The sequence below is a fragment of the Talpa occidentalis genome, unplaced genomic scaffold, assembly GCF_014898055.3.
Source record: "Talpa occidentalis isolate TD23 unplaced genomic scaffold, MPIMG_talOcc4v2.1 talOcc4.11, whole genome shotgun sequence".
Lineage (NCBI taxonomy): Eukaryota > Metazoa > Chordata > Mammalia > Eulipotyphla > Talpidae > Talpa > Talpa occidentalis.
In genome coordinates this window covers 2,622,880-2,758,378 of record NW_023601104.1, presented here as the reverse complement: position 1 = coordinate 2,758,378, position 135,499 = coordinate 2,622,880, and the positions used below count along the sequence as shown (strand labels likewise).

Below are 135,499 nucleotides of genomic sequence, written 5' to 3'. Positions count from 1 at the left end.
GTGCCCTCTGCTCCCCTCAGCAGTGTTTCAGTCAGTCTGCCTGTTCTGTTCCCCACCGTCTCTGGTGAATCCTCTCACCCTCCCGTGCCTCTGGCTTGTACCCCAGTTCTTGTATAAATAAATTTTTTTTAAAGTTTAAAAAAAAAAAGTGAGGCTTGTGATCTGTGGGGAGAAAATTGGCCCTTCTTCCCCCACCTCCCAGGCTGACCCATTCCGGGCCCTCTCCCCCTTCTGCCCCCCCGCCCGCCTGCACCCGGGTCCCTGCGCTGCTCTGTCCCCAGAAGGCAGCCTGGGCCGCCCCCTCGCGGCCACCCGCGGAAGGACAGGCAGCCGTCGCGTTCACCTGCAGCCGGGTGGGTGCGGGCAGTCCAAGGGGAAGGGAGCTGTTCTGTAAATGCAACTTCAAGTGTCAAGTCCTCATACTCAGAAATTCTGGAGAAGTCACAGAATGGCCAGAGGGCTCACCCCACCCTCCACCCTCTCCCCATCCTCCTCTGGCCTGGTCTTCACCTGAAGAAATTCCTTGTCCAACTCGCTGCCAGGAGTTCAAGTCCTGCTCTCCTATTTCCGGGCGCGGGAACTCGCTACCCAAGACTGACTCATCATCTTTATTTATTTATTGATTGATTGATGCATACAAGAGCTGGGGTACAGAACAGAGGTGGGGGGAGTGAAAAGATTCACCAGAGACAGAGTGGGGAGCAGAACAGGCAGACTGACTGAAATACACTGCTGAGAGGAGCAGTGGGTGAGTCAGGAGAGGTCTGCTGCGCCATGTGGGTAGCTCCCTGGCAGGCCAGGGATCGAACTCGTGCTGCAGAGGCTGCAGACTGCTTCATAGTGCTGTGCTTAACCCCTTGAGCCACCAGGGAAGTCCCTTTTTTTTTTAATTGAGGTAATATTGGTTTACAAAAAATATGTTTTAGAGGTACAGGTTCACACTTCAAATAAAAGTCACTGCACCATCCCCACCACCAAAATACCAAAAAACCTCAACCGCAGTCCACTGGACCTTCCGCCACCCTTTGCTCCCACTGCCCTCCCACTCTAGTAACCCCAGTTCTGCAGTCAGAGTTGAAGGGTTTGTTTTGGTTTGGCTGTGTCTGTCCCTTTGTTCTATCTGTTTCTATTCTACATATGAGTAAAATCACCCGGTGTTTGTCCTCCGCTCTCTGACTTACCTCGCTTAGCATCATCCCCTCCAGATGCATCCATGGTGTCCCAAGTGGCAAGAGTTCATCTTTTTTAACAGCTGAGTAGTGCTCCATGGTGTATATGTCACATCTTTATCCATTCCTCCATCACTGGGCACTTAGGCTGTTTCTATATCTTGGCTACTGGAAATAGTTCTGCATGTACACACATGTGCATTATCTTTTCAAATTAGAGCTTTTATATTCTTCCATTGGGTCCCCAGGACAGCGATTCCTAGATCATAGGGTAGATCTATTTTAATAGTTTAGGAGGGGCCTCCCTGATGGCACAGGTGTTAAAGACAGTACTATCAAGCTACCGCCAGCCACTTCAGCATAAGTTCCATCCCCGGCCGGCCAGGGAGCTACCCACATGGTGCAGCAGACCTCTCCTGTCTCACCCGCTGCTCCCAGCAGAGTATTTCAGTAGATCTGTGTTCTGTTCCCCACTCTGTCTCTGGTGAATCCTCTCACCCACCCACCCCCACCTCTGGCTTACACCCCAGTTCTTGTATACATAAATAAATAAATCTTTAAAGATATATAGTTTAGGAAACCTCCAAACTGGGCTAGACCAGTCTACATTCCCACCAACAGTGTGTGCAGGTTCATTTTTCTCCTCATCTTTGCCAACACTTGTTGTTTCTGGTATTTTTGTATGACCATTCTCACAAGTGCAAAGTGGTATTTCATTGTTGACCCACCTTCTGTGCTGAGGGCATGGGAAGCTCTGCGGTGCTGCCCCTAACCACCTAGGACTCTCACACTGCTCACCTACCTGGAGCAACAGGCAAGCAAAAGCAGATTACAGGTGCATTGACAGGCACAGAGATGGGAGCAGCCAATTCTACAAGGACCTACACCCCAAAACCCCTCCTCCCAGGGATCTTGTGTTCAAAGGGATTAAATCCTAGAACCTTGTGAGGGTGTAGTCCAGCTGCCCCCTCGATTCCCCTTGAGAATCAGCCGCAGTCCCCTAACGCGTTCTCTCTGTACCCCTACCTGTGCTTTGCCCACTTTGTCCTCACAACACTGGGGTGCTGTGTGCTCACACCCATGGAGCAGATGGAACGGAGGGGCAGAGGGGAGGTCATTCACCCAGCATGACAACACTGTCATTGCAGAGTTGGCCTTGACCTCAGGCTCACCAGTGGCTCTTGCAGCCCTTGCGGAATTCCTTGCGCCAGCACATGACGTCTGCTTTCAAAGCTTCGGGGCAAACTATGAAGCAGGAAGTCTAACCCTAATCTGCCCCCTCATGGCCTCTTTCCCAGACCCGCCTCTCCGTTTCTCGTCTTGGGACCCAGGGTCATCTGCCCAGATTCTCCTGCCCTGTTTCCAGCAGGAGAGCTACAACCGCAGCACCCTGAGTCTCCATGGAGGGCTGGCAGGCAGGATGCAAACATCTCCTCCAGCCTCAGCCCCTACACTGCCAAGCAAACCTAGACCCTATGCCCCAGGGTCTCTGAAACTGCTGTCCAAGAATGCCCCCACTGGGGCAGGATAAAGACCACAGGCTTTGGGGGAGGCTCTGCAAATCACCCTCTATGCGCCTCCCTTGGCATAAAGGTAAGACTTAGGTGCTACTGCTTTCCTTTAAGAGTAATGATCGCATGAGACCAAATATGCAAACACCCAGCACATAGTAGGTGTTCAACAAAGTCCTGGTCTTGCTCTTATTATTCCTCAAAATCCCAGCAACACTGAGGTGCCAGGAGTGGTGGGGGGGGGGCGGGAAAGTGTGCTGATGGCCTTGGAATGGAAGGACAATCCAAGGCGGGGGGCCCTGGGGCATTCTGGCAGCCAGGTGCAGAGCTGGTTGTCCCCCTCACCCCATCTATAACAGCCCTTCCAGAGCTAGATCGGGGCCCCTGAGGGTGCTTGCTGGAAGAGCTGGTTTCTGCCTCTGTGACCAACCTGCCTGGCTTTTTGGCAGTGCCCTTGTCTCCTCCTCTTCCAGCTGCCCTCAGTCCCTGTTGGGGGGGTCCGGGTCCTGGGACAGGGTTCCCTCCAGGCTTCTAGGAGTCAGCCTTTTCCAAAGCAGGCATGTGTCGCTCTCCAGTCTCGGCCCTGGAGGTGGCAGTAGAGCCCTGCAGGGTGACTGGTGGCTTCCAGCTCCATCGCCCTCCTTCCCCTTGAGACTGCATTCCAGCCACCAGGAGGTGCTGGCCCCCCTCAGACCCGAAGAGCCCACAGGTCCGCACCATGAAAGACCAAGCTGACTGAAAGAGGGAGAAAGTGAGTTATCAGAGGAGAGCCAGGGAAGACAAAGGTCTTTGTCTAGTTGCTGCTATGAACCAGCCCCTTCCCACGCGGGACCCCAGCTCATCCCCCAGCTGCCATGATGGGGGTGGATCAGGAGGCACCAGACCAGCTCCGAGTCACAAAGAACAGCAACTGAGCTGCGGCTCGCTCAGGCAACGCCGTTTCTCTCGCTCCACAGGCAGTGTAGCTGACTACACAAGCTCAGGAGAGCACCCACCTGCTCCCAAACTTTGGTCCTGTCACCTCAAACTCAATCCTTTATTCCTTCAACCTATACCAGGTCCCTGTTGACTTCAAGCCCCTGGGACTCACGCGCCCGGATTCAGCAAGCTTGCCTTCCCACAAGGCTGTCTCACTATGAGTGGCACGCATGGAGCCATGCTAGGGACTGTCTCCACCACACAGCTGGGCATGGGGGAGGCAGGACAATTGGTTTGGGTGGGGGCTGGGAGAGTCTTTGGGGGTACAAGAGGGCCAGTTCTCCAACCAGCACTGGCCCTGAGGGAGAGAGGTGACTTGGACCTTCAGAGGCCTGCCTCTGTTTCAGGAGAGCACCCCTGGAGACACAGAGGTTGAGGTTAGGGGTCCAAGAAAGATGGGGGGTAGGCAATAGGGAGTCAGACTGAGACCTGACAGCCAGACCCCATGAAGGCAGAGACTCATGCATGCTGATACAGGGCAGCAAGGGGCACTAAAACTGGCCAAAGACCAAAAAGTTTATTAGTTACTGTCTGAGTTCTTCTCCCGAGTGCACAATTGCAAAATTACTCAGGTTCACAAAACAACAATAATGGGATTTATTTAACAAAGCAGGGAAAAACAAAGAGTTACTGAGGCCAAAAATGGCCATTTACCTCACCCAAAGCAGTGTCCAGTGTTTTCAGGTCCTAAACAAAAGCAGCTAAGATGGCATCTTCCTGCCAATGCTGACCTGGAGCACATGACAGCCAGACTCTAGGCCAGGTTCCAACTCACAAAGACAACAGAAAACACAACAGGAGATGCTCCTGGAGCTGCTGAAATGCCCCAGCGCAGCACCAGATAGGTGACACTCAAAACAGCAGCTGTGGGGCCTCCCGGGTGGCGCAGTGGTTGAGCACTGGCCTGCAAAGCTGCCCGCAGCCTCTGCAGTGCCAGCTCAGTACCCAGCCACAGGCGAGGGTCCCACATGGTGTGCAGACCTCTCCTGCCGCCCGCTGCTCCCCTCAGCAGTGTACTTCATCAGTCTGCCTGTTTTGCTCCCTGCTTGGGCTCTGGTGAATCCTCTCACCCCCCTGCGCTTCTGACTGTACCCTGTGCTTGTATAAATAAATAAATAAATCTTAAAAACAGCAGCTGCGGTGGCCAAACAACCCTACAGATGGCCACACTCACGCAGCTCAGAGAGGTGCCCGGCTCCAGGTCTTCGCCTTCCCTGCCAGGCTGTAACAGCAGCAAAACCAGGAACAGTTTCAGTCACTTGACTACTTGCAAAGCCTCCAAACTTTTCCTCTCTGAGGTTGGCTGCTGGAGGTCTCTCCACGTCCTTCTGAGGCCTGCATCAGCCTTCTGGAAGATCAGCATGGTGGGGCCAAAATCGCTGATCCTGGAATCCCTGAAGATCCAAAAAACCACTGAATCCAAATGCTGAATGCTCAAATGCTGAGTCCTGAACACTGAATAATCCGCAGCTGCTTCTGCAGTCCCCTATATTTCCTATCAGTTGCTGCACCCCAAAATGTGATTTTTAACATTTTCCCTGGGGCTATCTAGCCCCACCAGCAACTGCCTCCAGGGGGCACCACCTTAACAGCCGTTGATTTCAGCCACCGGTTACAACGCCCAAGAGACATGAGTTCACTGCTATAGGCTGTGCGTCCTGTGAGACAGGAAGAGGAACCGGTCTCTGTCCTCAGAGAGCTCTCTCCACCTCACACCCCCTCTTCCGAAGTGAACTCTGAAAGGCTACAACCACAGGGAAAGGATGCATCCTTTCATATCCCCTGGGACCTCATCCGGTCTTATTGATGGCTTCTGGAACCTCCCCAGCTCAGGGCACGCCTCTCCCTACCAAGGTCCCACCCCACTCCTAACCCAGGGAGGCATCTCTCAAAGCTTCTTGATCCCCGTCAGGGACAGGTGTCAATGTACAGGCTTGTTCACAGGTACAGCACCTGGGCAAGAGGATTTGCATGCAATTTGCAAACCCTTGGCCAGGAGGTCCCCACGCCCAGCTGCCTTCCCTTGGCAGCCTCCTACTCCGGCTCTGCACTGGCCCCAGCAAGGCCACTTTTCCAACTTTTACACCCCATAGAACCCCAGGACCATTATTCTCACTTTCCCCCATGTAGAAGCCAGAAGAGCACCGACTGGAGCAGCCAGACTTCTGGATGGAAGGTGGTCCAGCTCAGATATGACCCCTGGCAGGTGAAGGGAAGCTCAGAGGGGAAGGGGCAGGTGAGAGAGGCCCATGAGCCCAGCGCCCAGACGCTGAGAAGCCCTGGCCTTGCCCAATCCCAGCAGCTCTGGTGCCTGAGGCATCAAACACTCCTTCCGGAGATGGGCAGGGAGGGTTTTGATTCATCAGCCAGCATGTAGATGCAGGCTCAGGAATAGACAGAAGCCTCAGGGAGCCTGACAGACACTTAGAGGACCATGGGAAGGGCCTGGGTGACACAACTTGTTCTGGAGCGCGAGAAAAAATGTTCACCTCACTCACTCACAAGGATGTCTGGTGCCCAAGCACTGTGCTCAGCCATGAGCTGTGTCACCTCAGGTCAGCTTTATAAATCCACTGCGGGGTGGGCCTCTCATTCCCATTTTACAGACAGGGAAACTGAGGCTGAGAAAGGTTCAGTGACTCTTACTTAAGGTTATACAACTTAAGGTAAGGCCAGGACTCTACCCCAGAAGCTGTTAAAATAAATTGGGTAAGAAGGATGAGGGTGCATCTGGGGTGCTTCCTCTCCCACCCAGGAGCTAGAGACTTAGTCCCCTTGTTACAGGGCAGGGAGAGGGACAGCCCAGACCCCGCAAACCTGCCTACTCTAAATGGGTTCTGCCATCTGCCCGATCAACACAAAACATACGAGACTTTAATGGGAAGGAACTTTAATACAATTAGGAAACAATACAGGAAAAGCAAAGAATCTAGTTTCTAAATCAAGCACCCAAAGTTGTCAGTCCCCTTGTGGGGTAAAACTCCATCCAAATGGGATTGGCCCAGAGCAAGGCCCCAAAGCCTGCCACAAGTCTAAAGCATCTTCCAGTGGGGACCCACAGAAAAGGGTCAGAATCAACCAGACAAGTCTGGAGGGAAAAGAGCAAAATCAAAATCAAGACAAAAACTGCCATTGTCACCTCCCCACGGGTCTCCCCCACATCTGTGTCACCCAGTCCATGACCAAAAGACAAGCGCAGTTTCTTCACACGTCTCTGGGCTCCATGCGCCTCCTCCAGGTCTCCTTCTGGCTCCATCCTGCTGCCTTCCTTTCTCACTCTCTGCAGCTTCTTCTCTCTGTTCAGCTCTACCCTCCCTTGGTTGGGGCAGGAAATCTGGAACCTCCTCCTTTCCTGGGGACCACCCTGTTACACCCTCAGGGAATCCTTCAGTTTCTTGATGGACAGAATAAAGATAATAATGACAGTCACCTCTTGGATAGAAACTGGGAGGATTAGGGCCTCCCCTGGTGGCGCAGCAGTTGAGCGCTGGGTTGCAAGGCTGCCTGCAGCCTTTGCAGCACCAGTTCAATCCCCGGCTGCTCCCAGGCCACCGGCAAGGGTCCCACCAAAAAAAAAAAAAAAAAAAAGAAACTGGGAGGATTCGATGAAGTTTCAGACATCTAAGGTGCTAGTGTTATAGAGCAACCCCGATATAAAATGAGTTGCCTGGCTGTGGGTCCTCACCCGTGCCTTTAAAAGGGACTTATGAATACTCCACTACAGGCACACACAAAAGGTTCATAAAAGGTTTATTTACAAGGGAAAGGGAATTGAGGAAATGTACAACTCAGGGAGAAAATAGGGAAATAAAGTCTTTAATGCATCCTACCTGATCCGCCCACCTGGAAACCCAAAGGCACTCTCAGAGCTGGCAGGACGCTGCGAGCTGGCGGGGAGCCAAAATGGCCCTCCAAAGCCCACGTGTCTGGCTTTATACCAAACCTGGCCGTTTAACCCCACCCTCAGGTCCCAGCCACCTTCCCTTTGGTGGTGATGGGATTTGGAGTTCCCAGTGTCTTTTGGCTTTGGTCTGGGATGGGAGGTGGAGTCCACAAAGCCTGTATGGAATTAGCTTTAGGACATCCTTTTCCGCCTAACAGTTGGAAAGGGTCTGACATGCTGAACTCCATCACAGTGTTACAATGATGATGATGATGATGATGATGATGATGATGATGATGATGATGATGATGATGATGAACTGAAATTCACACCACTCATTCATTCAACCCAAATGCAAATACCAGGTTTCAGCCTCCAAAAGCAGATGAAAGAACAGCATCCCCAGGCAGTCATTGCTAAAATGCTGAGAAATGCATCCCCAACTTGAGGGACAGAGCAGAAGGGAGTAACCCAGCCTTGGGTTTTGGGAAGCCCCTGACTAGTAAGCAGACTGAGGGTCAGAGAGGGTCAACTTGTGGTTTGTCTGGGGAGGCACTCAACTCCTGCTCTTGGCACTTAATGCTCTTGGCAATCTGCAGCCACACCATCTTGTCTCCCTAACTCACTCTCCCATGGGCCCCTCCTCAGCCCCTCACTTATTTTGAATTTCCAGACTTAGCCAGTATGTTCATTTCCCCCACCGGAAATACTTACCCAATCCTGACCCTGCCTCAGGGCCAGGTCCTCAGAAGTGCAAGTGCCTGGTGCTTCCGGCCTCCTGAAGTCACTGTGTCCCCCAAATTACTGCCCAGGCTCTGTGTGTGTGCCCTTACACATGCATACCTGAGCACACACTGACTGCACCTATAGCCAGAGCAGAGCACTCCCTGCACCTCACTAACAGTGATATATAAAAACAGAGAGCCCTGTGCCCTGGGGCTTCCAGGAGGACAGCAGCCAGGCTGCTCTCCACCCAGAGCTGGAGCAATCTTTTAAAATGCAAATGCACAGCTGAGGCTATGGTAACAGCCTCAAATAGCCCCCCTGCCCCAGGAAGGAGGTTCAAAATTTCCCAGGGAGCACAGGAGGCCCTTCAGGCTCTGTCCTCCATACCCTTCTGGCCTCTCTCCAGCTTCTGTCAGCCCAGCTCAACCCCATCCAGCTCAGGGCCTCTGTCCCTGTCCTCCCCTCTCCCTGTCGCCCAGCTGCGTCTCCTCCTACGGCTCCCAGCAGCCCCATGAGGGGGGCGCCTCTGCTCTGCACCCACATCACACTTCACTTCACGTCCCTCCTGGTAACTCTCATCACCCTTTTGGACATGTGCGCTCCCCCCTCCCCAACATTCCAAGAAGGCAGGGACTAAGGGGGAGAGGACTATGCCAAGGAGAGAGGCACCCAGACCATTTGCAGGGACCCCAGGTACCTTGACCAATTCATATCTCAGACTTGGCTCTGTGAGGTGACTCCGAGGAGAAACCAAATTGAGGGGCACAGAACCCATGACCTTTGAGGTCAAGGGACCAGCCAGTTAACCCCAGTGACACGGTGGGGGGAGGCCCTGTGTGCAGACAGCTTCCAGTCACAAGGGTGGGCTCCTCCAGCCCCTTGGTTGGGTCACCACCACTGACAGCACTAAAACTGCCAAGTCACCAAACCACCTCCACACAGACTTTTGCTATCATGTCAGAAGCAAAGACTAACTGCCTAGGAAATCCCCTTAGAGCAAAGAGGGGGAAGAGAACAGACCTTAATATGAGATTAAAAAATGCTTATGTGTAGTAAATGCTCCATAAACATGAGCTGTCGTCACCGGTAATTGCAGTGAAGTAAACTGGCACATAGCAGGTGCTTAATAAATGGTAGTATTGTGGTCCCAGGGAGGCAATAGTTTGCAGCCACCTCTCCACCCTGGTCCGCAGGAGCCCTGCTCACGAATGGGAGTCAGAACTTCAGGTCACCAAATGCCGCAAACAGGTTGACACCCGAGAGAAGGCACCCGACTAAGGAGGGGATTTTCAATGTGTGACACCTAGATGTAGATGTAGAAAAATGTAGATGCCCTAGATGTAGGCGGGCAAAGCCGACTCCCAAGGGTGGGCGCTCAGACTCCTTGAGAAGATCTTGAGGACTTAGCTGGAAGGCTGAAGCTTTGCCTCGGCTTGAGGCAGGCACGGCTTCTTGGCTGATGGAGCCCACAGAAGCCGGCTCTCCTGGGGATCTGGAAGGGGAAGAGGTCACGGGGAGGCTGGTCCCGGCCCATGGCTCCTTGAATCCTTATGAGCTGGATGTGCCTCGCTGCAGCCGTCCAGTCAAGCAGCCCTTGGCATTGAGATGCCGTGCCCCAGGCTTTCTTCTGGTTTCTGCCCTGTCCTAGGAACTCAGTCCTTGGCATCGGTTAGGTCTCTCTGACCACCTTTCTACTGCTTCGACACCTTGGCCCACCCCCTCAGGTCAGTGAGACTCTGCAGAGGGCAGTGGCATTCATGTCAGGCCTGAGCGACCCCAAAGGCCACACCCTTTCCACTTGGTGTCACTGCCTCCCAGATGTCCTCGGGTGCTATTTCCTCCCAGTGCCTCCCTAGGACTCTTTCCAGGTGACCATTGCTTCTCTATTCCACAGCCTCTGGAGGAGGTCAGGCCCCTCATGGCCTGGCAGGAGCTCCCCAGTGGGGATGATGACAGCAAGGCCAAAGAACAGCACCCCATGCAGCCAGCACCCCATGCTGGCTGCTCTGGCTGCCTGGAGGAGGTGCTGTAAGCAAGGGGAGCCTGCCTGCCTGCCTGCATAGTGGCTGCTCACAGCTCAGCTGAGCACCTGCTCTGCAGGAAGTAGAAGGGGACTTTGCTGGAAATCTGCCTTTAATCTTGGCTTCCTGTTTTGTGCCCTGGGGGACCGCCCAGACAGTCTGAGTTTCAAGCTATTTCACACCAGCTTCTCTAAACTGTCATCTGAGAGCGGACAGGCTGGGGGAGGGGAGGAGGCCTGGAGGAAGAAGAGGTCCTTCCCTGCCCTGCCCCTACACCCCCCTACCCCAGTCCCCAGGGAGCAGAGCGCAGTCCACATAAAGTCTGAACTTCTGATCAACCACCAAGTCAGCTCTGCAACAAGTTGGCCGAGTTGGAGCAGATCCCCACAACGCAGGCAGGAAGGCTCACATCCACAGCCTCCAGCCTCTCTTTTCTCCATCCCCAGTGCAGGGACAAGTCGCCCCGCCTGGGAAAGCTGGCCCTTGAGCCCACCTAGCTAAGAGGGGGCGCCTCTTAAACTTCCTCCCAAATCCTAAAACCCAAGATTCCTTCTCTAAGATTTCCTTTCCTGGAGTCTCCTGAGTCCCCAGGCTATTTGGTGCTCCAGGCTGTGGAGGTCCCTACTCCCAAAATCCAGTCCTGGGGCCGGGGTGGAAGTGGTGGTTGGGGGGGAGGGGGTGGGAACCTGGGGAAGTTCTTTAGTTTCCAACCTCGGTGGCCTTGTCTGTAAAACAAACGGGCCTCCGACTTGACATCTCCATGTCTCTCGGGTGTCTTAAACTCAGTTTGAACAAAATCCAACTCTTGAGTGTTAGCAGTATCCTGCCTCTCTCCCCGGGGCCCTCCTGTCTCAGCCAAGAGCACCATTTTTCCACCTGCACCAGCCATGCCTGGGAGTAGGCCTGCTTTCTCCTGAAGCCTCACCCTACAAACAGCCCCTCACCAAGAGCTTCACGTAGTTCTCCTTTGTCTCCACTGGGCCTCCACCCATCATCACTGGCTGCAAAGGCCTCCTGTCTGGTCTTTCGACCTTCACTCTATCATGTCACTCCCCTGCTTAAAATCCCCCAAGGCCCCGCACTGTTCATGTAATAAACCCAAACCCATGCAACCAAATCCCTGGCCCACACACCCTAAAGGGTCTGACCCCTTCCTCTCATACCACTCTCTCGGCTTGCGGGCCTTGTCCCCTTGGCCTCTGGCTATTCCTCAAGTAGCTGATCCTCTGAGCCTGTCCGCCCCAGTGCTCTCTCCTCCATCAAGCACCAGTGACTTCATATTATGTGTTTAATCCTCTTGGTTACTTTCCTTGGTTAATCCTTGGTTATTTATCCTCTTGGGCAAGAACCATGGTGTTCTAGCTCATTCCTCCATCTCCAGCATCCAGAACAGTGCACAGCACTTGGACGGTGCTCAATAAGTACTTGCTGAGCGAGTGGAGGAATGAAAAGTGAGGCTGGAAGCTCACTGGCTCTTGGACGAGAGGGTAGCTCTGTGGGGCAGGGTGCGTCATTGATTTGTGGAGTTCAGGAAAGTTAACACGTTTATTTCACCCTGTTCTGAAAAGCAGAAGCCAGGACTCCAAAGTTCACGCTCTGGGGCAATGCAAACCCAAGGGGGGAAGTTGAATCTGTTTGGGGTAATGGAAGATGGGCTGATGACAAAACTAGGAGAGGAATTAGAGCATTTCCTCCAAAACCCTCAGAGTCCTTTCCCATCGTGCCAGCTGATTCGGCCAGGGGAAGCGAGATGTCAGCTTCTCCTTTCCAGAAGCCTCTCTGGAGCTACTGAAGCTCTTTCCTTTAGGGTGAGGTGGCCCCATCCGGCCCCACTTTATCATTCCATCTTGACCTCACAGGAAAGAAAGGGAAACCAACCGAGCGGAGTGCCCTCCCCGCTTCCCTTCCCTTCAAGCTGTTATCTTGCTGAATCTGCACCACCTCTCCTGAGAGCGACCGACGTATTCTGAGCCTGATCATACAGAAAAGGAAACTGAGGTCTGAAACCTTAAGTAACTAGCACAAGGTCACACAGCTAGTAAGTGGCCCGGCTGAGATTTCACTTTGAGATGTGAACCCCGAATCCATGCTTTTTTCCATTACACTACGGCTGTCTCTGAGACTTACTGGCTGTCTCTTCAAAGGGCAGGGTTTGTGACTGTTTCCCACCTTAGAGGGTCATCCCTTACTGACAAGCTGGCCAAGGATCAGAGAGGGTCAACTTGGGGTTTGCTGGGAGAGGCACTCCTGCTCCTGGTACCTGAGGCCCCTCACAATCTGCACCCACACCTTTTTATCTCCTTAGCTCACTCTCCCACGGGGTCCTTTCCAATTAGGGGGTTGGAGAATTTCAATTTCTCCCACCAGAGAATGTCTCCTTCTGACCCTTCCTTCCTATTGCCTCCTAAAGTCCCTGGGGTCCCCCGAAGTACTGCCCCCCAACTCTGTGTGTGTGTCCTCTACACAATGTCTGTGCCTGTACCTCAGAGCAGATCACATCCCCGCGCCTCATTAACAATGAGGTGATTGCTGAGGGCTGATATTGTGCCAGCCCACCAGGCACTTAAAACAAATTAGCTCATTTCCTCCCCACAAAGCCCTTAGAAGTCGGTGTAATTATTTTTCCTATTTTACCAAATGGGAAACTAAAGCACAGAAAGGTTAAGCAACTTGCCCAAGATCACACAGCTACTGACAACTTCGTCATTACCTCCAGGGTGAAAACAAAGTCCAAGTTTCACGAGGCCCTCTGGATCTCTCTTGTCCCAGCAGCTCACAGCTTCCCTGTCTCCTACCATTCTCCTCAACCCACTCTGCAAACTGCAGCCGTCCTGGGCTACTTACAGTCCCCAGAGCCAGCAGGCTCTCATCTCTCCTGGCATTTGTCCTTACTGCCCCCTCTGCCTCAGGTCCCGGCTCTGTGAAGTCTGCCGGGGAGCGCCCTCTGCTCTGCTCTGGTGGGCCCTGTATGCTCCAGGATTAGCTTGACTGTCTGTTAGCCTGTTGGTTCTTGTACTGAAAACTTCTTGACAATAATGAAAGGGGGGCCTCCCCGGTGGCGCAGCGGTTGAGCACTGGGTTGTGAAGCTGCCCGCGGCCTCTGCGGCGCCGGTTCGATCCCCGGCTGCTCCCCAGCCACCGGAGGAGGGTCCCCTCCTGCCGCCCGCTGCTCCCCTCAGCAGTGTACTTCGGTCCTTCTGCCTGCTCTGCTCCCCGCTCTGGCTCTGGTGAATTCTCCCACCCTCCCGTGCCTCTGACTGTACCCAGTGCATGTATAAACAAAACAAACAAACAAATAAATAAATAAAAGCATGCCTCTATTAAAAAAAATTTTTAAAAAATAAAAAAAAAATAATGAAAGGGTCCTGGAAATGGTTTTCAGGCTTTTCTGCCCTCCCACCATTAGGATGGCCAGCCTGATGGGACACCTGCAGTTGCTACATTGTGTTGCTGTCTACTGCTGGGGGGCCATGGGGGGTATGGAGATGGTCTACTGCTGGGGGCCATGGACGGTATGGAGATGGTCTACACTGCTGAGGGCCATGGGGGGTATGGAGATGGTCCCTGAGAGAAGCAGCGGCAGGAGAGAGCAGGGGGAGAGAAGGCAGAGAAGCCCAGGGTGAAGACTTGCTGGGGCTTGGAGGCCCCCGGGCACCCCGCCTGCCGTGGCCCTGGCTGCTGCACGACAAGTAAAGCTCCGTAAGAGCCTGGGAGAGCCGGAGGGCTGCAGGGCTGCCCGCGCCGGCCCCGGGCGGACGCGGGGAGCCTGCCCCGAGCGCCGTCCCGCCCGCGGGTGCCCGGGGAGCCCAGGGCCGGCCGTCACGTGGCGGCCCCGGCGCGGCCCGCGGATGAACGCAGGCCCGGACGGCCGCCAGCGGGGCGCCCCCCCAGGAGGAGCGGGGGCGGCGCCGGCCCCCCCAGCGCCCCCCGCCTCTGCTCCCGCGCGCGGCGCCCGGCCCGAGGCTGCCCGGGGCGGGTGGGCGCGGGCGGCCGGGCGGGCCCCCGCGGGGCAGGGCGCGGGCCGGACACACCCCCGCAGTGCCGCGGGCGCCCGGCAGGGGGCGCGCCCGGCCCCGCGCCCCGCCCCCCGGCCCGGCCGGGCCCGCGCATGCGCGCTGCGGCGGGCGGGGAGAGCGGCCGCGCTTCCTCCGCGGGCCTGGCGCTTCCTCCCGAGCCCGCGCCGCGCGGCCGCCGAGACCGCCGAGACCCGCCGCCGCCGCCGCCGCCGGGGCCCAGGGGCCGCTCGCGGCGGCCGCCGTCGGGGCGCCCGTCCCCGTCCCGCCCGCCCGCCCGCCCGCAGCCGCGGCGCCCGGGGGCGTGGAGCGCGGGCCCGGCCCGCCCGGCCCGCCCGGCCCGCCCGGCCCCGGCGCGACGCCCCCCGCCGGCCCGGCCGCCCGCTCGGAAGCGGAACCGCGGCCGCCGCTTTGTCCCGCCCGCCCGCCCGCCCGGCCCCGCCGCCCGGCCCGCGCCCCCGCCCCGCATGACCTCCCGCCCGCCGCGGATGCTGCCCGCAGCCCGGGGGCCAGGCCCGCAGCGCCCCGCGCCAGGTGAGTGCCGGGGGCCAGCGGGGCGCGCCCGGGCCCCGCAGCCCGCAGCCTCGCGCCCCAGCCCCCCGGACCCCTCCTCCCGGCCGGCCCCGGGGAGCCCCGCCGGCCGTCGGGGAGGGCGGCGAGGGAGTGGCCGGCCCCGCACGCCGGCCCCGCGCACCTGCCCCGCGCGCCCGAGCCTGCCCGCCCGCCCCGGCCTCCCTGCGGGCCCGGCCCGAGCCCCGGGGCGGAGGGCGGCGTGGACCGGGCCTGCAGAACTTCCCTTCCCCGCCCAGGGCCCGGCAGGCCCCCCAGCCTGCCTCGCGCCCCACCGGGCACCCCCGGACCCCGCTACCTTCTTTGAGTCTGCTGGAGGCTGAGCCCGTCACCTTAGGCCTCCCAGGACCGAGCCGAGGGACCTCTGACCCATGGGTGGGGACACTGGGTAGGGCCTCTGCCCTGGGTGGAGGTGGCACTGGGCATTCGCGCCGTGTCCCCACCTCCTGGCAGACTGTTCTCCCAGGCTCCGCGGGTCCCAGACCTGGTGTCAGGAAGGGGCGTGTCCAGCCACCAGATCCTTGGAGCTTAGGAGGGCTTCACCGCCTGCCCTCAGACCAGGGAACTGAGGCTCAGAGGGGGAAGTTGCTCCCCCAGCAGCTGGCGTGGTTGGTCTGTGTGTCCTTTCATGCCCAGCCCTGCGGAGCCGGGCTACTGTGGGTAGAGAGACCGGGCTGCACCTTCACCCCACCCCCCCCTCCCAGGGATGAGGGCCCCCAGCCTGGCCTGAGGAACCTGTAGACTGAGCATGTGCTCCCCTGGAGAGGAGGACGAACGCTTCCGGTCCCCTTCTGCCTGGGTCTGGCAGCATTGACAGTGCCCGTGGAATTTCTCCTGGTGGCTGAAGCCGGGTGCCCCTGCAGGGGAAGTGGTGGCATTGGGGCCCACTGTAGTGTGGCCCTGACTGTGAGGTGAAGCAGCCCTGGTGGGCAGTCCTGAACCAGCCCTCCGTACCTTTGGTCCGTCTAGAAGCCGCCAGGTTCAGAACATGAGTGGGATCGGGATGGGGAAGGGGATAGCCCTCCTTCCCCAGGGAGAACCCTACAGCAGTGACAGAGGAGCTCTTTCAGAACAGGGAAACCCAGAGGGCCTTTTCCAAACTCCCTGCACCCCGGAGTTCCCAGTGTCTCTTTTGGCGGGGCTTTGGCAGGAGTAGAGTCAAGGCTGCAGCGGGGAGGTTGGGAGTGTGGCAGAATGCTCCAGAAGGGTGAGAGGTTCCCTGGAGGATGCTGAGCTGGGTCTGGGCCCCCTTGGGGCAGCTGGCAGTTTTGTACTGCACAGGCCTCTGCCCTTAACTTAGTGCTTTCCGGTTTGTCCTGACATGCACCGTTGACATGACATGACATACCACAGATGTGGTAGGCCTGCGAGGCTCCCCTCTTCAGCCCCATTCACCGGCAAAGGGCCTTGCCAACCTGAGGGGCTGGGCTGAAGCCTGCCACGATTGGGTGCTTTATACCAACAGAGAGTTGTAACGGTGCGGCCTGGGGTCTGAGGCCTCTGTGGAAAGGGATCTGGCTTTGGGCTCATACGTGTGTGGGGACATGTTCATACCCGGTGAGCCGGATGCCTTCCTCTCATTAGTAGCTGCTCCTCGCTCTGCATTGGGTTTGGGTGAGGGGGGCTAGAAGGTGATCTCCAGCACCCCTGCAAGGGGGTTCCCAGGTCCTAAGAGGTGGAGCCCCTGCAGAGCAGCACAGCAGTGTTGGAGCCAACAACGCAGGCAGGGGCGGAAGCCCAGCATCCAGCCTGACGTGGCTGCCCCAGTAAGCTGGCCAGTGGCCTGATTGGGCAGGACAGCCTGGGTCCTCCATCTTCTGAGGGATTTTGTCCCCAAAGAACAGAGGAGTTTGATCTGGGAAGGAGAAGGTAAAGTAAAACCGTTGTGCGTCTGGAGGGCTGTGCCAGCTGGGAAGGGCCACCCCACGGTCCCAGCTGCATGTTCCTGACTACAGGGCCAGGGCCGAGGGGCAGACGGGTCACAGAGAAGCAAATCTGAGCTCGTTGTGAGAAAACTCCGCATGTGTTGTCTACTTCATTTAGAAACAGGCAAAACAAGGCAAGAGTGACCCACTGTTTCTTCACCCGCGCAGTGACGTTAAGATTTTTGGAACTCCTGGCCCGTCTCTTCCAGTGTGTTTCCCTACGTCGTCACTGTTCGTTTGCTATCGACACCTCTTTCCATCACAGCTGCGTCTGAGGGCATCTTGTGCTGCCACGCATGCAGCCTGTGTGACTTTGCCTCTGAAAAGCTACAAAATATTCCAAATATCCCTGCCCCGCGCGACCCCACCCAGACCGCTTAGCAAGCATGCGCATTGCTCTCCATCTGCTGCTGTCGTGATCACTGTCACTGCAGGCCCCCAGCCAGGGGTGTTGGAGAGGGCAGCCAGCTTCAGGTGTAGCCATGCCGTATAGACCAGCGAGGGGGTCCCTCTGAGCCAGAGTTTACGTGCGCGACAGGGACAGAGACACCTGCTTCTGAGGGGAGTGTGAATAATTAACCAAAGGACCAGAAAGTGCCTGGCACAGCCCCTGGCCTCTCGTTGGTACTTGAGGAGGAGGAGGAGATGGCATTGTTCATGGAGTGCCCACCGCTGGCTAACCAAACGTGTGGGGAGCATGCTTGGCCACCCCGCCAGCACAGGGCTGGTCTCTGGGGAGCCCTTCTGGAAGACCTGTGGCTGAGATTGGCCAGTACTGCCCCCCTCCCCATCACATGTGGTGGCCTGGTTCGCGACCTGGCTGTGGTTCTGGGAAGAGGGGCTGACTGATTGGTTTCTGGGGCCAGGCCCTATTCACCCCCGCTTCTGTGCTCCAGCGTCAGAGCTGAGTGGACAAGAGAGCCTGACGGCCTCCTGGCCCCCATCTTTGGCTCCTTCCTCAGCCAGCCCCCGATGGAGGCCTTCTTAGCCCTCCTGCGGAAACAGACTTGAGCAAAGAACCCAGGCATCCTGAGCCCCCATTCGTGGGCACATGCCAGCCTCATCTTCCCGCTCTTTCCCCGGTGACTGAGGGAGGAAAGGAAGCTGGGGGAGGGGGTATGGGGGAAGGTGATTCTGGAGACTCGGCACATGGGCCACCGGTAACGGGCTTGTGTGTCAGTGCTCCTGTGCGGTGATCCCTGGGCCTGACCTGCTGACCTGAGAGTGTACCCCTTGCTTCCTCTTGTCTGGCTGCTGTGGAGGCCAGCGTACCTGGGAGTACCCTCCGGGGGCCACTCCAGGTGCAGCTGGAGGCACCTATGGGCCTAAGAGACCATAGCCCTCCCTGCCCTAGGTGACTCAGAGCTAACCTAGGCAGGGGATCCTCCCTGGTGTGGCCCATTCGCTGCAGAGTCCCCCCAGATGCCCAGATGTGTGACCTGGGACTCTGGCTGCTGCATTTGGGCCTGGTCCCCCTCCCCGGTCCTGCTGTGGGGGACGTGGGTGTGCCAGCTGCCCTCCTGCGACGAGGTCACGGGATGACGTCCCCTCCCCGATGCCGGCCTGGCTGAGGCGAGCCCTTTGGGTGTTTCTTAGTCCCCCCTTCCTTGGTTGGGGACAGGATGGGTGGAGGAGCCGGGACACCCCCACACCAAGGGGGAGCACTGCCTCCCTTCTTCCTCTCCTCTGGGCCCCTTCATCCGCGAGCTGGAAATAGAATCCGCTAAGTAATGATTAAAGTCAAATTCAGACCTAAAAATAAAGAGCTGAAGGCAGAGCTGGTGTGCTCCCCGTGTGGCTGACGGGAGACGCCAGCAGCGTGAGGCCAGCTGGGCAGTGGCCCCTGCTTCGCACAAGACGCCGAAACCCACTGGGGAGTCAGGCGCACCCCACTCTTGGGGACGGGTCTCCTCTTGCCCGGATGCAGACGGCACCACCAGGGCAGACTGGCAGGACAGGAAGACAGCCCTGTTTCCCTGTGGGGACACTGAGGCTGGGAAGGGAGAAGAGGGTTGTCAGGTGACCATCCGGGAGCACCCCATGGCAGGGCCCCACGCAGCCTGGCTCGCCCTTTCTGCTGCGCAGTTTCTCTTCCTGGTTCTGAGGTGCCGTGGAGCAGGGTGGCTTCTCATCGCGCACGAGCTGTGCGCCTCAGTGGGGCTGAGCTCCAACCGCAGCTTCCCTCCGCCTCACCCCCACTTCTGTGGTCTGGGCCCAGAGTTAAAGGAACAAGCGAGAGGCTGCTGGTACTGCCCCCCCCCCCATCCTCTCTTCACACAATTGAAAGCCTGTGGGTGGGTGAAAACCTGGGTGTCATCTGATGCTTGCTGCTGCTCAGCCCTGCCCTGCCCAGCACCTGGTCCTCACCCAGGCCCAGGCATCTTTGACCTGTGCTGGCCTACCTGCTGGGAAACTGGAGGGGAGAAGAAAGGAGCACCCTAAGGGCTCCCCTGCGGGCCAGTGTCGGCCAATAGGGAGACAGATTCAGAGAGGAGTAAATTAGGGGAGGTCTGTGGTTCTGACTTCCTGGCAGGGCTGGTGGTTGTTCAGAGGCTGGGGCTCTGCGTAGGCCGTAGGCCGGAGCAACCAGGAAGGCTTCCTGGAGGGGAGGGCCATGAAAATCAAGAAGCATTTGAGGAAGAGGCAGGGTGGGGGCAGAGGTCTTATTTGAAGCATCTGCCCTTTTGAGGGCCACTGTTTACTTCAGCTGCTGTGTGGCCTTGGAGAAACTCCTTACCTTTCTGTGAGGGGCAGGATGTGACAGATGATGAGGGAGTGGGCATGGATGTGCCCTGTGATTCCAAAGCAGGAGAGCCAAGCTCTGGCTAACCACCCCCATGCCACCGCCCCCATCTGTCTGTCCATTTTTAGGGTGTCATCTCTCCTGCTCAGGGAAAGGTTAGAGGTATGAGTTCAGACAAATCTGAGCTCAGATTCCTGCCCTACCGCTTAGAAGCTGGGTGATCCTTCTCAGAGGTGGTTCTTCTTGTCAAACAGATCAGCCGGTAGAACCTCCAGAGCATTTTGAGGTCTGGGTTGCTGACACAGAGCTGGGTCTGCACCTTTCATGTTCAGTCTGTCCTCGTAGTCATGGTGGGGTATTGATATGCCCCTCCCCGTGTCCCCTGCAGGGCAGCTAGCAAGACCCCAGAGCTTCACCTTCTGAACCTGTGTGTTCTGGGCACCAAAGTTCTATATAGCCCAGGGCCTCTGGCCTTAGTCTGTCCACCAGCGAGGCGACTAGGAGACATTGGGGTCAGGGACGAGCACGTTGCACCATTTGTAAAAGTCTGTTGGCAGTGAGTGCTCTGAGGCGCTGTGTAAATGCAGGCAAATGCGGATGCAGAGATCACAGTCTGCTCAGGGGCTGGGGGAGCAGAGGCCTGGGTGAAGGCCCTGGAGGGGCCAGAGTCCCTGCCGCCCAGTACATGTAGGTAATTAGGCTCCTGAGCGGTAATTAGAAACCTTTCTGGGCCAGGAGTGGCAGCCTCTCGCCACAGCAGTGCCTGGGGGACGAGGCTCCCCGCGCCAGCCCCCACTTCTCCCAAACCGCTAGCTGGGACTTCTGGTCCCTCTGAGCCACTGGGGGCAGGAGAAAAGCCAAGTAATGCCGTAATTAGGTTTTTTAATTTTTCAGCCGTGAAAATCTCTCCTCTCCTTGAAGGAGGTGCGCCGAAGGCCAGGGGGCACCCAGCGATGAGGGTCCAGCAGGACTCGCTGGAGCAGAAGAAGGGCCGTCCTCCCAGTTCTTCCGGATCCCCGGGAGGTGTAGGCATCCCTGACAATCTTGTGCTTCATTCTGCTGCTGCTGGGCCCCGCGGCCTTGTGCAGTAAGGATGCTGAGGGCCTGGGGCCTGGTCAGTAGGAGCCCTCCTGCCCCACCGCGTGTGTGGCCAGGGCCCTCCGAGCACCCTGTGTGACGCAGAGATGGGGCACACTGCTGCCAAACCAGCCCGACTGCTGCCCTGCCCTCCCCAGGCACTGCCTTTGTGCCGAGGGGTGCGCCCAAATCAGAAACCCGATTCTGCTAGTCTCTGTCCTGTGACCTGGCAGCAACTTCCGCCTGGGTCTGAAGCCTCCGTGGAGCCCCAGCCCGTGCCTTCTTCTGCCTTCATTAACTCTCCCCTTGCCACCATGTGGAATCTTAGTCCAGTCTGATGTGGCACACCCCTCCCGGTCACTGAACCCTTCCATCTTCCTGCCGAGCACACGACCGTGAGGGGCAGGAACCGAGCAGCGCCGCGTTGGGTGTCTGGTCCGGGCGCAGAGCAGAGATGCGTGAGTGGGGCGCCTGGGGCTCCAAGGGCCCCTTTCTCCCTCAGGCCCATCCCGCGGGCGTGGGGCTAGGTCCATAGGAGGCTCCTGAAACACTGGCTCAAAATGGAAGCGGCAAGATGGACCTACCCCCGCCCCCTGGGGCTCCAGCTGGGTCCTGTGTCAGGCCCAGAGTCTCTGGGGGCCACGGCCCCAAGTTCCCCAGGTCTCTTGTGCACTTCCCTTTTCAGTGTGTATTTTTAGCTGGGTGTAAACAGTTACTGAACGCTCCCACGCCCCGTTAGGCAGGGGCGTTTTGGTGAGGGGCCAGGGCAAGAGCCCCTTGACTTCCTGTGGCCCACAGTACTGGCTTGGCTGTCGGGGGTCTGCTACTGCTTGGCTGCAGGGGGGCAGCCCTGGAGTTTCTGGCATCCAATTCTCTCCCTCCACCCCCACCCTGCCAGCCTGGTCTCCCAAGAAAGGCCTGCTAGGACTGTGGCCACTGACCTCAGTGCTTGGGCACAGTGCCCAGGCTGTTCTAGGGACCCCAACACAAGGACTGCTGGGAGCAGTGTTTGGGGCAGGAAGCCAGCATGAAATATTGACTTCTCAAGTCCTCTAACCCCTTGGGTTGGGGTGGTGGCTGCTGTCCCTTTGGGGTTAAATATAGTCCCGTCGGCTCTGGGACCCCGTGTGGTCTGGCCATCCTAGCTTCCTTGTATCTGTCCGCTCGTTCATTTATTCATCTCTCTCGCTGAGTAGTCAGTCTGGACCCAGCGGGGAATGGGAGTCAAACCCCAGCTTTTCCATCCCAGGCCGAGATGAGCCAGCTTCTGGGGCTGGGGAGCCCCAGCAGCCCGCCCAGCTCCGGCACCACACCAGGCTCCTGGCAAAGGTGGTTTTCAAGAAATGATTTTCAGTCTTAGGCTTAGGGAAAGGTAATGACTGTATTTTTTAAAAAAAAAATCCAAAGGGACAAAACAGCTAAGTTTCCCTTGAACCCGATACCCGCCCCCCCATCCTGGGAGACTCCCTGTTACTGGTGCCTCCGTCTTGCAGAGATGACCGGCACGTGTCTGCGTTCAGAGAGGTATTGGGTGTTCCCTTGACAACCAGTTTGTGAGATGGTCATTCCTTTCCTTGGTCCCTTGTTCATGGACTTGCGGATGCCCTGAACTTTGCTTTTTTTTCCCACTGCCTTTTATTTTGAGTGTTTCAAGCCTACGAGAAAGCTGAAATAACAGTGTAATGAATGCTTATGCATCCTTTCCAGATTTGCTGGTTTTTAACATTTTGCCACATTAGCTCAACTTCACATTTTTCTCCGCATAGACATGCACCCTGACTTTTTTGCCAACAGATGAGTGTTAGTTGCAGTGTCATGTCGCTCTCGCTCCCGAGTACTTGAGCGTGTCTCGTACATGAGCGCAGCACTGGGGTCACACTCATTCCATAATATTGTCTAACTCTTCCATTTTTCCAGTTCCCAAATGATTGTTATGGCCATTTCTTCCCCTCTGATCCAGAATCCAATTCAGGATCACTTGCTGAAGCTTGTCCTCAACTGTTTTTCCCCCCCAGCTTTACTGGGGTTTACTTGCCATGTGATAACATCGTGCCACGTGTGCATTGTAGAGCAGTTACCACCGTCAGGTTGGTGTAACATCCTTTGCCTCACATAGTTACCATTGTGTTGTTGGGGCATGCTTCTTTAGTGTCTTATTTAATCTAGAACATTCCCCAGCCTTTGCTTGTTTGTCTTTTATGAGTCTTCAAGAGCCCAGGCCAGTCGTTTGGGCTCTGCCCGCGTCTCCCTGAGGGGCATCATGTTGACTGGCCCTGTGGGCACCCCACCCGTGATGGCGTGTGCCCCTCTCGATGCATGGAGCAGGTGGCTCCATCTCATCTGTCAGTGGTGGTGCTTGTTGACGAGCTGACTTCAGAGCTCCTTGTTGTGAAGGTGCTTTTTCTTCTTTCTGATTAATCTGTGTGGTGGTCCTTGCAAGCCATGTCACTGTCCTGTTTCCCTGACAACCTTTCCTTCAATGACCTGAGCATTTATTTTTTTTTTAAAAGGTTTATTTACTTATGCACACAAGAACTGGGGTACAGGCCAGAGGTGTGGGGTGGGAGGTCGAGAGGATTCACCAGAGACAGAGTGGGGAACAGAACAAGCAGACTGACTAAAATCCACTGCTGAGGGGAGCAGCGGGCAGTCAGGAGAGGTCTGCTGCGCATTATGGGTATCTCCCTGGCTGACCGGGGATCTAACTCATGCTGCAGAGGCTGTAGAAAGCCCCACAGTGCTGTGCTAATCCCCCTGTGCCACCAGGGAGCCACAATGACCTGAGCATTTATGCCCTGACATAGGGGAGTGGTCTGTCTCAGAGCCCAGAGGTTCATCCTGCCCCATTGCAGCTGGAGCTGCGTTGTTCCCTTTTAGGGATGTCGGGTTGTCACCCCATCCCTTGCTACTACAGACAGCACTGCAGGGACTGTCCTGCTTTGGTGTTTTCAGGCACTCTGTGCAACAACACACACCCCTGGGCCACGCCTGTAGGTGGGGTGGAAGGTCCTTGAGTAGAGAAGGGGTGTTAATCTTCATCGTCTGTTTTTCTCTTCCTTTTTCACCTTACCCACTTTCTTCTCTTCGTCCTCATCATCTTCACCTTCATCAACCTGCCCAACCTGTCCAAAGTCCTCTTCCTACCCACTGACTCGTTTTCATCCTCGTCAGTATTGGTCGGACCGCACATACGGGTTTGGTAGCTGTTTAAAAAAGAAAAAGAAAGAAAGATTGGGCCTCCTCTGGTGGCGCAGGCGGTTGAACGCAGCGCTGTGAAGCTGCCCGCAGCCTCTGCAGCGCCGGTTCAATCCCATCCGGCCGGCGAGGGTCCCACATGGCGCGGCAGACCTCTCCTGCCGCCCGCTGCTCCCCTCAGCAGTGTGTTTCGTCAGTCTGCCTGTTCTGTTCCCCGCTCTGTCTCTGGCGAATCCACTCACCCTCCCGCACATCTAGCCTGTACCCCGGATCTTATGTGCATGAATAAATATCTTTAAAAAGAAAGAAAAAAGGTAGCTGTGATACAAACCACAGGACACATGCCCACCCAGGAGCCAAAGGGCAGTCCCTGTAACACCCCACCTTCCATTTAGTCCCTCTTGGAACTCCACCACCAAGCTCAGGGGCTTCACCCCTATGGAATTGTAAGTGTTGTTGGGTTTTCGTGTAAGACTCGCCGGAGCTGGAGAGCTATGACCGGGGCTGCTGGGCATGGTGAGACTGCAGTAGCATTTTACTTTCTGTACAACAAAAATCAAATCTTAACATGGGGGGGGGGGGAGAGAGAGGCGTGAAGAGGAAAGGCCAGGGCAGTGAGGTGGGTGGCGAGTGATGTCCTGGGAGTAGCAGGTGAAAAGCAGGTCTGGCTGAGGTGCTGGACAGACAGCAAGTCTCAGAAAGGACAAGGGACTGTCCCAGGGTCACTTGGCGAGTTGGTGGTCGAGCTAGAGCAGAACTCAGCACTCCCATTCCCAGACAGGGCCGCCGCACTGCCTTCCCCATGGCCTGGGTCCAGGCCCACATCACCCTAGAAGGACCTGCTGGGCCTGATCGGGGCCTGGCCAGGGACTGGGGTGTAGTAACCACTCCCAGCCACTCCGGCTCTTAGCTCTTAGCTTTTGACTTGGAGAGAGATGTCCCCGCTGGACCAGGGGTATCAGCGTGGGCACCACTGGGAGGAGCCATCTGAGAGGGGCTCCCTGCCAGCAGGGCTTCTCTGCCAACGCCAGATTTGGTCCTGGTGCTGAGCGGTAGCAGTTCCAGTTCTCAGAGCAGCCCCGGAAACAGAGGGGTTAACACCAGCCCATTGTACAGGGGCGGAAAGCGGGTCCCGAAATCTCAAGTGCAGCAAAAGGGAGACGTTAGTTCCTGTCTCTCCTTTCCAGATCTTCCCTGGTCAAAGCCCAGCACCTCCAGGAAGCGGCCCTGACCCGTCCTGGGCTAGCCCCTCCTCCTGGGCTCTGCATATTTCTCCCTCTTCCTCACATGCTCCTGTAGGCCCCTCCTGTAGGCCAGTGCAGTCCTCGCCCCCAGCTCTCGGCCACAGTGCGGGTGCTTAAGGCTGGACCAGGGAGCGCTTAGGGCTGGGTCGTGACCGCTGAGTTGGGCAGCATGTCCACTTGAAGCCTGACTTAGGCCAGGCTGTTTGGCCCCTTGGCCTCTTCGGGGTCCCCATCTGTAAAATGGGGCTAATAATAGCCTCACTCCGAGCTTTAGAGCATTGGATAAGCCATAATGTGCCGAGGACAGGGCCTGGCACAGAATAAGTGCTCAGAAAACAGGACTGTTATTATTTTTATTATTATCATCAAGTCAGTGGGGAGGCGGTGGCAGCAGCTGCAGGCCTGGAAGGGAGTGTTTGCAAACTGACAGCTGGGCGGGTGACTAACCACGCCACAGCCTCCGCACCCTCCTCCCTCCTCCGTGGCAGAGTTTTGGGAGGAAGGGGGAGGCCTGGGAATGTGGAGAGCTAGCAGAGCCCCTGTCTAGAAGGACCTGAAGCTTAGGGGCCTAGCCAAACCCGGTGTGATGTGACCCCGGTTCAAGGTCCGAACTGTCACCCCTAATTAGCTATGTGACTTCAGGCAGGCCATTCAGTGTCATGAGCCTCAATTTCTGCTTTCTGAGGTAAAAATGAAGGTAAGAAGAGCTCATGACTTCCCATAGTGAGGGCCACAGGAGGCTAGGAGCTGGTTCTTGTCATCATGGGGCTCAGTCTTGTGAATATGGGTGGGGAGTCCAGGCTCATCCTCCTTGGGCCCCGGTCTCTGTGTCTGGACACAGGTGGACAGGCTGGCCTCTGGGGACAGGACGTGCCGTGTGTTCTGGGAGGAAGGGAAGCCCTTTTGTCCTGGGGAGAGGATGGGGTGCATGCCAGAGCCTGCGCCAGACACTTCCCTTTCTGGGGTCTCTCTACTCCTTCCACGGCCCATTGCTGGGGCCGGTGCTGTCCCCACCTTTCGGGGTAAGGAGGTCAGGTCACTTGCCCGTATTGCCCACTGGACAGAGCCAAGTCTGCCTCACTGTGGCAGCGGGAGTGAAGCCTAGAATCGGTGGTGGTTCCCAGCTCCTCTAGTCCCCAGTGCAGACTCTCCTCACTGATGCCCCCCCAGGCCCCGCAGAAGCAAACCCTGGTTCCCCACATTGGTATGGGAGCCCCTGTCACCCTGCAAGTTTCATGCCAGGCAGGCCCACCAAAACCTGCAGCAGACCGACACCATGCTCTGGGGTAGACTCTGGAAACTTGGGGTCTTGGCACCCTAGGTGGGCAGAGTGTCTCCCAGCCTCCCCTCACCTTGGGCCTTCCAGCTGTCTGTGTTCTCACGACTATGCCTACCTCTGCCCCAGCAACTTGCTCAGGCTGTCCCGACAGCCCTCTACCTTCAGTCTTCAGGGCTCGGCCTCAGTGCTCCCTCCTCCAGGAAGCCCACCTAAGCTCTGCCGGCCTTGCTCGCCTCACTCTTTCAGGCCCTTGCTCTCAAATGTCTTCTCCCACTGCTTGGCCTGGGGTATGTGGTAATGTCTGCGGCTGTCAGGCCAGTCCCCAGACCTCCTCATCCTGTCAAGTGATCCTGGGGATGAAGTGCAGGGAATTTCTCTTCCAAATCTGTGACCATGGAGAAGTCACTGACGTTGTGTCAACCTCAGTTTCTTCATCTGTTAAACAAAAACATTAATCCAGCCCACTGATTCCTTAGTCCAGGGTGGTACTGGTGGTTGGCTGGCTGATCTCAAGGGGGGCTGTGGGCCGGGGTAGCTTTTGGCAGGGGTGCGGGGGTGGCCAGCTCTATGGAAGTAGACATGCACGGCAAAGTGCACTGATCATAAGGGTTCAGCTCGGCAGGTTGCCAGAGGGGCTTCCCCACCCCTCCCAGTAGCCCAAGGGTGATCATCTCTTCACCACGGCTTCACACCAGTGGACTCACGCGGCCTGCACTGCTCTGTGTGGCTCCTTTCTCAGTGTTGTCTGAGACGCGTCGGTGCCGTCTCCTACCCCAGTGGCGCGTCCACCCCGCGTGGCGGGCTGTTCTGCACACAGCAGCCGTCTGCCTCCCGCAGGCGCGGCCAGCTCCAGTCTGAGCATCATGATGGGTGCCCCGGGGGTGCTCTCCTGCTCATGCCGGTTTCTCTTGGGTGTGTGCAGAGAGAGGGGTGACCAGGCGGAGGGGTCGGTATGTGTTTGATCTTGGCTGCGTTGCCTGGGCCAGATTCTGTGGGAGAGGGAGTGAAGAGGCCCACAAAGCACGAGTGACCGCAGCACCTCCGAGTCGCAGAGCTGCTCTGGGATCCCTTTCCACGCTCACCCCCGAGCATCCTTCACCCCTGTTCTCCCTTCTGTTGGCCTGGAAGATCCCCTCTGAGCGTAGGGTTGGTGGCCCCTCTATTTGTGAGGGCCTCCTCCCCTCCGTGGCGCCCTCAGACAAGAGAATCTCCCTGGCTCCTACTCCAGCCCTGCAAGCCCTTGGCATCTGCTCACATCGCCGTGGGAAGGAGTGGGGTCTCGGTGGCTTGGGGAGCCATCTTGCCTCCTTCCTGATCTTCCCACAGCTCTCATGGTACCAAGTGACAGGTCGGCCTTCCTGTGACACGGGGACGCCAGATCTTCTGAGAAGATGTCAGCGATACAGGTACCACCAGGGCGGGCGTCTCGGGCAACACCCCCAGGGGTGCCGAGCTCAAGAGCGTGCTGGAGCTCAGATGGCTCCACTCCCCACTTTCCCTGCCGGCTGTCCCGGCCCGGGCTCTGAGCAGGGTAGAGCTCCAGCTGCACTGTCAGAGGCAGGCCCCTGCCTGGGAGCCCAGGTCTGAGTCAGTAAGGGGATCTCCGCTGCAGAGACCCCGAGTTCTCAGGAGGTGGGCACTTCACCCAGGCTCTCCGAGGCCACCAAGAGGCTGCGGCCTTGGGGTGTGTGGACAGATGGGTGGAGAGGGGCCCCGGGCTGCACCCACCCACCCGTCACCTGCCCCGCAGGCCGCCTGGCCGTCCGGTACAGAATGCATTGCCAAGTACAATTTCCACGGCACTGCAGAGCAGGATCTTCCCTTCTGCAAAGGAGATGTGCTCACCATTGTGGCTGTCACCAAGGTAACCAGGGACCTGATGCCCCCACCCTTCCCCGCTCTGGGTCCTGCTTCCCCTGCCAGGGAAGATGGAGCTAAGCGCACGTCTGCTCTGCCCTCTCCAGGACCCCAACTGGTACAAAGCCAAGAATAAGGTGGGCCGTGAGGGCATCATCCCCGCCAACTACGTCCAGAAACGTGAGGGTGTGAAGGCGGGCACCAAACTCAGCCTCATGCCGTGAGTACTCGAGGAGGGGCCAGGGCTGGGGAGGAAGGCAGATGAGGAGTCCTGGGCCCCCCAAGAGAGAAGCAGGAAAACGGGTTCCCAAGTAGGTGGCTGGAATGTCTAGAAGAGCTTGTCCACGTGAGGGGAAGGGCGTGAGTTGAGTGCTGGCCCCCGAGGAGGACGGGGTTAGGAGGGTGGATGGAAGGAGGCCAGGGAAACCCAAGACAGATGCCATTGCCCGCCTGCGCCAGTGAGCTGAGGAGGGGCCTTCAGAGCGTGGAGCCCGGCCGCTGTCTGGGGAGGCGGGGTCAGTACCTGGGGCCACCGTGACCCCTGGCCTGTCGTCCTCAGCTGGTTCCACGGCAAGATCACGCGAGAGCAGGCAGAGCGGCTTCTGTGCCCACCAGAGACAGGCCTGTTTCTGGTGCGAGAGAGCACCAACTACCCCGGGGACTACACGCTGTGTGTGAGCTGCGAAGGCAAGGTGGAGCACTACCGCATCATGTACCACTCCAGCAAGCTCAGCATCGACGAGGAGGTGTACTTCGAGAACCTCATGCAGCTGGTGGAGGTGAGCCGGGCGTCCTCCGTGAGCCAGGCCTCCTCCCTCAGCGGCGCGTCTGCTGCTACTCTGAGCCCACAGTGTCGCCTCAGGGAGGGTGGCTCTCCCCTATTTCACAGGCCAGGAAATGGAGGTTCAGAGCAGTTGGGACCCACCCGAGGTCACACAGCTATAAATTGCAGGTGCCAGGACTAGAACTTGTCTGACCTCAGAAGTGTACATCCAAGCGCGTAAGCTTCACTTCATGAGCTGCGCTTCGACGACCGGGTTCCCTGGGCTCCTGTACCTGCACAGCTGTGTCCTCATTTCCCTGCAGTTCTCGGGGCCAGCTCTGCCAGCCCTGGCATACCGGGCATCTGGCAGCCTCCTGGATGCCTCCCGTACACCCACACACGCTCTCACCTTCTCCGCCTGCTGACCTGGCGTAGCCTGTGGCAGGGAGGGTCCTGGGCATAACTGGCTGGAGGCTGGTATCTACAGTGATCCAGGGCTTGCCCTCTACCCTGGGATGCCTGTGAGGCCCAGAGTGGTAGCAACAACCTGGTGTCCTTCCAGCACCCTGGGGTGGCATGGGAAGTGGGCCGAGTGTCTGAATCCGCAGCCTCTTTGGCAGTTGTTGGGTCAGAAGTAGGAAGCCGTGCCTCCCCACCCATGGCAGCGCTGGCCTGGGTGGTGCCATCCTCTACTGCCCTCTGGTGGTCAGGCCTGGGGGGTGCATGTGCAGGGCTAAGGGGCGCCCAGACTGGCTCTGAGCCCCTAGACTGGCTCTGAGCGCCCGCCTCCCTCGCCAGCACTACACCTCGGATGCGGACGGACTCTGCACTCGCCTCATCAAACCAAAGGTCATGGAGGGCACGGTGGCCGCCCAGGACGAGTTCTTACGTGGTGAGCACCCGCCTGCACCCCCTTTTCATTCACCTGTTTCCTCCTCCTGCCGGGCTTCCTCGGTGTCCCCATGCCAGAGGCCCCGGAGAGCCCCACACGCTCCATTCCAGTCGGCCTCTGCCACCCCTGCTCTGGCTTCAACAGCCTCATTACCCTCCCACCCCCAGGCGGCTGGGCGTTGAATATGAAGGACCTGAAGCTGCTGCAGACCATCGGGAAGGGGGAGTTTGGAGGTGAGTGGAAGGAGTGGGTACCCTGGGAGGGGCTGAGGGACATGGGGGACCCGTCACACCCACACTCTCTCTGCCAGACGTGATGCTGGGTGATTACCGAGGGAACAAAGTCGCTGTCAAGTGCATTAAGAATGACGCCACCGCCCAGGCCTTCCTGGCTGAAGCCTCGGTCATGACGTGAGTTGGGGCGCGGGTGGGCGTGGTGGGTGCCTCTGCCAGCAGGGGAGGGGACTTGGCCCTCTCTGACCACCCCGTCCTGCCCCAGGCAACTGCGGCACAGCAACCTGGTGCAGCTGCTGGGTGTGATCCTGGAGGAGAAGAGCGGGCTCTACATCGTCACTGAGTACATGGCCAAGGTGTGTGCCTGCCCCCCGCCCTCCCCCACGCTGGGGCCGAGCGCTTGCACGCGGGCACCCCAGGGCCCCGAGCCCTCCCTGCGCCCTGGGCCTCTTGCCAAGTGAGCTCTGAATCACCAGGGCTAGTCCTTGGTCCTGGCTCATGGGTCACTCTGGCCTTGGAGAAGTCACATCAGCTCCCTTACTCTCCGCTTCCTCGACTGAGAAATGGAGAAAATTGCAAAGGTTATCTCAGAGCTGTGTGAGGACGAGGAGGCAGTCCCGGGAACACGCTGGGCAGTGTCCAGCATGGAGGCTCTAGCCTTCGTGCGCAAGAGAGGTCCTGAGCCCTCCCCGCGCCCCTCGCGCCACCCTTGGGTGGCATGGTGTGCTCAGCCCGGGCTCACTGTTCCCGGGGGCTGGAGGGCAGGTCTGACCTGTGGTCTGTCTGTCTCGCCCCAGGGGAGCCTGGTGGATTATCTGCGGTCGCGGGGTCGGTCGGTGCTGGGCGGAGACTGTCTCCTCAAGTTCTCGCTGTGAGTGAAGCAGCCCCGGGGGTGGGGGGCCCCACCCTTCAAAAGGAGCCCCAACTGAGGCGACCTGTGGCTGGCTCATCCCCAGAGATGTCTGTGAGGCCATGGAATACCTGGAGGGCAACAACTTCGTGCACCGGGACCTGGCTGCCCGAAACGTGCTGGTGTCCGAGGACAACGTGGCCAAGGTCAGTGACTTTGGCCTCACCAAGGAAGCCTCCAGCACCCAGGACACGGGCAAGCTGCCGGTCAAGTGGACAGCCCCCGAGGCCTTGAGAGAGAAGGTGGGTGGGCCTCCCTCCAGGACTTGAGCAGCGGTGGATGGGGGTCCAGGGTCACCACCACCCCAGATTCCCAGGATCTGACACCGCCTCTCCCATCCCCACGGCAGAAATTCTCCACCAAGTCTGATGTGTGGAGTTTTGGAATCCTCCTCTGGGAAATCTACTCCTTTGGGCGAGTGCCTTATCCAAGAATTGTAAGTGTGGGCTCTGGGGCCCCGCAGGCACGAGAGCGGGGAAGGCTGGCAGGGGTGGGCTTCTCTGCCTGCGCCTCAGTCCCGGGCCTGGAAGTCGCAGCCCTGCCCTGGAGCTTCCAGGCCTCTTGCTGGAGCAGGGTCTGCAGCAGAGCCAAAGGGGAGCCTGAGGGGGGATGCCGAGGACGGGTCCCCTCTAGCTGGGGGCCCCGTGCCCACTCACATCGCCCCCCCCCTCCCCCGTAGCCCCTGAAGGACGTCGTCCCTCGGGTGGAGAAGGGCTACAAGATGGACGCCCCCGACGGGTGCCCACCCGCGGTCTACGACGTCATGAAGAACTGCTGGCATCTGGATGCCGCCACGCGGCCCTCCTTCCTGCAGCTGCGGGAGCAGCTGGAGCACATCAAGACGCACGAGCTGCACCTGTGACCGCGGCCGCAGGGACTGGCCCGGACAGACTGTGGACCTGGTGCCTGCGCTGGGGCTCTGTGCTCCGTCCCAGCCCGTGCCCCCTCCGGCCCCCGGGGGCCCCACCCAGGCCTGGCAGCTTCTTACGGACCCACCGAAGGGCCTGAAGGGAGGAGGCCGAGGAGCGGAAGGCAGACGCCCCCACGTGGCCAGGCTGCTCCGGCCTCCCTTCTCACCTTCTTAGAGTTTTATTCCTTTCCTTTTTTGAGATTTTTTTCCGCGTGTTTATTTTTTATGATTTTTCAAGATAAGGAGAAAGAAAATACCCTGCAAATGGGCATTTTACAAGAAGTACGAATCTTATTTTTCCTGCCCTGCCCATGAGGGTTGGGGAGGCCAGGCCCCTCTCTAGGGACCCATCGCCCCAGCCTTGTTCCCCATTCCGTGTTCGTGTCCCGTGTCGCCTCGGTCGCCCCGTGTTTGCGCTTGACCGTGCTGCACTGTTTGCATGCGCCCGGGCAGACGTCTGTCAGGGGCTTGGAGCTCGTGTCCGCTGCCGCCCGCCCACCTGCCTTGTGAGATGGACCCGTAATAAACCACTCCGTGAGGACACCGCTGCCCGGCCTCGGCGCTTCCTCCGCCGAGCCCGCCAGTCCCGCCCAGCTCCTCATCCCTGTCCATCTTGTCCATCCCCCTGTCTCTGTGAGTGGGGCTGTGCTTCCCTGTGAGTGGGGCGGGGCGGGGAGCACGGCCGGGAGGTGTGGCCGCCGCTTTGTGTCAGCTGCACGAGCGAGTGTCCTGTGTCTGCCATGGGGAGCGCCCACTGCCCGCCCTCCTCTGTCCTGCTGCCGCCCAGCCTGGGCCCTGGACCCTCCAGGCTCCGGGGCCCCTACTGCAGGGTATGCCTGGCGGGGTCCTGGCCGCCTCTTCTGCCGGATTGTTCAGGCTGCAGTACCGGAGGGCTGGAGCCAAGGACTGTTGAGTTTGCCAAGCGCGGCCAGATGGAGCCGGGGATCCCCCGATGGAGGAGGATAAACATGTGCTCCAAGAAGATGCGGGGCCTGGAGCCGGGGGTGGGACAGTGGACAGGGAGGCTGCGAGCAGCTCGCTGTGTCACTGTTCACCTGAGATGTGGTGGCGCAGCCCCATCCCCACCCCAGCCGGGCCTGGCTCCTTGCCTTAGTGGACCGGGCAGAGGTGCAAATGCCCAGGGGCGAGCCTCCCTCCCCCCACCTTGGGGGGCACAGATGGAGATGACCAGCCATGGCATCTCTCCAAGGGTGGTAGGCGGGGCCTCCAGGGATTGGGGGTGGGGGATGCCCTCTTCACTAAGGCAGGCGGCTGGGGCTCCCTGTGTCCAGTTAGGCCTTTGACCCTTCCTCTCCCAACCAGTGGGGCCCGCGGTCCAGAGAGTTGTGACTTTGCAGTGTGCCTCCCTGGCCCGCGCGGCCGCCCCCTTACCTCCAGTCATCCTCTGCGCACGGCCAGTCTCAGTGTTCTAAAACCACGCCACTCCACGACAAGTATTTAAATGCTTGCAGTGTGTGAGAACCAGAGTTAAATTGAGCAAAACAAACCCTGTGCAGTTCACAGCTGGGAAGACGTCACACAGACCGTTACAAACTGATACGTCCCATGGAAGAAGCCTGTGTGACTGGGACTTGTCTATAGATCAGGGAGGACTTCCTGGACGGGGCAGCCTGTAAGCTGGGGCTGGAAGAACAAACAGGGATACGAGGGGTGGGTAAAGGCTGGGGAGAGATGCTGAGACTGGAGGGAGGCAGCTTGCTCCAAGGTCTTCCAGGAAGCCGCCGAGAGTACCGCGCGCCCAAAGCTGAGGAGGGAGGCAGCACCAGAGAGGGGAGACTGTGGCATCTGACTTGTCACACAGCCGGGGAGCCAGTGCCTGGTTCTGAGCGTGAAGGTGATACGTCAGGGACTGTTTAAATGACCACCTAGTAATAGAGGTGGGTGGGCAGCTCAGGGAGGACGAACCCGTGAGAGGAGTCTCTGCCTCTGGACAGACTCCAGAGGGAGGTTAGGCAAAGCCGAGGGAGCGTGAGTGTGAATTTGGCAGGAGGAAAGAGCAGAGTCATAGCCACGCCTGATGCAGGAGCGGGGAGGCGGGTGCCCCTGGGGGAGCCAGAAGAGGCTGCGCTCAGGAGGAAGTAGCCTGCATTCTGATAAGGCCTGTTGGGTTTTTAGTGCCTTTGAAGCTGTCAAGAGGCCTTAAGTGATTGGAGCGCAGAGGCCGGAGAGGGAAGTGGGAGAGTTATCTGCAGAGGGCCCCGGCCTGAAGCCAGGACCACGAGGTGATACAGCAGCTACGGCCCTGGCAGGACATGTCCAGGGCCGGTGCTGGAGGAGCTCAGTACTCAAACGTCCAGAAGTGGACGGCCACTAGCTTGGTGTGGGGGGGCCAGAAGAAGCCCGCCCGCAGAGGCCGAGAGGAGACGAGGGAGGAGCCGGCAGCTCCTTGCTTCCCAGCAGACAGGGAGGGAGACTGAGTCAGCTGAGGTGTCAGCCCCCAGGAGTGGTCACCGAGGACGTCAGGAAGACCTGAGTTTGATGGGGTCAGATTCCAGATTACAACAGCTAGAGGAGGGCGCCAGCATCGCAGGGAAGCCCACAAATGAGGGAGGGAGCTGTAGTGCCAAGCAGAGAGGAAAACTTACGACTAGAAGCTTGAGCAAATTTGGCAAAGGGAAAGACATTGATCTTTTTCGGGGTCCAGTAGAAGAGGAAGGCAGCAAATCAGGTGTGCGGATGGGGCGCTGGAAGGTGGTCTGAAGGGTGCCGGAGCAGAGGGTGAATGTGATGGTCCTGGAGAAACCGCAGACTCTGGGGCCTTGTGTTTAACCCCAGGCAGGGTGGGTAGAGTGCTGCTGTTCGCGTGTGCTGCCCTCTGAGCTATACCTTGCCAGCGCCCGTGCCCAGGCTGCCCAGCTGACTTCCCACGTGCAGGGGTGGGGCACTAGCTCGTCCGAGTTGACGGGTTCAGAAGCCTGCAAGGGTGCCGTGCCCCAGGAAGCGCCATAGCAGAACTGTTCGAGGTGTGAGGTGGGAGCCGGAACCGAGGGGCAGGATCCTGCAGTTTTTTCCACCTGATAGTATGTGAGTGCCCCCGGCCCCACTCCTCAGGACTCCCCTCTCCCTTCCTTGGCCTAGGCTTTTGGTTTTCTCATCCCTCCCTCCTGCTCTGTGCTGGCCACTGACACCACAGATGAGCAAGACGGTTCCCACCTCCAAGGAGCTCACAGACTGCTGGGGCAACATACACAGGGCTCAAGTTGGTGTCCAGAAATCTGGTGGGCCTCACCCCCAGTAGCCCATGAGGCAGAGGCGGGAGGAGGCTCAGGTATCTTCTCAGACACTTGCAGGACAGTGGGGACGGAGAGAGCAAGGGTGCTCGCTGCCTGGGCAAAGGTGGTGATGTGTGACCGTGTGAGATGTGACCGTGGTGAGGTGTGACCGTGGAGAGGTGTGACCGTGGTGAGGTGTGACCGTGGTGAGGTGTGACCGTGGTGAGGTGTGACCGTGGTGAGGTGTGACCGTGGAAAGGTGTGACCGTGGTGAGGTGTGACCGTGGAGAGGTGTGACCGTGGAGAGGTGTGACCGTGGAGAGGTGTGACTGGTGAGGTGTGACCGTGGAGAGGTGTGACTGGTGAGGTGTGACCGTGGTGAGGTGTGACTGCCTGTTGAGGTGCTTAGGTGTGGCGGAGCTCAAGTGCCAAGGGGTGTGGTTTGGTAGCAAGATGAGAGAGGAAGCAGGGCCTGGAGCCCAGGAAGAATTTACCTTTGCTCAAGGATCACTGGGAGCAGGGGAAAGGCTTAGGACAGAGTAGTAATATGGTCCGATTCTAGAAAGATCATTCTGGCTGCCATCATTCTGGCCTAGTTGGAGGTGTCCAAATAGCAGACAGGGAGGCTGCAGTGGGCCAAGAGGGAGGGAAATGCTCGTAGCCCGGGCTTGGGCAGCTGGGAGGAGGTGGGGGAGAGAACCGCTGGGCTGAGAGCGCAGTGCGGGGTCCTCTTCTGAGGACAAGAGACGGGCGCTCTCACCCCGGCCAGCACTTACAGATACACACTCTGTCCGTCCCACAGATAGGCGAGCTTGAAGAAGCAGGTACACAGCGTGAGCTTGCTGGCAGCTGATAAGGGGAGGAGGCAGAGGAAGGAATCTAGGGGGATTCCAGTTGCAGCTTTGAAAAAGTGGGAAGTGCTGTCCCTGAACCCCAAGCGAGGAGTTTGGGACATTTGTCAGGGGACCTTTGTGACGTCGGAGCAGAGTTGAGCCTGCAGAGTTAGGCCTGCACGGAAATGGTGTTGGAGCCTATGGGTATGGCCAGCCTGCCACTGCCATGCACAGGGAGCGTGAGGGAGATTGAGCCCTAGGAGCCAGCATCTGGGGCTGCAAGGGAGAGCCTCGAGCCAAGGCAGAGAAACAGCCAGTGGGCAGGGGAGAAGCAGGGGTCCTCTGGGCAGAAGTGGGGGGGGGTGGTCTCAGAGCTCAGGACAGGCAGGGGGCAGGATGGCCACAGCACAACTGGCGCAGAGAACAGGGGTCACGGTCAGGCCTTCCTAGGGCCACGCTGGCCTGGAGGGGTGAGGGGGAAGAGAGGCAACAAGCCCAGGGAGAGGCCCGCTTTTCCACATCTTGTTCGTGAAGGGGCCTCTGGGAGAACCAGTGGAGGGAGCTGCGGGCTTAGTGTTGAGAAATGAAGTCTTTTTTTTTTTTAAGATTTTATTTATACAAGAGCTGGGGTACAGGCCATATGTGTGTGAGGGTGAGAAGATTCACCAGAGACAGAGCGGGGAACAGAACAGGCAGACTGATGAAACACACTGCTGAGGGGAGCAGCGGGCAAGACAGGAGAGGTCTGCTCACCATGTGGGTTACTCCGAGCCTGCGGGGATCGAACCAGTGCTGCAGAGGCTGCGGACAGCTTCACAGTGCTGTGCTCAACCACCTGCACCACCAGAGAGGCCCTGAGAAATGAAGTCTTTCAGCGCATCCTAAATTTTTCCATTTCCAATCTTGATTTGATTTGATTTGATTTGATATATTTTTACATCATTTTTCATTTTTGCACCATGTATGCATCTTCATCTTGCATCTTCATATGCATCTTCATATAATTCCCACCCCCCTTGTTTTGATCCTATTCCCTTCTCTCCCTGCTGTAGTGTGTCTCTGGTTTATAGTTACTTGTTGATTTTGATTTTTACTTTATTATAACTAGTCTTTTTCCTGGTCCCTTATTTAGGTTTTCTAAATTCCTGCTATGAGTGAGACCATCCGGTATTTTTCTTTTTCTTTCTGGCTTATTTCGCTGAGCATGATCCCTTCCATGGAAAGGTGTGTGGAGATCCCTCAACCTGCTAAAGATGGAGCTTCCATATGATCCAGCAATTCCACTCCTAGGTATTTACCCAAAGGACACAGAAACATTAATTCCAAAGAGCACCTGCACCCCTATGTTTATAGCGGCACTGTTTACAATAGCTAAGCTTTGGAAACAACCCAAATGCCCAAAAATAGATGACTGGATCAAGAAGATGTGATACATACATATATTATATACAATGGAATATTACTCAGCAATCAAAAAAGATAAACTCATCCAACCTTGATTTTAATTAATTTGTAGTGCTCCACTAACTTCATCCTGCTGGAGACTTACAAGCACAGTAAAACCTCAGTCATCCAGAATTCTTGGCAAAGGAGCCACTCGAACACCAGCATTTATTTGGATGAAAATATTTGAAATATAGGACTTCTTACTTCGGTAAAGCTTTTTATTATGGAAATTATAAAGCATACAAAAGTCGAGGAGGATAATGCACCCCTGCCCTCACCATCCAACGGTAGCAGTTACCACCTCAAAGCCAGTCCCAAACCATCTACACCCAATCCCCCAAACTCTGGGCTGTTTGGAAGCAAATCCTAGGCATTCTAGCAACTTATCCATAAAACTTCAGCTTTTTCTCCAAAAGAGGAGCATTTAAAACCCATTACCACAATACCATATTACTCCGAAAAATATCAATAATTCCTTAATTTGATCAAATGTCCATTGTTCAAATTTCCCCAATTTTCTCAATTTCCCCCCAACTTGGTTAAAATTTAGCCCCAGCCAAGGCTTGCACGTCTCACTGCTGTGCCCCGCCCCTCAGGGTTCCCATCCCTTTTCTCACATGTTGGGAGAAACACGTTGCTTGGAGGCAGGAGTGTTGGGACATAGGGGAGCACTGAGCGCCCTAGGAGCGTGCCAGGGATGGATGGGTGGGTGGCGGCCAGACAGCCCGTCTGCAGGCGGGCTAGCATCTTTGGGAAGGAGGCAGGATGTGGAGGCCCGTTTGGAGCGGGCCCACAGCCGCTGGGGCTGCGGGAGGGTTGGGGGGGGCCTGTGTGAACAGGAGCGGAGCTCAGGTTCACGCTGCCCTGAGCGGGGGCGGGGCCCAGGCCTGGAGTCAGGTTGGGAAGGAACAGGATGTCTGTGCGGGGAGGGAGGCAGAGGACAGTGCCAAAGACCTGCTCCTGGCAGATCCCCAGCGCCTCCCCACCCGCCCAGTCCCCAGAGGCCCTCCCTAGCCTCCCAGCTACAGATCCACGGGGGCTGGACTCCAGATCCCTTCACCATGCCACTCGTGGTCAGTGGCTCTGATCTCTTGCTCTGCCTCCTCCTCCTGCTCCTGCCCCCCCACAACTCTGAGAGGGACCGTCCTCCTCAGCGAAGGTTCGAGTACAAGTTCAGTTTCAAAGGACCAAGACTGGCATTGCCTGGGGCTGGAATACCTTTCTGGAGCCATCACGGAGGTGAGGGATTGGGGGGGGCGGGCAGCCATGCCCGGGGGCCGGAGGGGCTGGAGGGAACCCTCTGGGTGGCTGTGATGTGGGGAGGGGGCCAGCCTCTGCCCAAGAAGGCACCAGGCCTGACAGGCAGTCCCAGGGGCCCCAAAGCCCTTCCCAGGCTTGTTTCCCAATCCACACCCCCCTCCACACACACGTCTCCCCCACCCACCGGCCTCAGTTTCTCCTCTCTGCCGCTCTCCTTCTCTGCCCTGGGACTTCTCTCTTTTCCTTTTGGCTCTCCTTGGACCCCCTCCATGTCCTCTATCTCTTGGACGGATGGACACACACACATGCTCAGGTCGAGTCGCAGACTCACAAGACACAGGGCCCCTGGGGCCAGCCCACGCCTCCACTCTCCTGGCTCCGTGCCGGGGGCTTGTGGTTCTCCATGCGAACAGGGGGCTGCGGGGAGGCAGCATCCTCTTGGCCAGCTGTTTCACCAGTGAGGGCACCAACCCTCCCCCAGATGTGTGCTGGGAGGAAGCAGGTGTAAGAACATCTTAGCCACAAAGAGGCTGTCTTTTATTTGAGCTTGTTCAAAAAAGATCTTTGAGGACGTGCAAGGCCCTGTGCCACAGAGAAGAGCTTAACTTCGGAGGAAGAGAACGAGACTTAGGGTTAGCCTCATGGCATGAAATGAGTCCAGGAACATAGCTCACTGCCAAAACACATGCCGTGAGGTCTGCCCACCCTGCAGAGTTGGGTCCCAGACCTGGAGCAGAGCCTCCTAGGGTGCAGAGCAAACAGGGCAGGCCCGCTGTGCATTTCTGTCTCTGAGATGTCAGTTCTGAGAAGTGAGTTCTGAGAAGTGCTGTGATTCCTGGCTGGGACCAGAAAACTATCCCTTTAAGATGGCAGGCTGTGCCAGGAGGGTCTTTAGCCCAGTGGTCCATTAAAGAGTGACGGGAAGTATGCAAGGGAGGGGGCCGTTTCTCAGAGCGCCACGCCAGGCCCTGCCACACGCACCGCCCTGGGTCTTGCTAAGTCTGGGGTTTCATAGGCCATGTTTGAGGACCGACGTCTTCTGCAAGATCACGGTGATATGCTCGTGATCCTTTCATTCATGCATCCTTTAAGTAGATGCCCACGCCCCTGCCCCTCTGTGCCAGCCAGAGACACAGCCTGAGTCAGACTTAGGGGCGATGAGGACCAATGGCCAGCCCTCAGAAGGCCGAGCGCCCCGTGTTGTAGACACCGGGCAGCCTCGTCTCCTGCAAGTGGCTTAGGTGGAGGAGGTGGTGGCTGCCAAGGTCGCCAGGACTGCCAGACGGGCAGCCGCTGAGATCCCGCCCCCAGCCCTGGCCTTTGCAGAGCAAACAGCCTGGGTGAGCAATCTCCAGAACGTCCTGGCAGGGACTGGCTCCAGACCAGGTTCCAGGCTGGCAGGTCGGAGGGGTGGGGAGCCAAAGGGGTGGAGGCCCGGATCGCATTCCCCTGGGTCCTGCCAAGTTTGCCTCAGTTTCTCTCCCCTTCTCCCTCCACCCAGCATTACTGCAGTGAGAGTTCTCACGTCCTTCCTCACAGCCCTGCGGGCCCCCCCTGGTTTTCATGGTGTCCTCACCTTAGAACGCCCAGGTCCCTCCACCAGGAAGCCCCCAGCCTCCTGTGGCCATGCTGGAGCGTCCCTCCGCACATCACCCTTCCCAGGCCCTGAGCCTCCACGCGGCCGTGCTCCCCTGTGCTCTGTCTCCTTCCTCCTCCGGAGCCCAGGTCAATGGGAGAGAACCGTGGGGGTGACGGTGGGGCCCGTGCCCTGAGGTGTCCTGGTCCACAGATGCCATCCCAGGCCTGGAGGAAGTGCGGCTGGCCCCGTCTCTGCGGGACCGGAGCGGCGCCGTGTGGAGCAGGGCACCTGTCCCCTTCTCTGCCTGGGAGGTGCAGGTGCAGATGCGGGTGACAGGGCCGGGGCGCCGGGGTGCCCGGGGCATGGTGAGTGACCTCTACCGAGGCCTGACAGAGGGGGAGAGTCAGGGAGGTGGGCGATAAGCCTGGGATTCTGGTGTCCTACAGGGGCCCCCCAACTGAGCAGCTGGGGACCCACAGGTTGTATGGTACACCCGGGACAGGGGCCAAGTAAACTTCGGCCTGGGAGGTCAGGCCTCATGGGATGGCGTAGGGATCCTGTTCGACTCCTCAGCTGAGAATACCCTGGTGAGTACTGCCTCCCGCTGGCCTCCACCCACACCCTCATGCTCCCCTACGCCCCTGCTCAGGCTGCTTGTCACCCCCATACAGAACAGCCCTGCCATCCGCGTGCTGGCCAGTGATGGACACACCCTCGCCCAGTCACTCGGGTAAGGGCCCTCCCTGCTCCACTCCTGAGCTGTAAGGGGCTCTGCAGCTACCCCATATCCCCCCATGCGCCCCCACACCTTCCCACGGCCCCCCACGCCCCTGCCTCTGCTGGGCCTCTGACAGGGCGCCTCCCTCCCAGGGCTGTGCCTGCCATGCTGGCCTCGCATCTGGGCTGACAGCTACTTCTCCCCACCCCACACCCTTCCACTCAGTCCCAGCTCTGCCTCCTCCAGGCAGAGACCTGGGTTTGCTGACTCTTCCTAGGCGCCTCCTGCTGGGTCTTCGATTCAGTCAACCCAACAGCAACCACCCCCCTCCTGCCAGAGGCAGGAGTGAAACCACTCAGGGTGGGGCTCAGCTTGTTTTCATTCACATCACCTCATCTGATCCCCAACACATTTGCGAGGTTGCCATGATTAGTCCCCAACTACCGGTGAAGACATTGAGCCCAGAGAGATGGAGCGATGCGCCCCAGATCACACAGCTGCGGGCAGAGTTGTGATTCGGGCCAGCCTGGCGTTGGAGGCTCTCTGCCCTCCCACGGTGCCAGCTGTCTGCCTGCCAGGCCTTCCCTCTCTCCCAGATGACGTGGCTTCCTCCCCCAGCCCGCCCGCCCCCTCCCCGCAGCTGCCTCCTCAGCGGCCCGGCCAGTCCGGTGTCTCTCAGCAAACATCCCTTCGCTCGAACAATTAAAATAATTGCTAACATTTATGAGCGAAGCTTACTGTGTGCCAGGCACGGTGCCAAGCTCTACAGTCAGTGTCTTCGTTAACCCGCCGAACAGTGTTATGAGGTCATGTCAGTTATTGTGCTCGCTGTGAAGGGGCTGAGACGGGGCTTGTAAAGGTGAGGTAAGGCGCCCACGGTCACACGGCTGGGGGCCGATCGCGGCTGCTCTGGACCGGGCTTCTCCCTGCTCTGCTCTGTCCTCTGGGCGGAAGGCGGCGGGTGACAGGCGCTGCCAGGCCGTCTGCGTGTCTGCGCCTGGAGAGCGCTCTCTGGCTCAGTCCTCTTTTCCCACCGCCCCAGCCCCCGCTGGGCCCGGCCTGTGGCGGAGGGGGCTGCTCGCGTTGCCCTTGGCCCCTCGAGGCCCCCCGGGTCCGCCCTGCCCTGCGGGCAGCCCAGGCGTGGCCGGCAGAGGAGAAAGAGCAGCGATACCAGAGGCGCGGGGGTCTGAGTTCAGGGGTAAGAGGGGAAGGGACGAACAGTGAGGGACCTGGAGGCAGAACCTCCCCCTGGGGTAGGATCGCAAGGAAGCCCCACCTTTGATTCCATGAATTTCGAGTCCTCCTCCTATCTCTTTACAAGAAGCCAACTGCAGCCAGACCCTGGAGCTAGACCACAGGGACATGTGCCCTCCCTCGTCACCCAGCGGGGGAGGTGGCACTGCAGGCTGGGCGGGACAGCCTGTGACAGCCCCGCAGCCAGGCCTCGGCCGCATGGCCCTGCTGACCTCCAAGTGCCCACAGGGGCGGGGCCAGCCGGGCGCTGGGCTCCTGCCACCAGGACTTCCGGAACCGGCCGCACCCCTTCAGAGCGCGGATCACCTACTGGGGGCAGAGACTGCTCGTGAGTCCTCCCTGCTGCTTTCGTGGGTCCCCTGGAGAAGGTTACAGGGCTCAGAGCTACAGAGGTGCCATGTGGGTGCCCGTGACCCCACAGACCGACGCCTGTGACGCAGCACGGGTCCCCAGCACGTGCCGGTCCCCTAACGTGGAACCCACCTCCCCACACAGTCCTGACCTGCCCAGACCAGGCAGGTGTGCGGGCGGCTGTGGCTGTGCGGGGCGAGGCCCACACCCCTCCTCTGACACCTGTCCTCCTCTAGGGCCTGGGGGGCCAGAGAGTCAGATGGGGAGGGTACACACCCTGCTGGGTCAGGGCTTACTGGGGGCTCCATCTGCAAGGGGCTCCTTCCCTCTACAACCCCCCAAGGTGTCCTTGAGCAGCGGTCTGACTCCCAGTGACCCAGAGGAGCTCTGTGTCGACGTGGGGCCCCTACTTTTGGCCCCTGGAGGTTTCTTTGGAGTCTCAGCAGCCACCAGCACACTGGCAGGTAAAAGCAGATGAGGGGAACACAAGGAACCATCCTGAACACCCCTCCCGAGGAACACGGGGTGTGAGGCCTGCCCCTCCTCACCCTGTGACCCTGGCAAGCGCACCCTCCGTGGCCTCTGTTACCATCCGGGGGCGCGCCTGCTTTGCAGCGTCACTGAAAGTCTCAACTAGGACAAGACACACAGGGGGCCCTGTAAGTGCCCCCTAGGAGCCGTGGGGAAGTGGGGAGCAGAGACGGTCACGTGGGACAGTCAAGGAGGGGGCGAGGGGGACGTGACTCGGTGGCAAGCCTGCGGAGGAACCCATATCTGAAAACGGGCAGCGCCAGAGGGTGGGAGAACCTGAACGTCAGCGCTCTGGTCTCTAGACTCTGGGCCCTGGGGAGCCATGGGAGGTTTCTGCGGGGGAGACTGGCAAGGTCAGAGTCACGCTGGGGAGCAGGCCGTGCCTCGTTGCTTCTCTGTGACCAGCCCAGGACTGTCCAGCGTTCCCACTCGCCGGGGCCCGCTCTGGCTGCGTGGGGTCAGGCCTCGCAGGCGGTCCGTAAGCCTGCGTGAGCCCCACGCCTTTCCCCTGAAGTGAGTAGGGGGGTGGTTAGAGCTGCCCAGAGCTGCCCACGGCTCTTATCTGCCTGACGCGGATTGGAGCCAGAGGGTGAGGGTCGAGTGAGGGGCTGCTGGCGGCGGGGCTGGGGCCTTAGCTTCCTTCTCTGCCCCCTCCCTCCCCCTTCCAGATGACCATGACGTCTTGTCCTTCCTGACTTTCAGTCTGAGTGAGCCGGGCCCAGAGGTGATGCCAGCCCGGGACCCACCTTGAAGGGAAGGTGGGGGGAGAGAGCCCAGGGCCCTTCTTTCCCAGATGCTTCTGTTCGTCGTGGTGCCAGAGCTGACATGGCGGCTGGTACCTCCACCTGCTCCCGATCTCTGCTCGGGACAGGCCTGGGGCTGGACAGTGCCAGGGGGCAGAGGAGGCCCAGAGCCAGGCCCTGTCCTCAAGGACTTTGCAGGCTGGCTGGAGGCTGCGGGAGCACAGAGGGAGCCTGGGGGGCTGCCTGGAAGAAGCAGCTGGCCAGACAAGGGCGAGGGAGGGCCTGGGGGCCTGAGGAGGGCGGGTGTGGGTGTGGGGTGTGCGGAAGGCAGTGCGGCGGGGCTGGGAGGATCAAAACTGCAGGTCAAAGGCTGAGCTGCGAGAGAAGCCGCTGGGAGGGTGGCCCTGGCTGGGATTGAAGACCGTCAGGAGAGGGACCGGGCCCAGGCACCCTGTGGGAAGGCTGCCTTCTCCCCCAGATCTCCCACAGCTCTCAGTCTGAGTTCTTGTCCTCCCCCTCCAGGCTTCGCCGCAGCCCTTGTTGGAAAAGGAGCAGCTCCGCCTGGCGAGCCGGCTGGAAGGGCTGCGGGCAAGGCTGGCCCTGGGCTCCGAGGAGGACACGATTCCAAAGCTGCATTCTGAAGCCCAGGAAGCGGGTAGGGCCCCAGTGGGCAGGCAGGTGGGCAGAGGCCTGCTTGGGCCTCTGGATCCTCTACCCTTTGGGCCAGGAGTCCTTTAACCAGTAGGGAGGAGGTTAAGGGGCCCTGTCTAAGCACCCCGGGACAGGTGGTCTGCCAGGTATCTTTACGGGGGGAACCATGCCTTTCTGCCCCCTCTGAGAACCTCCCACACCAGCTAGGAGCCCATCCCAGCTCTACCCTACCCCTAGGGGAAAGGGTCTTCCACCTGGAGGAGACCCTGGGCAGACACAGCCAGATCCTGCAGACACTCCACGGCCTCTCCGAGCAGCTGGTGCAGGCTGTGGGGAAATGGAAGCAGCAGTTGGGGGCCCCACACCAGATCAGGCCTGGAGAAGCCTGGGTGAGTCACCCCTCGGCATCCCAGGCCCCATCTGCAGGCCCGGAGAGGCAAGCTCCCTGGGCACGCTGTTGGCACCCGTGGGCTCCCTCTGCCCAGAAAGAGGAGCAAGCGCTACAGCTGGGAACTAGCCCCCCAAGATTGGAGGTCACTGGAGGAGGACCTGGCAAACAAAGGAACAGGCGAGGGTAGCTCTGTACAAGCAAGCACTCCAGGAGAGAGCCAGGGACTTGGGTGCAGGTCTGTGGACGAGGGAAGCAGCAGACCGGGAGCAGGTCTGCACGTGCTCCACACGGGGTTCACTGCACACACGGCGTGATTAACGCTCAGGTGCCCCAGAGTCCTCGTCTCCTCTCAATGGCCATCCTGGCCTCCCCCAGCGGAGTGATGTCCCAGGGCGGGCCCAGCCTGGGGCCTGACAGCTGAACTCAGTCAAGTCGCTAGATGCTGAACAGAGGGGCTCCCGTGGGCTCTGCCGGGTCCCATGAGCCCTCAGGCCAGAGCAGCTGAGGCTGGGCTGCTGGAAGGGGGAGTTGGAGGGGGGGTTGCGGGAGTCGGGGGCTGGACGCTGCTCTCCAAGCCTAGGCGTCCCTCATCCCATTTCCAGGCCCAGATCCCCCACCCCAAAGAGGGGCCCGCCTCTCCTGGGCACCCAGCATGGCAGGGCCCAATCCGAGGGAGGTAGGGAAGCGTGAACTGCCCAGGGCCACTGGGGTGGGGTTGGGGGAATGGGGCGGGGTGAGGTGGGGGAACAGCCATCCTCAGAGAGAGGGAAAACCCAGATGACCAGGGCTCCGGGAACACAGTGTGTCCAAAACGAGGAGGGCCAAGGTCATCCGCTACGGCCTTCTGGAAGGAAGAGGGGGCAATGTCCCTGGGGAAGGTGGTCTTTAGGGTGGGCCCTAGAGAAGAGGTTGGCACTCCTGTAGGACCCTGCCAAGGTCAGCACCCTGCTCCATGGCCAGCGGACTCTGCTCCAGGACCTCCAGGAGATGAGGTAAGGGAACAGGGCGCTGAGGGGTGTTGGGGCGGGGGACAGGGGAGAACAGCGCCCCTGACTGACTTGCTTCTCCGCCTGAAGTTCCTCTCTAAGCCCCTTGCTTCTCTCATTGGCCCCTGAGCACCCAGCGCAGAGCCTGGCGCGTAGGGAGGGGCTGGGGGCCGAGTCACGTTTGCTGAGTTGACCCAAAATTAACTGAATCAAATGAAGTCCTACTTAAAAGCAACCCTCCCCGGGAGACCCCTCCCCAGTGAAATCCCCAGCAGACACCCAAGAAAGTTTAGTAAATGTGAGGCTTCCTTCAGCGACAGTCCCTGGAAAGAGCCTTTGAAGGGGGGGTTCTTGGAAGGAGCACAAGCAGGACGAGGCCCAGGAGGAGGAGTGGCCCCTGACTTCACACCCCTTACCCCAGCACCCCAGTCTAGGCCACTACGCACTTTGGGAGCCACCCAAAGAATGCTAGCACCCCGGGGGTGGGGGGTCACCGAGATGCCAAGGAAGAGGGCGGCTTCAGGCTGGATGCCGGGGACCTGGCTGATGCGCCCGCGTCCACATGCCTGGGGGGGTACGCTGGGCAGAGGGAGAGGAGGCGCGTGCCCTGGAGGCCAAAGAATGGAGACTGAGCCCAGTTGCTGGGGCCGAGGCAGGCAGCTGCAGGGACAGCCTCATCTGAGCTAAAGCGGCCTCGAGATCAGCTGTCTCAAGATCTAAGACGACCAGCCCAGGAAAGGAGGGTGCCCCCCCAGGTGCTGTCCAGGGATTATAAGAGATGGCGCGATCAGAAGGGTAACGGCTGTCCCTCCTGCCAGGGACGCAGCTGCCCACATGGCCTCAAGAGCCCATGTCTTCTACTTACCTGTGGGCACCAAGCACCATTTCTTAGAGCTGGCCCAGATCCTGAGCCACCTGCAGAAGGAACTTAGGGGCCCGGTGGTAAGGGGGATTGAAGGGATACGGTGGGGACTCTGGGTGGACCGCGAGGTGAGGACTCCACCTCCTTCCAGCACATCTGCCATCGCAGGCCCCTCCTGCCATGTCCCTCCCCTGCCAGGAGCCCTGGCGAGCACGCCTGTGTGTCTGTGTGCACGCGCATGCACGCAGAGATGCAGACCTCACCTTCTCTCTGCCCTTTCTGCCTTCTGCAGAGTCCCACGGGCTCTCAGTGCCAGAAGGGAGGGCCCTGGGGACCACTTGGTCCAGACCCCTCATTGGGCAGAAAAGAAATGGGAGTGGGCTGTGCCCAAGGTCATTCAGCACTTGGTGGTGGGGTCTGCTCCCCAGATCTGATTCTTTCCTTTGCCCTCCACAACACCTTGTCTGGCTCTCTAACTCTCATCTCTGGAGCCTTTGGTCCCCCAACAACCCAGCCCCAGGCCTCCCCAGCTGCTCCCACAGATGGCGCCATGGGAACTGGGATACGGCAGGCAGCTCGGTGCTCTGCGCCCTCCCCAACACCCTGCATGAGAGCCAGGGTGCCCCCAGCCTGGGAGGGGGAGTCCAGGTCTCCTTCCTCCTCTGGGCAAGAAGCTAACGTAGGACCTTAGACTGTGCCTTTTCAGAAAGCAGCAGCCAAGGGCCCCCGCCCACCAGGCCGGCTCCCAGGGGCCTCCTCGTGCCTGCAGCCTGGCGTCTTCCTCTTCTTCCTGCTCCTCCAGACCGCAGGCTTGTTCTGCTACGTGCACCTCAGGTGGGCCTTCTCATGGGCACGACATCTCACATCTACCTGGCATCTCTTGCTTCTAGGCCAACGCATCTGATTTGAGAGAAGGGGCACAGAGGCCTAGAGGATGGGGGAGGTCCTGCTTGGCCACCAGCCCACTGGCGAGGAGCAGAGCCCAGGCTAGGACCTATTTTTCTGACAGGCTCTAATTGCCATCTGCTCAGCCAGGAGTCCCACCTGGGTCCCGCCCTCACAGAATTCACTCTCTCTGTAAGAAGCTGACAGTGACTGGCGGCCACACCCTGCACAGGCAGTGCCGTGATGGCAGGAAGCTCAGGAGCTCTGAGAGCACTTGACTCAGTTTGGGGACATCAGGGAATTAGCCTAGAGGGGACACTGGATATGGGTTATCCAGTCAACTAGTTCTCCAGCCTGGCAAGAGAAGGAAAGGTAGGGATGCAGAGGAAACAGCATAGAAAAAAGCACAGAAGCATGGCCAAAGTATATTTTGGAGAGAAACTGGCAAGTTTGGCACCATCAGAGCAAAAGGTGGGGCCAGTTTCTGAAACTGGGCAAAGATAAATGAAAACATGGGGGAGTCGCTCTTTCTGCTTGGTATTTGCAAAATGAATGCAACAAATCCAGAAGTAGGGGTGGACTAAGGGTCTCAGAAATGGGACTAGCCGTTCATGTTTGTAAAATTTCAAGACAAGAATCAGTGTGGTCTGCGGGCGCCATGGAAGAGGAGTGAAGGGTGCTGAGCTTTCAAGGCAGAGCAGGAGAGGGGGCGGCTCCAGGGGAGGAGACAGCAAGGCGCAGATGGATCTGACAGGCTGAGCTGCTGCACCGTGCAGAGTACAGGTGGCTGCGAGACTGCAGTCGCCCGGACAGACGCGAATGCCAGGGGGAAGGCGAGGTCCTAAGGAGGCAGGTGAAGGGGACAGTAGAATGTCCTAGGGCAGAGGAGGTGGTGAGTGAGTGCGGGCAGGTGAGCGTGGGAGCCTGTGCTCAAGGGCCCAGAAGGGAGAGGCCCAAGTAACCTTTTCCTCCTCTCCCTGGCAGCAGGCAGGATCCGGACATGAGCCTTCGGGACTATCTGGCCACATGCCGCCTGCCTCTGAGTTCCACGCCACAGATCACCAGAGCGCTGGGGGCTCTGAGGAGGCAGCCCTTCTCCTCCAGCTTGCGAGCGTGACACCCCCCCCCCCCCAGCAAAGCTCTGAAGGAACCCACTTCTCATCACTGGGAAGTGAATGGGGTCTGAGTGTAGGGGTGTGGCCAGTATGCTTGTCCTCTAAGTGCCCAATTCCTAGCCAAACCCAGCTTTTGGAGGGCTCCCATCTTATTAAAGGTGATTTCTGGGCCTCCCTGGTGGCACAAGAGGTTAAGCACTGCACTATGAAGAAATGCATTGCCTCTGCAGCACGAGTTCGATCCCCTGGCCAGGGAGCAACCCACATGGCGCAGCAGACCTCTCCTGTCTCCCCGCCACTCCCCTCAGCAGTGTATTTCAGTCAGTCTGCCTGTTCTGTTCCCCGCTCTGACTCTGATGGATCCTCTCACCCCCTGCACCTCTGGCCTGTACCCCAGCTCTTGTATGCATAAATAAATAAATCTTTTAAAAAAGTACAGGTGGTTTCCCTTTCCCCATGGTTTGATATGCTCATATGCCTTCTAGTTTCCCCGTAATCTCTCCGAAGTCTTCCACCTCCTCTGGGTAGATACCCAGGAGCGGGCACCAAGCCCGCAAGGAGGTCAAACGCCCAGATGCTCCACAGCTTTCAGCCCTAGACTAGAGCGCAACAGGCAGCCGCAGCCGTGTGTGATTCTGCCTCCAACCCGAGCAAGGAGCGGCGTGTCTAGGCGCCCTGTCTCCAGCCGAAGTCCAGGCCCAGGAGACAAGGAAGAGAGGAGCGCCGGGTTCTAGGCATCAGCTCAGTCCCTTCCTCCGGGCACCCCCGCATGCCCTCATCCCCGGGCAGCAGGGCCCCACAGCCTGGCATGGCGGGAGGCACGTGGGGGAGCGGGCGCCGGGGCAGGCACGTGTCCTGCAGGTCAGCCGGGTGTTCGCTTCCCGCCCCGCGCGGAGGGGCTGGCGGGGCGGGCCCTGGGGGCGGACCCCTGGGGGCGGGGCTGGCCCTGGGGGCGGGGTGGGGTGGGCCCTGGGGCGGGGCGGGGTGGGCCCTGGGGGCGGGGGCGGGTCCTGGGGGCGGGGCGGGCCCTGGGATCGGGGAGGGGTCGGGCCTGGGGACGGGGGCGGGGCGGGCCCTGGGGACGGGGGGCGGGGCGGGCCCTGGGGGCGGGGCGGGGGCGGGTCCTGGGGGCGGAGCGGGCCTGGGGGCGGGGGCGGGGCGGGTCCTGGGGGCGGGCCCTGGGGACGGGGGCGGGGCGGGCCCTGGGGGGCGGGGGGCGGAGCGGGCCCTGGGGCGGGGGGCGGGGCGGGTCCTGGGGACGGGGCGGGGCGGGCCCTGGGGGGCGGGGGGCGGAGCGGGCCCTGGGGGCGGGGCGGGCCCTGGGGCGGGGGGGGCGGGTCCTGGGGGCAGGGCGGGCCCTGGGATGGGGAGGGGTCGGGCCCTGGGGACGGGGGCGGGGCGGGCCCTGGGGGCGGGGCGGGCGGGCCCTGGGGGCGGGGGGCGGGGCGGGCCCTGGGGCGGGGCGGGGGCGGGTCCTGGGGGCGGGGCGGGCCTGGGATCGGGGAGGGGTCGGGCCCTGGGGACGGGGGCGGGGCGGGCCCTGGGGCGGGGCGGGGCGCGCCCTGGGGGCGGGGCGGGCCCTGGCCGCGGCGGGCGCTGTCCGCAGGTCCTGGTGCTGAAGTAGTCCCCGCCGGTCCTCACCCAGCGCCCGCGCGGAGGCCATGGCGTTTGCGGTGAAGACCCTGGTGGGTGGCCGGCTGAAGACTCTCACCGGGAGCCTGGGGGTCGGAGAGGACACGGGGGACGGGGGCAAGTCTGTGGCTGAAGCGCAAGGCATGAACCGGGAGGAGCAGGAGTATCAGAAGCAACTGGTGGAAGAGAAGTAAGTGGACCCCTTCCCAGCTCCACGAACTTCCCGAAACATGGCCTTGCCCGTCGCTAGGGTCGTCTCGGACTCTGAGCCCGTAAGCGTCTGCGATGTGCCCTCTAGGCTGACCCCAGGGTCACCCCCTCTCAAACCCAGGACCTTGCTGCAGCTTCACGCTTGGGCTGAGAGTGAATGCGGGCAGCGGAGGTAGGCGCGTGGGATGGGTTGGGGGCACGGGCATTCTGATGAAACAGTAATCCCTTAATCCGATCTGGCTCCAGCCTGTGTCTTCCAAATGGACTTTCTCTAAGCTTTAGACTCTGAGAAACACTGTGCAGCTGAGGGGCTCGGAATCAAAGAGACAGCTCCTGAGATGGGGCATTCACAGATACTGAGGCTTCTTGTGTGAGGCAGTACAGAGGGAGAGAGGCAGCCCAGCTAGAGTAAGGGGCTGGACTCCAGGGGTAGGCTGCTTGGGTGCAGATCAAGGCTTTTCATTTTTTTTGCATAGGAGAGCTGGGGTGGGCCTCCCCGGTGGCACAGCGGTTGAACGCTGGGTTGCGAGGCTGTCCGCAGCCTCTGCAGCGCCGGTTCGATCCCAGTCTGCTCCCCGGCCACCGGAGGAGGGTCCCACATGGTGCGCAGACCTCTCCTGCCGCCCGCTGCTCCCCTCAGCAGTGTACTTCGGTCCTTCTGCCTGTTCTGCTCCCTGCTCTGGCTCTGGTGAATTCTCTCACCCTCCCGCGCTTCTGACTGTACCCAGTGCTTGTATAAATAAATAAATCTTTAAAAGAAGAAGAAGAAGAGCTGAGGTATAGGCCAGAGGTGTGGGGGTGGTGAGAGGATTCTCCAGAGACAGAGTGGGGAGCAAGCAGAACAGGAAGATTTACTGAAATCTCACCCTAAGGAGAGCAGCGGGTGAGACAGGAGAGGTTGGCTGCACCATATCTGGGTTAGCTCCCTGGCTGGGGATTGAACTCAGGTCATAGCAGTGATAGCACTGAGCCTTTAACCCCTAGGCTACCAGGGAGGCCTGGATTCTCCTTTTTTTTTTTTTTTTTTTAAGCTAGTAATCTCAGGCAAATTAGTTAACCTTTCTGTGCTTCAGTTTCCTCTTCTGTAAAATGGGAATAGTAATCAAAAACATGCCTTGGGCCTCCCTCATGATGCAAGGGGTTAAGCACCACACTGTGAAGCAATCCACAGCCTCTGCAGCATGAGTGTGATCCCCAGTAGCCAGGGAGCTACCCACATGGCACAGCAGACCTCTCCTGATTCATCCATTGCTCCCCTCAGCAGTGCATTTCAGTAGATCTGCCTGTTCTGCTCCCTGCTCTGTCTCTGGTGAATCCTCCCACCCCCACAACCTCTGACCTGTACCCCAGTTCTCATATGCGTAAATAAATCAATCTTAGAAAAAAAAAACAGTATGCCTTATATATTTATGAGGATTAAATTACTTAATGCAGATAAAACTGCTTAGCACAGCCCTGGCACATGGTAAATCATTACATATAATCATTATTATTTTACTTAATCCCAGTAACAGTTTGTGAATCATAAGAGCTCCCCATTTTACAAAAGGAGGAAAGTAACTTAGCTAAAGACCTATGGAAACTGGTAGCAGAGCCAGGGTGTGAACGCAAGTCTGTCCCCCACAATTTCCCCCATACCACACAATCCATTAGGGAGAGAAAAGAAAGCCCCAGGGCGGCCACAAAGGACTTATATTAGTGTCCAACAAGAGAGACAGAGTCCTCCACCCCATAGCTCCATCCAGCTGGGGGTGCAGAGAGGACAAGGGGCACTGACGGGGAGGCAGCGAAGGCTAGGTTAAGCCTCCTCCTGACACACAGGCCTCTTGGTCCTCACAACGACCGCCCCGGTGCCCCCTCAGGATGGAACGGGACGCGCAGTTCACACAGAGGAAGGCAGAGCGGGCCGCGCTGCGGAGCCACTTCCGAGACAAATACCGGCTGCCCAAGGTGAGCTTGGGGGGTGGGGGTGGCGCTGCGGATCCGAGCTCAGGTCCTGGTTAAACTGGTATCTGCTAGAACCCAGTGCTTGGCGCGAAGGGGAAACGCTTCCTCTGGAGACGGATAGGTTTGTATTTCTGGAGCCAGTCCAGTCCCTTCTCTCCTTCACACCCTCTGGCCATCCCTCCAGCCCTGGGGCAAGTCCAAGGAGATCAAGGGGTAAAGGCTGCTCATTTTGCAGCAGGGGTGAATACCCTTGGGGCTTCTGAATACTCAGGAAGTGGGAGGGGGGAGGGTTGTGGGTGAGAAGGCAGCACACCCTGTGTGCCAGGCACTTGGCCCTCCAGGCCCTCCAGGCACCCACTAACACTGCCGGGCAGGTTTTGCCCAAGGGAAGTGAGGTCTGGAGAGGTTACAGGGCTCAGCGGAGACAACACAGCCAGCAAGTGGGGCGCTCCAGCATGAGAGTGCCTGCTCTTGCTCCTGGAGCCCTGGCTGCCTTCCAGGGTAAGGAGCGCGCCTGCAGAGGGCAAAGTCGTCCCTTGGTTGCTTGAGCTGCCAGGAGGGTGCCCTCCCCCACCACCCCCACCCTGCCCCTGCGGCAGCATGTGCTTCTGCATGAAGCGCTCTATTTCAGTTGCCTAAGGAGGGAACTGAGGCACCAGCCACTCCCACTACTAGAGTGTGCCTTGGACCGCGCTAGACTCTGAGGGGGAGCAGAAGTGCAGGGCCAGGCCGTAGCACCCCTGACCTGTGCACACATCACACCCACTCACGCAACAGATGTGTGCTGAGCTCCTTCTGCCTCTCACTCCCCCGGGGCTGCAGACTTTTAGAAGCCCCATAAAGAGAAGGCGGGTCCAGAAAGTTGGCCTTTCTGCAGTTACGGAGCGAAGCAGGGAATGGAGTCGTTCCTCAAATGCTTACACCCTGCGTGTCAGAGACGCTGAGTCTGGCAGAAGGGGAAAGACTTGGCTGTGTGAAGTGGAAGGCCTCAGGCTCCCCAGAGGGACAGTGAAGTACAATGACCATCTGTAGCTATTGGACAAAGAGAGCAAAATTATTGGTGACGTCATTTAGATCTAACCCCCACTTGCTCGTTGCGTGACTTTGGGAAAGTTACTTAAGTTACCAGAGGTTCAACTTCCTTATTTGTAAAATGGAGATTAAAAAAAAAAAAAACCTGTCTCACGGGGTTCTTGAGAATGAAAGTACTCAGCTCGTGTCAGCCATATAATAGGGACTTGATGGGCCCTCCCTGGTGGCGCAGGAGTTAAAGACAGCGCTATTAAGCTATTGGCAGCCACTGCACCGTGAGTTCAATCCCTGGCCAGCCAGGGAGCTACCCACATGGCGCGGCAGACCTCTCCTGACTCACCCGCTGCTCCCCTCAGCAGTGTATTTCAGTCAGTCTGCCTGTTCTGTTCCCCACTCTGTCTCATGGCGAATCCTCTCACCCCCACATCTCTGGCCTGTACCCCAGCTCTTGTATGCATAAATAAATATTAAAAAAAAAAAAGAATCTAGGGACCTGGAGCCTGGTCTAGGCCTCCTCCCCGCCCACTAGACACTGGGTCTTCGCGGACCTCCAACCTCAACTATTCCTGCCCCGCTTCCTTTTAGAACGAGACAGACGAGAGCCAGGTCCAGACGGCAGGTGGAGATGTGGAGCTGCCCCCGGAACTAGCTAAGATGGTGGCCGAGGACACGGAGGAGGAGGAAGAAAGGGCCTCGGTGCTGGGGCAGCTGGCCAGCCTCCCTGGCTTGGACCTCGGCTCACTCAGGGACAAGGCCCAGAACACACTGGGGGACCTCAAGCAATCAGCAGAGAAGTGCCACCTCATGTGACCATCCTCCGGGGGTTGTCTGCCGGGGTGACTGGGGGGCTGGGCCCACCTGAGGGCTAGAGCGTAGCTCCCTCCCAGGGACCACTGCCCCATCTTGGCTTTGCTTCCCCTGTGCCACGAGAGTCCCAGGACCCTTCCCATGTAGGACCTAAGCTTGCCTTCTGCTTTCTCCTTCTCCTTACTTGTGAGGACCCATCGTCCCTGCTCAGCACTGGAGGGCGTGGTTTCCTATAATCCTATAATTTCCTATAATTCCTATAATCCTTCGATTATAGGAATAGACCTGTCTCTCCCTGGCCGTGGCCCCAAGTTCCGCACATGAGACACAGAGAGATGGAGAAAGCCTGGTGTGTCGGGGTTTACCACAGGTGTGTCCCAGCAGCACAGGCACAGCCAAGCAGCCAGCCCCCCTGGATGCCTTGCTCCCCTAGACACCGCCACTCAAATGTGCTCAGTGGGGACTCCGGGCAGGCACCCTCAGCATACAGGACGCCGAGAATTTGCGTCTCCAAGACTGTCCCTTCTGGGCCTCGTTTCATCATCTCTAAAATGGGGATGCTCTGGGGATTTCTAAGACTCAAGCTGGTCCTTCTTGGCCCTCGGAGCCAGCCCCTAGCCCCTCCTTGGGCAGGACAGCAGCTGCAGCTGTGGCCTCAAGCAACTGCCACTGTGCTGCAGACTCTGGCTCCTGGGAGCTGAGTTACGCTGGGTGAGGGCTGAGTGCCAAGGGCAAGGCTGGCGGCTCCCGGCCTGGTCTCGGCCCAAGCCCAGGCAATTTCTGTTCCGTTCCCATAGAGCTCTCTCTGGGTTCCCGAGCTTGGTCTCCTTTCTCAGCTCAGTGAAAAATAAAAATTTCAAACGTTGTATCTATCTTCCCACTTTTACGGAGATTTGCGGTTCACAGCCTTGGGGTTCACAGCCCCTCCCTGCAACCCTGCCTTTGCAGGAGTATCCTTAACCTCCTTACCTACTTCATGGGTGCTCCAGAATCTAGAAGATGTTCAAGCTCCACTCTCTCCGGGCCCTGGGACTAATGGAGCGCCAGGGCCACCCTAGGCCCAAGGAGCATGTGGCAACCAGTTGGATGGGGATGCATCTGGGAAGGCACCCCTCTGGACCCCTAACTGAGGACCCTGAGGGGTCCCGCTCATGCACTGCTGTTTCTAGCACCTGTGCCCATGGCCTCTCCTCTCCCGGAGCATGGATGTTGTAGCAAAAAGGAGAGGCGAGCACATGATGGCTGCAGAGCTTAGGGACCTGCCTTGCCCACCTGCCTTGCCCACCCCAGAGTTGGCTCCTTCTGTCCCAGAGCCACTACCCCCACTTCTTTCCAGAGATGCGCAGACAGGTCAGAGCTCCTTGGGGTTCCTGTGAGGAGGGAACCATTGTAGGTTCCAGCCCTGGTGCTGCTGGCTCTTCCCCAAGCCTGTTTTCCCCTGTAAGATAAAGGACCCCCCTCCAAAAATAACTCATGTGTCCAATGATGATAGGCCACATCAAAACATGGTCACTCACTCCTTAAAAAAATACAGTGAGGGCCTCCCTGGTGGCACAGGCGGTTGAGCGCTACACTGTGAAGCTGCCCGCAGCCTCTGCAGCACCAGTTCGATCCCGGCCGGCCGGTGAGAATCCCACATGGCGCAGCAGACCTCTCCTGTCTCCCAGCTGCTCCCCTCAGCAGTGTATTTCAGTCCATCTGCCTGTTCTGTTCCCCACTCTGTCTCCGGTGAATCCCCTCACCCTCCTGTGCATCTGGCCTATACCCTGGTTCTTGAATAAAAATTAACAAATCTTTAATTAAAAAAAATACAAAGCTTTAAAAAAAAATACAGTGAGCCCAATTCTCACCCTGTTCACCTGTGGGGGATCCAGGAAACCAACCAGGAGGCTCCACAAGCAGGCCCCCTGCAGTGTAAGCAGGAAAAATGGGCTGTAGGTACCCCCCAGTACCCCCCACCAGCCATTGTTGGCTTCAGAATGAGGGGCAGCCAGCCAAGATTTACAGGCAAAACAGTCATATGAGGGTTTGGTTTCAAGGACAAAGTTTCCATTAAGCCTCTTTTATAAAATAGAACAAGGAACATAAAACCTGTGCGGTGAGCAGTATGGTATGGGGAGGGGCCGGGGGCAGGGCGCTGTGGCCTGGTTGTTACACAGTTGGGGAGGGGGGTGTCTCCTGAGCACCTGCGGGAAAGGACATGGGGCCTGGGTCTCTGCACGGCTCCTAGGCTTCCCCTGGGCTACCGCTGGACCTTCCTGGAGCTGGAGGAGACAGGAGTCTTGTCCCCCTGGGTAGGGGGGCAGTGGGCCTCCTGAGCAGCGTCAGCAAGGCCTATGTCAGCACTGCACCCCCAGGGGCCTCTGCCTGATGGGACTGGACAGGCCCTTTCCCCTCAGTGGTTTGCAGGCCCAAGAGCAAAAGGTGGAGGGGGCTCTGTAGGGGACATTAGCTCTCACTGAATCCTCACAAAACAGGGGGGTTGAGGCCCGGGATCAGGAGGGTGCTGAGCCCCAACGATGGTTCCCTCCTCACAGCCTGGGAACCCCAAGAACTCTGACCTATCTGCATGTCTGGAAAGAGGGGCGGTGGCTCTGGGACAGAAGGAGCCAGCTCTGGGGCTCCGGCAGAGATGGGCAAGGTGGGCAGGCCGAGGGCCTCCAAGCGCTGCAGCCATGCTGTGCCTGCCTCCCTCCCCCACGCTTCTGCGGGCCATGTTCCTCTCATTGGTGTCCCCTCCGCCTCATACCTGTCCTACGCCCTCAGCAGGGGGTGAGCCTGGCTCTGTGCCTGCCCCCCCCAAGTCCTGGGGCCGCCTACCATGCCCGGGGTCACTGCTTGGTGACTGCTCCACCCATCGGGTGCCACCACAACGCAAGCCACTTGCCCCTGGAACTTCCCTCCCATAGGAATTAAAGCCCCACCCTTAGGGCACCGCGTTTGGAGGAAGGCCCCGCCTCTCGTGGCCCTCGCCCTCCTGGCCTCCTTGCCGCCTTCCTCACACCTTCGTGCTCAGTCTGACAGTGACGGTGAGAGCGAGGAGGCAGCCTTCCCGCCCCCCACACTTTCAGAGAGAGGGCTGGGCTGCTCCCTCTCACCCCACCTTCCAGCCCCAGAAATGGGGTTTCAGGGAGATTGGTGTGAGCCCTGGTCTCTGCCCAGCCCCCGCCTCCTGCCTCCAGACAGCTCGGGCCCAGTTCCCTTTCCTGCGGCAGTGGAGAGAGGCTCGGAGTTCGTTGTTCGGGGACCTTTCGCCCAAGAGCCAGATGGTCCCCCTTAAATGCCCCAAGCTCCCTTCTCCCAGCCACACAGGCACCGGGGACATCTGGCAGAAGGTTATTGGCTGAGCCTGAGCTGCTGGCAGTGCCTAGTGACCCAGCTGCTGCCTGAGGCAGGAGTGGGGGTGGGGAGCCAGAGAATCAGCCCCCCTGTCTCTAACCCTAACTGGCTGCTACTGGCCAAGGCCCGCCCACAGAAGTGAGGTCTCAGCACAGCCAAGGAGCCAGGGTGGGTTGGGCTGGGGGCAGCAAGGTTGAGGCTGCCCTGACCTGACGCAGCAGGAGCCATACCCGCGGTGTGCGGTCAGGAGTAGGCCTGCGGGGCCTGCGTGGGTTTAGGGCTTGCACGCTTGCACATGGCCTCAGTGTGTGTGGCTGCGCACTGTGTGTCCTGGGACTGCCAGCATGCAGGGATGGGTGTGAGCTAGTCTGGGGAAAGTGGTCTTTGGGTGCTTCCCTCCCCAGCCTGGCATCTTCCTCTGTGGGAGGGCTGGGATGACAACCTTTGGGGACAGAGTCCTTCTAGGGCCTCCCATAGCAACCGAGGTTCTAGGTCCTTCCTCATCTTTCCAGTTAGTGAAAGAAGGCGCAGGCTGGGCACAGGGACACCTAAATCCCCTCAATCTGCTCCAGAGGCCAACCTGCTTCCCCCAGGGTGTCCCTTTGGGAGACAGAAAAGGTCCAGGCTCTGATACTCCTCCCCACTCGGCCCAGTGCTGGCTGTAGTTTTGGGGGACTGAGCGGCAGAGAGAGGAGAGGGCAGGGTAAAGTGCACAGTCATTGCTGGGAAACAACATTCACCCCCGGGAAGAAGAAACATGTTTAAGCAGATGAGCTGTTCCCTTAGGTCTCTGGACCGCAGGAAGAGGACAGCCTGCCTCCTCCCTGCCCACAGCCCCAGCCCCCTGGGGGCCGCTCCTCCCCCTCCACATGTGACAATCTCAGGCCCTGGCTTCAGAGGGCAGCGCGGGCCTCACCAACACGGGTCTGCGAGCAAGGCCTATGCAGTCAGGCCTTGCTCACCCCAGGCCCCTCCCGCCACCGCCCGGCCAGCTGCGCCAGCTGCACGCAGCGCCCTCCTTCATTGCCTCATTTTACCCATTGGGGCTTTCTGTCCGGCCCTTTCTAAAATAATACAGACCCGAGTCCCACCTCTCCATCCCAACCTGAAAAGGACATTGTGTGGAATGCTCGCGCCGGGTCAGGCGCTCCTGCAGGAACTCAACCCTCCCGCGTTTCCACAGGGCACTTAGCCGTCCCCCTCGCTTTACCAGGAAACAGGCCAACCCGCCGGCCATTTCACGGTTAAAAGGCAGAGCCCGCCCCGCCTGCCCTCGGGCCCTCTGGCCTACACTGCCCCCCAGTGGCCGCGCCAAGGCTTCCGCGAAGTGCCCGCCTTCGGAAGGCCTCTAAAGAAGGCCGAGAGTCTCAGTCTGCAAGAGTCTCCATCTGGGAACTGCTGCCTGGGTGGCTGCTCTTGGGTGCGCCCCCTCCCCAAGTCCCCAAAGACGCTCTGAGTGCTGTCCAGACAGACCTAGGCGTGGTGGCAGGGGGAAGAGCCTGCTGGAAATGAGCCCTGGCTGGGAGTCCTGGGGGGCTGGGCATGAGCACATGGCACCCAAGAGGATGCCCTTTCTCCAGTCTGATTCTCTGCCCGCTCTGGCCGGGGGCCTGCCTGGGCGGGGAGTGTGCGGCCTGGAGCAGAGCATGTCACTCCTGCGTCTGCGCTCAGCCCGGTCCAGGTGCAGACAGGAAGGCCCGTCTAGGCTCTTGGGCCTGCCCTGCCCAGTCCCACGGGTTTTGCAGGCAGCCTGACTCCCCTGGTACCCCAGAAGCTGAAGGCAAGAGGCAGAGGTCTCCCCCAGGGACCCCAGCTTTTCCTCTAGCCCCCGCCAACAGAGGCTACCTAGCCTGTTTTTCTAAGGCAGGAAAAGAAGCAGTTTCAGAAAATAATTTAATAGTGAAACAATGAATTATATACATTCTTTACACCCAGCCCCCCGAAGGGAGATAGGTTACTGGCTCCACAGAGGCTTTTAAGGGCAAAAGGGCTAGAAATTATCAACACCCTCTGATTTTTTTTATAAAGAAACCCCCCCAATAATTCCAGGCGTACATTCCTCTCCAGGGCCCGTGTGTTTGTACATGCAGGGGCGGGGGGTGCTGTTAGCAGCCCCCCTGGAGAGATGGGGGGGGAGTCGCATGGGTAGCGGCAGTGTGAGACTGAGAACAGGGTCTCCTTGATTGTTGGGTCCCCCGAAGCCCAAGGGGTCAGGTAGCCACATGCTTCTTCCTCCCAGGCCAGAACCAGTTTTTTGACAAAGAAGGGGTGTTGACGGAAGAAGGATGGAGGGAGAAGGATGAGGACTGAGGCCACCCCCCTTCCCCTTGTGCCCGGGCAGGAACAAGGTGTGAGTTTCTCATATTTGCCCCACTCGCCACAGTACAAAGTACATTATTTTCATGCTTCAAGGATTATCTTAACACAGTGAGGGTAGGGGTGGTCATTCCCAGGAAGACTGGAGTTCTGTAGGGTGGGGTCATCCCTGAGGGGTCTTGGGGTATCTCATTCCAGTGCACAGGAGGTGAGCGGCAGTAAGGTTTCCCAGGGAGGACAGCTGCCTGCTGGCAGGGAGGGCCAAGAAAGAACCTTGTCCTCCTCTCAGAGCAAAGCCAGGATTTTCATGCCTCCACTCAACAGGCTCCAGACCCAGCAGCCACCAAAAAAAAGTCATATTTAAGAATCATCTTTCCAGAGTCCGGGCTTAAACATCCACACCGTGCTCGGGGCCCAGGCCCAGTGCTTCCAGAAGATGACATCAGTCTTCAGCACTTTGGGGACTGGAGAGCATTCTGAGGGGGGCTAGAGAGCTTAAAATGTGGGGGCTATAGTGGCCCACCCAGGAAGCCTGCTTTGCAGAGGACCAAAGAATCCTGGACGTCAGCCTGGGTTATGCTCCCCTAACTCCAGATGGGGTGTCCAGTCATCTTTCCGGGGTCACTGGAGAGTACAAGCTGTAGAGGGGGAGGGGAGGGTTGTCTCAGCTTTCAGGCAAAAGAGGGCGAAATCTAGGGCTGTCCCAGCCCCCAGCCCCCCTTGGATAGAGGATCAGGCCTCAGGGCAGAACTCACAGCTGCGAACAGACTCCAACATCCCTTCTTTATCCAAGGCCTCGGCTCCCCAGTGAGAATCCCTCATCTAAAGGACATAAAGGCAGCACAAAGGGTGAGAGGCAGCCAGAGGCAGGCCCAACCGAGAGTGAAAGAGGAGACAGGACCGACAGGCCTTCAGGTGGAGACTGAAGAGCGAGGCACGCAAGAGCTAGAGCAGGGGCAGGAAGCCATAGGCAGAGGGACAGCACCCATGGGCCCCTGGGCACCCACCTTAATCTGCTCCTTCAGGTATTCAGCTCGAGCCATGAGGTTCTGAACCTGCCAAGGGAAGACAGGCCCGTGAGTACGTGAGAGCCTCCTCACTCCTGATGCTCCCCAGAACCCCTTTCCACTCAACAACTGCTCTGACTTCTTTATCCACTTACTCCTCCAGGAAGCCTTCCCAACTGCAGCAGCCCAGCAACCTTCTGTTGTTAGGTGGTTGCCTGTCCCTGACCCGGGCACCAGAGTGCCAATGGAGCACACGGGCAACCACTTACCAAGTCTGGGGCAGACCTACGACACCCTAAAGGAACCTGAGGACCCCCAGATGGGAGGAGGGTAAAGAGGAAGAAAATAAGCCCCAGCCCCTCCACCCCGCTCCCAGGCACCTCAGTATGAAGCAGCTCCCGCCTCCGGCCTGGGGGCTCCGCTGCAAAGAGAGGGCAGGTAGTGAGGACAGGGTGGCCAAGGGCTGCAGGGAGTGGGATGATGAGGGGGGTCTCACCTGCCAGCAGCAGCAGCAGCTCCCCCAGGACGTGCTGGTACAGGACCAGGGCGTCCTGCTCCCCACCAGCTTCCTCCTCCTGCAGCCACACGCACAGCGGGTCACTTAGGACCATGGCCAGGGTCCTGCCTGCCCGACCTGGACCCATCCCGCGGGGCACAAACCTTGGCCGTGGCAGCCGAAGCCACTTCCAGGGCAGCGAGGAGGCGTGGCTTGTCTCGGGCCATCTCTGGGATGAGAAGGCAAAGGACATGAGGGGCGTCCTTTCTATTTGATCTGGGGGAGCCTCCCCAAACATACCTCTCTCTTGGGAGGGAAGCCACTGGAGAGCCTGCACTCGGCCAGCAAGTGGGCTTACCTTTGAGCAAGTCTCGAGCAGAGGCTCCCTGCCCCAGCAGGGCCTGACTGGAAGAGGAGACGATGGCCTTGAGCTCCTCAGCCCGGGACACATACTGCCCCACCTGCAAGGAGTGGGGGGCTGAGGTGCAGCAGCCCCTCACCCATCTCCCTCACCAGCTCTGACCCCAAGTTCTCCCTCTCGTCCTAGCGGCTGCTCCAAGATGGACTGTCAGGGGCCACCCGAGGTTGGCCCCAGTGGCCCCTTCCCAGAGAGAAAGTTCCAGGTCTGGGAGCCAATCCCGGGGCCCCGGGGCCCCTCACCCATTTCCACAAGTGGGCACTCTGGGGGCCCCTCACCCATTTCCACAAGTGGGCGCCCCGGGGGCCCCTCACCCATTTCCGCAAGCAGGCGCTCGCTCATTCACCTTGGCCTTGATTGCTTCCTTCCGCTGGGCGTCCACCTCATCTGTGGAAAACGGGGGTTTCTACAGGGAAGCTGAGGCAGGGGCCCTCTGCCCCCCACCAAAGCCTCGAGAACTCTCCGAGAGCACAAAGTCCCAGATTTACCCTCTGCCTTATCTCCCACACATCCCGGATGGGGAGTGTCTTCTGGAACCCAGCCACGGCAGCTACCGCTGACCCACCCTGCTGCACCCCGGGGCTCTGGGCAGGGCTGGCACTCACAGTGTAGGGCAGGCACAAAGAAGTCCAGCGCCTTGCAGTAGAGAGATAAGGCAGCCGCGGCGTCGCCTTCCTGGTCCTTCTTCACTGCCTGCACCACCAAGGCGGTCTGGGGACAGGCAGAACAGGAGTCAAGCCCACCCCCATGCCCAGGGACAAGCAGGCTCCCTACACCCCTTCTCTGCCTCCTGTTGGAGTAGATGAGACCACCCTCGCCCCGCCTCACCCCCCTGGCCTGCTCACAGCTTGCGCCAGGCTGTCCCCACTGGGCATGTGCTCCAGGTCCACCCAGGGGTGGGCAAAGAAGTCCTGGAAGGAGATGCGGCGGCCGGGGTCTCGCTCCAGGAGCCGCTTCAGCAGGTCACGGCAATCTCGAGAGAGCAGGGGCTGCAGCGGGAGCTGCGGGTAGGGGGAGGGCCGGGCTCAGATGGCTGCGGGCCCTAGAACCTCAGCCCTCACCTAGAGGCCTGTCAGGATCACCCTGTCCTGGGATGCCCCGGAAGGACGCCTTCAATGAGTGGGGAATCTGAGACCCAGAAGGAGAAGCGAAGGGTCTAGGGGACGGGGCAATGGAGGGCCATGCTCCCCCAGGCTGCTGTGCGCACCCTCCTGGGCCCCTCAGCTCTGGGGAGCCTCCTCCACGGGCTCTTCTTCACCCCCGGATCAAGCCCGGAGAAGGCTGGGCCAGAGCTGCCCCGGCACGCTCCCTGGGGCTCGAGGGGTCTGCACAACACCCGTGGGGAAGGCCTTTGGCCCTGCTGCGGCTGTCTGGGTCCCTGGCACTGAGTGGAGTCAGACCGCCAGCCTGGAGCGTGCCCAGCACCCTAGGGTGGGCTACCACCCACATTCCCAACTGTGTGGGCAGCAGCGACCCTGACGCCCTCTCCCTGCAATACCAGGGCCCCGCGGGGCTGCACCCACCTCCACAGCCCGGCTGCTCCGGATCTTCTCTTCCAGCTCTGAGAACGACCTGGAGGCGAAGGGGGGCTGCCCGAAGAGGGCTTCTGTGGAAGGGAGGCAGAGGGCAGGCTGGGCGGGGACAGGGTCCGGCCTGGCCCGGCCCACCCCCGGGGAGGGCGCCTGGCACCCTCCGAGCCGGGGCTCCGGGCCGGCAGCGCCGGTGTTCTTGGGAGAAGCCCTCAGGAGCGGCCGGGAAGGAGCTCTCACCATACAGGATGACACCCACGGACCAGAGGTCCACCCGGGCGTCGTACTGCCGCCGACACACCATCTCGGGGGCCATGTAGAGAGGGGAGCCCCGGAGCACGTGCTTCTCGTCCCAAGGGGACATGTGCTGTGCGAAACCGAAGTCTGCGGGCAAGAGGGGCAGCAGGCAGCGTGGCTCGCAGTGCAGCTGCTGCGGCTCCCGGGCCCCAGGGCAGGGCTCCTCCGCCCCTGCCACGCTCCCACGCCGCTCACGCTGTTTCTCTCAGCAGCCGCCTAACGAGCGCGCACCCCTGACAGCGTCCCCAGGAGACACAAGTCCTACACGCCCTGCAGTGCCCCATCAGACACCTCTGCCCAGGAAGCCCCCCCACTGCGAGGATGCGGGCCACTCGGGGTTGGCACCGCCCTCTGTCCCCCCGAACTCAGGCTGCACCCAGCCCCTGGCCTCAGCCTCAAGTCCCTTCCTGTCCACATTCTCAGGGGCCCCACGGCCCGTCCCTCACCCCACACCCTCCCACACCGCCACAGACTGAGTCAGAGTCGCTCCAGGTCTGGGGACACTGTGCCCGCCCCCCATCCACTGTGCTGCTCCAGTCAAGTGTAGGGCGCCCGAGACAGGACCGGCTTCTGGTGATACGAGGCCCAGTCCCGATCTCCCAGCCTGTCACCACATAATGACTCAACAGCGGCGCCATGAGAAGCCGGCTGCCGAGTGAGCCCAGGCAGAGGGAGCACTGCACACACACCCTCCCGGCCTCACCCCTGCTGATTCAGACTCACACCTGCCAGTTTAAGGTGGGGTTTCTCCAAGGAGCTCAACAGAATGTTCTGTGGCTTCAGATCCAGGTGAGAGATGTTCCGTTCGTGCAGAAACTGCAGGGCACTGGCTGGGGAGAAGGACCCATGCAGGGAAAGGTCAGGGGAGGCCTCTTCCACCTGCCCCTCACCTCCCAGCCTTTCATCTGCCTCTTCAAATTGGCACCACCCCAGTTCTGGCCCAGCCGGTCGACTGAATGCTTCACACCCAAGTACCAGGCTCCTGCCACTTGTAAATATTTGCCTCCCATCCTGAGGACCCTCCTTCCCCCGTCAGGCCCATTCACAAATCCCCTCTCCTCCAGGAAGCCTCTCTCGATACAGCCCTTTAGGCTCCTGCTCTTTTCCTTGGCAAATTGCATGTGTTCTATCCACGGGCCCTGGAATGTCCTGTGAGTTTCTTATATTAAAATCCATATGTGGGGCCTCCCTGGTGGCACAGTGGTTGAGCGCTGGGCTGCGAAGCTTTCCGCAGCCTCTGCAGCGCCAGTTCGATCCCCGGCCACTGGCAAGGGTCCCACATGGCAAGCAGACCTCTCCTGCCTCGCCTGCTGCTCCCCTCAGCAGTGTATTTCATCAGTCTGCCTGCTCTGCTCTCCCCTCTAGCTCTGGTGAATTCTCTCACCCTCCCGCGCTTCTGACTATACCCAGTGCTTGCATAAATAAATAATTTCTTTAAAAAAAAAAAAAAAGACTTATATATATATTTATTTATTTATTTATACAAGCGCTGGGTACAGTCAGAAGCGCAGAAGGGCGAGAGAATACACCAGAGCCAGAGCGGGGAGCAGAGCAGGCAGAAGGACCGAAGTACACTGCTGAGGGGAGCAGCGGGCGGCAGGAGAGGTCTGCGCACCATGCGGGACCCTCCTCTGGTGGCCGGGGAGCAGCCGGGGATCTAACTGGCACTGCAGAGGCTGCGGGCAGCTTCGCAACCCAGTGCTCAACCGCTGCGCCACCAGGGAGGCCCTAAATAAATAAATCTTTGAAAAAATAAAATAAAATCCACATGTGGAAGCCTGGCCTCCTCACAGGTGGGTGATACTCTCTGTCTCTCACAGCCCTTTAGCCATGGGCACAATGGCCCTCAAAATCCAGGCTCAGCATAGTGGGCAACTACTGTGAGTGCCAGGGTTCTAAGCCTGGGCCAAGAGCACAGTGGGAGGGCAGAAATCATGGGAAGGGGTGCCAGGCTGGGGCAGAGGCGCTTACCCAACTGCTGCATGAAGATGCGAGCCACCTTCTCAGGAAGAATCCTGCGCGTGTGGATGAAGCGAGACAGGTCTCCCCCTGCACAGAACTCCATGATGAGATAGATGTTGTCACTGTCCCACTGCGGTACAAGTGGAGAGGCAGCTTGAAGACAGTGTCCCTTTTCCAGCCCCCTATGGGGGTGGCCACACACCAGGCCAGTACCTGGAAATCTTTCAGGTGTACAATGTGGGGGTGTCGAATGCCCTTGAGGATCTCAATCTCTGTCAGGAGGTTTTCCACGGATGCCTTGTTGAGACTCTTCTTGGCCACGCACTTTATGGCTACCACCTCTCGAGTGTCCTTCTGTGCCGACAGATTTGAGGACTCTGTCTTGAGGGGGCCAAGACTCATGCCTGACCAGAAGAGCCCAGGTCACCTCTGACCCTCTACCTCTCACTGGGCCTGCCCATCACAGGGGCATCCAGGTATCCCAGCTTGCTCTTCCCATGCCACTGAGGGATCCCGGCTTCCCGACCCAGGCTGCTGGGCTCCAGCCCTCTCTTCCAGAACCCACGTCACTGCATTCCGGAGCGCCCCGGGAAAAGCAAGCCCGTCGGGGTTCCAGCCCGCCGGGGTGGCTGCCCGACTAGGCTGGCCCTGGAGACCCCTGACCCGGGCTCCCCCCGCCCGCCCGGGGCTTCCCCGTCTGGCCCTGTCCCCGCGCCACCGACACGCCGCCCCCGAGGTCCCCGCGGCTCTCCAGGCGGGCGAGGGGCGCGCCGGGCGTCTGCTCTTCAGGTACCGGGCGGCACCGGCGCCCCCTCCCCGGCAGCCTGGGCAGAGTCCTGCAGCTCGGGGTCCCCGGCCGCTCGCACGCCGGCTCTCGCGTCCCCCCGGCGCCCAGGCGCGCCCACCTGCCCCCCGAGCCCCAATTCCCGGCTCGCGCGGGCGCGCCGTGGGGACGCCCCCACCTTGGCGTAGGCCTTGTACACCGTGGCGTACGTGCCGCTGCCCAGGCGCTCGGTGAGGATGAAGCCGTCCAGCCGCGGGGGGCCCCAGCCGGGCCCCGCCATCCCGGCCGCCCCGCGCCCGCACCGGCGCTTCCGGGTTCCCGGCACCGGGTTCCGGCCGGACCCGAGCGGCCGGCAGCGCCGCCCGCGCCGCAGCGCCCCCCGCGCCGCCCGCCGGGAGTGCAGCTTGGCCGGGCCGGACGCCGCAGCGCCCCCAGCGCCGCCCGCCGGGAGTGCAGCGCCGCCCCGCCCCGCCCCCGGCCTCCGCCCCGCCCCGCACACTGCCCCGCCCCGGCCTCCCGCCCCGCCCCCCAGCCACCTGCCCCGCCCCCCGGCCGCCGCCCCGCCCCGCCCCCCAGCCACCTGCCCCGCCCCCCGGCCGCCGCCCCGCCCCCGGCCTCCCGCCCCGCAGCCACCTGCCCCGCCCCCCGGCCGCCGCCCCGCCCCCGGCCTCCCGCCCCGCCCCGCCCCGCACACTGCTCCGCCCCGGCCGCCCGCCCCGCCCCCGGCCACCGCCCCGCCCCGCCGAGTGCTTCAGGTGCTTCAGGTGCTGCCACCCGACGTGGCCTCCGACCTGAACGCAAAGACCGCGTGACCCGCCGGCGCTCGCTGGCCCAGGTGAGAACAGTGAGGCCCCAGAAGCGGAGCTGTGGGGTGGGAGGGATTCAAAAAAGGCGCCAGACCCCTCCCTACCCGCCAGCCCTCAAGTTCTGAAGGGAAAATGCGAGCGCAGGCACAAGAGCGAGCCTTTGGGGGGGGGGAGGGCCGGCCCTGGGGGTGAGGGCCTGGCCAGCCACAGGGCGGCCAGATGTAGCCTTTGCACTGTCCCTTCTCACCCCTCGCTGAACCCCGCAGCCCCGGCCGGTGGCCACGCCCCATCGTCCAAGTCCAGCAGATACTAGGACCAGAGTTGTCTGAAAATGTCGTTTTTATTTAAGCACAATATTGAGACACAACATATACATTTGTACACGGAGAGAAAACACCTTAGGAGTTCACAAAAGCTTGGTCACTGCATTTACTAGTCTATGGCTCTGGGGGCTGAGAGGGGAGCAGCCTGAGGCAGCCTCCAGGTGGGCCCAAGTCCTGGCAGGGGAGTGTTAGACAGCTTTTTGATAAGCCCCCTCAGTCCACACGCCCACTCCTACCGCCTCTGGAGGACAGGGTACAGGTTCTACCTGTGGACCACGACAGTGACACAGCCCCTGGGGAATTCCCAGAACCAGTGGAAGACTTAAGTCAGGGTGTGAGAACCCTGGAAGGTTAGTCCAGAACCCTCAGAAAGGGGTGGCTCATTAGTCTAGGCAGAAGGATACAGATCTGGACTGATTACCCCTGCCTCCCTAAGTCAGGCAAGCTAGATATTGCTGATGGGGAGCAGAAAGCACCAGGCCAGCAGGTAGAATCTGAGGCCAAGGCCAAGGGCAGCTGTCCCACAGGAGAGGAGGGAATCATAAAGCACACCAGGACAGCAAGACCCCATCATTGAGAAGCCTGCCAAAGGCTGGGGAGGACACCTTGGGGTCACTGTCCTCTGTCCCTCCCCACCCCCATTGCACATTCAGTAAGTCTAGAGAGAGAAGGGCTCAGGGAGGGCCCCAGAGGACATAAGGTACTCCCCACACCAGAGGGTGCAGGGGGGCCTACAGCGCTACAAATCTGTGAGAAACAGGAGACAGGCGGAGCCTGGGCCAGAGGCCTGTGAAAGTCCAGAGACCAGCCCAAAGTGAGCTGGAGAACAAAGCTGTCTACCCTTCCAGACTACAGCTCACCTAAGGTGTGCCCACAGGAGGCCGCTCCAGCTGGGGCAGGAAGGGAGGACAGCCCTAGAAGCCATAGTCTAGGTCTGTGCAACCAGATTCAGGCCAGGCCTGTGGGGGGAAGAGTGGAGTCTGAGAACCGCCACAGAAACAGAACTCCAGCTGGGTAGGCCCAGGTCAGCTGGAGCCCGTCTGTGTGTCAGGGTGCATGTGTGGTCTTGGGTGTCAGCCCCCTGCTTCCAGAGAGACAAAAGAATCCCATCAAACCACCACCAGAGAAGGAAAGAATGTTTTTTTTTTTTCTTTTCTCTTATATAAAAAAAGTCCCTGTCCCTTCCTCCTCTCCACATCAGTGGAAGGGAGAGCTGGTTGCTGAGGAAGGAGCAAGAACCATGGCAAAATCATCCCCGGATCTATGCTGGGCGTAACCACTGCTTAAGGCACCCATGAAAAGTGCAGCTCAGAAGGCAGGTGAGAGAAAAGGCTGGGGCAGAGGGAGGAGACTTAGGAAGGCTAATTCCCCTGGAAGGCTCCTCGGGCAGCAGATGAGGCAGCGCTGCGCAAGGTCCTGTTGCTGAAGATGCCCTGGGAAAACTCCTCCTGGGCCTGCTGGAAGCTGGCCCCTGTCCGGCGGTACAGGGAGTGCACCTGTGGAAAGAGGCTGGGGTGAGAGAAGCCTGTGGGCCCACGAGGAACCCCATCATCCGGTTATGCTCCCAAAGGGGGCCAAGCAGGAACCCAAGCCTGCCTGTACCCCCACCCAGAGCCTTGGAAGAAGTTGCTGGACCTAGAAGGCCCCACCATATTGATGAACATCCCATGGCCAAGGCAGGAGAGGCGCTTGCTTGCTCTGACTGCTGACGGCCCAGTGCCCACCACTCACCCGCTTTAGGAGGAAGAGGGAGAGCACCGCACAGAGGGTGAAGAAACCAGCCACCACCATCATGATGATCGACACGGCCAAGTCTTGCTTCAGTGTAGTCAGGGCTGCCATCCAACCACTACAGAGGAAGGAAGAGGCCAGAATGGGAGTGGGCCCCAGAGGTCCCCACAAGATGTTCTCTTCTCCAAATGGCTGCTGTATCCTCACTACCCTCTACCCCAGCCTCTCTGCAGGGTAGAGTTTTGTGGGCCAGAAGCCCTGGTCTGTCAGAGGCTAGGTCTCAGTGAAGGCCAACAGGTCCCACCCATACTGCCCACAAGGTATTTCTGGTCTGTGTTTGAGGCCTGGAAGGGAAGAGGTGGCTGGCTGCTGCCCTCAAGTTCTTGAGTTGCTCTTCTTTGGGGCCTGAGGGGACATGGAAAGCCTAACTGCTTACTCCTGAGGATCTGCCCTTTGGGAAGGACCACCACTGGCCAATCCATTGCACTCATTTTCTTTTCTTTCTTTTTTTTTTTTTAAAGATTTATTTATTTGCTTATACAAGCACTGGGTACAGTCAGAAGTGGGGAAAGGTGAGAGAATTCACCAGAGCCGAAGTGGGGAGCAGAGCAGGCAGAAGGACCAAAGTACACTGCTGAGGGGAGCAGCAGGGGGCAGGAGAGGTCTGCACGCCATGTGGGACCCTCCTCCAGTGCCGAGGAGCAGCTGGGGATCGAACCAGCACTGCAGAGGCTGCGGGCAGCTTTGCAACCCAGCACTCAACCGCTGCGCCACCAGGGAGGCCCCTGCACTCATTTTCTTGATCTCTGCTCCTTCCACTGAAGCCCAGAGACAGTCCTGCCTCTGTCCCATCAGTCATAGCACCTTCCTGAGCCCCAGTGTCCCAATTTCAAGACATGCTACCAAGCTACAGTTACCAAAACGTTATGACCGAGACATAAGACAAGATCTACAGGTCAATGGAACAGAGTTGAGAGGCTAGAAATATATCCACACATCTAGTGTCAACTGGCAGCTCACTGCCCACATCTTTCCTTTTTCTCTTTTCCTTAATAAACTTGCCATGTACACGGCAGACCTCTCCTGTCTCACCCGCCGCTCCCCGCCGCGGTATTTTCAGTCAGTCTGCCTGTTCTGCTCCCCATTCTGTCTCTGGTGAGTCCTCTCACCCCTGCAACTCTGGCCTGTACCCCAGTTCTTGTATAAATAGATAAATCTTAAACAAACAAACAAACAAACTTGCCATGTGCTGATGAATGGTGAAAAAACCATCTAGTATCAACTGATTTTTGACAAAGGGTGAAATAAGGAATGAATAGTTTCTTCAACAGTGGTCCTGGGACAACCAGATACCCACATGCAAAATTCCACCTCTATGTGTACACCCAAAAAAATATAAAAAAAGTAATTCAAAATGAACCAAAGACTGAATTATAAGAGCTTAAAGTTTAAAACAGGGAATTCTACAGATTTGGCAATCGTTTTTCTTAGGTATGACACTGAAAGCAAAGCAATGAAGATAAACTGGATTTCATCAAAATTAAAAACTTTTGTACAGTAAAGGACACTATCCAGAGTAGAAAAACAATACACAAGAGTGGGGAAAAACTATCCAGAATATATAAAGAACTTGACAACAGGGCTTCCCTGGTGGCTCAGGGGTTAAAGACACAGCGCTGTCAAGCTTTCACCAGCCACTGTAGCACGAGTTTGATCCCCGGCCTGCCAGGGGGCTACACACTTGGCATGGCAGACCTCTCCTGGCTCGTCTGCTGCTCCCCTCAGCAGTGTATTTCGTCAGTCGGCCTGTTCTGTTCCCCACTCTGGCTCTGGTGGATCCTCTCATCCCCCACACCTCTGGTCTGCACCCCAGTTCTTGTATGCATAAATAAATATATATATAAAAAAAGAACTTAACAACAAAAAACCCAATCAATAAATTAGCTGACAATTTGAGTAGAATTTTTCTCCAAAGAAGATATTACAAACCAATAAGCACATGGGACATGACCAGCACTATTCAGGAAATGCCAAGCTAAACCACAATGAGGTACCACGCTTCTAAGCCGGCTGTAATAAGAAAGGAAAGTAAGTGCTGGCAAAGGTGTGGAGATGGAGCGCACACACAGAGCTGCTGGCCATGGAGAATGGTCTAGCTGCTTGGGGAAAACAGCTGGGTGAGTCCCTGGCAGACTCACCCCCTCACCCAGCAATTCCACTTTTAGGTGTCTACCCTAGGAACTGAAAACAGTCCTCAAAAATGTGTACAAATATGTTCACAGCAGCACTATTCACCACTGCAGAAAGGTAGAAACCACCCTGCTGTCGTGCAACAGATGACTGCATGGACAAAATACAGTCTATCCAAACAATGGAATGTTATCCAGCCACGAAAGGAATGAAGCGCTGATTCAAGCTACAACATTGGTGGACCCCGAAAACATGACCCTAAGTGAGAGAAGCCAGAGGCTAGAAGCCAGCAAGTCCAGACAGAGAAAGCAGTGTCTGGCCAGGGGCCAGGGGCGCTCCATCTCCACACCTTTGCCAGCACTTACTTTCCTTTCTTATTACAGCCGGCTTAGAAGCGTGGTACCTCGTTCCTGCAAAAGAGGGAACGAGAAGTGGCTGCTTTAAAAGTATGAATTTCCTTGTATGGTGATAGAAGTGTTCTGGAAGTAGAGAGTGGTAATGATTGCACATCCTGGGAACACACTAAATGCTGCTAAATTGTATACAGTGATGTAAGAGGTAAATAAAATAAATTTATGTGTATTTTACAATCAACAACAACAACAACAAAAAAACCCAACGCTGGGTGTGATGAGGTGAAAGGCTGGCGGTCACAAGAGCTCATCCAGGTAGACCCAGGGCGGGCAGTGAGGGGCAAACCAGGACCAGAGCTCGAGCCTCCAACTCCTGGCCCAGGCCCACACAGCAGCCATTAATCACCGCCCCTTCTCCTAGGATCTCACTTAGGATAATGAATGATGAAATCTGGTCATCGATCAAAGAGGCAGATTAGAAAGAGCAAGGCAAGAAGGAAGTGGCCCCTGTCACGGCTCTGGACTTGTCAGCTCTACTAGCAGGAGGAGACCAAAATAGTGCAGCCCTTCCAGATAAGTGCCAGCCTGACCTTTCTGTAAGGCTCCTTGTGCAATGGGGCAGAAAGGAAAACACCAGCCACCAGCTCCTTTCTGAGACAGATTCTGAGCAGTGGGCTGCAGCACCCAAGAAATGCAAGCCGGCTGTGTGCTGGGTGAGTGCAGCAGCAAGAGGGTGTCCTCCAGGAGAGGCTAGGGTCGTCTCTGCAGTTACACTGTCTCCGGGAGAAGTCACAGTACAGGGCAAAGGCAAGGCAGCCACAGCAGTTGCCCACACGCAAGGGCCAGTCTGGGACCGTGGAAGTAGCACCCGCCCCAGAAGGCAATGTAGGAGAAAAGGAAGAGGTGGCTATAATTGTAGGACACAGCCCTGCCAGCCCAGGGATTCATGCCAAGTTCATTCACAACACCCCAGAGAGTGGCCCTTGCATGTGGGCAGCTGCTGTGGCTGCCCTGGCCTTTGTAGGCCCTGCACTGTGACTGCTCCTGGAGACAGGGTAACTGCAGAGACCCTAGCCTCTCCTGGAGGACGCCCACTTGCAAGGCAAGACGGTGAGCGGCGACCAGTGAAGAACTGGCGACGGGTCACAGAAGCGGGTCCCTGCTGGCCTGCCCACCCCTCTCCCTGTCAAGGCAGGAAGAAGCCATCGCTGGGGCTCTCTAGAAGCTGGGAAAAGAGGCAAAATAGGCTGAGGCCACCTCCACCGCAAACTTCCCTCTGTGCAGCTCAGGCCTCACCTGTCCCCCAAGCCAGGGATGCCAATCAACTGGATGATATAGATGCCTATTTGACAAAAAAATATAAGGAAGAACACGAAGAAGCTGAAAGAGTTGTCGGACCTGTGGAGAAAGAAGGAAATAAGTCACACGAGGGCTTGGGGCTCACAGCATTCCTCACTGGCTATGACATCTCACCTCACTATGCGGCGGGATGGGATAGCAGACAGAGCTCTGGGGGTCAGTCACACTGTCCAGAAGGACAGACATACAGACATTCACCCCCATAATCAAAATAAGCTTGCCTTTTACTACCTTCCAATTCAAAGTGTCAATGCTTAACCATTTGTCAAATTGCTGATGTTATAAAAAGCCTGATATGGGTGAGGGAGTGGTGGGTGGCCCAGAGTGGTAATACCTGATGGGGGTATCCCAACAGTACCTCAATTGAAAACAGATAAATTATTTTTTAAGAGTCCATGAGGAGTACTTATTTTCATTTTGTAACAGAAGTTCTAAGCCGGAGGTATAAATCTCTAATACAACCATAGGCCTGGGGGAGGAAAAGGCATTTGAGGAGCAGGGAATTCCAGACAAGCTGGTGTTTCCAGCACCTCCGTCTCCACGTCATTGAGGACATGAATTCCGCAAGGTTCAGGTCCTGCCTGCTGGTGCTGCAGCAGGAACTCTGAGGCACAAAATTCCAAAGGCCCTAGGGGTCTGTGTGGTGGCACCACGATGCTCACAGTATCTGGGCTAGGTTGCCGCTCAGAGGTGCTTAAGAGTTTGGGGACGAGGGCGCATGTATGAACAGGCCAGATAAGCCAGTGGGAGGCCCCGCCCCGCTCAGCCAGAGACGCAAGGCCCAGAGCCTCGGGAGGGAGCTGAAGGAAGTCCCCGCTCTCTTCCCCGTGACTGAAATCCCACCGCACCCACAGACTGCACCCGCAGTGGAAGCAGGTAAGGCTCCTGATCCCCATTCCAGTCTCCAGTGCCCGGTTCCAGGACAGGGTCCAGCGCAGACCTCAGGCCTGACACTGGAGGAAAATGGCTCCTGACCCACCTGTTCTCACTATGGTGGCAACGAGAAAGAGAATTTCCCCACCATTTTATTCAGCTCTAAGACTGGCATGGGGGCCCAGGATTACGGCCCTTGGCCTCCTCCCTGAAGGCCACCCATAATCACCCCTTACCCAGCCCCACTCACCTAAAGGCCTTATAGATGGGTCGGTACCAACAAAGGAAGGCACAGGGGGTGAAGATCAGAAACCACAAGATCGAGAGGCCAAAATCCACGCCCCTGCTGGTGTCGACTAAGAACCAGGCCAGGCAGGCAAGCAGGTTCAGAAACAGAGTCACCGAGTGCACTGGGGACGGGGAGGGGAGAGAGAGGTGAGCTGGAGGCTCCACCCTCCAGCAAACCACCCTGGCAAACCACCATGGCAAACCACCCTCTGCAGAGGAAACGAGACCCATGCTAGGAGGGCAGCGGCAGAAATAACAAGAGGACCTTGGCTGGTATGTAGACAAGGTTAGCTCCTAAATCCTGGGACCTCAAAACCAGGCACCAGGGGTGGCAGGACAGAATGGGATGCAGACCCAAGGGCTAATCCTTGGGAAATGCAGGCACCTCTTCCCACCATGGAGCTACAGCCATCTTTCACCATCAACCCCAGGGGGCTGTGGGGAGAGGGGTCTCCACCCAAGGAGGGCCTGCTAGCGTGGTAGACTCTGCAGGAACGCAGAAGCTCTGTTAGTCGCCCCTACCTGATCTGTGGTCTGGAATCGTACTTTCTGGGAGATTCCCAGGACAGGGAGGAGACTGCACGAGGCCAATTATATGGGCAGAAGGTCCCCTCACCCCGGCCCAGCAGTGAGAAAAGCTGGAGGTTACAGAAAGCCTGGATACCAGAAGCAGCCAGAGGAGACAAGGCTCTCTTGCCGTGCCCCATTTCACCCTTGGGCTTGGAGGGCAGGAGCGGGACTCACACATCCAGAGATAGTAGAGCATCTTGCATATCCGCTGGTAGTCGGCGGGGATCTCTGCGGAGAAGTCCTGATAGAAGCAGGGCTTGACAGGGAACCAGGAGGGCAGGGGCGGCCAGTTGTTCTCTCTCACTGTGTGGGAAGAGGGGGTGAGGTGAGGCCCAGCAGCAGCACACTGGAGTGCAGACACTGGCCTGGCTCACGGGCAAAAACAGGATTCCCAGGGAGCACCAGCAAACGGGGCTAGGGGTCTTCACAGGTGTGGAGTAGAATGGAAAAGGTGATGGGGCACAAAGAGACACTCACAAGGTCACTCTGGACCTTAGGGCCTCACTGGTGGTTCCGGGTTAACGATACAGCGCTATCAAGCTATAGCCAGCCTGGGAGCTACCCACATGGCGCAGCAGACCTCTCCTGACTCGCCCACTGCTCTCCTCAGCAGTGTATTTCAGTAGATCTGCCTGTTCTGCTCCCCACTCTGTCTCTGGTGAATCCTCTCACCCTCCGCACCTCTGGCCTATACCCCAGTTCTTGTATAAATAATCTTAAAAAAAAAAAAAAAATTGGGCCTTCCTGGTGGCGCAAGGGGTTAAGACGCAACCTGTGAAGCTGTCCGTGGCCAATGCAGCACAAGTTCGATCCCCAGCCAGGGAGCTACCCACATGGCACAGCAGACCTCTCCTGACTTGCCTGCTGCTCCCCTCAGCAGTATATTTCACTCAATCTGCCTGTTTTGCTCCCCACTATGTCTCTGGTGAATCCTCTAACATACCCCCTTCCCCACATCTCTGGTCTGTGCCCCAGCTCTTGTATGCATAAATAAATAAATCTTTAAAAAATAAAATTAAAAAAAAATTTTAAAAAAAAAAGAAAGAAATTTTAGCGCTGGGAAGGAATCCAAAAAGAGTCTACATCCGTTAGGTATACACTGCAGGTCTCCCACCTGCCCCCCTGCTCCTCCTCCCTGGCATTCTAGGACAAACAAGAGGCCAAAACAGGGGTGTGAAGAGCACAAGAGACTAAGGTGATGGCACACAGGTGACTTGGTGGTGGGAATCTCACAGGGACTGCACCTGAGAGGAGAAAGTGTTCATTGTACGAGAAGGAAGAATGATGCAAAAAAAACCCCAGAGGTCAGCAAAGCTCCTCGGCTGCCTGGGAACCAGAGGGTCAGTGAACTCTCCTGCCCAGGCACAGCTAGGGCCCAAGGCCTCCCTTACCGTGTAAGTTGGCCACACTGTTCTGCAGCTCCCGCTCCTTACGCTCCAGTTCGGCCGCTTTCCTGTCCAGTTCTTCCTGCTGCCGGAGCAGGCTCGCCTGGGCTGCAGAGGCCACGGCCTGGAGGGAGCAGGGGAGGTGGCAGGCAGCCAGACATGACTATCATGGTCAGGAAATCAGGCGGGCCCTGCCCCACACACGACAGCCAGCTGGGAGTCCCAGACCCTCAGCGTCTTGGGTAGCTGAGAGCACCACAGAGGGACCAAGGCCTACTGCCCTACCCCCCCTCTGCCCCTAAGCCATGACTGGGGCTCTCCTCTCCCTGTATCTGAGCTCGAGCTAGAAGAGCTACCCCCGGTCTGGAGTCCAGGCAAAGTCCAATTGTGGTAACCTCGGGGGTAACCTCCAAAGGAGAAGACCTCACAAGCTGAAACCTAGGCCTCACCTGAAGAGCCTGGAGGGTGAGTGTGGAGGGGAAACAATGCAGAGCTCCCGCAGTGTGTGGGGAGGACAGACCGTGCATCCTTGGAGCCTCAGGGATCTCGATTTAAACACTACCTGTTCTGCTCCCAGGAAGCAGCGCTGAGGTCCGCCTGCACTGAGGTGACCACCTACACCCTAGAACAGCCGCTTAGGCTTGGCCTTCTCTGCCCGGCCTCCATGGAGTGCAGTCCCAGTGTTAGCCCCTTTCCAGACAGAGCAGGGCCTCGGGGAAGGCAGCTCCTAAGGCCACACAGAGCAGGGTCCACACCAGCACTCCAGCAAGGGCCTGCTCCTGCTGGCGCTGCCGCTATTGGGGCCTGGTTCCTCCCTAAGTCTACACTCCTATTAGGGAGCAGCTATCAAGCCAGGACGAAGAGCCAGGCATACGTGAGCGCACGCATGAGTGCATGCACAAACACACTCATACACTCTCCAGGAGTTCTCCAGAGACCCAAGACTGCCTTTAGTGTGTGTATTTCAGGTGCTGGGGGTAGAAGCAGTCCCAGAGGTGACCCCGCTATACCATACTGAGGGGTTCAGCCTCCTTTCCCCAAGTCTGTGACTTCAGCTGAACAGGGCCCAGATGCCAACATCCCACCATCCAGCTGAGCGAGAGAGCCCTCCCTGCAACAATCCTCACCTCCTCAGGGTCCCAGGGCCAGCACAGAAGCACTTTCGGAGCAGGGCTGCTCGGTTTGTGGAGCAACCTGGCACCCCTAGAGGCCGAAGCCCCGCGCGGGCAGGGTCCAGGCAGCACGTCCTCACTCACGCTCACCTACGTTGTGCCTACCTTCGGAAGCTTTTGCATGTAGCTGTCTCTGAGAATACTATCTCCTCCTAGTAGCATCTGCCTCTCTGAGAGCTTGCTCACTGCCAGGAATCTGGGAGGCAGGAACTTGCTGGCCTGCCTAAGCAGGAGCTGCAACATACAACTCCATTGGGGTCACACCCTCAGGCAGCAGGAGGGGGCGAAGGCAGTGAGGTGAGCGGGGGGGGGGGGGGGAAAGGTGCAGGGCACTAAGCAGACAAGAAACCCGGGGGCAGCGGAGGGACAGAGAAAAGAAGGAAGGAGGGAGGGAATGAATGGGAGTGGGCCGAGGGGGAGGGGAGTCCGGCCCTGAGTGAGAGCGAGCAAACCACAGGCCCCAGGAGGCCGTGGCATGGCACAGCAGGGGCAAGTGTTCCCTGCGAGGACACCAAGGACCCCAGCCTGGCGGCAGTGGCGGTGGGGAGGGGCAGGGCAGACCCTCCACTTGTAAGTGACCAACAGGGCCCTTGAAGGAGTCGAGGATGAAGGCCCTCTGCCCGCCCCTAATCTCAGGGTTCGCTTCCTGGTGTGGGCGCTTCCCTTTCCGGAATGGAGAGCCTGCGCAGTCTCTGGCAACAGTACCTGAGGGGTTGGCTGGGCTGGTTCCACGGAGGGCTGGAGAACAGCCGGCTGTGAGGGCCCGGGGAGCTGTGTGACAGGAACCGTGGTCGCTGCATTGGTCTGTGGGGGCAGATGAAAGGCGGGGAGTGAGAGGCTCCGCCAGTTGGCTATGTGGGGGCAAAGACCCAGCAGGGTGAGCATTGTGCCCCTCCCTGAGACTCCCCCTGCCGCTCCCCAGCCAGCTGGCCTTAGGCTCTGGGCAAGGTAGAGCCGCTGGCCTGGCTGGACCCAGAGCTCTCAGGTGTTGCCCTGCCCTCCTCAGGAGGAGCCCAGACCATGGCTCCCAGTGGAGGTTTAGTGACTCCCTCATCTCCCCCTCGCCCCGAGCTCGGGTCAGGACTGTCCCTGTGAGGGCTACAGCTTCTCCGAGCTGTCCGTCTCCACCAAGTCTCTGTGCCCTAGAGCCCCCAACACCACCCAGAGGCCCAGGACTCAGAAAGAGGGCATCTCACCAACCTCTGAGAAAGGGTTGAATTCAGCCAGGCCACCTTGTGGGGCATTGGTCAGCTGGGTCACAGAGGGATCCTAAGGAGGTTAGAAAAAGCCATTAGAGGGCCTCCCCGGTGGCGCAGCGGTTGAGCGCTGGGTTGCGAGGCTGCCCGCTGCCTCTGCGGCGCCGGTTCGATTCCCGGCTGTTCCTGGCCACCGGAGGAGGGTCCCACATGGCGCGCAGACCTCTCCTGCCGCCCGCTGCTCCCCTCAGCAGTGTCCTTCGGTCCTTCTGCCTGCTCTGCTCCCCGCTCTGGCTCTGGTGAATTCTCTCACCCTCCCGCGCTTCTGACTGTACCCAGTGCATGTACGAACAAACAAATAAATAAATAAATAAAACATGCCTCTATTAAAAAAAAAAAAAAAAAAAAAAAAGAAAAAGCCATTAGAATGGAGAAAAGTAAACCTTGGTGAGGGCGAGGGCCCCGGCTGGCCCTCAGCCCCTCCCGGGACTAACAATGGTAGGGACAGCGCCCCAGGAATCCTCTCCTGAAGGTTCCTGTGCCTGCCTGGAGCTGCAATCTCGTCTCCTTTACTGGAAAGGGAGGCTTTGGCCTGGATGACTTCCCTAAGCAAGCTTCACACTCAGGACACATGTTTGTTTGTTTTTAAAGATGTATTTATTGGGCCTCCCCGGTGGCGCAGCGGTTGAGCGCTGGGTTGCGAAGCTGCCCGCAGCCTCAGCGGCACCGGTTCAATCCCCGGCTGCTCCCCGGCCACCGGAGGAGGGTCCCACATGGTGCGCAGACCTCTCCTGCCACCCGCTGCTCCCCTCAGCAGTGTACTTCAGTCCCTCTGCCTGCTCTGCTCCCCGCTCTGGCTCTGGTGAATTCTCTCACCCTCCCGCGCTTCTGACTGTACCCAGTGCATGTATAAACAAAGCAAACAAACAAACAAATAAATAAATAACATGCCTCTATTAAAAAAAAAAAAATAAAATAAAGATGTATTTATTTATGCATACAAGAACTGGGGTACAGGCCAGAGGTGTGGGGGGGTGAGAGGACCCACCAGAGACAGAGTGGGGAACAGAACAGGCAGACTGACGAAATACACTGCTGAGGGGAGCAGTGGGCAAGTCAGGAGAGGTCTGCTGTGCCATGTGGGTTGCTCCCTGGCCAGCCAGGGATCAAATTTGTGCTGCAAAGGCTGCGGATTGCTTCACAGTGCGGTGCTTAACCCTTTGCGCCACCAGGGAGCTCCCAGGACACATGTTCTTATTAGTGGCCTTTAGAGATTCACAACAGTTCATTATATTCACCTCCAAGGAGTGGGGTTTTTTTGGGGAAAGGGTGTTTGGGAGGTAGTGAATGGGGTAGTGTGGACGGCAACTTACTTTTCACTTTAGAACCTTTCTGTACCGTTACATTTATTATTTCACAGATAGCATTTGTGGGTCTCCCTGGTGGCACAAGGGGTTGAGATGCAGCACTATGAAGCTAGCGGCAGCCACTGCAGCACAAGTTTGCTCCCCAGCCAGGAAGCTACCCACATGGCGCAGCAGACCTCTCCTACCTCGCCCGCTGCTCCCCTCAGCAGTGTACTTCGGTCAGTCTGCCTGTTCTGCTCCCCACTCTGTCTCTGGTGGATCCTCTCACCCCCCGCATCTCTGGCCTGTACCCCAGTTCTTATACATATAAATAAATCTTAAAAAAAAAAAAAAAAAAAAAAAAAGCATTTGTTCCTCATTTTTTTTAATGGACAGTTTATGGTTCTGGAAAAAAATACGCCACTGGCCGCCAGGCTGACTTCATTAAATCTGGCACGCTTGCTAGGAATAGAGATGTGAGAGGCTCAGACGAAAAGCCAGAAAAATGTTTTGGGTTTACTTTTTTTTCTGGATTCTGTTTTTTTTAAATGCAAAAAATGTCCTCAGAATGCAGTCGTTTCCAGAGTTTTCCATCTTTCCTCTCCCATCTTATCACTGCTGGAGGCCAGCCTCTCCAGCCCAGGGTCTGCATCTTCCTTCCTGACACAGATGGTGTGGGGCACGTGTCCCACCAGAGAGCGATGCCTGGGCTCTGGGGAGAACAGCGGGGAGGAATGAGCGTACAGAAGACTTGGCCACAGCCCCTGTTCCAACGCCTCACTGAGCGCCCCCCTCAAGCCGGCCTGTGCACCACTGTGCAGCTGCTCCTGTCCTTCTGGCCCAGCCTTCTCTCCTCAGAAAGCCTCCACAGGCTGGATTCCCCACCACAATGTTAACATCAGACCCTCAAAGAACAAGCCCCTCAATTTTCAGGTGTGGAAACAGACGCTGGCCAGGGGACAGTACTCGTCCTGGATCTCCAAATGGGAGTGGGTGCCCAAATCTCAACATTTATAGAGTTGACAGTCAGTCCCAAATGTGTTTTCTTTTTCACACATACTCATTCTCATCTTCCCACTTGAGCCCCTGCTTCTGGAAGGGGAGATAGTGTCTTCCCTGGTCCCGGGGCCTAGGCTATAGAGCCGGGTACACAGTTCCCACTCACGCCGTCTGGACAGGCCTCGTCACCTGCACTCCCTCCCAGTGTACTCTGCAGGGGGCAATGTTGCCTTTCTAAGCTGGACACCACACCAGCCTAGTGGCTGCTACAACCTGGAGAAAGTGACAAGGTAAGATTCAGGAGACCTGAGGCTGAAGGAACTGACTATGAAGTTATTCGTTGGTTGAACAACTAGCAGATTTCTCCTAAAATTACTGGGCGTGCAAGGAAGGTTTGGGACTTAGTATCTCTTCTCCTTTCAGGCATGAACCACAGCAGAGTGAGCTGAAGTCACTGAAATCACATCCTTTGTCCAAGGAACTGGTCACTTGAGCCTGATTACCTACAGGCCGGAGGAAGGGGTGGCTCTGGTAGCAGTGTTAGGTACGGGCATCTGCACCTGGCTGAAGGCAACATCCAGCCCCATAAAGAGGGGCCATTTCCTTTCCCAATGTCAGCCAAAAGGATTCTGGGAGGTGGGGAGGGAGGAGGGGCTGGCCATCCTGTCCACACTGACCCTTCCTGCTTTTTCTACCATCTTGAAACTTTTGGCCCTGAGCCCCTCACTATAAACCAACCCTGTGTCCACTAGAGGGCTGTAAGCTCCGCAGCCAGATGTTTCTGTGTCTAGCTCACACTGACCTCCCAACCCTTGGCTGGGAGAGCAGAAGGGCTGATGCAGAGCAGAAGCCCAGGTAATGGATGAGAATAGATGCTGTAAGCTGCAGGCCCTCCAACACATTCTCTAGGAGGCACTGCCCAAATGTGAGGGCAGAGAGAAGTGGAGGGCACTGCATCACGGCAGCAGCCTGTGCCCAGCAGCACCTTGCCTGGAAGAGGTGCCTGGAAGACTGGGCGACGTGGGCACTTCCATCTGACAATACCTGGGCTCTTTCTGGAAGAGGTAGGGAGCTTCAAGAGTAGTCGGGGCCCAGGGATGGAGGAAGTGGGGAGAGAGGGGGACTGAGGGTGGATGCTGACATTTGCTGAGTGTCTACTGTGTGCCAATAGCAACCATATTGTCATGAAAGTCTAGCCATTCCAGAACTGGCCACTGAGTCAAATTGTCAGAAATGGAGGTTCTACCAGCCTTTTTGAACCTGGCTCCTTGGGAGAACAAAGCCTCACTGCCCTAAGGCTTCCATTGTCCCCAGTGACTTTTCTCCTGTGCCTCTAGGTGGCCCTGGTTTCACGCCATTTTTCCACCCCAACCAGCTGCTGTTCTGTGGCTCAGATGAGGCATCTGGCTGAGAAAGCACGTCTGCCTTCAACCTCATGCCAAGTCAGTGAGGGAGAAAGAGTCAGAGCTTGCAGGCAGAGAAAGGTACAGCTCAGAGAGCAAGGTAGTTCATCTAGAGTCCTGTGGTAGCGGGGCCTGACTCTGAATTCACGTCAATCTAATGAGTGATAACCCAGAGAGAATGGGCCCTGTGGAGCTGCTTGCCAGTGCACCCCAAAGCCTGGGCAGTGCCAAACAAGCAGAAAGTACGCAATCTGTGTGTGGCTGAATGGGTGAACCCCACTCTAAAGGGACCCTGACGAGGATATCACAAGTGACCAGATGATGACAGCTTCTTTCTTTATTCCCTGACTTCAGGGCCTCCCCTGGTGGTGCAGGAGGTTGAGCACAGCGCTGTGAAGCTGTCCGCAGCCTCTGCAGCGCAGGTTCGATCCCGGCCAGCCAGCGAGGGTCCCATATGGCACGGCAGACCTCTCCTGTCTCGCCCGCTGCAGTGTATTTTGGTCCATCTGCCTGTTCTGTTCCTCACTCTGTCTCTGGTGAATCCTCTCACCCTCCCGCAAGTCTGGCCTGTACCCAGTTCTTGTATAAATAAATCTTTAAAAAAAATATATTCCCTGACTTCAGAGAGCTGGTTCTTGAGGAACAGCCCAGGTAAGAGAGGAGGAGGCTTATGAGTGAGGACCACACTGACAGCCTCGCGTAGGGACCCTCAGCTTTCGCTCTGAGTCACAAGTAAGTCAACAGCCACAGCCTCCTTTTCCACTCATGGAGCACCAAGTGGCTTGAAAGTGGGTCAAGCCGTTATTTCAAAGGCTGGTGAGAGCTTAGTTTCACCAATGAAGAAGTAACCTAAAACCCCTCAGTGCCCAGAGGACTCAGACTGACTAAGGTCTTTTACTGAATTTATAACAAAACGTGCCTGAATACAGTGTGGCCCATTCACGAGCAGTCACACACAGCGTGGGGGACGCACCGAGACAAACAGGCGCAGCTCTTGCCCTCCTGGGGGCCAGTCTGGTAGCTGAGCAGAGAACACAGGGCAGGAGAGCCCAGGCTGGAGCACAGCCAATAGGGGGTCCCCAGGAGGGCTTGAAGGAAAGTGGGGTACCAAGGGGAAGGGGGCGAGAGAGCCAGACCCAGGCAGTAAGGCTCATCCCAGCTGGGCAGGGGGCATTTCCGCAGCTGCAGCGTGAGGGACCAGAGAGGCAGGCAGAGTTAGGCTGCAGCTCTGGTGGGAAAGGCCTGGCAAAAACACTGTTTTCACTGGTTTGGCGACCTCTTCATGCTCCACACAGTCCTCTGTGACTTTTCCTTGCTTTCCCATCCCACCCTCCACCCAAGCTCCCACTGTGGGGTTGCTTTCAGGTTCCTGATAAACACATTAAATAAATACTTCAGAGACTAAACACTCAGCCATTTTCTCTGGGAGGCAGAAAGTCACTAATGTTTTGGCACCTCGTTGAACCCTGTTTGCTTTGGAAATGAGATTGGGTGCAACAGAACAAGGAAGGGCCATCACCCCAGCCTGGCCAGCTGGGTCCCAGATGCAGCAAGAGACGCAGCTAACCGGGGCGCTCTCTCGCCCAGAACCTGAGACAGCATCCTAAGGAGTGTGCCAGAAACACGTGAACATCTGCATCTGCAAAGATAGCCACTGCAGCGGTACTGACAATAGGAGAAAAGGCAGGCTTATGCAATGACAGAGGGTAGGTACATATTTGGTGTGCACGCAGCCTCGCAATGGCCCATTAATAATCACAGTTCTGAATACAGGGCTGGGACACAAAAAAGGGCTTAGTTATACGAATACCCAATGATCGTTTTGTCAAAAGTCCTCATACAAAAAGAGGCTGGCCGGAAAGCACATTAAAATAACAAAGGTTGCAAAAGCCTGCCAAGGGCTGGATGATTTGTTTTCTGTCTTCCAAAGATGCAATAATGTGACTGTTACTGTTAATTTAAAACACACTTATATATACACACACATCTAAGGAGAGGGCGCTGAGAACCTACCAAGTGAGGAAGGGGTATGCTCGGGCGCCCATCCCCACCACAGCAGGGATTTCTGATGGCCTCGTACCCAGGCCTCCCTGACCCAGTGCTCCTTCAGCACAGTCTGTCCCTGGTCAAGCCACTTGCCATCTGCTGCCACTTTATTCTGTTTACTCGCCACACAAATGATTCACACCAAGTACAGGGCTAGGACACCAAAAAAAAGTTGTGGTTCTGGACTTCAAGAAACAAACAGCACAGAGAATAAAAGAAACCAGAGTCAGGAGTGACAGCAGATGATTGATTCAATGCTGCGCGAGAGGGTCGGGGGCCACAGCAGAGGGACTGACAAGCTGTCTGCAGGTTTCACTGTGGTGGTATCTGAGTGGAGATGAAAGAAATTTCGCAAGCACTAACGAGGGAGGCAAGACCAGCATTCACAAATACACAGATTCTTGAAAAGAGTTTGCAACTGACAGCTCTGAGGCATGGGGTGGGGGGGGGGGAGAAGGAGAGAGAACAAAACAGGGGAGGGAAGAGCACAAGGGACTGTGGTGGTAAGAGAACTATAGGGACTGCACCTGAGGGGAGAAATCAAATACTGCACAAAAATGAAAGATGTAAGAAAATAAATCTAGAATTTAAAAAACTTAAAAAATCAAAAGTTCGCATAAGTGATTTTGTTATGTAAATCATTTCTTTGGGTTGAATTCCATGCAAGTTTGTCACTGACCTGTATTCCTGAACTATGAAACATGAATATTTGAGCTAAAGCATAGTTTCTCTTGATAAGCAAGTAAGGGGGTGGGGGGAGAAAGGAGTTTGCATGTATTCAGGATATAGGAGAAGGTTCTGGAAGTTGTGTGGAGCTGTGTTGTGGAGGGAGAGGAGCACCAGAGAGCCAGACTGCAGGAGTGTGGACTTGACCCTCTGGGCAAAGGAGGACAACTAGAAACCCGGGCAGGAAGCGCTCAGGTGGGGTGTGCCAGAGGTGAGGCGAGGACAAAGCCCCGGGAAGGTGGTGGGGGGCTGGCTGGGTCCTAACAGTCCACTTGGGTGACAGTAAGGACTGACCTAAAGCACCCGGGGGTGAAGAAAAGGGGACAGACTCCAGAGTCCCTTCCCAGGCAGGCGGCACTCTGTGGCCAGCAGAGCACGGAGTCGGCGCAGGGCAAGGAGGCAGGGAAGGCAGAGGAAGGAGCCAAGTGACTGGGCCTGCTGGCCTGGGTGGCTGAACAGTGTGACCATGAACAGAGACAGAGATCTGGGAGGAGAGGAACAGGTTTGGCAGCAACGGGGGTGTGGGAGCAGGGCGAGGCTGTGAAGACACTGACTCAGAGGGGAGAGACCCGCGCCTCTGGTTGGCCGGAAATGGCCGGTGAGAGTGGGAAAGGCGGGTGGGCGCCCGGGAGGAAGGGACTCGAGCGCTGGAGGCGTGCGCTCGGTGGAGAGCCGATGTCCTCCTGCAGCCGCGCGGTGGGAGAAACTCCTCAGGTACACAGTGAGAATAAGGTCAAGGACAGAACTCCGGGTCCCCCCTAAATGTCGGAGGCACAAAGGGAAAACAGGCGGAAGGAGGTGCGAGTTCCCCATGTTCCTCGGTCAGAGAGGACGTGTACCCAGGTCAGAGCGGACGTCAGGAGAGGCTGGCCCAACAAGCGCGTGTGTCACAAACACAGACGCACCACAGGCCCAGGGCTCCCAGGAGACACAGGATCGAAGGGTGAGGAGCAGCCTGACGCTGAGCGGGCAACAGGTGGGGCGCGGCCACGCAGGGTGACCGCCTGCTGAGGCGGCTTTTGGTCCTTGGTGCTCTCTTTCCTCTCAAATACCTTTTCTTCTCATCTGCCGGGCCTTCTGCAACTGGCTTCAGTCCTTTCTACCACAGGCCTCTGCCCATCCCCCCTCAGAGCCCTCACAGCTCCTTACTGCCCTCCTAGTCTACCCACGAGTGTGATGAGGATCAGTATTTCTTAGCTTCCCCGTGGACCAGGAGCTCTGGCAGGGCATGTGCCATTTAGCATGTCTCCTGCACGGCCCAAGGAATGGCAGTGATGCACACTGACGTGTCAGTGCCTCCAAAGAGCACTGCTGCCTGGCTCACACCCTGCTCACTCCTAGTGCAAGTACCCCTTGTTTGTCCTGGTTAAATATTACCATTTTTCTGAACACAGGAAGATCCTGCATCAAGTGGTTCTAAAGACAAATGCCTAGAAGAGGAGGGTCAAAGTTCAGTCGGGTGTCTTGGTCAAGTGCTTTCTGATGCCCAGCCCTGGTTTCAGGTGCCAACCACAAAGGCAGCAAAACCCCCAGATCTGGGCAGCTGCCTGGAGTCACAGCTAAACTATATGAACCTTGCCATTTTCAAGTTTAAGTTCATTTTTAAGTTGAAGTCTATCTGGTGGTTTTGTGAATTCCCAAAGTGGGAGTCAGGCTGAGCCAACCCTCTCCGGAAAGTGGCAAAGCCCTCAGTGTCTGTGCAGGGAACTTCATGTAACTTTCTTCAAACCCAAATCACTTTTCTGTCACCACTTTCTCCTCCCACAGAAATTTTTCAAACCCTTGGGAAGCAGCCACACCACCAAGAAGATCTTCAACTGCAAGGAGGCAACGTGTGAAAGTGATATTGTGTGATTTGGCAACTACAAATGCTGAAAAGCTCTCTCTGTTCTGCGCCTCACGCTGCCAGCGAGTCCAGTCCCCCTCAAGATCAACGTCATCCATCTGGGGTTATCTGACAGAGATGACCAGTGGAAAGCAGCCCTGGCATTTGCCAGGGTGATGTGCTTTTTAGTGGACTGCTAAAATAAGAAAATGGACAGCACAATGCTTACTTTAGTCCTCTACCTCTTCATCACCCAACAAGACTCAATGAGAAACGTCTGGGAGCACACACACTGGAATCGGTCCAAAGCAGGGACCCACAGAACTAGAGGCTACAAAGCAGACACACCACAATTAATAGAAGGGTTAGGGAGTGCCACAGGAGGTTGTGAAATCGGCAACACTTGGCTTGCACTTCTTGCTTCCTCCAAGGAGTCTGGTTCAACTCTCCTACACTCTTGCAACTTCACTTTCCAGTCACAGTTCTTACTTTGCAAGTAGTTTTCTAACAATTCCAATTACAACTCCATACAAGGATGAGGCCCTAAAAGCCATGCCCACGATGCAGGGGACGAGGGTAGTGGATAAAGAACATGGACAAGAAAGCAACCCAGGGCGCCTCCCCGGTGGTGCAGCGGGTTGAGCGCAGTGCTATGAAGCTGTCCGCTTCCTCTGCAGTGCGGGTTTGATCCCGATCAGCCAGGGAGAAACCCACATGGCGCAGCAGACCTCTCCTGAGTTGCCTGCTGCTCCCCTCAGCAGTGTATTTCGGTCCGTCTGCCTGTTCTGCTCCCCACTCTGTCTCTGGTGGATCGTCTCACCCTCCTGCATCTTTGACCTGTACCCCAGTTCTTATATAAAAATAAATAAATCTTTTTTTAAAAGAAAGAAAGAAAGCAACCCAAGGCCTCCCTGATGGCTCAAGGGGTTAAGACGCAACCTATGAAGCTGTCCGCAGCCACTGCAGCACGAGTTCAATCCCCGGCCAGGGAGCAACCCACATGGCGCAGCAGACCTCTCCTGACTCACCCGCTGCTCCCCTCAGCAGTGTGTTTCAATTGATCTGCCTGTTCTGTTCCCCATTCTGTCTCCGGTGAATCCTCTCACCCCCCATCCATACCTCTGGCCTGTACCCCAGTTCTTGAATGCATAAATAAATAAATCTTTAAAAAAAAGAAAAAGAAAGCAACCCAAAGGCACACGGGAGTCTCAGGGGCTAATACAAGAACTCGCAAAAATAGGATTCCATGGCTGAATAACTTTTAGAAACGCAGGATCAAAGAAAGTTGAGCAAGCGTCTTTAATATTAGGATTTCTCAGAGCCTTTACCAAACTAATAAGCCTTGTGAATCTTCAAGGAAAATGGAATAAGTAGCAGTGGTTCCCAAACTTCTTTAATCCCCGAACCTGAACACCTTTCAGGGCTAGTGTTATTCAGAGACTTTCCATCCCCACCCACCGGAAAACAAAACAGCTTAGCTAATACTAATTTGTTCTTTTTGCCGCTACCAGTACTCTCATTTCAAGAGTGGTGGCAAAGGTGCTGATGTTACATGTTCCCTTAGCTGGCCTAAAAGAAGCCTAAGGCAAGGTAAGACCAATAGCTGAGCTGCTAACACCTTTAAAATAGTAGCGTCCTGGGAATGAGACCCAGGCCCGGGACCCTTCCTGCTGTGAATTAGTCAGTGACTCTGGCCTGTCCCATCCTCTCAGGGGTCTTGGTTTCCTCATCTCTAAACTAAAGGCGTTAGAAGAAATTTCCAAGGGTGTTCCCAGCTAATAGTAAGTCCAACATGGACTCTGGCAGTTAAGTATATATTGTTTCGTGGTTTTTTTTTAAGATTTATTTATTTAGGGCCTCCCCTGGTGGCGCAGAGTTTGAGCACTGGGCTGCGAAGCTGCCCGCAGCCTCTGCAGCGCCGGTTCAATCCCGGCCATCAGCAAGGGTCCCAGATGGCACACAGACCTCTCCTGCCATGCCCGCTGCTCCCCTCAGCAGTGTGTTTCGTCAGTCTGCCTGTTCTGTTCCCCGCTCTGGCTCTGGTGAATCCTCTCACCCTCCCGCGCTTCTGACTGTACCCAGTGCTTATATAAATAAGTTAAGTAATTTTAAAAAAAGATTTATTTATGCATACAAGAACTGGGGTGTAAGCCAAAAGTGTGGGGTGCGGGGCGGTAAGAGAATTCACCAGAGAGACTGGGGAGCAGAACAGGCAGAGCTACTGAAATACACTGCTGAGGGGAGCATCAGGGAGACAGGAGAGGTCTGCTCACCATGTGGGTTGCTGCCTGGCTGGCCAGGGATTGAACTTGTGCTGCAGTGGCTGGCGATAGCATGACAGCGCTGTGTTTTTAACCCCTGCACCACCAGGAAGGCCCCAGTTAAGTATATTTTCACAGTCCACCATGGAGTGACGGGAAAAATGACTGCTCTAAAGGCTGACTAGGTGTGACAGGCTCCTGAGCTGTGCCAACACCCTGGGTAAACGAGGCTGGGCTCACACCCAGTCCACGACAGGCTATGCCCTCCCAATGTCCCAGCCCTGGCAATCAGGGAAGTAGACACTACCATCACAAGGAGAGGGAAGGCAGCTTTCCAGGAGAAGGAGCTTGGGGCCTCACAGCCAATACTCCTTTGCTCTCACAGCTATGTGCCAAGAGGAAAAACCCAGCCAGTAACTCTTCCCAGTAAGGAAGAGCCAAATTGCAGCCAGACAGCCCTCCTTCCTACACAGGATTCCCCACCAGATGTTGCTGTTTCTAGGACCACAGCTGCTTCCTGTCCTGCTGTGTCCTGGGGCTGCATGATGGACAGACTCTTGCTTGAATGCAGAAGTTACTCTGACCGCAGTTTGCACAATCACTTCTGGGGCTGGAGATGTGATGTTTAAGACTTTTAAGCTATTAATAGTGGGGAGAACTCAGGCAAACTATCCTGCCCACTGCTAGATTGGGGGACAGGCTCTCTGCAGCTTTTGACAGCTGACTGCCTCTGGCTGCCAGATATCTGCAGTCATGTGCACTTCTGACTCTGACAGCGGGGGAAAAAAAAAAAAGAAATCCTCACAAAGGCTACCACACTCCAGTGTTCTACAGCAGTTTTGTAATTAAACAAAAACAGTCACCAGAAGACACTGGCAGGGAAAAAAGCAAATGTTCTTTATTTACTCAAGTAACAGATGACTGCATTATGTAAGAGTCAAGGTCCTTGCAGAGGTTCTGTCAAGAAGCGTTAAGCTACAAGAGGAATATTCTGAATTCCCTGGTACTACAAGGAACAAGCTACCCAAATTTGCCTTGTGGGCTCCTATTGGCTAAGCCACCTTAAGACCAAGAAACAAACAATTTTCTAGTCTCCTTTGTCTTTGCTCTGACCCTTGAAGGATTCGTGGTGGGAAAGCTCACGCTGTGAGTAGCAGGAAGAATCCTTCTGAGGGTTTCCCCTACACCTGCAGGAAACTCTGAAGCTGCCACTGACCAAAATAAAGTGCAAGCAGTGTAAATTCATGTGCCTGGTGACATCCTGACTGAGCAGAACACTCAGGGCTCATAAGCCATGGGTCAGCACAAGCAAGTTCCCTAGAACTGGTTTTGAGCAGACCGGAAAAAAGAGGCAAGGAGCTCTGGAGCTGACAGGAGCCAGTCCTGCCCCTTCATCACATGCTCTTAGCCCAAAGGCTGAAAGGTTTTGGCTTTCAGCGGGATTATTGTTTCTTCCTCTCTGTTTGTCCCAAACGTCAGGTCAGCTCCAAGCGCCTTCCCAACGACTGTGCTGCTGCTGCCACCCCCCCGCCCCCCACAAGCCCATCAGATCAGCATTCTTTATACTTCAAGAACCTCAAGGCCCCCTGACTTCTCCTCCCTCCCAAACTCAGGTCTTCCTGGCTGGCCAGATCCAGTCCCGGCCGGACCGATGGACAACGTGTGGCATTCTTACCGAGGCCATATTCCGGCTTGGGTTACCTCCCCGCTCTCTCCCTGAAAACTTTTCCTGAAAACTCCCTGGGCTTCAGGCTAGCCTGGCTGCTGGGGGGCAGAGGACGGGGAGTCTTGGGACTTCCCACATTTCTCCCTCCCACCGGCGGCTCGCAGCCCCCTCATTAGGTCGCTGTCACTCCACCCGAGAGCGATTCACGGCAGGGGTCTCCCCAAAACTGTGGGGTGGGAAAGCTACACCTGACCGTCACGACGGCGCCCCTCTCCCTGGCGCTGGGGGCGCGCCCTGACGTGTCTGCTGCAGCCCCCGACCCCAGCAGCCCCCGTCCCCAGCAGCCCCCGTCCCCCCAGTCGGGGGGCTCGGGCTGGGGCGCTGGGGGCTCCCACCTCGTCCCCGGCTCCGGCCCCGCCCCCCCGCGGTTCCACCAGGCTAGTCCCGCCCCCAGGCGCTGCGATAGGCCAGGCCCCGGAGCTCGCCCTCTCATTGGCCCGAGAGCCCGTCCCTCCTACGCCACGTCTCCCGGCTCTGGCGAAAGAGGCCCGGGGTGGCAGTCCGGGGCGCCGTGAGGAGCCTGAGTTAGGGGCGCTACCTGGAAGGGGTTTACGTCCACTGGGTCCGCGAAGGGGTTGGTGTCGAAGGACGACATGGCGATCGGGGGCCGACGGGCAAGCTCCGCGAGCGCTTCTGGCTGCGAGCATCCAGCCCCAGCGACGCTCTGCGAGTAGCCCCTCCACTTCCGGGAGCGAGCGGCCGTTCTGGCGCAGGCGCAGCGCCTCCCGGGGCGTGGCCTCGTGACGCCACAAAGCGCGCCCCGCCCCCTGCCCGGCCCGCTCCAGCGCTGCGGCGGGCGCTCCCCGGCCGCTCCCCGGCCCTTCGCCTGTGCTGGGGCGGGGGGGGGGGGGGGGGGGCGCAGGTGGGGGGCGGGGGGGGGAGCAGGTGGGGGGCGGCGCCCTTCCCGGCTCCCTCGAGGCCTGGCAGCTTCCAACTCTGTGTTGCAAACCCCCCAAAGTAAAAGTGGGACCCGGAAACCGAACCCCCTCCCTTCCCTTCCCTGGAGCGCGAGCCTGGGAGTCCGCACAGACCCAGGCGGGGGCTGCGGGAGCCCGGCTAGACCCGCTCCGAAGGGGCCCGGCAACAGGGACCTAGCAGAGGGGTGCTATCCGAAGAACGGGCTGCATTCGTCCCCCACGCGGGCTCGCCCTTACTTCTATTATTTTTTTATTTTTTTTTAAGATTTATTTCTTTATGCAAGAACCGGGGTACAGGCCAGAGGCGCGGGAGGGTGAGAGGATTCACCAGAGACAGAGTGGGGAGCAGAACAGGCAGACTGATGAAATACACTGCTGAGGGGAGCAGCGGGCGTGGCAGGAGAGGTCTGCTGCACCATGTGGGTAGCTCCCTGTCTGGCCGAGAATCGAACCCACGCTGCAGAGGCTGCAGACAGCTTCAGCTTCACAGCGTGGCGCTCAACCTGCTGCGCCACCAGGGAGGCCCCCTACTTCTTTTAGACCTTGGGGAGGCCCCCTACTTCTTTTAGACCTTGGGGAGGCCCCCTACTTCTTTTAGACCTTGCCAGGTTTTATCATTTTAGGGATGAAGATAGCCCTGAGCCCAAAAGATTGCCCCCACTTCAGATGACAATCACAAGTAATTGGTTGTCACTTTACGTCTATCAATCAGGATCCCCTGAACCCCTCCTCAGGTCAATAATTTGTTAGAATGACTCCCAGAACTGGGGCCTAACTGGTGGCACAAGGGGGTTAAGACACAGCACTATGAAGCAATCCGCAGCCACTGCAGCACGAGTTCGATCCCCAGCCAGGGAAGTGACTCACATGGCACAGCAGACCTCTCCTGACTCACCCACTGCTCTTAAAAAATCTTAAAAAGGGCCTCCCCGGTGGCGCAGCAGTTGAGCGCTGGGTTGCGAAGCTGCCCACAGCTTCTGCAGTGCCAGTTCGATCCCCGGCTGCTGGGCGAGGGTCCCACATGGCGCGCAGACCTCTCCTGCTGCCCGCGACTCCCCTCAGCAGTGTATTTCGTCAGTCTGCCTGTTCTGTTCCCCCTCTGGCTCTGGTGAATTCTCTCACCCTCCCGCGCCTCTGACTGTACCCAGTGCTGGTATAAATAAAATAAATAAATCTTAAAAAAAAAAAAAAACCCTTAAAAAAAAAAAAGACTCCCAGAACTCAGGAAAAGACATTTATGGGTTTATCATATAATAAATGATAGGATAAGAATACAGATGAGGGCCTTCCTGGTGGTGGAGGGATTAAAGTCTTAGCACTACCAAGCTATCGCTAGCCACAGCAGCTCAAGTTCGATCCCCAGCCAGAGAGCTGATCCACATGGCGCAGCAGACCTCTCCTGTCTTGCCCGCTGCTCCCCTTTAAAAATACCGATAAATAGCCGGTTCATCTGTATCATCGAGATCCACAGGGCATAGGAGTTTCTGTCCCATGGAGTTGGGGTACACTACCCCTCCAGTATGTAGATGTGCTCACCAACCCGGAAGTATTCCAAAGTCCATAGTTCAGGGATTTTATGGCGGCTCCATCACATAGGTGTGAGCGGTGGTGAACTCAATCTTCCCTTGCCTCTTCTCGGAGGACGAGCCGTGGGGCTCCAAGTTCCAAATTTCTGATCATGTCTTGGTCTTTCTGGTGACCGAGCTCCATTTCAAAGCTATATAGGAGCCCACCAAGAGTTGCCTTATTAGGACAAAAGATCCAGAAAATTCCCAGGGGTTAGGAACTCTGACCAGGTGCTGTTATTATATCACAGGCAGCGTACAAACCTTGGCTGCCCCAAAGGAGAACAGTCCACACAGCAACCTACCTCTGTCTCCCCAGACTAATACCATGCTGAACTGGTGAAAACAAGATGGAACTTGATACCGTCCATGTGGAGTCTGCCCACCCATCTGTCTCTAAAGTCTCTAGGATCTGTCCATGTCCCTGCGAAAGAGACACCATTTATTCCCTCACTTATTCAGCAAGGGAAGAGATGTGGCAGTTTAGAACTGTTGTGTTCTTGGACCCGCAACTTCACCTCTCCCAGACCCATCTTCCTCACTCTAAAATGGGGCTTAAGACCCATTAAGGCGCAAGGGGTTAAGTCGCAGCACTATGAAACTATCAGCAGCCACTGCAGCACGAGTTCTATCCTACATGACACAGCAGACCTCTCCTGTCTTGCCTGCTGCTCCCCTCAGCAGTGTATTTTAGTAGATTGCCTGTTCTACTCACCCAGTCTGTCTTTGGTGAATCCTCTCACTCCCCCGCACCTCTGGCCTACACCCCAGCTCTTGTATGCATAAATAAATAAAATCTTTTTTTTGAAGAGCTATACATTTATGCATACAAGAGCTGGGGTACAGGCCAGAGGTGCAGAGTGTGAGAGGACTCACCAGAGTCAGAGTGAGGAACAGAACAGGTGGATTGACCAAAATACGCTGCTGAGGGGAGCAGCAGGCAAGACAGAAGAGGTCTGCTGTGCCATGTGGGTCAGCTCCCTGGCTTGGGATTGAAATCATGCTGCAATTGCTGCGAATAGCTTCATAGTGCTGTGACTTAACTCCTTTCACCACGAGGGAGGCTCAATGAATAAAATAAATCTTTCAAAAAAGAAAAAAGAGGGCCTCCCTGGTGGCGCAGGCAGTTGAGCGCAGCGCTGTGAAGCTGTCCGCAGACTCTGCAGCGCCGGTTTGATCCCGGACGGTGAAGATCCCACAGGGCGTGCAGACCTCGCCTGTCTTGGCCGCTGCTCCCCTCAGAGGTGTATTTCATCAGTCTGCCTGTTCTGTTCTCCATTCTGTTTCTAGTGAATCCTCTCACCCTCCCGCGCACCTGGCCTGTACCCCAGTTCTTGTATGTATGGATTAAATAAATAAATCTCTAAAAAAAGAAAAAAGAAAAAAGACCCATTAGGGTTATCTTGAGAATGAAGTGAGTCTCTTAGGGTTGTCTTAAGAACGAAGTGAGAGAAGTCCTGAGAAGGAATTGGCACAGTGTCCAGTGTCTAGCAAGCAATGGATAGTGTTCAGTCTATAGCAAGCTAATATTATAGCTGGAGTGCTCAGCGAGGAGCTGGAAGAAATGGAAAGCTGAGTTAGACGCATGGTCTAGTAGGAAATAGAGCAGAGACTAGGTAATAAAACAAAATCAGTGTAAATAGAAACTGACAAGCAAGAGGTAAAGGTCAGAGATTCGAGGTCCTACAAACACCCTACTTTCCCTGACAGATATATCATTTTCTGTGTGTAGGGAGGGTGGCGTGGAGTGGGGACTTTGTCCCAACAATCTAAGTTCTTTCTCCCCTGGGCACAGATCCTAGGAGGAAGTGACTCTAACTCTGGCTTCAGTGGTGGTGACAGTAGCAGGAGGTGCTCCAGGAACCTCCTATGACTGAACAAATTCTTCTCCCAAAACATTCATATGGCCAGGGGAGTGGAGATGTGGGGAAGAAGAGGTATTCTTGGTAAGAAGGTGTGTGAGACATGCTGTTTGTATGATTCCTATTTTCCATTTATTGTTCCTTAGTGTGGGTTGAAACTTCCTCTGAAACACACAGGTTGATTTATCTGATTCAGGGAACTTCAGGGGAAGATGATGCCACATCAGCAGAACACTACAGAGAAAATGGTACCACTTTTCCCCCAGCCATGTGTGATGGAAGCTTGCAGGATCAGTGTTTATGAGTGTGGGGGTGAGTTGGGGGAGGGCGCTAAGGGGACCCACAGTCAGGACTGTGGGCCCTCACTCCTGGTTCTCTGGAGTTTTTGGCTGCTGTGTTCCTGGGCCCTTCAGTTGGCTGCCCTCCTCTTAGGCTTTTGACTGAAGAGGTCCAGATGTCAGAGCCTTTCTCCACAGGCTAGAGCAAAATCACTCCACAGCCACAGCCCAGCCCAGCCTTTGCCATGCAGGTTCCTGGGGACTCTTGCTCACTTCTGTCTGTGCAACTGTGAGCAGCTGAGCCTGGCAGAGAGGCTGGAATTCTGAGTCCTGTGGTACTTGTGGCAGGAAGGATCAGAGAAACATGAGCACTGACTGCCTTAACATCCCCTATCATCCCATCTGACCCTCCAAAAAGCATGATTTTACAGTGTGGGTCAGATTATCCCCGTTTTTATGTGGGTCAGCATGATTATCCCCATTTTACAGTGAAAGAAAGTGAAGCTCAGGTTAAGGGCCTTGCATCTGTTATCATTATTGAGTATCCATGAGTCCCTCCTTGGATCACAGCAATTCTTTGCTGGAACAGACTGATGACTGAGATTCTCAGTAAAGCTGAGGCTCTCTCAGCAGTCTGCACAGCATTGATCGTGGCCTCCTCTCTGACCACCTCACTGCCCTTCTTGCTCTGCTCCGGCCACACTGGCCTCTGTGCTATTTATCACCGGGCGTGACAGGCACATTCCGCCCCTTGAGGACCCTTGCTCTAGCTGTTTCTTCCGCCCACAACATTCTTTCATCCTCAACTCCAAGTCTGCTCAAATCTCACCTTTTCAAGAGACTTACACCTAGGCAACCTGCGAAATTCTGCAGACCGCCTCCCCTCTCACCCATCCTCCTTACTATTTATAGCACTTACCTTTCAACACTCTGTGGTTTACTCATTGCAAAGGGATTGTTATCTTCGCTGATGCATCCAGGCCTTAGGTCACCCTAAAGCATTCCACAGGTTCTCAATAAAAAGATGTCCGGTGAAGGCAGGATAAAGGAATAAATACTGAGAGCCAAGATCACAGGCGTCGGCCTCCGGGACGGTGCGAGTTCCCACGGCTAAGCTGGGGATGGCCGAGGATCTTCCTCCGGGGGGGGGTGGGGGAGGGGCGGCCTCCGCTGGCCCCCGGGGAACTACACTTCCCGTGAGGCTCTGGGCGCGGGCCGCGGGGGCTGCCGGGAAGGCAACGCTCCTGGAAGCCCGGCTGGCGCGGGAGGATGGCGGCCCCGCGAGGTGGGCGCCCGGCTCCGGCTGCGGGCGAGCAGGGGGCGCGGGGGGCGAGAAGGGGGGCCGGGGTCGCGGGCCCGAGGCTGCCCGCCCTGCCCACGCTGCGGCTCGGCGGGAAGATGCCGCGGGCGCCGGGCAGCAGGGCGAGCCGGGGGCGTGGGCGGTCGTGCTAGGGGGAGGGGCTGCGGGGAAGGGGCTGCGCGGGCCCCGGAGAAGGGGTGCGGAGGGAGCGGGGCCCCCCCACTGCCCCCTCACTCCGGCCCGGCCGCGTGGCTGTCTGTACACGTCAGCAGAGAGCCTGGCTGCCGCGCTGCAGATGGGGACACCGAGACCAGCAGAGAAGGGGCGCAACCGACACCCCACAAGCTCCTTTGACTCTGCCCCGGAGCAATTCATGGCTGGGCTCCCCGGCACAGGAGCGTCAGGCCCGAGGAGTGGGTGGAAAATGATGCTCTGTCTGTGCCCCCAGTGTTCCCACTTGCCCCTGCGGTGCAGCAGTATGGCTGGGGGAAGAAGGGTTCCAGCAGCGAGGTGGCACGTCTGCTGGCCAGCAGCGACCCACAGGTCCGGATCTCAGAAGACAAGCCCTATGCAGAGGTGAGACCCGGGCTTTTTTCAACCCACCTTACCAGCTGGTGAGACCTAAGGACTCCTCCACTCAGGGGAGCAAGTCATAGGGTCAGCTGGGATAGGAGGAGGCCTGCTGATGGCCCCAGACAGTGGCCCCACAAGAAGAGGGGTGTTGTCATTAGAGCTTGGGATTTCTCCTACCTTCCTACCCCCCAAGAACTATCGGCATTTGCTGAATTCTAGTTTAGCCCTCTTTGATAATTAAAACAGTTTACTTTCACATTTTAAATAACTATGCCATTTGTTCCTTCTGCCTATCTAGTAAAGCCAAAAAAAGCCTCTATTTCTGAAACTGTTAAGTGGATATTAATCTCTCCTGCAGCCATTTGAGAGTCGCAGCTCTCAAATCACAGAGCAAGCTGGATTCTCATTAGGGAAATTGAATCCTTGAGACAGAATATAACTGGCCCAAGATTCCACAACTAGTTAGAGGAGAACCAGGACATGGCTCCACATTGTCTGGGGCCACTACCTCCTTCTATGTCTAAATGGCAGTGTTTAGACCCTGTCTTGGGGGCAGGCCAACTGCTTGTGCAGATTCTTCTCTCCCAAGTTTCCTGTTTTTTCAGCTGTGGATGGGAACCCACCCCCGGGGAGATGCCAAGATCCTTGACAACCGCATCTCCCAGAAAACCCTAGGCCAGTGGATTGATGAAAACCAGGACTGCTTAGGCTCAAAGGTCAAGGACACCTTTAATGGCAAGCTGCCCTTCCTCTTCAAAGTGCTCTCAGTTGAAACAGCCCTGTCCATCCAGGCACACCCCAATAAGGTACAGAATCAGAGTGGGGCCCAGACACCAGGGAAGAGAAGAGAAGAGCTTATGTCAAGGCCCTCCCACAATTTTTACTGCTGCTTTTACCCCAATCCATGCCAGGTTCCAGCCCAAAGCTAAATTCAGGCCTGACAACTCCCAATTTAGCTCCACGAGGCCAGATGCTGGTGACGCATGCTGGCAGCTATGTCTGAGTGGATAGCTGACCAGCCTGTGCCAGGGGAGCTTCCCCAAGCTGGTTCCTGGGAGCTTGAGCCTAGGCTCTCCTCTCCCAGTCCAGGACTATTCATATCTGCCATTTCCCCACCTGTCTCTGGGAGAGTTCACCTTCCAGGGCAGAGCAGGTACCTGGCTCTATCCCAAGAGTCTTTGTGCACAAGGCACTGAGTCACAGCCACACACTGGTCTATCCAAACTCTTTTCTAGATGGGTAGGTTAAGACCCAGAGAAGAGAGGGATTTGCCCACAGTCACATAGCTTAATGTCAGAGGCTGGCTTGGTATTTAGAGTCTCTGATTCACAGTCCTGAAGTCTACCCAGCTAACACCCAGATTTGGCCCCTGTCCCTTCCCTATCAGCTGAAAGACTGAGTTTCAGAGTCTTTGTTTTGACTGGGCTTGTTGCCAGATGCAGGAACCTATTGTTTGGCTGTTTGGCAACTGGGCAGGGCAAAAAGCGAGGGCAAGGTGGGACTGGTGTCCTGCTTGGTGATGGCTGTACCAAGACTCTCTTCCTCTTCCCCTGGCCACCCTATAGGAGCTGGCAGAGAAGCTGCACCTCCAAGCTCCACAGCACTACCCTGATGCCAATCATAAGCCAGAGATGGCCATTGCCCTCACCTCCTTCCAGGGCTTATGTGGCTTCCGGCCAGTTGAGGAGATTGTGACCTTTCTGACGAGTAAGGTTGGGCAAAATGCTGAGAGCATGCGCATTGGGCCTGGGCTACATGGGGACCCAGGGCACAGCTGAACAGGAGCAGAGAGCCAAGGCCGAAAGTCCCAGGAACTGAGGGGCTGGTGGACCTCAGGAATTCTGGAGCCTCTGGGCAGGCCTGTGAGACCAGGCTCAGGTGTGATTGGTTGCCAAGGGCTGGTGGTGAGTGGTCGATTTTGACTGCAAAGTTTGCATGGTATTGCCTGGCTCCTTGGTTAGGGATGGCATGGGAGGTTTCCTCCAGCTCCCCACCTCAGGGGATGCCACTTTGCCATTCCTGATACGGGCCTGGCCTTCCTGCAGAGGTGCCCGAGTTACAGTTCCTGATTGGAGAAAATGCGGCAACACAGCTGAAGCAGAGCATGAGCCGTGACTCCCAGGCCGTGGCCTCTGCTCTGCAAAACTGTTTCTCCCACCTAATGAAGAGTGAGAAGAAGGTGGTAGTGCAGCAGCTCAACATGCTGGTGAAGCGGATCTCCCAGGAAGGTGGGTGTGATATAGGTGGCGTGCAGGGCTGTGTTCTGGGCCCCCAGAACAGACATAGGCTGTGGGGACAGGGTTCTCCACCCCTTTGCTCAGGTTCCACTTGAGCCCAACTTAGGTGGCCTGTCAGTGACTTCATGCTTCTTTCCCAGTCTCTGGAGCAGGGCTCTAGGTTGAAGGCTGCTTCCTAACCAGCTGTCTTCTCTGCTTGGTGGGAGGCAGACTGGCCTAGAAGCTTCAGGATGTCTTTCACCCGAGCTTCCTGAGACTTCCCCAGCCCCATGGTGGCTCCAATGGATGAATTTGCACTTGGGGGCTAGAGAGCAGGGAGGGGATCCTCTTCTCCAAAAGCCTGATGCCCAGAGCTCCCTGCTACGTGCCCAACCCTGTGCTAAGACCTCTGGACAGGACTGCGATGGGCGTGGTCATGTCACCTTTGGGCTGGGAAGTCAATCCCAGCAGTGACTCTCAGCCATGAGCTGATGTGGCCCGTCATCAGGCCCAGCCCCTTCTACAGGTGACTGCCTGTTGTCCTGCTGCTTTCTCTATACATTTCTTCCTTTGAGCCCCAAGGGGCTATTTATTTTACTCAAGGGTACCCTGTGTTTTCTTTGTTTTGGTGTTTTCTCTGCTTGCATGCCTCTCCTTCTTCACAGCAGAACTGACTACTGCTGGGAGCTCCCGTCACATCTGGTTGTATATCATGTGTAGCTCTGACTCCGTAGCATCACACACGCACCTTTAAAGCCGGGCCTCCCCAGCCTGGAACCTGGCTCTTTGAGCTTTCAGCATTCAGCCTCTGGAGGGCAGCCCTGCAATCCAGACCAGCTGATGTCTCATTTTGTTTACAAACCTGGTCCCGCCTCCTCTGCAAACTCAAGAGGACTCAGCTCATGCCTCCCTTCCTTGCCCCCACTTCCAACAAGCCTTTCCTCCCCACGCTAGCCCAGCTGAGCTCCTTCTCCTGGTCAGTCTTCAGGACACATTTTGGTGCATTCTGCCTCATACTATCTGGGGTGAACAGCCATCCCTGTAAGCCTGGGACTGAGAGATCTTCTGAGACACAGTACTTTCAGAGCTACTAAAGGGAAAGGCTGGGCTAACTGGAACAGTTAGACACCCTACATGGAACTCTGGATTAGCTCCCTAATTACATCTTTTTTTTTAAGATGTATTTATTTATGTATACAAGAACTGGGGTACAGGCCAGAGGTGCAGGAGGTGAGAGGATTCACCAGAGATGGAACAGGAGGAATGACTGAAATGCACTGCTGAGGGGAGCAGCCAGCAAGTCAGGAGAAGTCTGCTGTGCCATGTGGGTAGCTCCCTGGCTAGGGATTGAACTCATGCTGCAATGGCTGCAGATAGCTTTATAGGTTGCATCTTAAGCCCTTGTGCCACCAGGGAGGCCCCCCTAATTACATCTTGAGCTGCTAGATCACTGGTTCTTAGCCAGGGACACTGGCAATTGTCTGGAGATATTTTTGGTTGTCAAACCTGGGTTGGGGGTGCTAGCGAGGTCTCCTGGGGAGTGTCCAGGAGTGCTGAGGTTGAGAAACACTGCAGAAGCCCTCTCTCGTGTCTGGTGCTGCAATGGGCACCGAGGTGATCGGGATGGGGAGATGGCACCTGCGTTTCCAGGAAGGCTGGCCACCCCTGAGCTGGGGGTGTGGCTAGGACAGTCCCACCGCTTCCTGGACTCCTTCTGCATGCCTCCCTGACCAGGATGGGGCTGTGAACACCACTGTTTCTAAGTGCCCTCGGGTGTTCTGTGACCCTCAGTGGCTGCCAGAAACAACATGGAGGATGTCTATGGGGAGCTCTTGCTGCAGCTGCACCAGCAGTATCCAGGTGATATCGGGTGCTTTGCCATCTACTTCCTGAACCTGCTTAGCCTGAAGCCAGGGGAGGCCATGTTTCTGGAGGCCAACGTGCCCCACGCCTACCTGAAAGGAGGTGAGCTGCATTTCAGCAGTTAAACCCCCCAGCCCCCCGGGCCTTGTTTCCCCATGGGACGGGGGGAAAGAGAGTGGTCGAGACCTTCTCTAAGGACCCTTCAGCTCTGACCTCCCAGGGTTGCTGGGGAGAGCAGGGATGCGAATGGCAGCGTGGGTTGGACACCGCTGAGGCTTCACACCAGCCCTGGGAAGTCCTGGCGCACTGAGGCTGAGCCCTGTCTGTAAGTGTGGGGAGCACAATTTGCACCCAGGCTCTACTGGATTAGGCTGCTGCTCCCCTGCATCACACTGCCTTGTCTGTCCTAACTAGCCAGAGATCCCTACACTAAACACGCCGCCACAGGACACACATTTTGATTGTTGGCTGCTTATCTGCTCACGGACAGGATTCTGTGGTAGAATAGGCAGTCCGGGGAAGTTGGGGCTCCCCTGGGGGTTAACCTGACTCCTCCTGACAATAGCAGATGACCAGTACCAGTCTTTGCTATCTGCTCTTTGCCCAGTCCCCCACAGAATGCAGTTCACATTTCCCCCAGCTCTGCAGGGGGTTCATGGGGCTCAGGTTGGGAGGCCCAGTTCTCAACAGCTGAACTCCAAGGCCTCCATCATCTTCACCTATTACCACCATTTGCCCCCAGACTGTGTGGAGTGCATGGCGTGCTCAGACAACACGGTGCGTGCTGGCCTGACTCCCAAGTTCATTGACGTGCCGACGCTGTGTGAAATGCTCAGCTATACTCCTGGCCCCAGCAAGGACAGGCTCTTTCCTCCAGCACGGAGTCAGGAAGACCCCTACCTCTTTGTCTATGACCCCCCTGTGCCAGACTTCACTGTCATGAAGATGGAGGTGAGTGAGGGGCCACGGTGGGTGTCTTGTGGCAGGAAGAACCCTGGCAAGGGTCGCAGTGTAGAGTATGCCTGGGGTTGGGATTCCTTTCTGTGACGCTCACCCTGTAAGGGAGGGGCCTGCTCCTGCCATGCTGACAAGGACCGGGCAGTGGGACGGCGGTACGGAATGCTGGAATGCGCCCTCTCACAGCCTTTGGGTTGTCTTGACCCCTTTGCAACTGACAGGCAGAGTCTGAGCTGTACTATCCAATTATTCCTTTCTGTCCAGGTCCCTGGCTCTGCCACTGAATACAAGGTCTTGGCACTGGACTCTGCCAGCATCCTCTTGCTGGTGCAGGGGACAGTGACAGCGAGCACTCCCACAGCTCAAGCGGCAATCCCCCTGAAGCGTGGTGGGGTGCTCTTCATTGGTGCCAAAGAGATGGTCTCACTGCAGCTCGCCATGCCCGAGGACCTGCTCATGTTCCGTGCCTGCTGTCTGCTGTAGAGGACTCAGCCTCCACTGTCCTCTGCCAGGCACCTGAAATCTTGGCCCAGCCCAAACACCTTCACTGCTCTGGACTCTTTGGGTACATCCTAGAAGAGATGGGGTATAGGAACAAGCTTGACGGTACACCTCCTGAGCTCACCTAGACAAAACCATCTTATTTCTGGGCGGAGGGCCCACATGAGCAAAAAGGGCTAACACTCCTTTTCAGTCACACCTCTCCCTGCCACAGCTGAGCCAGGCTCCTGTGCTGCAGGAGGCAGCAGCTCTGTTCCAGCCTCCAGCACTAGGCAGGCTGGTGACATCTGTGATAGCTCGGCATTAAATACATCAAGCGGCTAGGTTATTCATTTCTAAGAACAGGGTACTGGCCCTGGGACTGCCTGTTTACTCGGCGGCAAAGCAGGGAGGTTCGGTGTGTGGACTAATGCGGACATCATCACCCTTTTCTCTGTCAAAGCAATTAAAGATTAAGTCTGTCGGTGTGTTCAGGCTGTGAGGTAAAAAGCCTCAGCCTTTTGCATTCCAGTTCCAGAAGAGGCTGAAAGGATGTCCATTTTTGCTTCATTCCTGCATCAAACAGGTCCCTAGGGTGGGCAGGCTGGACCCAGAGCCCTTTCATAGGAAAGTGTGGGATTGCTCTCAGATGCAAAGCTAGCAGGCAGGCCTTGGGCCCTCCGGCCCTGGAGACAGAGGAAGGTGGGGCTAAAAATGTGCACTGTAAGTGCACGATTCTTCCCTCCAGTTTGAGCTGGTCCTAGGGCAGGGGTCAGCAGGCTAGATCTGGCCACATCCATTCATTTACACACTATCCATGGCTTTCAAGCTACAAGGGCGAATTTAAAATATGCTGGGATGTATGGCCTGAAAAGCCGAAAGTATGGACTCTAGCCCTTTACACCGCAGCTTGTGAACCACTTCTAGAGTCCCTTTATCCACAGGGAAGGGACACTTGGGTCCCCACTGTGAAGGAAAACATTTCTGCTTTTACCAAACTGGCAGGAGGCACATAGGAGGGCATCTACCCTGCTGGTGCCTGTCGTCTAGAAGCGGAACACACCTCTGCAGGAGGCTTAACAGCTGTTTTGCCACTGAGGTTTCTTACTAGCAATTTGGGATCCTGCCATCCCAGACTAAGCAGAGACCCAGGCTATCGATGCCTTCCTGTGGGATAAGGATCTAGACTCACACAAAAGCATCTTTCTGAGCTAATGTCCACACTAGGCTCCCTGTACAACAGAATTCCAGGAAACTGCCTTCCAAAAAGTTCTGGCCAATGTGTTCTGCATTTTTTGGCCTCCACATTTTCTTCACCTGGAAGATAGGCCTGCTAAAGGGAACCCATTCTAAATAGAAGTGCGGAGCCTATTTTATCCATGGTCTTCACTTGAACAGGCCTGAAAATGATGCCCTGCAGAACAGCAGAAAGGGAGGTGCTAGGAGGAACAATCAGTTAGGACCACTAGGCATTTCATTTCAGAATTCAGAAGGGAAATGACTACAATCTAGACTTTTCTTAAAAATCCTATTGTAACACAGAGACGGCTCAACTTGCATATTTGTATTTATTTTTATAAACTTACAGAGTGTAGAAGCATAAGCCAAGAGTTCTGTGGCATGCTCTAAATACCATAGGGTGCCACTCCCATCTGCGAGCTAAGCCAAATACACCCTCTCTGCCCAGGGCACTGCCACCTGCAGAAGCCAGGGACTATGATTAAGGCACTGGGCACCTTGGTGCCTTTATTGGTGGCATTTTGGCCTCTGGCCCCAAACCGCTGGTCATTTCTGCCCTGCCTCACTGTACGCTGTCCCTAGTTACAGGTCTCTGTAGCTTTTTCTACAAAGGTAAGACCACCCACAGTCAGCCAGCTCCGGCACATGCCCTGCAGGGACAGCTGCAACCAGAAACACCAGGGTGGATTCACAGCAGTGACTGCCCAGAGGGGCTTGGTCTTTGTATCCTGCTGTCACCCTCACACCAAAAAGCTGCCAAGTGCTTAGGCTACTCTGTTCTAATTAACTTCTCCACAGAAATGTGGCCCCCACTTGGCTTCAAAAGCTTTCTGGCCTCCGCTACCACCAGTCTGTCCCTACCCTGTTGTATATCCAAGCCCTGTGTTTGAGTGTACTTCTCCACCTCCACAGAAACAAAGGCCTGATACAGCCCCCAGGTGGGAGGGGTTCAGGACAGAGATGCTCTGGCCCCATGTGGGCACTCACACAAAGTGTTTGGAATGCTCAGCACCGTGAGGAGTTGCAGAGCCCTTTCCAGCAGAGAATAACCATCCACATCCCCGACTCTGCAGAACCAAGATAAGGTGCCTCTGGTTAGTCCCATCTCCCTCCTCCTGTGGTGCTGCCAGCTTGTACAATAAAGGTTAGCCATGGCCTCCCGGACACCATATATCCCTCTCCGCTTTACGATTCGAGAAAAGCACCAAGATGGATGACTTAGTCACCTGCCAAATGACAAGGCCTCTTATCTAAAATTCTGACTTAACGGGGTAGAGCAAGAAGAGTCCACGTATTCCTCGTATGTCTCCACAGTCATAGGACATTAAACTGGGCACGTTCCCGAATCCTGACTATTATGCCCATTAGGCTAGGAGCCCGGTCCATTCTCATGTGGTCTCCACGGCATGGTTCTACATGAGGCAAAACAAAACAATGAAAAGCTAAATTCTAGAGAGGGCAGGCAGAGCAAGAATGCTGTGCCACCGAGGTCATGGGACATGGTGCCGTGTCTGCTGTCTTCAGGCTCCTCCTCCCCATCCTGTCAGTGTCCTCTGAAGAGAGCAGCAGGGCTGCCCCAGTGTACCACTCACCCACTGCTACTTCTCAAGTTTAAAAAGCTAAAGAAATAGGAAATCCCCTGGTTACGCCCTGCCTCTCCCTCTGCTGGTCACCACAAGAACTGCAGGTCTTGGGGAGCTTCGGTCCCTTCACCCAACTATTTAGCTTTTAAAGACAGTGTGGAGGGACTCGCTAAGACCAAGGTGAAGAATGGTGGCCGAGAAATGGCAAATAAATAAATATATCCACAGCGGAGCAGACCTCTAGGGATAGGCTACCCAGAGTCCTTTGACCCACCCAGAAAGTTGGGCCAGCCCAGGCCCAGGGATTCTGGAAGTGCCATCCAGCAACATGCCGTGCTCTAGCCATAGTCAGTTACAGCCAGAAGAGGGCCAAAGGGTCTTGCGTTACCATCTCTTGAAGGTCAAACAAGTGACCCATCATGGAGCTAGCAAGAGGAAGACAGTGTATAGAATTTCTTGAACTGGTCCCAAATAATTCTTTTTCAAAGATTCTTAGCTAGAAGCCATAAACTGCTATGTTCTGCCTCCCTATGACACCAGCACAGCCTGGGCACAGTAACTCTCCTTTTCCCTCTAGGGCAGGACAACAAATACCAGCCAAGATTATTTCTTAGCCAGTTTTGTCCCTCACCATAAGAATCCCTGCTTCTGCCCCTATTAAAGTGATCTCTCCAACTGCCGACAGCAGAAGAAAAGGGCAGCATCCCATCTGTCACCCTATGATTCAGAGGGAGGCCTCTGGCCTGAAAAGCACCAGGTACAGGGTATCTGGGGTCAGTGACCTGCCCAGCAGGTCAGTGCCTCCAGTGATTCTGGGGCTGCCAGCAGGTCTTGCCACACTCTTGCTACTCCCGGGCCAACAGGGCTCTGCAGGCAAAGCAAGCAGGGCCCATTTAGGGGGTGATGTCTACTGGAGGGTACAGGAGGAAGAGTCCCCAAGACAGCACCAGCAGCAGGAGCACGTTGAGTTTATGGGCTTGGGGGGAATGAGGTCCAAGTCCTCATCATCTGGAGTCTCATCCAGGTGATACCCATCCTGGAGCAGCTGCCGGCTGACATCCTGATTCACCTGCTAAGAGCAGGAGAGAAAGAACTGATAAGCCAGGCTGCAAAGCACAAAGAACTGCTGCCCGAAAGGCAGACCCACACTCTTACCGTAGCTTCCTGTCCAGCTCCACGCTTAGGCCAACCCCATACATCTCTGGGTTACAGGAGGAAGGGCTACCTTTTCCTCACTGGGCCTCACCCAGCAGTGGGTGCTTGGGCCAGTACAGGACAGGCTGCACTGTCACTAACCCCCAGGGGAGCTGCTCACCAAAGAATCCTGAGGCATCTGATGTAAATACCAGATTCTACATTGTAAGTCAGTGCCCTGATGGCTGCCACCGGGAACCTCAAGGTGTCCCTATGAAAGCTAAAGACCACGGGGAATGACACCAGAACAGTGAGGTAGAAGAGTTGAAGAATGCGGGTTCAGGCAGGACAGGCCAGTTAGGCAGGCTGTCATCCCATGCCAGCAGGCCTCATTCCTACAAAGTGAAGCCTGTCAGCATGGCTTCACCAGCTCCACTGAGCAGAAGGAAAATGAGACAAGACAGTGTAGAACTTTCTTCAGCTCTTGGCTAATTTTTCTTAATTTTAACAATCTCAGGGACCCAGAAATCCAGGAGCATACAATATGTAAACTGCCTCTATGTAATATGTAAACTTCCCCTTGGCAGAAACTCGGGGCAGCCAAGGGTTTCCTGAGACGGAGGAAAAACTGCCGGTGGTGTAGTCATGTCCCCAGCATCACATCTCTGTCAAAGGCAGCAAGCTGCACAGGCAGAACTGTACATCCCTGTTTATGTATGAGACCATCACTGGAAACATGTTCAAAAGGCTAACCCGGGAGTCTATCAGCCTGAGTTCCCATCGATGGAATACCCGCAGGCACAGAAGTCATTTGGCCTGGAAGAAAGCAAGCTTGGGTGGAGGGTACTCAGGGAAGAGGACTAGAATGACAGTGAGAGAGAGGGCAGGCCTAGGGTCACTAAGTCCTGGCCACAGGAGACATTTCAAATCAGTAAGGAGAACTTCTCTAAGCGCCACCCAAGGAAGGTGATAGGCAGGTACATTACAAGTACCTAGTACATTGCAAGCAGCATTCCAGAAAGCACAGACAACTATACACTTAGCTATGACTTATCAAGAGGATTCCTTTTCTAAGTGGTGGCCTGGACTAGAGGATCTGTCGGGCCATTTCCAGCTCAGAGGGTCTCTGGCCTCCTAAATTTTCAACAGCTCTTCTCAGACACCTGTATCTTTGCTGGGGGAAGAGGACAGAGTAGACTAGAGAACAGACCATAGGCTGGGACAGTGCCAAGCACACAACAAGCACCAGACAAGAATCTGGCAGTGGCAGCATGCTGCCTGCCGCCCACCCCGGGCAGAAAGGCGCTCTGGACTTGCCTCTGCAGAGGAATACCCGGAGGAGTATCTGGATTCCAGCTCCCCATCACTAGGAGAAGAGGAAGATAGTCAGTTCAGGGGGATTCCTGTGGAGTACAGCTGCAAGTAGCAAGGTGGAAAGCATGCAAAGGGGGCTGGAGGACTGGTGAAGCAAAGACCACACACCATAGAATGCAAGCTGTGAGTACAAATGGCTCCTTCAATTGGCTCCAGTAGGGACAGGGTCACTGTCACTAACAGTGCAGACATGACAGGGCAGGATGATTGCCCCAGACAAGGATGGTGCTCGAGATCCAAGCATGATCCACCTGAGTCAGCCTCTACCCACGCCATCCTGGGGATAGTGCTCCAAAGGCAGCCCTGAAACATGCATGAAGGGTCTTGGAAGAGACAGGGAACAAGCGAAGGCACCAAGCGAGCTGCACTTTTACCCAAGTCACTCCCCAAGGGCTATGTCCAAGGAGTGCACTTACCTATCAGAGTCGAGGGACACCAGGTTTTCATCTGGACTCTGGCTAAGAGCAGTATAGCCCTTGTTAAACTTCACTGACCTGATATGAGGGAGAGACCAAGCACAGATGAGGCACTGGCACTTTCACAGGGCAAGCCAGAGTCCCCACCCTTCTGGAAAGGGAAGCACTCGCCTGACCTGCCTGCTACCTGCTCACACAACTGACTGCCTGCCCTGTGTCTGGCTACAGCTCCTCAAAATATGCACTTTCATACACCACTCCCCTCTTTGGCTCCTGGGGAAAAGTAAGCCTACTCTCTCCACAATCAGGAAACCCTCTCCGGCCTTAGTTAGCCAGAGACCAGAAAAACTGCAAGACCTTCACCTGTCTCATCCGCTGTAAAAGAGGCAGTGGCCGAGGCCCTAACCAGCGCTGAGCTGACCATTTTCTGACTCCCCCCACCGGCTGTCCCCCCTCTCTGGGGGCCCAGTCACTAGGCCTCCCCCAGCTGGGACCCAGTCAGGGAAGGCGCCCACCGGCCACAGCACTCGCTCCAAAACAAAGCCTTCCCTGGCGCCTACAGGAAAAGCAACGGCGCTTCCTGTCTCCCTCGGGAGGAACCTGCTGCCCGGGAAATTGCCAGCTCGGCCTAGCCGTGAGCTCGGCCTCCCGCCCAGGGACTCAGCCTGCTCTGGAGCTGCTTGCACAGAGGAAGAGGTACTTGCTGAGACCTTTTCCCTGAAGATTCGGGGCGGTGCAGGGGGGCCCCCAGCATGCCTTTCCTCCGCAGGACGGCCCTGGCCAGGTCCCGGTGCTTCTCTGCAAGTTAAAGGGCCCGGATGAGCAGGTCCCAGCCCCGGAGCCCGCGCTTTCCCAACGGCTGTTCGGGGGCGGGCGGCAGGCGCCCCTCGGGGCCCCGGAGCACCCCCCTTGGCCAGAGCCCCCCAGGGCCAGAGCCCCCAGGGCCAGAGCCCCCCCCGGGCAGAGCTCCCCCAGGGACAGAGCCCCCCGGGCAGAGCTCCCCCAGGGACAGAGCCCCCCCCCGACAGAGCCCCCCAGGAACAGAGCCCCCCCAGGGACAGAGCTCCCCAGGCAGAGCCCCCGCAGGGACAGAGCTCCCCGGGCAGAGCCCCCCCCACGGACAGAGCCCCCCCAGGGCCAGAGCCCCCCCAGGGCCAGAGCCCCCCCCCAGGGACAGAGCTCCCCAGGCACAGCCCCCGCAGGGACAGAGCCCCCCCCCCAGGGACAGAGCCCCCCCCCAGGGACAGAGCCCCCCCAGGGACAGAGCCCCCCCCCCAGGGACAGAGCCCCCCAGGGACAGAGCCCCCGGCAGAGCCCCCCGGGCCGCACTCACGCAGCTTGGCCTGAAGGGAGGGCGCGCGCGTCAGCATGTACGGCCCCCGCTTCTCCACAGCTGCCGGGGCCCGCTCTCCTGGCCGGGGGGCTCCGCTGCCGCTTCGCCTGGAGAGCGGACCGGCAGCCCCCACCGCCGGGTCAGTGGCCCCGCCGAGAGGAGGCCCGGGGACCGAGGCCCGCGCCGCGTGCCCACCGGGTTCCGCGGTCGCCATGGCCGGGCCGGCCCCGCCCCCGCTGCGGAGCCCCGCCCCCGCTGCGGAGCCCCGCCCCCGCTGCGGAGCCCCGCCCCCGCTGCGGAGCCCCGCCCCCGCTGCGGAGCCCCGCCCCCGCTGCGGAGCCCCGCCCGCGTCGGCCGGAGCGGGGCGGTCCCTCCTCGGCAAGATGGCGGCCCGCAGGCGCCCGCCGCCCCCGCCCACCGAGGGGTTGCCCGACTGTTCCGCCCCGCCGGGGCTCGTGTCGTTCCGCCCGCTCCTTTCCCCGGCGCTGCGGGGCCTGGGGTCCGCCGCAGCCGGGGGCGGCCGGGACCGCGTCTCCTCTATTTCTGGGGCTCCGCCGGCCGCGCCCTCCACGCCCGGCGCCCCGCGGGTGTCCCCTCCCCCAGCGGGGGTCCCCGAAGGTGGCCCGGGGCGGCCTGGGCTGACCCGAAAACTGCCCAGGGTGGAAAGCGGCGCTCGCGCCCGTCTCCGGAAGAGGCAGCAAGCCCGAGAGGAAGGGTCAGGGCTCTGCGGAGGTGACCCCGGAGGCCGGTCCGTCTAGGGCCAGGGCGCGTCCTTTCACCGGCGCGCGGCCCCGGGCGAGGCCTGGCCGTCCCCAGGCCCCAGTTTGCACACGTTCACACGGCCGTGCCGCTTCCCGTCGTGGGCCCCGAGCACGGGTGGATAGGCCACGGAGAGAAGGGGAGGTGCGCGCAGCGTGTGGGGGAGCACGGGCTGTCACAGCGCTTGACTTTTCTGGCCCCCAAGGGATGGCTTGTGGCTGGCTGGAAGCAGCTCCAGATCCTTGTAGGACTTGCCTGCCAGGTCTCATGAGGCTGTCCCCGAGGCGAGTTTATTGACCTCCACAGGGTAGATCAACAATGTGTGACTTCTGAGCCCCGTGGGCCACCCAAACAGGCAGGATATGCCTTAGGCAGAATTGGAGAATAATTACGGTTGGAGTTTTTGTAAAGTGGAAGTGCCACAAAGGAATGCTGATAACTGTCCATAGTTTGCACCACCCTTTTTTTTTTTTTAAAGATTTATTTATTTATTTATACAAGCACTGGGTACAGTCAGAAGCGCAGAAGGTTGAGAGGATTCACCAGAGCCAGAGTGGGGAACAGACCAGGCAGACTGACGAAATACACTGCTGAGGGGAGCAGTGGGCGGCAGGAGAGGTCTGCTGCCATGTGGGACCCTCGCCAAGTGGCCCAACCAGGGCTGCAGAGGCTGCAGGCAGCTTCCCAACCCAGAGCTCAACCGCTGTGCCTGCACCTTTTTTTTTTTTTTTAAAGATTTATTTATTTATGCGTACAAGAACTGGGGTGTAAGCCACAGGTGGGTGGGGGAAGGTGAGCGGATTCACCACAGTGGGGAGCAGAACAGGCAAATCTGTTACAGGACAGGGAGAGGGGCAGCCCAAACCACGCAAACCTGCCTATTCTACATGGGTTCTGCCATCCACTGCATCAACACAAAACATAGGAGACTTTAATGGGAAGGAACTTTAATAAAACTAGGAAACAATACAGGTAAGGCAAAGAGTCTAGTTTCTAAATGAAGCACCCAAAGTTACCCGTCAGCTCGTGGGTAAAACGCCATCCATGTGGGATCGGCCCAGAACAAGGCCCCAAAGCCTGCCACAAGTCTAAAGCATCTTCCAGTGGAGACCCACAGAAAAGGGTCACAAACAACCGGACAAGCCCGGAAGGAAAAGAGCAAAATCAACATCAAGATAAAAGCTGCCATGGTCACCTCCCCACGGGTCTCACCCACATCTGTGTCACCCAGTCCACGACCAAAAGACAAGCGCAGTTTTTTCACGTGTCTCTAGGCTCCATGCGCCTCCTCCAGGTCTCCTGGCTCCATCCTGCTTCCTTCCTCAGTCTCTTCTGCAGCTTCTCCTCTCCCTGCTCAGCTCCACCCTCCCTTGGGTGGGGCAGGGAAACTCCCCCTTTCCTGGGGACCACCCTGTTACAGATCTACTGAAATACCTGCTGCGGGAGGAGCAGGGGAGACAGGAGAGGTCTGCTGCACCATGTGGGTCAGCTCCCTGGCTGGGGATCTAACTCATGCCGGGTGACTGGCAATAGCTTGATAGTACTGAAGCTTTAACCCCTGTGCAGCTAGGGAGGTCCCTGCACGTGTTTTTTTGTTTTTACCTCTAGAAACAGCAATTTCATGAGATTCAGCTTAATAACTAACCTTAATAACCTCATAATGAAGCTGGTAGTGTGCCACTGTTATACAAATGAGGACAGACTAAGTCAAATTCATTGGGTAAACCTAAAATTTGAACCCAGGTCCCTCTGGGCGCTAAAGAATTTTTTTTTTTTTCTCCTGGCTGTGTAACCTGTGAATCTGGAGACCTCACCAACGGCCAAAGAAAAAGTGATGAAGACCCACGTGATGTCACACCTCCAGAACTTGTAGCAAGTGAGTTTGAGTGCCTTGCTCCACCATCTCTTCCCTCCACGCCTCCATCTCACATCATTAGTGCTCAGGTAATTGCAATGTGTGTGAACTCAGACCCCAAGTCCTGGTTATTTGCTCTGTCACTTACTGGCATTTTATTTAACCTTTTCATATGTTTTTCCTTAGCTAAGAAATGGGAGTATCAATAATACCTAAAAGAATTGAGGTTACATTGTAAAAGCTTACACTGTTCTGAGGATTTAGTGTTTTATCCTATTGGCTTTACACTCCCCAAGACAAGCTGCCTTATTCATCTGTATCCCTTGTTCTTAAACACCAAGTCATTGTAATAATATCTGTTGAATGAATATCTTACTACTTCCCCTCTTAACTTTTAATTTAGAATCACAAAACTTTAGGGCTGGTGGGGCCTCCCTCCGGGCCTACGGGTTAAGTCTCAGGCCTGTCACCTATAGGGCCTCAGTTCCATCCCCAGCCACATACAGTGCAGCAGACCTCTCCTGTCTCACCGCTGCTCCCCTCAGCAGTGTATTTCAGTAGATCCGTCTGTTCTGCTCCTCACTCTGTCCCTGGTGAATCCTCTCACACTCCCTCACCCCATACCTCTGGCCAGGGGGCAAAAGTTCTTCTACACACACACACACACACACATACTATCTTTTTATTATATATATATATATATATATATATATATATATATATATATTTACATCATTCTTCATTTTTGTACAATGTATGTTTTCTCATCCCAGTTATTGTCCCCGTGAAATTCCCACCACCAATTCACCCAAGTACCATCCCCATGTCCCTTGTGCTCTTCCCACCCCTGTTTTTTTTTGAAGATTTATTTATTTATGCATACAAGAACTGGGGTACAGGCCAGAGGTACGGGGTGAGAGGATTCACTAGAGACAGAGTGGGGTACACAACAGGCAGAATGACTGAAGTACACTGCTGAGGGGAGCAGCTGGGCAAGACAGGAGAGGTCTGCTGCGCCATGTGGGTTGCTCCCTGGCCAGGGATTGAACTCGAACTGCTGCAGAGGCTGTGGATAGCTTCATAGTGCTGTGCTTAACCCCTTGTGCCACCAGGGAGGCTCCCCACCCCCTTTATTATTTTTTTTTAAATGTATTGAGGACTTAATGTAAGGCAGATGTTATTTATTTATTCATTTATTTACATTTTTAAATATTTATTTATTTATTTATACAAGCACTGGGTACAGTCAGAAGTGCGGGAGGGTGAGAGAATTCACCAGAGCCAGAGCGGGGAGCAGAACAGGCAGAAGGACTGAGGTACACTGCTGAGGGGAGCAGTGGGTGGCAGGAGAGGTCTGCGCGCCATGTAGGACCCTCGCCCAGTGGCCGGGGATGGAACAGGCGCTGCAGAGGCTGCGGGCAACTTCACAACCCAGAGCTCAACCGCTGCGCCACTGGAGAGGCCCCCCCCCCCACCGCTCTTTTGATCCTACTTCCCTCTCCCCCACTGTAGAATGTCTGGTTTATAGTTGCTTGTTGATTTTGATATTTACTTTATTATAATTACTTTTTCCCTAGTCCCTTATTTGGGTCCTCTACATTCTTCCTAAAAGTGAAAATCATTTGGTATTTTTCTTTCTCTTTCTGGCTTATTTCACTGAACATGATCCCTTCCAGCTCCACCCATGTTACTGTGAATGGCATGAGTTTACCTTTTTTGATTGCTGAGTAATATTCCATTGTGTATATGTACCACATCTTCTTAATCCAGTCATCTATTTTTGGGCATGTGGGTTGTTTCCATAGCTTACCTATTGTAAATAGTGCTGCAATAAACATAGGGGTGCAGGTGTCTTTTTGAATTAATGTTATTGTGTCCTTTGGGTAGTTACCTAGGAGTGGAACTGCTGGATCATATGGTAGCTCCATTTTTAGTAATTTGAGGAACCTCCACACAGCTTTCCATAGTGTTTGGACCAGTTTGCACTCCCACCAGCAGTGCAGGAGAGTTCTTTTTTCTCCACACCCTCGCCAACAATTGTTGTTGCTAGTTTTTTTAATATGTGCCATTCTCACTGGTGTAAGGTGGTATCTCATTGTGGTTTTGATTTGCATTTCCCTGATTATAAGAGATGTTGAACATTTTTTCATATGTCTGTTGGCCATTTGCATTTCCTCTTTTGAGAAGTGACTCTTTTAGCTTCTCTACCCATTGTTTGACTGGGTTGTTTACTTTGTTGAGTTTTTTTTTTTTTTTTTTTAAGATTTATTTAGGGCCTCCCCTGGTGGCACAGCGGTTGAGCGCTGGGCTGCGAAGCTATCCACAGCCTCTGCAGCGCCGGTTCGATCCCCAGCCGCCGGCGAGGGTCCCACATGACGCACAGACCTCTCCTGCCGCCTACTGCTCCCCTCAGCAGTGTATTTCATCAGTCTGCCTGTTCTGTTCCCCACTCTGGCTCTGGTGAATTCTCTCACCCTCCCACACTTCTGACTGTACCCAGTGCTTGTATAAATAAATAAAATAAATCCTTAAAAAAAAAGATTTATTTATTTATGCATACAAGAGCTGGGGTACAGGCCAGAGGCGCAGGAGTGAGAATCCACCAGAGACACAGTGGGGAACAGAACAGGCAGACTGACTGAAATACACTGCTGAGGGGAGCAGCAGGCAATTCAGGAGAGGTCTGCTGCGCCATGTGTGTTGTTCCCTGTATGGCCAGGGATCAAACTCATGCTGCAGAGGCTGCGGATTGCTTCATAGTGCGGTGCTTAACCCCTTGTGCCACCAGGGAGGCCCTGTTTACTTTGTTTTTATTGAGGTTCGTCAGCTGTTTGTGATCAGTCCTTTATCATTAGTGTTGTGCGCAAACATTTTCTCCCAATTAGTGGGGTATCTCTTTGTTTCGGTTAATGTCTCTTTTTCTGTACAGAAGCTCTTTAATTTGATGTAGTCACAGCTGTTTATGCTTTCTTTCACTATCTTTGCTTTGGTGTCTTTAAAGGTGTTACTGAGATGTAGGTCATGTAGGTTTTTTTTTTTTAAAGATTTATTTATTTATGCATACAAGAACTGGGGCACAGGCCAGAGGTGTAGGGGATGAGAGGATTCATTGGAGTGGGGCGCATAACAGGCATACTGACTGAAATACGCTGCTGAGGGGAGCAGCGGGCAAGGCAGGAGAGGTCTGCTGCGCCATGTGGGTAGCTCCCTGGCAGGCCAGGGATCCAGCTCTGCTGCAGAGGCTGCAGATTGCTTCATAGTGCTGTGCTTAACTCCTTGCGCCACCAGGAAGGCCCAGTCATGTAGTGTTTTGCTGTATTTTCTTCTATATATTTTATGGCTTTAGGTCTTATGTCTATCTAGTTCTTTAATCCATTTTGAGTTGATTTTTGTGCATGGTGTGAGATAGTAGTCAAGCCTCATTTTTTTGCATGTAGTGGCCCAGTTTTCCCAGCACCATTTATTGAACAAATTTTCTTTGTTCCATTGCATAGTCTCTGCTCCTTTGTTGAAAATTAGTTGCCCGTAAATCTGTGGGTTTATTTCTGGGTTTTTTTATTCGATTCTATTGGTCTGTGTGTCTGTTCTTGTTCACACTCAAAATCTTTTAAAAAAAATTCCAACATTTTGGAAGCCTCCTGGGTGGTGCAGGGGGTTAAGTCTCAGCCCTATGAAGGTATCCTCAGCCACTGAAGGTCAAGTTCAAGTTCGATCCCCAGCCACAGAGCTGACCCACATGGCACAGCACACCTCTCCTGTTTTAGCTGCTGCTCCCCTCAGCAGTATATGTCAGTAGATTCGCCTGCGCTGCTTCCCATTCTGGCCCTGGTGAATCCTCTAACCTCTGGCCTACACCCTAGCTCTTGCATACATAAATAAATAAAACTTAAAAAAAATTCAACATCAAAATAAAAGGCAACTCTAGGGTTGGGAGGCAGTTTAGAGATTATATAGGTCAAACTCATTTTATTTATTTATTTATTTGTTTTTAAATATTTATTTATTTATACAAGAACTGGGATACAGACCAGAAGTGCAGGAGAGTGAAGGAATTCACCAGAGACAGAGTGGGGAGCAGAACAGGCAGATGGACCGAAGACACTGCTGAGGGGAGCAGTGGGCGTGGCAGGAGAGGCCTGCTGTGCCATGTGGGTTTCTCCCTGGCCAGCTGGGAATCGAACCTGCACTGCAGAGGCTGCAGACAGCTTCACAGCGCTGCGTTCAACCCACTGCGCCGCTGGGCAGGCCCCAAACTCATTTTATTAATGAAGAAATCATGATTGCCAGTTGAGTGTGGGGAGTTCTCTTTATCATGTAATATATTCACTAGGAACCTAGGAAAATCCTCTCGAAAACAAACCTTAGGTTGTAAGGGAATGCATTTCCAGGGCAGGAAGCACCTCCACAACACATGGGCACAAAGCCCTGCTTCCTCACCGATTCCAGTCAGATCCTAACCCACAGTGACCGTGCTGACTCCCCTGCTGGGTCTGGGGTCAATTCCATCCAGCAAAGCTTTACTCATATTTCCCGTTGGGTGGCAAGTGCTGTGCTAGGCCCAGCACCGAATGTGAACAGGACAGATAAGTTTCCTCCAATCAATCTCTCATTCCCATCTTTTCTCCACTGGTGGGGGTGGTAAGGAATGGGGATGTAAAAGAGGCTCTTGGCTGTCAGGAACAGAGACTCCTACCCTGGCTTGCAGGCCTTTCTGTCCCTATTGGAGTCACACCCTTTATCCTCCATCCAGATCATGGAACTCCCACCCTTTCTTGGTCCTGAGACAGATTTTCATCATCGTTGAGAATTTCATTCAGTACTTCCTTTAGGCAAGTATCTGGGAATAGGCGTAGAAAGGGATGGAACTGTGCCTTTTTTAATTCTGCTACTTCCCTCTGTGGCTCTCTCCTTCCCAATGTCACCAGCTTTCAGAATCTAGCCTTAGACTTCTTTCATTATTCACGACTCACATGGGTAAATGATAGACGGAGCCCAAGAAGCTACAGGTCTCTCTGGGCTCCTGGGTTCTCAGCCCCCCACCTTTGTACCATTAATTCATATCCACTGTCTCAAGGCATGAGATTTTCCCCAATCCTCAAGATAGCCTCATATATTACCATGCCCACTTCATAAGAAAACAGCATCACAAGGGTTAACTGACTTGAATAAGGCCACAAAATTGTAGCGGTCAACTGAATCCTTATCTACCTCCAAAACCTGCCTTCTTTTTCAGTCAGGTGTCTCTTTATTGTTGTGGACTCAATCTTGTCTTCCCCAAATTCCTAATGTTGAAACCCTAATGCCCAGTGTGACTGTATTTGGAGGCAGATTCTTTAAGGTGATTGAGGTTAAATGAACTCATGAGGCTGGAACCCAGACCCAGCAGGACTGGTATCCTTTTAACAAGAGGATGAGGCACCAGAGAAAAAGGCTGTGTGAGAACATGGAAAGAAACAGCTGTCTGCAAATCAGGTAGAAAGGCCTCACCAGAAACCAATGCTGCTGACACCTATCTTGGTCTTCTGTCCCCCATAACTATGAGAAAATAAATTTCTGTTGTTTAAGCTACTCAGTCTGTGGTGTTCTGCTATGGCAGCCCTAGCACACTAATCCTCTTCAAGTTTCCATAGAGCAACATGCATAAAACACTTCCAGAGCATAAGATTTATTCTAACAAAATACTTTTACACTAAAAAGGGCAGGGGCTAGTCCCAAGGCCAGCCTACAGCATGGGGAGCCACGCCTGGCACAGAGCCCCACCACTCTTGTTTTTGAACCAACTGTCCCAACACAGGAAATTGCTGCAGAGATGGACAGAGCGAGCAGTGTGGCTGTAATCTGTGAGATGGAACTCGTGCTGCCAACAAGCTCCCTGGCATTTGGTTGAACAGCAGGAAAAACCAGTGGCAGCCAGCAGAACTTCGGAAGGAATACTAGGCTTATCCCATCTTCCTAAATGCCACAACATTGATTATAAGATCTAATCTTACTAATCTTCCATTCTCATGATAATCTTGCAAAGTAGTTCCCATTTTCAGGTGAGAGGACCCAAGGGCACAGAGGGTAAGGTAACTTATCCAGAGTCCTCTGGCTGTAGTAAGCTGGGACTTGAACACAGGTCTGATCCCAGGCCCGTTTCCCTACCTTATTGCTAACATCTTGCTGCCTTCCATCAGCTGATGGGTAGATGTAATCCTCTTTTTTTTTTTTTTTTTTTTATAGAGGCATGTTTTTATTTATTTATTTATTATATTTGTTTGTTTTGTTTATACATGCACTGGGTACAGTCAGAAGCGCAGGAGGGTGAGAGAATTCACCAGAGCCAGAGCGGGGAGCAGAGCAGGCAGAAGGGCTGAAGTACACTGCTGAGGGGAGCAGCGGGCGGCAGGAGAGGTCTGCGCACCATGTGGGATCCTCCTCCGGTGGCCGGGGAGCAGCCGGGGATCGAACCGGCGCCGCAGAGGCCGCGGGCAGCTTCGCAACCCAGCGCTCAACCGCTGCGCCACCGGGGAGGCCCAGATGTAATCCTCTTGAGGGAATACAGCTGGAATTTCATATCATCTTCGTAGTATTCTCACCAAAATTGCTTAAGTGGATTTTTAACAACCAAACATAAATTGCAGAACACTCTACAATACCACCAGCCTGGCCTCTTCAGAAAAATTTTATGCCAAACTTCTAGAAGCATACTAACAGTATTGTGGCATAGGGACAGTATTAATATATAGGACGAGAAAGTCCTTATTCTTAGATGTATGTAGGTGTCATGTCTGCAACTTTCTCAAATGGTTGAGGAAAAAAGTGTGTATTATTAGGTATAAAACATGTGGCAAACCATTAATTGGTTTGAAATATTTGGGTTATGAGTTAATTCCATGATCGTGAACCTCAGATCTTATTTACAGTAAAAGCCATCATGTATGTTCCATAGCAGATTTTTTTTTTTTTGAAAACGAAAAGTAGAGCGAGAAAGAGACTTCAGTTAGGGTAGAAGCCCCAACCACTAGCAATCTATGGAAACATCCTCTTTTCTAAACTGTGAATACTGATTGTCTACTTTATTTAATGGAGCCAGAACCATCAAGCTAGAAGATACACCTATTTTCTCTAGCCCAGTAAACCCAGTCTGACTAACGGGAGGGCAGAGGAGAGTGTGAGAAGGGGAAGCGTAGACAGCATTTGATGGGAGCAAGAAATTTACCAGTAAGATTTCCCTACTCGGGGCCTCCCCTGGTGGCGCAGCGGTTGAGCGCTGGGCTGCGAGGCTGCCCGCAGCCTCTGCAGCGCCAGTTTGTTCCCTGGCCTCCGGCGAGGGTCCCACACACACACATACACAAAAAAGATTTCCCTACTCATCTGGGGAGATTGGCCGCCAAAGCACATCCTCAGGACCAGCTCAATGGCCAATTTTAGACTTTATTTCACCTGTTTAGGGAAGATGATCTGCTTCTACAGATAACCAATCCCTTACAACCAGACTGTGTGATTAGATGATTATTAACCAGAGCACCCAAATATGCTTATGTAGCTCACTCTCATGTCAGATGGTTACCAGATAATCAAAGAGGTTCTCACACCTATAATGGCAACAAAGCCACACCGTGGACACCATGACAGCGGAGCGGATCATCTTCCGCTTCGCGGTGCAAACACAAGGAACAATACCTGGTTTCACTTCAAATACATTTCCCTTTTATTAAAGTTCAAATCACCATTACATGGTTCGGAACTCTAAAGGAAAACGTGTTGAATAAGGTAATATGTTATCTTCAGCATTTCCAGGTGACTGTTTACATCAAGTAGCAGTATGAAGTTCTTGGGAAGCCCATCTGTAAGAGAAAACATGAAGATTTAACCATGAAATAATAATGAAAAGGTAGAAATCTTTTCTAAAAGATTCTTTAGAGCAACAGCCCAAAGCAATCACTGGCTCTGTAAGGCATTTTCTGCTCTTATATGGCTACAGGGTCTGTGGCTTTTTTGTTATTTATACCCCTGGTTAAGTACTGGGGTAGTCTTCTAAAAGAAAATAAGTACTTGCCTTTTAAAAATAATTTCTAGAGAAATATAATGATACTACAGTCTATATATCCTATATAACAAAGATCTGGGTTCCTTGGAAAAATAACTGATAAAGTGAAAATGTAGCCCAAGTGTTTAAAGAGCCTCTTAAGAGTCCATTATGGGGGGCCTCCCAGGTGGTGCAAGGGGTTAAGCGTCAGCACTATGAAGCAATCCGCAGCTATGCAGCACAAGTTTGATCCTGGTCAGGAAGCGCCAGGGAGCTACCCACATGGCGCAGCAGACCTCTCCTGTCTCGCCAGCTGCTCCCCTCAGCAGTGTATTTCGGTCAATCCGCCTGTGCTGCTCCCCACTGTCTCTGGTGAATCCTCTCACCCTCCTGCACCTCAGGTCTGTACCCCAGTTCTTGTATACATAAATACATCTTAAAAAAAAAAAAAAAAGTCCATTATAGAATATGAACCACACAAGAGCTTCAAAAATATAACTAGGAAAACCTCTATTCTGAATACCTAGTTTCCTTGAAGTACTCACAGGAATCTTGCACACACGCACACACACACGCACGCACCATATATTACAAAGATGAACTTTCCGTCCCCAGGGATGTGATGGCAGTAGTGTGTGTACTACCGCTAGTAACCTGCTTATTTCCTCAGAGGTCCAGCACCTTGTCTAAAACCCAGGAATGAGTTGACGGAAACTAAGTTCATATTCCTGTTCAACTCCAATCTGAAGTTAGAGGTATAGGTTTTTTAATTTAGATAGAAAAACTTTTAAAAAGTTTTTAAAAGTTCTTTCAGGAAGTAAGAAACTTCTTACTTTCAGGAAGCGACTCCTCTAAGCCTCTCATTATATACCTCTGCGAAATACAAGCATGGCCTTAGTAAGTGCATCAGTACCAAAATGCCTGTATAAAGTATGTAATGTAGTAAGAGCCATGGATTTTGGAGGCAGACTGCTTGGGTTCAAATGTGGGTTCCACCATCAGTTGTATGGCCTTTGATAGGATGCCTCTTGTTACCTCATCAGTAAAATGGGGATGCTTATAACAATAGTAACTTATTTATGGGGATTAAATGAGTTAATATTTATAGAACACTTAAATAATACCTGGTACATAGTAAAAGCTATATTCACTCTACGTATTTATTAAATAAAAATGAATTACTGCTTATATATTTCCTGTTTTACAAAGGATTTTCTGCACTTTGCTCATCATAATTGGGGCTGCTTTTATTGCCCAATCTGTCTTTTCATAGAGAATAAGATATCAAATGAGCTTTCATTATTAGTGAATATTTACTTGGCTATTCATTTTTAATTCTGCCACACAAAAACAAAGGCACTGAATAAAACACTGCTGTTAAAAATAAACAGATGTTGGGGCCTCCCTGGTGGCGCAAGGGGTTAAACACTGCAACTATGAAGCAGTCCGCAGCCTCTGCACCACAAGTTCGATCTCCGGCCGGCCAGGGAGCAACCCACATGGCGCAGCAGACCTCTCCTGACTCGCTTGCTGCTCCCCTCAGCAGTATTTCAGTCAGTTTGTCTGTTCTGCTCCGCACTCTGTCTCTGGTGAATTCTCTCACCTTCTGTACCTCTGGTCTACACCCCAGATCTTATATGCATAAAAATAAATAAATCTTTAAAAAATAAAAATAAACAGACATTTAAAAAAATGTATAAAAAGCATGCATACTGAATACCTTGTATACAGTGGATAACCATTAGGCTAGGGGAGGCTAATGGGTTAGAATTAGGAAAAGGTACACAGAAATCTTCAATTCTGTGAAACCGGTCATTTCATGGGGTGGGAGGGAACTAAAGCTAATATGTGGCAAAATAATACCTGAAAATCTGGGTGTAGTTACATGTATTCTCTATGCTATTCTCTTTTTTAAATTTTTATTTTTTAAAGATTTATTTATACAAGAACTGGGGTACAGGCCAGAGGCACGGAAGGGTGAGAGAATTCACCAGAGACAGAAAAGGGAATAGAATGGGTAGACAGACCAAAGTACACTGCTGAGGGGAGCAGCGGGCGAGACAGTAGAGGTCTGCCCGTGCCATGTGGTTATCTCCCTGGCTGGCAGGGATCAACCCTCACTGCAGAGTCTGCGGACAGCTTCACAGCGTTGCGCTCAATCCGCTGCGCCACCGGAGAGGTCCACTATGCTATTCTTTATGCTTAAACTACCTCATAAAGATTTTTAATGAAGGAGGCATTAACTTGCCTTTATACTAGGCAAGTAAAAGAACAATTCTAATCTTAAACTCTCTAAATTTGGTACTCTCTAAAATTGGTACTCTCTAAATTTCTAAGATCACATCCTCTAACAAGGGTAGTAAAAGGTTTTGTTCTGAGAACAATGAAATGTCACTCACTCCTCCCTGGAGTGTTTCCTGCCTCATTCAGGGCTGCGTCGCTTACCCATGGGGTTCACACTCTGTCAAGGCCCAGTTCCTCTGGAGTGGAGATTCCTAGTTCATTTAAAGTTGGTCTAAGTTCCTGGATGACATAGGGGTAGATTTCCTTATGCGGTCCTGCTTTGTCCTAATTGAAAAGAAAACATTTGTGCTCAGTTCTCTGAAAAGTCGTGTTGTGTCTATTAACAAAACTAGCTTGAAAATGTTTCAGGCATACGCAGAGGCTGGCGGCACAAGGTATCAGTCATCTACTTCTAGTTAGTACAGGTGTTCAACAGAGAACTGTTCCAGGCTGGGTTTTAAAATACCTTGAGACTATCTAAGACAGTGAGACTAAACCAAGGGAAAACATTTTTAAGCTCTGAGTTACTGGGAATAAAATGGTGATGACAGAATCCCGGGAAGGTGATAAACATGCCCAGCAGGCAACACGAATCATTAAATTAACACAGGAAAAGCTTTTAATTTACCTCCAACTGAAGACCCTAACCGGATTAACCGCTGGACTTGAATGAATGGCCTACAGAACCCCTCATTATCTCACCCAGTGTAGACAGAGAAATGTCACACTCCCCCCCCCCCACCCCGGCAGACCAGAATATCTTCAGGGAGAGCTACTCTGAGAGAACATTTATGCCCAGAGCAAGATTCATGAGGCTTGCCAGAACCTGTAATCATATCCATATTGGCGTAAGATTCCTCAGGGCCAAATATTAAAAAGACACGGACTAGGGCCTCCCCCGTGGCGCAGCGGTTGAGCGCTGGGTTGCGAAGCTGGCCGCAGCCTCTGCAGCACCGGTTCGATCCCCGGCTGCTCCCCCGCCACTGGAGGAGGGTCCCACATGGGGCGCAGACCTCTCCTGCCGCCCGCTGCTCCCCTCAGCAGTGTACTTCAGTCCATCTGCCTGCTCTGCTCCCCGCTCTAACTCTGGTGAATTCTCTCACCCTCCCGCGCTTCTGACTGTAACCAATGCTTGTATAAATAAATAAATAAACAAACAAAAAAAAATTTAAAAAAAAAAAAAAAAGACACGGACTAAAAAAATATAAACTGCTATTCTTCCCCCTTTAACAAATTCTACGTTGGCCTAACTGAATATTTTTTAATGATAAAATTTTTGCTTAAAAAGCAACATATTTATGGGCCTCCCCTGGTGGCGCAGCGGTTGAGCGCTGGGTTGTGAAGCTGCCCGCAGCCTCTGCAGCACTGGTTCGATCCCCGGCTGCTCCCCGGCCACCGGAGGAGGGTCCCGCATGGCGCGCAGACCTCTCCTGCCACCCGCTGCTCCCCTCAGCAGTGTACTTCGGTCCTTCTGCCTGCTCTGCTCCCTGCTCTGGCTCTGGTGAATTCTCTCACCCTCCCGCACTTCTGACTGTACCCAGTGCTTGTAAAATAAATAAATAAATCTTAAAAAAAAAAAAAAAAAAAAAGCAACATATTTATTACAAGAAAAGACATAAAACTATAATGAAACAAGAGGAAGATTAAGTATATATCCTCCTACATTTTGATCTATCTTTTTTTTTTTAATTATTTTATTTTTTTTTTTTTTATAGAGGCATGCTTTATTTATTTGTTTTGCTGGTTTCTTTGTTTGTTTTGTTTATACATGCACTGGGTACAGTCAGAAGCGCGGGAGGGTGAGAGAATTCACCAGAGCCAGAGCGGGGAGCAGAGCAGGCAGAAGGACCGAAGTACACTGCTGAGGGGAGCAGCGGGCGGCAGGAGAGGTCCGCGCGCCATGTGGGACCCTCCTCCGGTGGCCGGGGAGCAGCCGGGGATCGAACCGGCGCCACAGAGGCCGCGCGCAGCCTCGCAACCCAGCGCTCAACCGCTGCGCCACCGGGGAGGCCCTTGATCTATCTTTTTGATAAAACTGAGGTCACACAATTACTGAATGGTCTCACTCATTTGTGGAATATAAATAACCAAAGAAAACAAACTGGCAAAATACAACAAAAATAACTCAAACTCTGAAAATTAGAGCGGTTAGCAGAGGAGCTGAGCGAGAAGGGAGGAGAGAGATGTGACAATATACTGGACTAGAGCTCTGGTAGATGACGCAAGTGCATATTTTGAGATGTGTATTCCCAAAGTTAGGTAGTTATATAAATGAATAGCAAATCAATAAAATGTGAAAATGTGTTCACACCAAAAAATGTTCCATAATTTTCTTTAGCTAATATATTGTGAATATGTTTAATGTTATTTTCTACCACATTAATAGACATATAATAACCTCTTCTGAGAAGGTCTAACTTAAGAAACCACTAACCACATTTAACTTCCTATGAAAAATAGCACAAAGAAAAATTGTAGTTAGACATTTGTACTGTCTTAATTATTTAATTAAGATAAATTCTCAAATGGAATTGAACAAAAGGGTATCAAGCACAATTTTTAAGGCCTGGGATAATCCTGCCACACTTCTTTCAGAAGTATTGTATTTGCAATTTACATTTTCTCTAGCTATAGAACTCATTTTAGGTATTTTAATAAATTCAAAAACATAACATGTTGATTCCTGACCAACAGCCCAGCCATTTGCAGAACAACTTCAGCTGTCACCTCACTGACCTTAACGACTTCTAGGATGCGAACTGCACTGGCAAAATCATTTAACCGTCTGCAGGCCCGCAAAGCAGCATCGATGATTTTGGGTTCTGGAACCAGATCATAGCCAACAAGTGTGTTCATTCCTGTTAAGTTAAAAAGAGGGGGTCATATCAACCTGAAACAGCCTCACTCAAATTACAATTTAGTTGTATTTTTACTGAACCACAGATAATGTGACCTTATCTGAGTCCCTCTACTCTTCTCAATAAAGTTCGAGAATGGGCCTACCTGGTGGCGCAAGGGTTTAAGCCCCAGCACTGTGAATCTATCCATAGCCTCTGCAGTACAGAGTTTAATCCCGGGCCAGAGAGCTGACCCACATGGTGCAGCAGACCTCTCCTGTCTCACCCGCTGCTCCCCTCAGCAGTGTATTTCAGTAGATCGCCTGCTCTGCTTCCCATTCTGTCCCTGGTGAATCCTCTCATCCCTGTACCTCTTGCCTACATCCCAGCTCTTGTATGCATAGATATATAAAGTTCGAGAATCTACCTCCAACAAATTCTAGAGGATAGATCACAGTACATCTTTCACAGTGAATTAGTGGAGAACCATGCATGCATATCGAAGAAGTAAAAACCAAAGAGTTCTTTAAAAAAAAAAAAAAAAAGATTCATTTATTAATTAATTTATGCATACAAGAACTAGGGTACAGGCCAGAGATGCAGGCGGGTGAGAGGATTCACCAGAGACAGAGTGGGGAACAGAACAGGCAGACGGACTGAAATACACACAGAAGGGAGGAGCGGGAGGGAAAGGAGAGGTCTGCTGCACCATGTGGGCTGCTCCCTGGCCGTGCTGCAGAGGCTGTGGACTGCATCATAGTGCGGTACTTAACCCTTTGCACCAACAGGGAGGACCCCCAAAGAGTTTTCTTAAATGCACACTACTTTCATTAACAATTAGGTGGCTTCTTTTCAAGAGTCATTCTCAACAAACATCTTTTTAACAGTGCAATGGACATTATTTCAATTGCCTTAAAATAGATTTGAATAAAAAAATAAACTAAAAACAGAGAGAGAAGCTTCAGGAAGAGTTAATGGAGCCCAAACAGGGCATTAAGGAGCTGCTGCAGAAACACGTGTGCAGGGCCTCAGAAACAGCCAACCAGAAGACCACTGGCATGCTTGCTTTCAGTGCTGCACAAAATTACACAACAACACAAAATTGAAGATTCTTGTACTTGAAATGCTGAACTGCTGTTCTTTTCATTACCTCTACTAAAGATTATTTAATAAGAACTTCCTGGGTTGCAGCAAAATCGAGTCGTCATGTTTCTGCAGAGAAGTCAGACGCACTTAGGCTTCTTTTATTTTTTTTATTTTTTAATTTTTGTGTGTGTGGGACCCTCGCCGGCGGCCAGGGAACTGCTGTACCACCAGGGGAGGCCCACTTTTATTTATTTTTAAATAAACAAAGGCCACCAGTGATGACAATGTTAGAATATAGCCAGAGTCAAAGACACTGAATTCTTGATCTGAGATAAACTGCCCTACACTTAAATTAGTTATCTACTAGTCTAACCACTAAGTCAGTTATCATTAATGTTAAGTGCCTATCTACAGATTCAGGAAAAAAGTTCCGCTTACTTACACTGGATGTCTACTCAGAGCAAGACAAATCACGACAGTATGAGTAACAAAGAACCCAAACCATCACCAAGGGAGAGAACCAAATGGCTACCTGCAGGCACAAAACTGCTACCTCTTGTTCATCTCAATCTTTCATTTTGTCTGCATTTTATGCAAGGAATAAAATATCAATTGTGCGTGCTTTACAGGAAACACTGACTATGTAAGGGATGAACTTTCCTAACTATAAGTTCCTTGACAGTTTACACAAGGCATGTTTTCAAACTGGTTGCATTACACAAAAAGTAAAGACTATAAAGAAGTTCATATTTCTGTATCCAAATAGATAAACATGCCTATGTTCCAATTACCTTTACGCAATTCCCAAGCATCAATATCCGGCTTATTGAAGTATGTCACCCAGCGAGCATCAAACTCCTCATCTGTCTCGTGTGACCCATGGGCGTAGCAGCGAACTGACTGGACAGCTATAAGGGAGAAAGAGCAATAACGTCAGTGTACAGTGTAGGACCTGACATATACTGTCACTGCATTAAGGTTTTGTTTTTTCTTTTTCACGTTGTGTAAAAAATACATAAAACAAAAATTTCCCATCTTAACCAATTTTAAGTGTATAAGCTCAGTGGCATTAAATACATTCAACACATTAAGAATCAACTATACAGGGCCTCCCCTAGTGGCGCAGTGGTTGAGCACTGGGCTGTGAAGCTGCCCGCAGCCTCTGCAGTGTTGGTTCGATCCCCAGCCGCCGGCGAGGGTCCCACATGGCGCGCAGACCTCTCCTGCCGCCCGCTGCTCCCCTCAGCAGTGTACTTCGGTCCTTCTGCCTGTTCTGCTCCCCGCTCTGGCTCTGGTGAATTCTCTTGCCCTCCCACGCTTCTGACTGTACCCAGTGCTTGTATAAATAAATAAATAAATCTTTAGGCATGATTTTTTTCTCATTTAAGGTTTGTTTTTTTTAAAAGATAGATTTATTTATTTATTTATACAAGCACTGGTACAGTCAGAAGCGTGGGAGGGTGAGAGAATTCACCAGAGCCAGAGTGGGGAGCAGAGCAGGCAGAAGAGGTCTGCGCGCCATGCGGGACCCTCCTCCGGTGGCCGGGGAGGAGCAGCCGGGGATCGAACCACAGGCTGCGGGCAGCTTTGCAACCCAGCGCTCAACCGCTGCACCACCGGGGAGGCCCCCAACATATTTTCTTGATACTTTTTTTAAATCTTATGTTCTCCATTATATTCCAAAATAAATTGTACACTGTGACACAGCAATGTTGTTTTATCCAACTAGTGTCCTCTTTCACCTGAAATTCCGATAAATCACTAAGGAGCAATATGACCTCTACTTATATTAAAAAACACTCTTTTATAGATTTAAGAAGTGAATTTTTTAATACAACATTGTCAAGAAAAGAGGATACACTTAGCATTCAGCTCCCAATTAATATACCCTTTGTGGTACCACGTAAAAAAATCTTTTGAATTTTGCTTTCTGCCTGTCAAACTGAGAGTTAGGAATTTAGATTATTTCTAAACAATCTGTGTAGGGGCAGGAGGAAGAAATTTTATCTTTAGATTTTTCAAGGCAACAGACCCTAGTGTTTATATGCTTCTAGGCTCTTCACTCTCCTACTGTCTTACCCTGGGAAAATTAACTCAAGTTTTATTTTCTTTACCTGTAAAATAGCGATACCACTACCTTAACAGATTATGACAATCAAAAATGAAGGCAGATAACACTTTGCACAGGGCTTAGCACCTTGTAGATATGCAATACATAGTAGCTATAAATAATCCTTATCTAAAAATGCCTTAACTGATCTTCAATTATGGAAATCATAATTTATAATTTTATCTAGGTATTTGAAGAAATAAAAGCTTCAAATTACATTTCCTGTTATAGAAATTAGAAAAGCTTAGTATCATTTCTAGTTATTTTGAAAGACAATGTAAATAATAAAACAAAACCTGTCTAGAAACCTTGGCTACAGTTCTATAGGGATCATTAATGCACTAAGTGGGATGAGAAAGAGGGGAGAAAAAAAGAAAAGATGAAGATGACAAGCCAGTTCTGGAGACAGACTGTCTCCTCTACATCAAGTAAAATGATTCTTGTTTAAATTATCATGAATCTATAGCAAAATACCTCCAATTACTTTCAGAGAATCACAGCACAAATACCGTTTTCCCCAGGGACCTGAATTATCTCCACAATTCAAGCCCATAATGAAATGGGACAGGTAGATAAATGGAATTGGATAATCTTTAATTTCTATGACAAGAAAAAATGGCTCCCTGGATCCAAATGCATTTGGTAAGTGCAAACATTTAATCAAAACTAGCTCTCAGAGAATGAGTGCACACATTTAACTCTTTGCACTCCGAACCATTTTACGATATTTTGATTTAATTTCTTGTGCCATTTCAAGATAAAACTTCAGGGAAACATGCATGTCTCAAAAAGTTGCGTTGAAATAACCTCAATTCCCTGTAATCACTAATAAATTGCAATGTCCCCTGAGAGGGGACAGCGGAGTGCAAAGGATTAATATATCAGAAAGCACAGATCACAACCACCCTCTAACCCACTGTTACCAAACACTTACAAGGTACCCTTTTCCAAAACTGAAGCTATACCCAGCTGATTAAAGCGCAAGTGTGAATGAAATGGTACAATCACTTTGGAAGACTGTTTAGCAGTTTCTTATCAATTTAAACACACCTACCGTATCACCCAATAGTTCAACTTCTCAACTTCTAAGTATTGTATTTACCCCCCAAAAGGTGAGATATATGTGTTCCCTCCCAGAGGTAATTATTAAGTTGATTTTTCCTACCACTGAGGTAACTAATTCCTTTTGTTCACTGCTGATTTGACTAGGTGCATGGCAGCTTTGTTTTGTTTTCTAACTCTGAAAAAGGTTATCAGCAACTGCAAATCCAAGCCAAGGAGATTAATGGATCACCTTCAATGATCTGTTCACCTTCCTTTTGGAAGTCCTAAAAAAAACTTCTGAAATAACTATTTAGAATACCAAGCATGCACTTGGAACACACATCCCTTCCACAAGGGCAAAAACAGAATCTCCAACGTGGTTTAAATTATAGTTCTAATTCCAGTAGTGGGTGTATAACAGGTAGTGCCCAGGAAAAGGGGAACCTCCAAGTTCCCTGCCCCACCCAAAGGAGAGTGGAGCTGAGCAGGAAGGAGCAGAGGAGACTGGGGAAGGCAGCAGGATGGAGTCAGAAGGAGACCTGGAGGAGGCACATGGAGCCGAGAGACACGAGAAGAAACTGCGCTTGCCTTTTGGTTCTGGACTGGGTGACACAGATGTGGGTGAGAGACTGTGAAGAGGTTAACAATAGCAGCTTTTCTCTTGATTTTGATTTTGCTCTTTTCCTCCCAGACTTGTCTGGTTGTTTCTGACCCTTTTCTGTGCGTCCCCACTGGAAGGTGCTTTAGACTTGGGGCAGGCTTTCAGGCCTTGCTCTGGGCCAATCCCGTTTGGGTGGACTTTTACCCAGAAGGGACGGGTAACTTTGGGTGCTTGATTTAGAAACTATATTCTTTGTCTTTTCTGTATTGTTCCCTCGTGGTATTAAAGTATTGTGTTGATGGGGCAGATGGCAAAACCTATTTAGAGCAGGCAAGTTTGGGGGCTCTGGGATGTCCCTCTCCCTGCCCTGTATTAGGTAGAGCAGGATCTAATCTCCTAGTTATGGACATGCCCCCAATATGCTGAACATTTTGATTTTTAGGTATATAGTATTCTTTCTCCCACACCCACCCTACTTAAGTACATACAGCATTTCCACCTAGATTTGAGACTTGTAAGGCAAACTAAGTCAGAAAAAATTACTCAGTGCTTTTATACAACCTGAAGGTTCCAGAGAAGGAAAAGGGAAGCAGCAGTAAAAAAAAAAAAAAAAAAAAAAAAAAAAAAAAAAAAAAACCAACCAAACAAACCAGAACATTTCTACAGCCTCAATGTAAAAAAAAAATTTCTAACACTGCTTTATGGGAATGTTAAAAAAAGGGGGGGAGGGGTCTTTTTTGGGAAACATTTTAAGGGGTTTATTAATCCCTCTGGTTTAAATTAAGCCAGATAGCTTTTCACTTACTAACTAATCAGTTCAGAAAATGTACAAAGTGGTGGTGGTAATTCTAAAATTAAGGGGAAAAAATAAATGATGTTGAGGGCTCACAACAAGCTCAAAAGCAATTAGTAAGATGCATGATTCAGCCATGAACCGTGGGGCCCAAAGATTGGAAATCTAGAAATGTGGAGTGATGCAGAAAAGGTGGGAAGGTACTAAAAAGTGCTATTAAATTCAGCCCAGCACAAGAAAGGAAAAGAGGAAACTCCTCCTACCCTTCCCCAGATATCTAGGGAAGAATGTAGGAGTTAGGATTGTGTAGGTTTTAAAGGTTGACTGGAGAATCTTAACCATTATTGTAAAGGTTTTAATTATCTAATTCAGAATCTATTGGAAAACAATTCTGTTTCAGGTTGGAGACTGAACCAAAGGTGGAATTAGGTTGCTGCTTCCTGGAACCAACGGGAGTCCTCTCAAGCTAAACCCCCCAGAGCTCTATTTCAAGTACATCCGCATTTGACCTTGGATAGCCTCATCCTAGAACCGTAATCCCTCTGATTGCATAATCCCCTCAGCCTGGTACAGGAAACAACCCCAAATTATAAAATGCAAAAATGAAATGCCTGTAATAAAGCAAATACGTATTAAACATTTGTGCCAGGCAAGGTGCTAAAGGTTACATTATCTCACTTAAACCTCGCAACTACCAAGTATTATGCTGCTTTTAGAGAATGAGGTATATGAGTCTTAAGGTTAACATGTCCAAGGTCACAGTGCTAGAAAATAGCTGACACAATTGTAGACAATACTGCGCCGCCTTGTGGAAACCTTTAGGTCTACAGGCCAGAAATCTAAAGTCAGGCTTTTTAGGACTTAAGCTCAAGGGGAACAGAACATCTAGAAGAGAAACCACCATGTTTAAAGAAATTAAGGAACCCCCTTATAAGCTACAATTTGTCAAAACCTCTGCCACTGCGCCAACCTATCACAAAATGCAGCCCTTCTTTTGAACAGGTCAGAAATGTGAATATATGAAAAGAGTAAATTAGTATTTGCTATCTTAGCACTTAGATAAGGAAACAAAACAGAAAAACATAAAATTTGACAAACATCAGGTCGGATCAAAAATAACTATGGCTAAAAGGCACAGAAAAGAGCTACACGCTGGTAAAGGAGTCAGTTTCCAAGAAGGGCCTCCTTCCCTCTTCCCCAGAATGAGACGTCGTGGGCTCTGAAGGGCACCCAGGCTCACCGCTCTAAGAGACGGAAGGTGAAGTCTAAAGGGAATGAAAGGAAACACAGCCTTGAGTGCTGAAAGGTCTAGGGTTCCTGGCTCAAAACAGCCAGGAACACCACCCGACTAGTTCTGAGTTTCCAAGCTCAGGCTAAAGCACAGACGCCTGGGGGCGAAACCGCACGAAGCAGCATTTCCTACCAATAAGGCGCAAAGAGCAGGTACAGCGCCAGCGTCCGGCGCCAGGCCAAAGTCTCCAGAGCGCAGACGAGGCCGGCGGCGCATCTCAGCCCGGCGGGCGGGCGCGGGGCCGGGGCCAAGCGAGCGTCCCCGGACGTGCCTGAGCCGAGCCCGCGGCGCCCGGCCCTCGGGCGGCCACACTCCTGCCCCCGGGGCCCGGGCCCCGCACGCCGCCCGGCCGGGCCTGGAGGACGGGCCGCGGGGGCAGCGGCCGGGGGCACAGGGCGCGGGCCGCTCCCCTGGAGCAGGTGGCTCCCGGAGCCAGAGGGCGGCGGCGCGGGCGCGTCAATGTCACCTTCGCCGCGGGCCGGGGCGGCCGCTCGCGTGAGGCGGCCGCGGGGTCGGCGCGGGGTCGCGGCCCGGGGCCGGGGGCGGCGGCGCGGGAGGCGGGCTGCCCCCCGGGGGCCCCAGGCCGGCCCACACCTCCCGCCCGCGCGGCCCGCCAGGAAGCCGCCGGGGCCCGGGAGCCGCGCCCCCGCGAGCCGAGGCCGGGCGGGACGGCCGGCGGCCCCGGGTAGGCCGCGGGCGAGCCTGCCCTCGAGTGCGGCGGCGCCCAGGTCACCGCAAGGACGCGCGGGCGCGGGCCGCGGCAGGCGGGGGCCTTACCGGCGGCGGGGCCGGGGGCCGGCGCGGCGAGCCGGAGGCCTCCAGGGCCGGCCCGGGCGGCGGCGGCGGCGGCGCAGCGGCGGAGAGCAGCGCCGAGCATGACGGCGATGGCGGCTCGCGGGCTGAGGTGCAGAGGCGCCGGGGTGCGCTCGCCGGCAGCAACGGGCTCGCGGGGGCGGGGCCTACGCGCCGCCGCACGGGGGCGGGGCTTGAGGGCCCGCCCCCTGCGGCGCCCGCGTCCGGGCGGAAGGGGCTTCGCGCGGGCGTCTACGGCGGCTCGCTGAGGACACGCCGTGCCCCGCCGAGCGCCGCCCGCGCACGCGTCCCAAGAGGCGGCGGCCAGTGCGCGGAGGGCGCGAGGGTCAGGCCGGTTGCGTGTGGGCACAAGCCCGCTCAGGAGGCGACTCCATCGTCGCCGAAAGGGAAGGATTGCAGTAATAAAGACAAAATACAACCAAAACACTTTTGCTTGCCCCCTTTCTGCCGTTTGAGCCTAAAATAAAAACGCGTGGGGAAAACTGCTTGCGCGGGAGAGGCTGTGGTAACGCTCTGCAGAGCACACACCCGCACGAGCATTAACAAAATGAGTCTAAGGACTTCACCTTACAGATAAAGAGGTTGAGCAGATGCTGTAGGCAATAGAGACCTTTTCTGCCAAATCCCCAGGACTTAGGTGGGTATTTCTTGCTGCCCACGCCCAGTCCTCACAGGAAGGTGCCCAGTCAGGCCGTCTCAAATGGGCTTAAGTGGAAAGGTTCCTTTTTTAAAGATTTATTTATATATGCATACAGGAGCTGGGGTGCAGGCCAGAGATGAGGAGGGGCCAGAGTGTGGGGGGTGAGAGGTTTCACCAGAGACAGAGCTGGGAACAGAACAGGCAGACTGACGAAGTACACTGCTGAGGGGAGCAGCGGGCGCGGCAGGAGAGGTCTGCTGCGCCATGTGGGTAGCTCCCTGGCCTGCCAGGGATCGGGGATCAAACCCATGCTCCAGAGGCCTGGGATTGCTTCATAGTGCGGTGCGCAACTCCTTGTGCCACCAGGGAGGCCCTGAAAAGTTTCTGGTTGTTTTTTTTTTTTTTTAAAGATTTATTTATTTATACAAGAACCGGGGTACAGGCCAGAAGCACGGGAGAGTGAGAGGATCCACCAGAGCCAGAGCGGGGAACAGAACAGGCAGACTGATGAAATACACTGCTGAGGGGAGCAGGGGGCAAGACAGGAGAGGTCTGCTGAGCCATGTGGGACCCTCCCCTGCCTGTTCCAACCCGCGCTGCAGAGGCTGCAGGACAGCTTCACAGTGCGGCTCTCAACCGCCTGTGCCACAAGGGAGGCCCCAATCTGACTTCACTGATTGTCCTGCCTTTGAGCTCCTGGAGTTTGAGCTCCTTTGAGCTCCTTTGAGCTCCATGACTGAATGTCGCTGCCACCGGGAGTTAAGGTGACAGTCTCTTTGTCTTAGGTATTCCTTATTCTCTAACCCTGACTCACCAAGGACAGAAAAGATGTACACTGCACGTCAGCATCTGCCCTTCTTTTTTCTCCCTAGCAGTGTAGCTTTAGGGGTTATGAACTGGTTGGGTAAAGGATAAAAATAAAACAAAAAACCCCAACTTTCTTTTCAAAGCACCTGCCCTCATCGCCCATCAACCTAATGAAAGGACATCCCAGGAAGCTTTGACCTCACCTCCTTGAGTTCAATGAGTATCTCCAAGAGCTGGAAGCACAGGATGAGTTGAGCACTTCCATATGAGGAAATTGGGGTACTATATGGCAACTAAATCCTGACTGGTATCTCTGCTGTCAGTCTCTCCACTTTGCCTATAGTGACTGATATTGTGTAGTTGAGTTACTGTGTTTTAATTTTTTTAG

The 135,499-nt window shown here is 55.4% G+C and overlaps 8 protein-coding genes across 14 annotated transcripts; 4 read left to right on the top strand and 4 right to left on the bottom strand.

Annotated features, from left to right (window-relative positions):
- Positions 1-14,778: 14,778 nt before the first annotated feature.
- CSK (C-terminal Src kinase) lies at positions 14,779-32,476 on the top strand. Its single transcript, XM_037502101.2, has 13 exons — positions 14,779-14,835; positions 27,661-27,740; positions 28,085-28,198; positions 28,299-28,411; positions 28,751-28,970; positions 29,753-29,846; positions 30,014-30,079; positions 30,157-30,256; positions 30,345-30,435; positions 30,877-30,950; positions 31,036-31,231; positions 31,339-31,425; positions 31,669-32,476. The coding sequence occupies exons 2-13, from the start codon at positions 27,726-27,728 to the stop codon at positions 31,849-31,851; spliced, it is 1,353 nt and encodes a 450-aa protein (XP_037357998.1). The 5' UTR covers positions 14,779-14,835; positions 27,661-27,725; the 3' UTR covers positions 31,852-32,476.
- A 5,985-nt stretch (positions 32,477-38,461) lies between these two features.
- On the top strand, positions 38,462-49,162 carry LMAN1L (lectin, mannose binding 1 like). 2 transcript variants are annotated; one of them, XM_037501730.2, is made up of 13 exons: positions 38,462-38,650; positions 40,461-40,615; positions 40,730-40,837; positions 40,922-40,980; positions 42,451-42,550; positions 42,917-43,037; positions 43,773-43,828; positions 44,370-44,502; positions 44,736-44,887; positions 45,814-45,881; positions 46,694-46,817; positions 47,444-47,571; positions 48,610-49,162. In XM_037501730.2, the coding sequence occupies exons 1-13, from the start codon at positions 38,473-38,475 to the stop codon at positions 48,737-48,739; spliced, it is 1,512 nt and encodes a 503-aa protein (XP_037357627.1). In that variant the 5' UTR covers positions 38,462-38,472; the 3' UTR covers positions 48,740-49,162. The 2 variants fall into 2 exon arrangements, with proteins under 2 accessions (XP_037357627.1, XP_037357626.1); XM_037501729.2 differs by having other exon boundaries at positions 48,607-49,162.
- Positions 49,163-50,395: 1,233 nt separating this feature from the next.
- CPLX3 (complexin 3) lies at positions 50,396-54,368 on the top strand. The gene is made up of 3 exons (XM_037501728.1): positions 50,396-50,559; positions 52,442-52,529; positions 54,144-54,368. The coding sequence occupies exons 1-3, from the start codon at positions 50,399-50,401 to the stop codon at positions 54,366-54,368; spliced, it is 474 nt and encodes a 157-aa protein (XP_037357625.1). The 5' UTR covers positions 50,396-50,398.
- Positions 54,369-59,577: 5,209 nt separating this feature from the next.
- Positions 59,578-66,846, bottom strand: ULK3 (unc-51 like kinase 3). 3 transcript variants are annotated; one of them, XM_037502098.2, is made up of 16 exons: positions 66,692-66,846; positions 65,943-66,083; positions 65,739-65,859; positions 64,493-64,597; positions 63,711-63,854; positions 63,465-63,547; positions 62,787-62,942; positions 62,547-62,652; positions 62,288-62,328; positions 61,882-61,984; positions 61,688-61,752; positions 61,524-61,602; positions 61,408-61,448; positions 61,028-61,075; positions 60,776-60,842; positions 59,578-60,658 (listed from the first exon to the last, which is right to left on the bottom strand). In XM_037502098.2, exons 1-16 carry the CDS (start codon positions 66,791-66,793, stop codon positions 60,642-60,644), a joined length of 1,419 nt encoding a protein of 472 aa, XP_037357995.1. In that variant the 5' UTR covers positions 66,794-66,846; the 3' UTR covers positions 59,578-60,641. The 3 variants fall into 3 exon arrangements, with proteins under 3 accessions (XP_037357995.1, XP_037357997.1, XP_037357996.1); XM_037502100.2 differs by lacking the exons at positions 63,711-63,854; positions 66,692-66,846 and having other exon boundaries at positions 59,579-60,658; positions 65,943-66,372; XM_037502099.2 differs by lacking the exons at positions 59,578-60,658; positions 66,692-66,846 and having other exon boundaries at positions 60,804-60,842; positions 62,256-62,328; positions 65,943-66,373.
- A 1,915-nt stretch (positions 66,847-68,761) lies between these two features.
- On the bottom strand, positions 68,762-91,791 carry SCAMP2 (secretory carrier membrane protein 2). 2 transcript variants are annotated; one of them, XM_037502097.2, is made up of 10 exons: positions 91,630-91,791; positions 78,764-78,832; positions 78,269-78,367; positions 77,669-77,797; positions 76,398-76,515; positions 75,181-75,309; positions 74,399-74,558; positions 73,213-73,314; positions 69,374-69,491; positions 68,762-69,138 (listed from the first exon to the last, which is right to left on the bottom strand). In XM_037502097.2, exons 1-10 carry the CDS (start codon positions 91,684-91,686, stop codon positions 69,004-69,006), a joined length of 1,116 nt encoding a protein of 371 aa, XP_037357994.1. In that variant the 5' UTR covers positions 91,687-91,791; the 3' UTR covers positions 68,762-69,003. The 2 variants fall into 2 exon arrangements, with proteins under 2 accessions (XP_037357994.1, XP_037357993.1); XM_037502096.2 differs by lacking the exon at positions 77,669-77,797.
- Positions 91,792-96,947: 5,156 nt separating this feature from the next.
- MPI (mannose phosphate isomerase) lies at positions 96,948-105,989 on the top strand. 2 transcript variants are annotated; one of them, XM_037502092.2, is made up of 8 exons: positions 96,948-96,998; positions 97,462-97,589; positions 98,192-98,392; positions 99,152-99,293; positions 99,632-99,814; positions 101,594-101,767; positions 102,408-102,616; positions 102,887-105,987. In XM_037502092.2, the coding sequence occupies exons 1-8, from the start codon at positions 96,983-96,985 to the stop codon at positions 103,103-103,105; spliced, it is 1,272 nt and encodes a 423-aa protein (XP_037357989.1). In that variant the 5' UTR covers positions 96,948-96,982; the 3' UTR covers positions 103,106-105,987. The 2 variants fall into 2 exon arrangements, with proteins under 2 accessions (XP_037357989.1, XP_037357990.1); XM_037502093.2 differs by lacking the exon at positions 98,192-98,392 and having other exon boundaries at positions 102,887-105,989.
- On the bottom strand, positions 97,293-110,395 carry FAM219B (family with sequence similarity 219 member B). 2 transcript variants are annotated; one of them, XM_037502094.2, is made up of 5 exons: positions 110,182-110,395; positions 109,559-109,646; positions 108,849-108,926; positions 108,376-108,424; positions 97,293-106,996 (listed from the first exon to the last, which is right to left on the bottom strand). In XM_037502094.2, exons 1-5 carry the CDS (start codon positions 110,393-110,395, stop codon positions 106,832-106,834), a joined length of 594 nt encoding a protein of 197 aa, XP_037357991.1. In that variant the 3' UTR covers positions 97,293-106,831. The 2 variants fall into 2 exon arrangements, with proteins under 2 accessions (XP_037357991.1, XP_037357992.1); XM_037502095.2 differs by having other exon boundaries at positions 97,293-106,993.
- Positions 110,396-120,464: 10,069 nt separating this feature from the next.
- On the bottom strand, positions 120,465-133,787 carry LOC119238412 (cytochrome c oxidase subunit 5A, mitochondrial). The gene is made up of 5 exons (XM_037502091.1): positions 133,629-133,787; positions 127,804-127,920; positions 125,826-125,947; positions 123,252-123,374; positions 120,465-120,624 (listed from the first exon to the last, which is right to left on the bottom strand). The coding sequence occupies exons 1-4, from the start codon at positions 133,726-133,728 to the stop codon at positions 123,261-123,263; spliced, it is 453 nt and encodes a 150-aa protein (XP_037357988.1). The 5' UTR covers positions 133,729-133,787; the 3' UTR covers positions 120,465-120,624; positions 123,252-123,260.
- Positions 133,788-135,499: the final 1,712 nt, after the last annotated feature.

Bases quoted from the DNA above. Each gene is read 5' to 3' on its own strand.
- CSK (XM_037502101.2), top strand. The intron at 28,971-29,752 runs GTGAGCCGGGCG...CTCCCTCGCCAG, and splicing joins ACCTCATGCAGCTGGTGGAG to CACTACACCTCGGATGCGGA. The intron at 30,436-30,876 runs GTGTGTGCCTGC...GTCTCGCCCCAG, and splicing joins TCACTGAGTACATGGCCAAG to GGGAGCCTGGTGGATTATCT.
- LMAN1L (XM_037501729.2), top strand. From the start codon at position 38,473: ATGCCACTCGTGGTCAGTGGCTCTGATCTCTTGCTCTGCCTCCTCCTC. The intron at 44,503-44,735 runs GTAGGGCCCCAG...CCCTACCCCTAG, and splicing joins TTCTGAAGCCCAGGAAGCGG to GGGAAAGGGTCTTCCACCTG. The intron at 47,572-48,606 runs GTGGGCCTTCTC...TCTCCCTGGCAG, and splicing joins TTCTGCTACGTGCACCTCAG to CAGGCAGGATCCGGACATGA.
- CPLX3 (XM_037501728.1), top strand. From the start codon at position 50,399: ATGGCGTTTGCGGTGAAGACCCTGGTGGGTGGCCGGCTGAAGACTCTC. The intron at 50,560-52,441 runs GTAAGTGGACCC...GTGCCCCCTCAG, and splicing joins AAGCAACTGGTGGAAGAGAA to GATGGAACGGGACGCGCAGT. The intron at 52,530-54,143 runs GTGAGCTTGGGG...GCTTCCTTTTAG, and splicing joins ACAAATACCGGCTGCCCAAG to AACGAGACAGACGAGAGCCA.
- ULK3 (XM_037502098.2), bottom strand. From the start codon at position 66,793: ATGGCGGGGCCCGGCTGGGGCCCCCCGCGGCTGGACGGCTTCATCCTC. The intron at 66,084-66,691 runs GTGGGGGCGTCC...CTGTCGGCACAG, and splicing joins TGTACAAGGCCTACGCCAAG to AAGGACACTCGAGAGGTGGT. The intron at 65,860-65,942 runs GTACTGGCCTGG...CTTGTACCGCAG, and splicing joins TACACCTGAAAGATTTCCAG to TGGGACAGTGACAACATCTA.
- SCAMP2 (XM_037502097.2), bottom strand. From the start codon at position 91,686: ATGTCGTCCTTCGACACCAACCCCTTCGCGGACCCAGTGGACGTAAAC. The intron at 75,310-76,397 runs GTAAGGGAGGCC...CTTCCCACACAG, and splicing joins CAGTGTGGCCAACTTACACG to TGAGAGAGAACAACTGGCCG. The intron at 69,492-73,212 runs GTGAGGCCTGAG...CTTCCTCTGTAG, and splicing joins ATCCCTGGCTTGGGGGACAG to TGGTTGGATGGCAGCCCTGA.
- MPI (XM_037502092.2), top strand. The intron at 97,590-98,191 runs GTGAGACCCGGG...CTGTTTTTTCAG, and splicing joins AAGACAAGCCCTATGCAGAG to CTGTGGATGGGAACCCACCC. The intron at 101,768-102,407 runs GTGAGCTGCATT...ATTTGCCCCCAG, and splicing joins CCACGCCTACCTGAAAGGAG to ACTGTGTGGAGTGCATGGCG.
- FAM219B (XM_037502094.2), bottom strand. From the start codon at position 110,395: ATGGCGACCGCGGAACCCGGTGGGCACGCGGCGCGGGCCTCGGTCCCC. The intron at 108,425-108,848 runs GTAAGTGCACTC...CTCTTCTCCTAG, and splicing joins GTGTCCCTCGACTCTGATAG to TGATGGGGAGCTGGAATCCA. The intron at 106,997-108,375 runs GCAAGTCCAGAG...TCCTGCTCTTAG, and splicing joins CCGGGTATTCCTCTGCAGAG to CAGGTGAATCAGGATGTCAG.
- LOC119238412 (XM_037502091.1), bottom strand. From the start codon at position 133,728: ATGCTCGGCGCTGCTCTCCGCCGCTGCGCCGCCGCCGCCGCCGCCCGG. The intron at 125,948-127,803 runs GTAATTGGAACA...TTAACTTAACAG, and splicing joins TGCTTGGGAATTGCGTAAAG to GAATGAACACACTTGTTGGC. The intron at 123,375-125,825 runs GTCAGTGAGGTG...CTTTTCAATTAG, and splicing joins GCATCCTAGAAGTCGTTAAG to GACAAAGCAGGACCGCATAA.